At 41.1% G+C, this 144179-nt stretch overlaps 8 protein-coding genes and 2 pseudogenes across 8 annotated transcripts; 5 read left to right on the top strand and 5 right to left on the bottom strand.

Moving 5' to 3' along the window:
- Positions 1–18329: 18329 nt before the first annotated feature.
- On the bottom strand, positions 18330–20476 carry LOC148102100 (uncharacterized). Its single transcript, XM_087844437.1, has 6 exons — positions 20351–20476; positions 20159–20263; positions 19930–20046; positions 19678–19803; positions 18486–18627; positions 18330–18394 (listed from the first exon to the last, which is right to left on the bottom strand). Exons 1-6 carry the CDS (start codon positions 20474–20476, stop codon positions 18330–18332), a joined length of 681 nt encoding a protein of 226 aa, XP_087700563.1.
- A 30596-nt stretch (positions 20477–51072) lies between these two features.
- On the top strand, positions 51073–52238 carry LOC148102099 (uncharacterized). Its single transcript, XM_087842696.1, has 3 exons — positions 51073–51114; positions 51214–51396; positions 51663–52238. The coding sequence occupies exons 1-3, from the start codon at positions 51073–51075 to the stop codon at positions 52236–52238; spliced, it is 801 nt and encodes a 266-aa protein (XP_087698822.1).
- Positions 52239–53605: 1367 nt separating this feature from the next.
- LOC148102098 (general transcription factor II-I repeat domain-containing protein 2A-like) lies at positions 53606–54748 on the bottom strand. Its single transcript, XM_087842695.1, has one exon. It carries the CDS (start codon positions 54746–54748, stop codon positions 53606–53608), a length of 1143 nt encoding a protein of 380 aa, XP_087698821.1.
- Positions 54749–68537: 13789 nt separating this feature from the next.
- LOC148102097 (general transcription factor II-I repeat domain-containing protein 2-like) lies at positions 68538–69716 on the bottom strand. The gene has a single exon (XM_087842694.1). It carries the CDS (start codon positions 69714–69716, stop codon positions 68538–68540), a length of 1179 nt encoding a protein of 392 aa, XP_087698820.1.
- Positions 69717–83812: 14096 nt separating this feature from the next.
- LOC148102096 (uncharacterized) lies at positions 83813–84797 on the top strand (annotated as a pseudogene).
- A 3335-nt stretch (positions 84798–88132) lies between these two features.
- Positions 88133–92422, top strand: LOC102786346 (uncharacterized). The gene is made up of 4 exons (XM_087842692.1): positions 88133–88197; positions 89522–89590; positions 89703–91399; positions 92240–92422. Exons 3-4 carry the CDS (start codon positions 89711–89713, stop codon positions 92420–92422), a joined length of 1872 nt encoding a protein of 623 aa, XP_087698818.1. The 5' UTR covers positions 88133–88197; positions 89522–89590; positions 89703–89710.
- LOC118455990 (uncharacterized) lies at positions 91420–96063 on the top strand. The gene is made up of 5 exons (XM_087843541.1): positions 91420–92427; positions 92736–93767; positions 93923–94078; positions 94704–94796; positions 95065–96063. The coding sequence occupies exons 1-5, from the start codon at positions 92422–92424 to the stop codon at positions 95374–95376; spliced, it is 1599 nt and encodes a 532-aa protein (XP_087699667.1). The 5' UTR covers positions 91420–92421; the 3' UTR covers positions 95377–96063.
- An 883-nt stretch (positions 96064–96946) lies between these two features.
- On the bottom strand, positions 96947–117477 carry LOC118456083 (uncharacterized). Its single transcript, XM_087842691.1, has 7 exons — positions 117472–117477; positions 115948–116028; positions 113646–113726; positions 113266–113268; positions 97737–98284; positions 97295–97430; positions 96947–97033 (listed from the first exon to the last, which is right to left on the bottom strand). Exons 1-7 carry the CDS (start codon positions 117475–117477, stop codon positions 96947–96949), a joined length of 942 nt encoding a protein of 313 aa, XP_087698817.1.
- A 7432-nt stretch (positions 117478–124909) lies between these two features.
- LOC148102095 (uncharacterized) lies at positions 124910–125602 on the bottom strand. Its single transcript, XM_087842690.1, has one exon. The coding sequence runs from the start codon at positions 125600–125602 to the stop codon at positions 124910–124912; it is 693 nt and encodes a 230-aa protein (XP_087698816.1).
- Positions 125603–129321: 3719 nt separating this feature from the next.
- LOC148102094 (uncharacterized) lies at positions 129322–130190 on the top strand (annotated as a pseudogene).
- The last annotated feature ends 13989 nt before the right edge of the window (positions 130191–144179 follow it).

The raw sequence follows: 144179 nt of genomic DNA, 5'->3' as shown, positions 1-144179 counted from the left end.
GATGTATTACAGCAGTGAGACAAATATTGCTCTTTCAGTATGTTGGCATTACTAAATTTGGCTCAGTGCTTACATATATGTGTAAAAAGCAAATGTATGAGCTGTGACAACTGTTTCTGATAGAATGAGGAGTAGACTGATATATTAAATATTCCTTTATTGGGTGAGAAAATCAAACCATGTCATAACTGCTTTAAGTCATACAGAATAGATATCAAAGCCTTAAACAGGCTGACTTCTGCTAAATGGGTCAAACTGGGCAGAAAGTATACAAACACATAACATCCTTATAGAATATGATGTAACACTATAGATCAGGGGTGGCCAACCCGCGGCTCTCGAGCCGCATGCGGCTCTTTGCCTGGTTTCATGCGGCTCTTACGTTCATATCAAAGTTTGTGTTTGTGTTTCGGGTTTTTTTATGTTGTTGTTTTAAAATGTGCGCGTTCGCTTCGCTTGAGTTCAATACGGTATTTTCATCAAATGCCCATGTGTGTGAGATGAAAATACCGCAAAGTTTCCCAGTAGGAGCAAGTTTGCCCTTAAAATGGCAGGAACAAAATGCACAGCAAAAAGAAAATATGAAGATGAACACAGGACGTTTTTAACAGAGTGGGAGAGTTTATATTTTTTTGTTGAACGCAATGGCAAGCCATTCTGCCTTATATGTCAGACGTCATTAGCGCATTTCAAAGCTTCAAATCTTCAGCGCCACTTCAGCTCACTCCATGCTAACATCGACCAGGAATTTCCAAAAGGGACTGAACTTCGCAAGCGCGAGTTGGCCACTTTGAAAAGTCAGGCAGAAAAGCAGATACAGTTTTTCCAAAAATTTACGAAGCGGTCAGAGACCATAACGCTCGCATCCTATCAGCTGGCTTGGAACATTGCATGGGCTAAAAGGCCAAACAATGAAGGGGAGTTTGTTAAAAAATGCCTCAGTGACGTTGTTGAAATCTTGTCTCCTGAAAACGACAAATTAAAACGCATGGTATCAGACGTCCAACTGTCTCGCCACACTGTTGAACACAGAATATCGGACATTAACACGGCTATTGAATCACAGTTGCACTCTGACCTTCAAGCATGTGAGTATTTTAGTGTCGCATTGGATGAGAGTTGTGATATACAAGACAAGCCTCAGTTGGCAATATTTGCACGGTCTGTGTCAAACGATTGTGTGATCAAAGAAGAACTCCTGGATATTGTGCCATTAAAAGACAGAACCCGTGGCATAGATGTGAAAGAAACCATGATGGCTGCATTTGAAAAAGCAAATCTGCCCATAACGAAATTAACTGCAATAGCCACGGATGGAGCACCAGCCATGGTGGGATCTGTGAACGGGCTTGTGGGGCTGTGCAAAGCTGACCAAACTATTCCTGACTTTTGGAATTTCCACTGCATCATCCACATGGAGCAACTCGTGTCTAAATCATTGAATTTAGATAACGTCATGAAGCCTGTGATGGAAATCGTCAACTATATCCGCACACATGCGCTTAACCACAGGCAATTCAAGAATCCCATCGCTGAGCTGGACCGAGGGCTTCCAGGTGACCTGCCGCTGCACTGCACTGTGAGGTGGCTGTCAAAAGGCCAGGTACTCTCTCGCTTCTTTGAGCTTTTGGATGCCGTGAAACTGTTTATGGAAAAGAAGGACAAGGACTATCCCGAGCTCTCGGACCTCAAGTGGATTATGGATCTGGCCTTTTTGGTCGACATGCTGTGTCACTTGGACAGACTGAACCTGACCCTGCAGGGTAAGTTAAAAATGCTGCCTGACCTGGTGCAAAGTGTGTTTGCGTTTGTCAACAAACTGAAGCTGTTCAAGACACATATTCAAAAGGGAGATTTAACACATTTTCCCACTCTGCTAAAAGCCAGCGGGCAAGTCGCCAGCGCTGCCCTGAGTAAGCAAAGAGCCAGATATGCAACGCTGATTGAAAACTTGCACGAAAGCTTCGTGACCCGGTTCCATGATCTACAATTGAAAAGGCCACAGATTACGTTCCTCGTCGACCCATTTAATGCAGAGACCGGCTGTTTGAAAGTCCCGCTAGTCACAGATGAAGCTGCGGCTGAGTTGGAGATGATCGATCTTTGTGAAGAGGACCAATTGAAACCTGCTTTAAGGGAAGAGACCATTGAGTTCTGGAAAAGTGTGCCAATGGAAAAATACCCCAATGTCAAACGGGCTGCGCTTAAGATAATGTCAATGTTTGGGTCAACATACGTCTGCGAGTCTGTGTTTTCTACCCTAAAACATGTGAAATCAAAGCATCGATCTGTTCTGACTGACACTCATGTGAAAGAATTGCTCCGAGTAGCAACAACGGAATACAAGCCAGATTTGAAGAGGATTGTTCAAGGCAAGGAATGCCAGAAGTCCCACTAAACAACATGCATTGTAAAAGTAAATGCTATTGTAGATTATTATATTTTGTTTGTGGACTTGGTTGAACTGAGAGTTTGTGTGTGTGAGACAGTGCACACAATGTTCATTGTTGAAAATGACTGGCCTGTGGTTTTAGTACTGTAGGAGTCCATTTCTGTCATTATCGTGTTGGTGTGTGACATTTACAATAAATCTGGCTGAGCAGAGATGTGTGTATTTTGTGTGTGTGTGTGTGTGTGTGTGTGTGTGTGTGTGTGTGTGAGAGAGAGAGAGAGAGAGAGAGAGAGAGAGAGAGAGAGAGGAAAGGATGGGTGATGTCCATGTGTGCCTATGCGTATGATGTGGCTCTTTACGGTAAGACAGTAAAAAAAAGTGGCTCTTGGTCTCTGACTGGTTGGCCACCCCTGGTCTATAAGATCTGTATTGTGATGGTGAGTCACAGGGCTTGACTATATGGAGATGCTGGTTCACACCTAAATGTCAGTATTGAACGTGGTATCTCCATTTAACTCCCTTGTGTGTATGGACAAAACCTTTTATTCATTTTTATATAATAAGCCATGCAGCATATGGTCACCTGCTCATCCTGCTGAGCTAAACCAGTGTCTAAAAGGACAAAAGTCACCGGTAAGGAAACATGATCAGGTCCATAAATTGAAAGGGTTAATGTTGAGTTAGTTATTACGTATTCCCTCATCTGTCAAGCGTACAAATAAACCCAGTGGCTGATGGGCAAGGTTAATTTTTGACAAGTGAGAAGAATTATGAACTGTGGGAGACAAAATGTTGGGTACATCTTAGACTACAAGGTCTAAAAGCCACAATATTGGAGAGTGATGACGAAGATGAAGATGATAAAGACAAAGATACAGTTCCTGGGTGATAAGAGTTTATCGCTTGTGATGAGAGAAGCTGCCAACGATGGACGCGGGTTACTAAAAATATTAAGAGACTATTAGGTAAACAAAGGGACGACCTTTTGATTTTAACAAAATAAAAGTATTCCCGGAAATTCAGAGAAGAAGAGAAGAATTTTTACGGTGGAGGAACACCAAAGTAATTGCTTACGGAGCTTGCTTCTTTGACATCTTTAAGAGTTCTGAACAAATGTCTGTCTTCCTCCAGAACATCTAATGTACGCAAACGAGTGTTCCAACTTCTTATCTGGTACGCGTCTTTTATTTTGACAGCAAATGTGCACCTGCGGACCATTTATGTGCAGCCCTGTTTATAGTTTCCTGTGCATTTCAAACATTGTCCTTTCTGATTGTTTTTTTTTTAATATTTAAAGTAGCATGGCTGCTATGAGGCCAGCTGGGATCCCTGTAGACCTTGCCCTACAAATGATCCAGGACGGATGGGATGAAGAGCCCATTGGAGGCATTGACTCAGAATCTGACATGTAAGATACAGAGGACCCAGACTATTGCCCCCCCACTGAACAAGGCCAGTCAGATACAGAGTCCTCTGATGAGTAAATGGATATGGAAATGGATATTGAGTCTAACAGAATGAGCCACTCTTACTGCTCTAGCCACAATATTAGTCAGCCAGGCCTGTGTTGCACGTGGGTTTAGTACTTTCTCCCCAGTAAAAGTATGGAAGATGTTCATGTCTGATAATTTAATAGAAGAGGTGCTGACATGCACAAACATGGAGGCACGAAGAGTAGCCACAGACTGGGGGAAAGGGTGGAATAATTTAACCAAACATAAGCTTGTGGCCTTCATTTGATTGACCATTCTTGCAGGAAGTGAGAAGAACTGGGATGTACCAGTTGGTGTGTTTTTTTGGTAGTCTTCTGCATAACCCATTGTACAAGGCCACTATGTCAATTCAAAGATTTAAAGATATTCAATATTTCTTTCACTTTGATGACAGGACCAGAGCCTACCGTCTGAAAACAAACCACATGGCAGCTTTCCGCGCCATATGGGGCCTGTTCCTGGTCAACTGCAGGCAGAAATTCATCCTCAGTGATTGTGTTACAGTGGATGAACAACTTGTGCCTTTCAGAGGGAAGACCCAGCTTCTGCAGTATATGCAGAGCAAGCATGCAAAAGTGATACAAGTGATACAAAAACTGCAATTTCTTAAAATTAATGAAAAAATAAATAAAAATGCAAAGGACCTCATGTCACAAACATGTTTTATGAGGAATACCTCAAATATGAGAATATTACAACTCTTCATTTTAAAGATTTTGAAGAATAACATCCAAGTTTATAGCAAAATGCATTGTTTCTATTTGGGGTCATTTTTGACCCCACTCATGGAAGAGTCTAGGTATTGTTAGGTTGTGCATCCAAGGGTTAAATCCACTAAGTCTATCTTTGCAATGCATTATGGGTCCTCAAGTAGCACCCTTTTTTCTCTCTTAACTTATGTTCTCTGCCTCCTACACCCAACATTTCCCCAAAGGTCTCTTCCAGATCTTCGAGGGTACCGGTGGTTCATGGTACCTGTTATCCTAATATGAAGCCAAACATCTCTGTACAGAAGTGACTTATGAGTATAAGGGGTAATGTAGTTGAATGTTTGTTGAAGCAAACAACTTAGTACAACCAATAACTCAGAAAGATTTGAAGAAATAAAATATGTTAGGTCAAATGAGAGCACCCAACATTCCATTATTGTGCTTGGAATGACCAAGCATCTTAATACGAAGATTTATTTTTGACCCAATGCTCAAATAGAAGGCCATATTTCTTGAAGTACTAGTTACCTGCTCCAGATACCAATGATTATGAACAAAAATACATAAATTAAAGTTTTGTTAAATCTGTTTTTTATATTTTGCTATGTACTCTTCATAAACACAAGTCCATAGATCTTCTTTATTTTTTAAAATTCTTTACCTTTTTCTTATTTTACATTTAGAACATTTAGAAAAACTGCTTCAACCTATTCTTATTATTATTAGAGTATTTTGAATTCAAGTACTTATACACAGAAAAGTAAGTAAAGTAAGTAAGTAAAACTTTATTTATATAGCACCTTTCAAGATTAAAATCACAAAGTGCTTCACAGAAGCTAAAACCTAAAAATAAAAATCAACCAAAAGCAAGTTTAAAAAGATGGGTTTTTAGCTGTTTTTAAAAAGCGACCACTGAGTCCACAGATCTCAGGCTCAAAGGGAGAGAGTTCCACAATCTGGGGGCCACAGTCACAAAAGCTTTGTGGCCTTTTGTTTTCAGCCTCATGTATTGGACAGCAAGCAAGCCCTGGTCACATGACCTCAGGGACCTGCTGGGAATGTATGGATGTGAAAGTTCACTTATATATGTTGCTGCTTTATTAACAACTTCTAAATACATTCTTTTTTTTCACAGTATAATCTTCACGTGCTTCATCCGAAGCACACTTTCTGTGTACTCACTACCTAATTTATAGCCAAAGTATTCACTCACTGTCACTCACTGTCTCTGTACTGTTTCGCTAGCTTAGCTCGTAGCCGACCCGTTAGCACCATGGCTACTTCACCTGTCCCTTCTGCACTTTCTTGCTCATTGTGTCAGATGTTTAGTTACTCCTCGGCCTCCTTTAGCGGTAATGATATCTGTAACAAATGTAGCATATTTGCAGCTCTGGAGGCCAGGATTACTGATCTGGAGACTCGGCTTCGCACCTTGCACTCACCCTTAGCTAGCCAGGCCCCTGTAGCTGGTGCAGCCGAAGATAGCGTAGGCCCCGCTAGCTGTTCCCCGGCAGACCCCAAGCAGCTGGGGAAAGGCTGGGTAACGGTGAGGAGGAAGCGTAGTCCTAAACAGAAGCCCCAGGTACACCACCAACCCGTTCATGTGTCTAACCGTTTTTCCCCACTCGGTGACACACCCGCTGGGGGTCAAACTCTGGTAATTGGTGATTCTGTTCTCAGACATGTGAAGCTAGAGACACCGGCAACCATAGTCAATTGTCTTCCAGGGGCCAGAGCAGGCGACATTGAAGGAAATTTAAAACTGCTGGCTAAGGGTAAACGTAAATTCAATAAAATCATAATTCACGTCGGCAGTAATGACACCCGGTTACGCCAATCGGAGGTCACTAAAATCAATATTGAATCGGTGTGCAACTTTGCCAAAACAATGTCGGACTCTGTAGTTTTCTCTGGTCCCCTCCCCAATCAGACCAGGAGTGACATGTTTAGCCGCATGTTCTCCTTAAATTGCTGGCTGTCTGAGTGGTGTCCCAGAAACGATGTGGGCTTCATAGATAATTGGCAAACCTTCTGGAGGAAACCTGGTCTTGTTAGGAGAGATGGCATCCATCCCACTTTGGATGGAGCAGCTCTCATTTCTAGAAATATGGACAAATTTATTAAACCCCTCAAAACATGACTATCCAGAGTTGGGACCAGGAAGCAGAGTTGCAGTCTTACACGCCTCTCTGCAGCTTCTCTCCTCCTGCTACCCCCCCAAAAACCCATCTCCATAGAGACTGTGTCTGCTTCCAAAAAGACAAAAAACAAACTAAAAACCAGCAATAAACAACTTAAACATTTACAAAGAAAGAACAATACAGTATCCACATCTGAACCAAAGAGTAAAACAGTGAAATGTGGATTATTAAATATTAGGTCTCTCTCTTCCAAGTCTCTGTTAGTACATGACTTAATAAATGATCAACAAATTGATTTACTCTGCCTTACAGAAACCTGGTTGCAGCAGGATGATTATGTTAGCTTAAATGAATCAACACCCCCGAGTCATTCTAACTACCAGAAATCTCGAAGCACAGGTCGAGGGGGCGGTGTGGCAGCAATTTTTCACACCAGTCTATTAATTAATGAAAGACCAAGACAGACTTTTAATTCATTTGAAAGCCTGATGCTTAACATTATCCACCCCAGCTGTGAAACTCAGAAACCAGTCTTACTTGTTATCATCTATCGTCCACCTGGGCCTTACACAGAGTTTCTGTCTGATTTCTCAGACTTTATATCTGATTTAGTTCTGAGCTCAGATAAAATAATTATTGTGGGTGATTTTAACATCCATGTAGATGCTAAAAATGACAGCCTCAACATGGCATTTAATCTGTTGTTAGACTCAATTGGTTTCTCTCAAAATGTAAAAGAACCCACCCACCACTTTAATCACACTCTAGATCTGGTTTTAACATATGGCATAGAAACTGAACATTTAACAGTGTTTCCTGAAAACCCTCTCCTGTCTGATCATTTCTTGATAAAATTTACATTTACAATAATTGATTACGCAGCAGTGGAGAGTGGACTTTATCAAAGTAGATGTCTTTCTGAAAGCGCTGTAACTAAGTTTAAGAATATAATCCAGCCACTGTTATCATCGTCAATGCCCTGTACCAACACAGAGCAGAGCAGCTATCTGAACGCTACCCCAACAGAGGTCGATTATCTTGTTAATAATTTCACCTCCTCACTACGTACGACTCTGGATACTGTAGCTCCAGTGAAAACTAAGGTCTCTAATCAGAAGTACCTGACCCCGTGGTATAATTCTCAAACACGTACCCTCAAGCAGACGACTCGTAATCTGGAGAGGAAATGGCGTGTCACAAATTTAGAGGATCATCATTTAGCCTGGAGAAATAGTTTGTTGCTTTATAAGAAAGCCCTCCGCAAAGCCAGAACAGCTTACTATTCGTCACTGATTGAAGAAAATAAGAACAACCCCAGGTTTCTCTTCAGCACTGTAGCCAGGCTGACAAAAAGCCAGAGCTCTTTTGAGCCAACCATCCCTTTAACGTTAACTAGTGATGACTTCATGAACTTCTTCACAAATAAAATTTTTATCATTAGAGAAAAAATTACCAATAATCATCCCACAGATGTAATATTATCTACAGCTACTTGTAGTTCCATTGATGTTAAGTTAGACTCTTTTTTTCCAATCGATCTTTCTGAGTTAACGTCAATAATTACTTCCTCCAAACCATCAACGTGTCTTTTAGACCCCATTCCTACAAAACTGCTCAAAGAAGTTCTGCCATTGATTAATTCTTCGATCTTATATATGATCAACCTTTCTCTAATAATCGGCTATGTACCACAGGCCTTCAAGGTGGCTGCAGTTAAACCTTTACTCAAAAAGCCATCTCTAGACCCAGCAGTCTTAGCTAATTATAGGCAAATCTCCAACCTTCCTTTCATATCAAAAATCCTTGAAAGAGTAGTTGTCAAACAGCTAACAGATCATCTGCAGAGGAATGGTTTATTTGAAGAGTTTCAGTCGGGTTTCAGAGCTCATCACAGCACAGAAACAGCTTTAGTGAAGGTTACAAATGATCTTCTTATGGCCTCTGACAGTGGACTCATCTCTGTGCTTGTCCTTCTTGACCTTAGTGCAGCATTCGATACTGTTGACCATAATATTCTATTAGAGCGATTAGAACATGCTGTAGGTATTACAGGTATTGCACTGCAGTGGTTTGTATCATATCTATCTAATAGACTCCAATTTGTGCATGTAAATGGAGAGTCCTCTTCACACACTGAGGTTAATTATGGAGTTCCACAGGGTTCAGTGCTAGGACCAATTCTGTTTACATTATACATGCTTCCCCTAGGCAGCATCATTAGAAGACATAGCATACATTTTCACTGCTATGCAGATGACACCCAGCTCTATCTGTCCATGAAGCCAGATAACACACACCAATTAGTTAAACTGCAGGAATGTCTTAAAGACATAAAGACTTGGATGGCCACTAACTTTCTGCTTCTCAACTCAGATAAAACTGAGGTCATTGTACTCGGCGCTGAAAAGCTTAGAAATTTGGTATCTAACCAGATTCTTACTCTGGATGGCATTACCTTGGCCTCCAGTAACACTGTGAGGAACCTTGGAGTCATTTTTGACCAGGATATGTCCTTCAACGCACATATTAAACAAATATGTAAGACTGCGTTCTTCCATTTGCGCAACATCTCTAAAATTAGAAATATCCTGTCTCAGAGTGACGCTGAAAAACTAGTTCATGCATTTATTACTTCCAGGCTGGACTACTGCAATTCATTATTATCAGGATGTCCAAAAAACTCACTGAAAAGCCTTCAGTTAATCCAAAATGCTGCAGCAAGAGTACTGACAGGGACTAGAAAGAGAGAGCATATTTCTCCTGTTTTGGCTTCCCTTCATTGGCTTCCTGTTAAATCCAGAATTGAATTCAAAATCCTGCTCCTCACATACAAGGTCTTAAATAATCAGGCCCCATCTTATCTTAATGACCTTGTAGTACCATATCACCCTATTAGAGCACTTCGCTCTCGCTCTGCAGGCCTACTTGTTGTTCCTAGAGTATTTAAAAGTAGAATGGGAGGGAGAGCCTTCAGTTTTCAGGCCCCTCTTCTGTGGAACCAGCTTCCAGTTTGGATTCGGGAGACAGACACTATCTCTACTTTTAAGATTAGGCTTAAAACTTTCCTTTTTGCTAAAGCATATAGTTAGGGCTGGACCAGGTGACCCTGAATCCTCCCTTAGTTATGCTGCAATAGATGTAGGCTGCCGGGGGATTCCCATGATGCATTGAGTTTTTCCTTTCCAGTCACCTTTCTCACTCACTATGTATTAACAGACCTCTCTGTATTGAATCGTATCTGTTATTAATCTCTGTCTCTCTTCCACAGCATGTCTTTATCCTGTCTTCCTTCTCTCACCCCAACCGGTCGCAGCAGATGGCCGCCCCTCCCTGAGCCTGGTTCTGCCGGAGGTTTCTTCCTGTTAAAAGGGAGTTTTTCCTTCCCACTGTCGCCAAAGTGCTTGCTCATAGGGGGTCATATGATTGTTGGGCTTTTCTCTGTATCTATGAAGCGCCTTGAGGCGACATTTGTTGTGATTTGGCGCTATATAAATAAAATTGAATTGAATTGAATTGAATTGAATTGTCCATGCAGAGCCCTGAAAGTCAAGGTCAAAACCTTAAACTGGATTCTGAATTTAACGGGGAGCCAGTGCAGCTGAATCAGCAGGGGTGTGACATGGGAAAACTTGGAGGACTTGGTCAGAAGCTTTGCAGCAGCGTTCTGAACAACTTGCAGACGCTCCAAAGAGGCTTTACATAAACAAGTAAACAAAGAATTACAATAGTCCAGACGAGATGAAACAAATGCACGAATGACAATTTCTAATTCGGAGCGCGATACAATGGGACTCAGCTTAGCAATGTTTCTCAAGTGATAAAAACAGGAGGGAACCAAAGATTTTACATGGGCATCCAAAGTCAAAGCTGAGTCAATACTAACACCAAGGCTCCTGATAGACGGTTTTGTAAATGTAGCAAGTGGACCCAAGTTTTCCATGACACTAGGTACAACATTTTTAGGAGCACAAACAAGAACTTCAGTCTTCCCCTCATTTAGTTGAAGAAAGTTTCCAGCCATCCAACATCTAATGGAGTCTATGCACTTGTGCAAAATCTGTAGCTTGGAAACATCATGGGGCTTAAAGGAGATATATAACTGAATATCATCTGCATAGCAGTGTTGAAGAGGAAGTAAATACAGTAAGAACAATAAGGGCCCCAAAACTGAACCTTGTGGCACACCATAGGCAAGAAAAGTAGAAGAGGAACTGTACTTAGAGGTAGCCACAGAAAAGGATCGTTCATGCAAATAGGATTCAAACCAGTCCAAAGCAGCCCCTGATATACCCACCCAGTGTCTCAGCCTATCTAGCAGAATATGATGGTCCACAGTATCACAGGCAGAGGTCAGGTCCAACATCAACAGAACGGAGCATTCTCCTGCATCACATCTCATCAAAATGTCATTGAAGACTCTAAGAAGTGTAGTTTCAATAGAGTGAGCTCTACGAAAGCCAGATTGGAATTTATCCAGAATGTTGTATTCATCTAAAACAGCTATAAGCTGCTTAGCCACAACCTTTTCTAAAATCTTAGAAATGAACGGTAATTTTGAAATCGGTCTGTAGCTACTAAGAAGAGAAGCATCAAGCTTAGGTTTTTTTTAACAGTGGGTGAATGACAGCATTCTTACAATAAACAGGGACCTGACCAGAAACCAGTCAGGTATTGATAATTGTGAGCACACAGGGACCAATAGACTGAAAGACATTTTTAAACAAAGATCCAGGTAAAATATCAAGAGAGCAGGAGGATGCTTTCATTGAATTAACTAACTTGACCAGCTCAGGTAAGGACACAGGTAAAAATCTTTCTAAAATTACAGGCCTAGCTTGAGTTGGAGCAGACAAGAGAGACACAGAAGGAGAGATATTGTTCCTCACGTTACTGACTTTTTCAACGAAAAAAGAAAGAAGTTTTTCACAATCTTCATTTGAGTTCATTGAACTTTCAGAATTCATGCTTCTTTAAGTTGGTGCCTACGGACATGGTCAGAGAGCTACAAAGTTACTCCTAGTAGCGATAAGAAACTAATTTTGCTTATTTTTTGATTTGTGGGGTTTTTTTTGTTGTTGTTGTTTTTTCATTTTCTTCTTGTCGTGATGAGGCGCCCCACCTTGTGGCCAGTCCCCTTAATATCAAAGGACAGTCTTATATCCTTTGTATTGGAAGCCCTTGTTAATGTTTTGTGTGTTCGCTGTTCAGTGAGTTCTGGTTGCAATGTTTTGAGGTCTGGGTTGATTATGTTGTATTCCACATGTCCAATTGATGGTTTATAATTTTTATAAAATGCTGTCACTAAATGTAAATGGCCTGAATAGTCCCATTAAAACAAGCAAACTAATTGCCAAATTGAAAAAGGAGACAGTAGATATAGCATATTGGCAAGAAACCCATCTAGGCAATGCAGAACATGAGAAATTTTAAAAAATGGGTTTCAGACACACATTTTATTCATCGTATAGGGCCGGGAAAAAATGGGGAGTGGCTATCCTGATCTCAAACAAAATAAAATATGAATATATATCTAACATAAGTGATAAGGAAGGTAGGTTTGTCTTAGTAAAAAGTAAAATAGATCACAAGGCTGTCACACTATTAAATGTCTATGCACCCCCAGGAAGCAACACAAGTTTCTTCAAAAAGATATTTGATTTGATCTCTAAGGAAACTGTGGGAACTCTCATTTGTGCAGGAGATTTTAATTTACTGTTAAACCCCCAATTAGACTCAAATAATAGTGGCAGGAAAAGCATGTCTGGAGAGAAACAAGTTAAAGGAATGTTAACGGAATTAGGCCTTAATGATGTGTGGCGGTCTATTCATGGGTGAGCAACAGGGTTTACCTTTTACTCTGCTCGACACTTAGTGTACTCAAGGATAGATTACTGTTTTATGTTTAATAGGGATTTAAACAGGATAAAAGACTGCAGAATAGGTCCAAGAGATTTCTCTGACCACAGTGGAATTTATATAACATTACATTTGGATGGGAAACGGAGGACAACTTTGTGGAGACTAAATACTGTTAAATGTTAAATGATCCCGGTTTTGTGAAACAAATGATAGATGATCTTAACTTGTACCTGCAGGACAATGATAATGGAGAGACAAACCCCAGTATCGTGTGGGATGCAGCTAAAGCTGTCCTCAGAGGAAAAATAATTTCGTGGTCAACCATGCTTAAAAAGAAAAAGTCACAAGAACTGTTACAACTGCAGGATAGATTAAAGGTCTTGGAACAATCAGGTCTGAAGGATAAAAATACAACAGTAACCCACCAGATCAGACAGATCAAGCAGGAAATAGATAAGATGTTAGGTGAAGAAGTAGAGAAAAACATAAGATTTATGAAACAGAGATATTATGAGGCGGGACCTAAAGCTACGAAGCGCTTAGCATGGCGGATTAGAAAACAGCAAGCTGAAAATACTATTTATAAGATTAGAGACCCGGTTGGTAATAAAGTTGTAACTGACTTGGACAAAATTCAAAGAGCATTTGAAGCATATTACAAATCGTTATATAGCCAGTCTATCCAGGGTGATGTAAATAAGATAACTGACTTTCTGAATTATTTAGACCTGCCTACAATTGGTCAGGAAGCGAATAATAGGTTAACGTCTTTAATATCTCAGGAGGAAATAATTAAAGCTATTTCTAGCCTTAATTCCAATAAGTCACCAGGTATCGACGGGTTCCCTGTCGAATGGTACAAAACCATGAGGGAAAGCCTTTTACCCTTGTTAGAAACCAGTTTTAATTATATCTTGAAAGGAGGACTGGTACCTCCCTCCTGGAAGGAAGCCTTCATATCTGTTTTGCCAAAGGGGGGACAGGATAGAATAAATTGCAAATCTTATAGGCGAATAAGTGTTCTGAACTCAGATTCCAAACTATACACAACTATTCTGGTAAAAAGAATGGATGCTGTAATGCATTCATTAATTGATGAAGACCAAACGGGTTTTTTGAAAAATAGACAAACCCATGATAATATTAGGAGAGCTTTACATATCATCGAACACATTAATAATAGAAAAAATAGCTCAATTATTCTTAGCTTAGATGCTGAAAAAGCTTATGATTCATTGAATTGGGACTTTCTCTTTTTAGTGATGAAAAGATTTGGTTTCTGTAGTGAATTTATAAAAATGTTTCCAAGCTCTTTACTCTCTCCCTACTGCCAGAATAAAAATTAACGGTAGTCTCTCCAATACCATATTTTTAGAACGCGGATGCAGGCAGGGGTGCCCAGCAAGCCTCTATCTCTTCAATTTGTTTATCGAACCCCTAGCCCAGGCTATACGTCAGGAAACATCGTTGAAACACTGCGACAGCAAACTACATTTAGTTCTGTAAACGACACAGTATGATGTATACATGCGCTGCATCCCAGACAATACAGTATACATTATAGTACTGACTTTACTGTAAAAGTTTACTTACAGTTTTTCCCAATTGTTTACACACAATTACTTGTACGTCAGACACAATGACTACAACATGTAACTGATGCACCAATCCCCTGAACCAATTCTGCTAAACTACAAGCACAATTCCTGCTTTACACTCAAATTGCAGTTTTAAAACAAACTTTTTTCAAAACACTACACACAATTCTCTACATTTGGCTCAATTTTCATAAAGAAAATCTCTTGTTTTCACAAAAAACACAGTCATTCAAAATTTAGTCAGTTTCCCTACTTTGCATACTACAGTTTTTTCTGATGGCTTAAGCACATTTTTTGTAACTATTGGCTATTTTTGCAAAACTCTACACACAAATAAGAAAACCCTTCACCAAATCAACAAAACATTGTAGTTTTCTTTCAAAAGCTAATAAACCTTCTTAACTTTCCAAACCTTTGTAAAAATAGTATTTTCGTATCAAACATTTAACACAAGCCATCACATTAATAAGCACACAATGCACCAACTACAAACTCATGGGATGAATTAAAAAACACACCTGGCTTTTGTTTTCTCTGTGCACAATCAGGTTATATCAGTTTGAGGTCATACTTTTGTCATGGGTCCGTAAACATAGAGGGATCCAAACTTCAAGTACTGGTGTTTATTCACACACATCAAAATAAACACAAGTGTTTATTTCCAAGTCAACGCAAAATAGTAATTTCACTGAGGAAAAAAAAGATATTAGTCTACATCGTGTCGTCTCTCTGGGTCCGGCCACAAAATTTTGTCTACATCATATGCGACGTCCTGTAGTCCAAGGCACTGGGGGAAAATATCTTCTGGAATGGCGCATCCAGGCCTGACATGATGTTTGGTCAATATCCCCACATGCCTCCTCCATTGCCTGTAAAACTGTAAAACTACAGAAAAAAACTATAAGAAAACAGGTGAGCTCTTTTGTTTTGGAGCAATGGATGCCAATATAACCGATGGCAGGATGCAGCATAGTTGTTTTTTTTGTTTTGTTTTGACTGCAATTGTATTCAGTAAATTCTTCTGTTTGGACATGTAGACCATTGTATGTGGAACTTTGTGTTGGTTGGGATGAACACTGCGTACATTGTTTTTGTGGGAAAAATACAGTAGAATATATTTGGTACCGCATATTTGTATGATTTGTATACAAACATTCTGAAATCTTTTACAATGCACTTATGGGGGCCTGTGTACTGTCTTTAGTAAGTGTAACACTGGACAAAAAAGTTTACAGTAAATCATTATTATGACTGGAGAAGAACTCGTCATAGTGTTTTACATTACGCACATCAGTGTTCAACTGGTTCTTATAAATGTCTTGTGGTGGCAGATTTATTTTCTCATATATTAATCACATATTTAATTATATCAAATTAGTAATATCACTTTCTCATTTTACCATAGTAAGAGTACTCCTGCCACGACTTTACATGCATGTGAAAAGTTAACACAGTGAGGCCATTGTAATGGGAGACATTAAACAGATAGCGAGGCTCCTTCTGCTTATCAGGGATGTAAATCCTTAGGTGACGGCCAAGCAGAAAACAAGGTCATAATTCTCTCTGTGCAGAAGGAGGTATAAACTTGAAATTGAGAAGATGGTAACTATTTAAGGATTAGTCACTTCTAATGCTTAATCCACCCAAACAGTGAAAAAAGGGTGGATGTATGTGTTTTTTGTTTGCTTGTTTTTGCAGAAGCAGAAGGATGACAGAGACCAGAGGAGGAGAGACCGTAGGTTCACATGAGTGTGGGCAGACTTAACCCTTTAGCTGCTACTTTTCTGTTTTACTGATTTTGTGTGAAAGAAACTGTTTTTACTGGCTGCTTGTTGGTTATAGTAAAACACTGTATTGTTGGAAAATGTCAAATGTTAGAAGTTGGCAGAAAACATAACGGCCTTGAAGAGCGTGCAGAGAAGGCCAGTCCACATCAGCAGCAGTTAAGCTATGCTGTGATTAACGGCTTTCACCCACCCACTGCTGATTTCACTAGGAAACAAAATTTTAATCAAAACACAGACGAGTCCATTGAATGCATGAATTGGGCCCGCCATGTGCAGGAAGTTATTACAATTTTTTTTAAAAAGAAGAAGTCATAAAGCTCTGAACATAGATTTAATTGAGGTGGATAAATGCTAAAAGTAGTGAGGTTGCACCTCCACATGACGACAGGGTGGATGTATCTATGTGTGTTTCTCTGTTTTTAAAGCAGTGGAAAGATGAAAGCAACATCCTAGGTTGCATGCTCATTTAATCTTTTAAATGCCACTTTCTGTGTCTGTGAATATACCAGCGGAGTGTTATTTATGACCTAGTACTGCCAAATGCAGAGGTCACTTTGAGAAAGTATGTATACACCTGCGCAGCCCTAACATTTACATTCTCTTTTCTACAGCAGAGGGTTAATCATGTGATCTGATTCTGTGATTTATAGGACATACAACAGGTTAATTTTTTTCACAGGGTTACTGGGATTATGTGTGAAGGCAACTGTGATTACAGGTTATATTTTGGTTATGCAATTACACTATGTTGTTGAGAAAATGTTGGAGAAAATGTGAATACAATGTGAAACACACTGTGTATGAAACCAGTATTACCTCTTTTACAGCAGAGTGTTAGCTTTATGAACTTTTTGCAGCACCTGTGGAATCTGCTGATCCAGGAAAAACCTCCAGGATGCTTTATATGTTTTGCTAATGTTTGTTTCTCTCTAAGAGTGCTTGTGAAGGATTCAGCACAGACAGACAGGTGATGTTAGAGTAGAAGTGCAGTGATTGTGTGACATTTGTAGTGTTGGGCTCATTATCTGATTACTGTTGAGCTCACAGTGATGAAAAGTGTGAGTGACATTGCTTAAGGAAAGTCACTGGTTACAGTAATGTTGAATAAACAGATGGGATGACCCATGTCTGGGGCAAATTATGGCAATAATTGTGGTTTAATGGTTTAAGAAAACCTGCACATGATACTTGTCTTTGATGCTGAATACTTCATTACTCTTATGATCTACAATTGTTTGCAAGTGTGAAGTTTGATTTACCTTCCAGATCTTGTTTTCCAGGCAATGATGGTGTGTATGCAGGCTCCTGGCGGAGCCAGGTGTTAAGCAAACTTAATATGCAAAACACACTGGTATCTTTTATTGCAGGGCAAGAGCGAAGTTACTCTGGAGGAGAAGCCCTGCTGTTGTCTGAGAAATGTCTAACTAACCTTTTCCCTTTAGTTATTCTCCTAGTACTGATGAGTTGACTCATGGGAGAGACCATGCATTATCACCCCAGGCTGCGTTTCAAAATAGCGCTCCATAAGCAAAGTCAGGCAGGGGGGAGAACAAATCTGCAAACCGCTGCAAAATTGAGGTCACTTTTTTTTTTGTTAGATTAACAAGTTCAATGCGGCTCCCTATGTGGATGAGAGCAAGTGGTTCCAAAAATGTGGTAGATTGTGGTGCTTGGTCTTTCCCCCAGTGGTAGGACCTCTATGTACATTCTGATTAAGTTATGAAGTTTATGTGAACTTATTAGTCTTATGATTTTACAACTGAAACTTGTGTAGATATAGGACCAAATGGCACCAAATGGTTTTACTGTATAGTACAACATACCCCAAAACTTCAGCCATTACATACTGACAATATGTCTTAAGCTTTGACTTTTACTTCTTCAAGAAGCATGTCTCCTTTCTTAATTTGACTGATCTCACATATGGTGGAATTATATAATGTCAAGTCTGAGAGCACCAGTGATTCCAGAAAATAAACATGACAGTAACTCATTGGACACAGTATTAGATGATCACTTTTTATTAACAACTCTTTTATGTAAAAAAAAGGGGGATCTTCAAAAACAAATACAACGCAAAAGCCCTCAAATAAGGCATTTCTTGGGCTTCCTGGGAGCAATGGAATAAATTGCACCTTATTTTCAGAGTCCTTTTTTCCCCTTCACTCCTCATCTTCTCCAGAGGCTCCTGCTGTACTTTTTCTTTTCTCCTCTCTTCTTTGCCTTCACTCTTCATATTCTCCAGAGGCTCTTCTTGTATCTCTTTTTCTTCCAGTTGTTCTTTTATTTAAGAAAATAATCATTTACTTACTGATTAACTTAACATTGTTCATATTGTGCAATATAATGTTAATATTTACCTGAGGTTATTATTGCTGCAGATGACATTCCACTTTGGTCTTTCTTGTTGTTATCTAAGACAATATGAGAAATAAATAAATACCACTTCACCTTAAAGTTCTTTGAACTTGTGTATTTTTACTACAGCTGCTGGTTTCCAGTTACCAGATCTTGGTATGGTGTCTTCAAAGAGAGTTGACTGATGAAAAGTGATCCTCTTCAAGCATCTGGTTTGGTGAATCACCCTTTTTTCTGAACTCTTATTCACAGTCATTGCTGTGTCTTGGCTTACATAGACCTGCTGCATCTGAAAAATGATGATCGACAAAGAAAAACATGGGTACTTTAACTCATCTAGATGTAATATTCAGATTTGTTATGTAACAACTGGAATTTGGTGTTGTAATGGTAATGAGCTCATCGCCGTTTCCCTGTCCTGTACATATAACACACAGAAATGCAAGAAGAAGAAAACTTATAAACCAGTTTCATGTTGGTATTGATGGTTTAAATACAAATCAAACTGCAAGGAATGAACTTTAGCCCCCTATTTGTGAATAAAAGCATTTAGTAATAGTGCACCACTATAAGTGCCTGTGCTGATTTGTTAGCAAATAGTTTTTGGACCGTCCAAGTCCTTAGAACTCACTGCTGGTATTATAGATACACCAGCACGATCATTAGATTTACTGCAGCTTTCTACTCCTCCTCATGACCTCACTAAAAATGGACTGCAGCTAACTCACCTCTTCCTCAAACACATCTTTTCTGAATTGTCTTTGAATTTATCTGGTGGAGGTTTCCCATCATGTTCCATCCTCTTCGAATAAGCTGAGTTCTTCTTCTGGCTCCTCCCTTTAGGGGTCACTACAGTGGATCATCTGCCTCCATCTTATTCTATCCATAGCCGCCTCCTTGTTCATACCAACTCTATCTATATCCTCCATCACTATATCCTTGAACTCCCTCTAAGGGCTTGCTCTTTTCCTCCTGCCTGGCAGCTCCATATGGAACAATATATTCACTATGCCTCTTCTACATATGTCCAAATCATGTCAGCTTTGCCTCTCTAACTTTGTCTCCAAACCGCTCAACATGAGCTGTCTATCTGATGCACTCATTTCTAATCTTCTCCATTCTGGTCACTCCCAAACAAAATCTTAGCATCTTGAGCCCTGCCATCCCCTGCCTGGCCTTTTGCACTGCTTGTTGCTTTGGATGCTTGACTCCAGGTATTTAAACTCATGTAGCTTCAATACCTTTACTCCTTGCATATTTCATATGAGCTGACCATCTGACGTAAAAGAATACAAAGACATATTTTGTTGAATGGATTGAAAGTGAGGACAATTTTTACCTTTTCCATGGCCACTTTGTGAATCATTTGTCCCAAATGTTCTGCTTCATCCTTTGAATCATCTTTAGATTCATCCTGTGTGGGTCTGCTATCATGTGTCCCATCCTCTTCAGATGCTGCCGCCATCTGTTTTAAGAGAAGACAACAATATGTTTGGCTCATTTTCGATGGATAGATTGTGGAAGCACTGAAACTGAGGATGAATTTCACCTCTCTTTGTGGCACAGGACACCCAATTTTGTTTTTCTTGGCTAACTTAGGACTCCTTTTACGTTTTTGTTCTTCCTCCTCTTCTGAATAGCCTTCAAATTCATCCTGTGTGGGTTTCCAGTCATCTGTCCCATCATCTTCAGATGAGCTAACAGACTGCTTTTAAAGCAGAAAAATATATATTTTACTCATTTTCCATGGACGTGTGGAAACAAAACACTTACATCTTTAACTGCAGGAGAAGAAACTCTGCTGGATTTTTCTTGCCCACCTTAGGAACCCATTCTCTTGCTTCATCATCCTCCTCCTCTTCTGGATTGTCTTCTTGTGTGAGTTTCCCCACACCTGTCCTATCATTTTTGTAAAAGACCACCATCTGATTTTAGAAAAGTAAAAATAAAAAGTTAAAGATTAGTAATCAGTAAAAACACTAAAAACAAGTACAAGAACATACATTACATACTTTTCTCTTGCGCAACTGGCATGTCACTTTTTGTAGATGCTCCACCTCCTCTTTCAAATCCTGTTTAGTTTCGCTTATTGTTGCTCCGGCACTACCGGCACCCTCACCCTGACCTGGGCTCACCATCTGTTTATGGTACAAATTAAATATGTTTTGTTCATGATGGAGTAAATGATTATATATGAAGAAGTGCAACCAATCAAAACTCTTACCAAGGGAATCAGGGCACACATACCTTGTTACTGCTACACTGGAAGAGCCTTCTGTCTAAAAGCTCCTCTGTTCCTGATGACTGCTGCTCTTCCTTTTCAGATCCTTCACTGTCCTTGTCCTGCACAGATCCTCTGTCCTCTCTCCTTTTCCTTTTATTTGCTGCATATGTTGAAATTGCATTGGTGGTCAGTGCTCGGCTCTGGAGTGTGTCCTCTGCAGGGTCCTCAGCTGTGCAAAGCAATATTACGAAATATGAATAAATGTAAGTGTATAGATAAATGTATGACTTCACTTTAGCTTGTTTAAATAACCTTGGTAAAATCTTTTGGCTGTGATGGCATCATGGCACATAAATGTTGCCACTCTGTCGTAAGATTTACGTCCCAACTGTCGCTTGGCCTGAAAGAATAATGTTTTAAAAAGAAACCACATGAATAAAACCCATGACACTTTAACCTACTTCATTGTGTGTCAAAAAATAAAAATGAAAGGTTTTCTCACGTAAGTGCTACAGGAGGAACGTAGCATGTTGAAGGTGGGGGCAATCCCCAGATTCATCATCTCCCAGGCTGCCTTGAAAAATACCGGTAGTCTATGAAGAACACCTCCACTAGAACTGTGGAAAAAAGTCGGTGCCTCCGAACCGCCTTCAACATACTCTCTAATATGGTTGTAACGCTGCAACCAGGTATACTCATTCTTGTACAGGGGGACAGCTGCTTGCCCATGGTATCTTTGAGTTTTGTGCTGTTTAACCTAATACATGAAAAGACATGTTTATTCTCTCTGAGCAGCTGACTAAACAATGTATACTTGGATTTTTATAGTTTTCCTACTTACACGGATGATGCGGGCAGCGTGCTTAGTTTTTTCTGCCATTTCAACCTCCTCAGTAGTCATGTTGATGACCACTCCCTTTCGGTGGCCAGTTATGGCAATGATGTATCCACCCAACAGTCCAAAAAACAATTTTGCTATTGATTTGTTCTGGGGTTGCTTCTCGAGGTAATCTGTAAAAGCACAAAGAGAACACTGTATGTATCAATATGCTATGCTAACACATACACTGCATTTCCCTTTGTCCCTTTGTGCCGATTATAGAGGGACTGTACAAGAACCATGTCTCAAGGACCAAAGGTCAAAGGTCTTAAAATATAAAATGTATGTAATAAAAAATGATCAGAGTGGTAAAAAGAGCTTTTCTCACTTTTCCTAATTATAAAGTAGTTTTATTCTTAATCTAAGAGAAATCACAATGTAAATCTGATCAATACATAGATAACAAATGCAAAAGTGTTTGAGTAGTACAAATGGCTGTTATAATGACTGAGTTCTATGTGTTTATGTGTGTGCATGTGTGTGTATGTGTCTGTGCGCGAATGTGTGTGTGTGTGTGTGTGTGTGTGTGTGTGTACTTGTTTTCATGACATCTTAGGACAATTTTATGATAACACACTTACAAAATGAGGACGCTCAGAAAAATGAGGACATTTTTGAGGTCCTCATTTTTCTGAGCCTTCTAAAGTGTTCTAGAGGCTCCCAACATGCTCCCAAACCAAAAATCTCGAAAGTCCTGAAACATCACAATTTTATGAAAAAGTGTGTTTAAGTGTGTTTAGCGTTTTTCCTCACTTTCAGTTTTCGCACCTACCGGCCAGTTTTGGAACTTAACACACTTTAAACACACTTTCAGTGACGTCACTCTGCGAGTCCTCATATTGTAGGTGTGTCAGACACAATAACACATTTGACCCAGGTTATACCCTTCTGGGGCTTAGCGGACACATGCGTGGACAGCACCTTTTAGCTCTTATGTCCACAGTCGTATTCAATGTTGAAATGGAGGTGAACTTTATTTGAATCATTCGTGGAATAATAACAGATAAGATTTGAGGCTTCTAAAAATTGTTCGTTCAAACCTTGCCAATTAAACAATCATTCTAACACATATCAAAAACTTTTCCCATTTTTATACATTTTAGGGTGAGCTATAAGCAAGGGTAACAACAGTTAAATCAGGCAAATCTTGACAAAAATGAAGGTCTTTAGATTCAGTTATCAGTGCCTGCACATCTTGGTTTTTTTTGTTGTTGACAAAATGTCTCGAAATATAAAGTTTCAACATTTGTCTAATTATATTACTATTAATTAATCAGTCTTACTTCTCAAGATCAATGCACAAATTGTCTGACCTTCACTATGCAGAATGATGTGTGTGCAGATTTTGACCCTTGAAGAGTTTATATTAATCTGCATTAATATAATTGCATCTGCAATCTGCAGTTGAACTTGGAGATTCCTGCCGCTGTCATCTGATTCAGTATGATCATCAGGCTCAGTCTCGACTCTGTGTATCTACAAGAATTGATGAAAAAAGTCAACACTTCATTATATTTTAAATTCAACTTACCTTATACTTTTTACAATATAGTATAAAATGCATATTGTTTCTTTAAAAACTAATAACACACTATTAAAAACTGCAGAATGCACAATTCCAGCTTCATTTAGTAATTCAATTAGTAAATAAAAGTGAGTAATTAAGTCACTTAATTAACTAAGCAACTGTAAATGTCACAGTATGCAGCAGTACAATTCAATTTCAATTCAATTTTATTTATATAGCGCCAAATCACAAAAAAAAAGTCGCCTCAAGGCCCTTCATAGGTACAGAGAAAAACCCAACAATCATATGACCACCTATGAGCAAGCACTTTGGCGACAGTGGGAAGGAAAAACTCCCTTTTAACAGGAAGAAACCTCTGGCAGAACCAGGCTCAGGGAGGGGCGGCCATCTGTTGCGACCAGTTGGGGTGAGAGAAGGAAAACAGGATGAAAGACATGCTGTGGAAGAGAGACAGAGGTTAATAACAGATATGATTCAATGCAGAGAGGTCTATTAACACATACTGAGTTATAAAGGTGACTGGAAAGGAAAAACTCAATGCATCATGGGAATTCCCAGCAGGCCTACGTTTATTGCAGCATAACTAAGGGAGGATTCAGGGTCACCTGGTCCAGCCCTAACTATATGCTTTAGCAAAAAGGAAAGTTTTAAGCCTAATCTTGAAAGTAGAGATAGTGTCTGTCTCCTGAATCCAGGCTGCCGGGGGATTCCCATGATGCACTGAGTTTTTTCCTTTCCAGTCACCTTTCTCACTCACTATGTGTTAATAGACCTCTCTGCACTGAATCATACTTGTTATTAATCCACAGCATGTCTTTTTAATCCACAGCATGGCTTACAAAAGTGTACACATGAGAAGTGGAACGAAAATCATACATGATTCCAAACATTTTTTACAAATAAATAACTGAAAACTGGGGTGTGCGTAATTATTCAGCCCCCCGAGTCAATACTTTGTAGAACCACCTTTTGCTGCAATTGGATTCCATTAAAATTGATTCATGTTTGTGGCAGTAATGTGACAAAATGTGGAAAAGGGGGACAAATACATTTGCAAGCCACTGTAAGTACACAGAGAGATAATGAGGGGATGAGGAACAGCTGGGACAAATCAGACCTAACAAGACAAGGGGAAACAAAACTAGACACACTGGATATAGGAAAAGGACTTTCACAATAAAACAGACATAACAAGGGTAATCTAATAAACAAATGAACTTAGCTAACCTAAAGAACTTATAAATAAACATCGACATCCAAACAAACTAAAACTTAAAACGCTGGGTCAACAGACCCAGGAAAGTGACAGTAAAATCATTTATTATACACATTATACTTATTTTCTTAAATTGCTTATCTATTATCTGTATTTTCACCTGGGGGTCTAGGGGTGCTGCTCTTCTTTTCATAACAAATTAGGACATGTTTATGATAACACACTGACAATATCAAGACAAATTTGGCCTTACTCCATCAGTGAACAGCATGCCCATGCTAACTTAAACTAGACCAGCAAGCTAACCACATGTGTACCAAGTGTTACTTAACAATAGGTACCAAACAAATTAACGGAACGAAATTAACTGTAACAGCAGTTTGCAAAACATTGTGACAGTTCTCAAGTGTTCCTACCTCAAATACAGCGCGTGTTGCTGTGTTTTTGTTGTTAAATGGACGAGGAGAGCCCGTGGCTGGTGAGAGGATGCAGCATTTCATCAGTGGAGCATAGAACGACGTCTGTGATTGGTCAACAAGTGAGTAAAGATGCATCTGATTGTTCGAAAGCCTCAACCAAAGAGCTGCTGGTCACGGCAAGATACAAACTCGCTTGAGCTCTGCGTGAACGGCACATCCGGGACCTTCAGCACTCAGGAGAGATTTATCTTGACGTATGTATTTACCTTTGATATCCATGATTCCACGCACACTTCGCAAGGTAAAGTTGTATGTTTAACAAGCTAATTAACGTTAGTTAAACGGAATTAAAACAATGCACAATCGATTTGAACAAACTGAAAATGGTGAATGATGATAAATGTTAAAAAATTACTTAAGCTTTATCTTCAACAATAGATATTAGAAGTTAAATTTAACTGTTCTTAAATTCCCACTGGAGTTAAAGGGACCTGCGGCCTAGCATGTGCTCTGCATCTTCAACTGCAGAGACAGTCAGCCTAAGCTCTTTTTAAATGTAGCTAACTGCAACACACATTTTTTTCAACACAAGATATGTTTGGGGGGATTTAAAAGATAATATTAATGTTTTCGTATTTAGCACAAATCAATAGTATTATAGTTATTCGCTCACGGTCTGGGTTTCTGGCCCAGCGTTTCTGACTTTATTCTAAAGTTTTTGAGTTTCTTATGTTGACTTTAGTTAGTTGACTTTGGCATAACGTTATTAACATTGTTTTAAGAAATTTATGTTAGGGCTGTATATTACCACGTTTGTATTTTCATGCCATGTTTCCTGTTTTATTTTGAAAGAGTCTGTTGTGTTCAGTTCATTAATCTCACTTCCCTGTTGTGTCAATAGAATCATTTGTGCGAGCTACTACCCTGCTGTCCCTCCATCCTGTCTCAACCTCCAACAGGAAAATAGAAGTCCTCATATGGTAGGACCAGTGATTGTAGTGTGTGTGTTACACTGTCCTCATATTGTTGGGTAGCAGAACTGTACAGTGTTAAGTTTCTATAGAATCTGGTATAAGGAAGTCAGATCCTTCTGTAATAATATTCACTGATACCAATATGATCTGTAGTTAATTATCTAGTCGGGATTTAAATTACATAATGTTTCTGACATTATATTGTTGTCTTTTGTTGCAGACACCAAGTGCTGAGGTCCTGTCTCAACTTTGTACAGACCAATTGGTGAGTGACATACCCACTTCATTCTTCCAACAGGTTACACATTATTTTTTTGTATTTGGTATCAAGTATATGTGTCAGTTGGGCCTAGTGCATAAATGAAATGCACTTTGATTGTATTAAAACAATCAGTTTGAGTCAAAGTTAACCAAAATCAACATTAGCATTAGGAGAAAGTAATTGTCTATACCATTTGTTAGTCCAAACTTTCCCTTAAAGCATCAGCTTGATCTTTATTCTGACTACATTTGATATTTTTGTCCTTTTACACATGTTTTTGTCCATTTAACCTCCCACTGATCAGTTTACATGATTTAATTTCTGGGGAAATAGATGGTTTTACATCAGTGTTGGGTTTAGAGCTTTTATTGACAACAGCAGGAGAAGTAAGAAGTCAGGAACATGAACTCTACATGTGTTCAGTCGTCATGTCCTCATATTGTTTTAAGCTGTGAAGGACATGAGTGTGTTTCAGTTGCCTTCCTCGTGTGGTGGGACCAGTGATTGTAGTGTGTGTTACATTGTCCTCATATTGTTTTAAGCTGTGAAGGACATGAGTGTGTTTAAGTAGAAGTCCTCATATGGTAGGACCAGTGATTGTAGTGTGTGTGTTACATTGTCCTCATATTGTTGGGTAGCAGAACTGTACAGTGTTAAGTTTCTATAGAATCTGGTATAAGGAAGTCAGATCCTTCTGTAATAATGTTCACTGATACAAATATGATCTGTAGTTAATTATCTAGTCGGGATTTACAGTACAGAATGTTTCTGACATTATATTGTTGTCTTGTGTTGCAGACACCAAGTGCTGAGGTCCTGTCTCAACCTTGTACAGACCAATTGGTGAGTGACATACCCACTTCATTCTTCCAACAGGTTACACATTTTTTTTTTTGTATTTGGTATCAAGTATATGTGTCAGTTGGGCCTAGTGCATAAATGAAATGCACTTTGATTGTATTAAAACAATCAGTTTGAGTCAAAGTTAACCAAAATCAACATTAGCATTAGGAGAAAGTAATTGTCTATACCATTTGTTAGTCCAAACTTTCCCTTAAAGCATCAACTTGATCTTTATTCTGACTACATTTGATATTTTTGTCCTTTTACACATGTTTTTGTCCATTTAACCTCCCACTGATCAGTTTACATGATTTAATTTCTGGGGAAATAGATGGCTTTACATCAGTGTTGGGTTTAGAGCTTTTATTGACAACAGCAGGAGAAGTAAGAAGTCAGGAACATGAACTCTACATGTGTTCAGTCGTCATGTCCTCATATTGTTTTAAGCTTTGAAGGACATGAGTGTGTTTAAGTAGAAGTCCTCATATGGTAGGACCAGTGATTGTAGTGTGTGTGTTACATTGTCCTCATATTGTTGGGTAGCAGAACTGTACAGTGTTAAGTTTCTATAGAATCTGGTATAAGGAAGTCAGATCCTTCTGTAATAATGTTCACTGATACAAATATGATCTGTAGTTAATTATCTAGTCGGGATTTACAGTACAGAATGTTTCTGACATTATATTGTTGTCTTGTGTTGCAGACACCAAGTGCTGAGGTCCTGTCTCAACCTTGTACAGACCAATTGGTGAGTGACATACCCACTTCATTCTTCCAACAGGTTACACATTTTTTTTTTTGTATTTGGTATCAAGTATATGTGTCAGTTGGGCCTAGTGCATAAATGAAATGCACTTTGATTGTATTAAAACAATCAGTTTGAGTCAAAGTTAACCAAAATCAACATTAGCATTAGGAGAAAGTAATTGTCTATACCATTTGTTAGTCCAAACTTTCCCTTAAAGCATCAACTTGATCTTTATTCTGACTACATTTGATATTTTTGTCCTTTTACACATGTTTTTGTCCATTTAACCTCCCACTGATCAGTTTACATGATTTAATTTCTGGGGAAATAGATGGCTTTACATCAGTGTTGGGTTTAGAGCTTTTATTGACAACAGCAGGAGAAGTAAGAAGTCAGGAACATGAACTCTACATGTGTTCAGTCGTCATGTCCTCATATTGTTTTAAGCTTTGAAGGACATGAGTGTGTTTAAGTAGAAGTCCTCATATGGTAGGACCAGTGATTGTAGTGTGTGTGTTACATTGTCCTCATATTGTTGGGTAGCAGAACTGTACAGTGTTAAGTTTCTATAGAATCTGGTATAAGGAAGTCAGATCCTTCTGTAATAATGTTCACTGATACAAATATGATCTGTAGTTAATTATCTAGTCAGGATTTACAGTACAGAATGTTTCTGACGTTATATTGTTGTCTTTTGTTGCAGACACCAAGTGCTGAGGTCCTGTCTCAACCTCCTTCAGACCAATTGGTGAGTGACATACCCACTTCATTCTTCCAACAGGTTACACATTATTTTTTTGTATTTGGTATCAAGTATATGTGTCAGTTGGGCCTAGTGTATAAATGAAATGCACTTTGATTGTATTAAAACAATCAGTTTGAGTCAAAGTTAACCAAAATCAACATTAGCATTAGGAGAAAGTAATTGTCTATACCATTTGTTAGTCCAAACTTTCCCTTAAAGCATCAGCTTGATCTTTATTCTGACTACATTTGATATTTTTGTCCTTTTACACATGTTTTTGTCCATTTAACCTCCCGCTGATCAGTTTACATGATTTAATTTCTGGGGAAATAGATGGCTTTACATCAGTGTTGGGTTTAGAGCTTTTATTGACAACAGCAGGAGAAGTAAGAAGTCAGGAACATGAACTCTACATGTGTTCAGTCGTCATGTCCTCATATTGTTTTAAGCTGTGAAGGACATGAGTGTGTTTCAGTTGCCTTCCTCGTGTGGTGGGACCAGTGATTGTAGTGTGTGTTACATTGTCCTCATATTGTTTTAAGCTGTGAAGGACATGAGTGTGTTTAAGTAGAAGTCCTCATATGGTAGGACCAGTGATTGTAGTGTGTGTGTTACATTGTCCTCATATTGTTGGGTAGCAGAACTGTACAGTGTTAAGTTTCTATAGAATCTGGTATAAGGAAGTCAGATCCTTCTGTAATAATGTTCACTGATACAAATATGATCTGTAGTTAATTATCTAGTCGGGATTTACAGTACAGAATGTTTCTGACATTATATTGTTGTCTTTTGTTGCAGACACCAAGTGCTGAGGTTCTGTCTCAACCTTGTACAGACCAATTGGTGAGTGACATACCCACTTCATTCTTCCAACAGGTTACACATTATTTTTTTGTATTTGGTATCAAGTATATGTGTCAGTTGGGCCTAGTGCATAAATGAAATGCACTTTGATTGTATTAAAACAATCAGTTTGAGTCAAAGTTAACCAAAATCAACATTAGCATTAGGAGAAAGTAATTGTCTATACCATTTGTTAGTCCAAACTTTCCCCTAAAGCATCAACTTGATCTTTATTCTGACTACATTTGATATTTTTGTCCTTTTACACATGTTTTTGTCCATTTAACCTCCCACTGATCAGTTTACATGATTTAATTTCTGGGGAAATAGATGGCTTTACATCAGTGTTGGGTTTAGAGCTTTTATTGACAACAGCAGGAGAAGTAAGAAGTCAGGAACATGAACTCTACATGTGTTCAGTCGTCATGTCCTCATATTGTTTTAAGCTTTGAAGGACATGAGTGTGTTTAAGTAGAAGTCCTCATATGGTAGGACCAGTGATTGTAGTGTGTGTGTTACATTGTCCTCATATTGTTGGGTAGCAGAACTGTACAGTGTTAAGTTTCTATAGAATCTGGTATAAGGAAGTCAGATCCTTCTGTAATAATGTTCACTGATACAAATATGATCTGTAGTTAATTATCTAGTCAGGATTTACAGTACAGAATGTTTCTGACGTTATATTGTTGTCTTTTGTTGCAGACACCAAGTGCTGAGGTCCTGTCTCAACCTCCTTCAGACCAATTGGTGAGTGACATACCCACTTCATTCTTCCAACAGGTTACACATTATTTTTTTGTATTTGGTATCAAGTATATGTGTCAGTTGGGCCTAGTGTATAAATGAAATGCACTTTGATTGTATTAAAACAATCAGTTTGAGTCAAAGTTAACCAAAATCAACATTAGCATTAGGAGAAAGTAATTGTCTATACCATTTGTTAGTCCAAACTTTCCCTTAAAGCATCAGCTTGATCTTTATTCTGACTACATTTGATATTTTTGTCCTTTTACACATGTTTTTGTCCATTTAACCTCCCGCTGATCAGTTTACATGATTTAATTTCTGGGGAAATAGATGGCTTTACATCAGTGTTGGGTTTAGAGCTTTTATTGACAACAGCAGGAGAAGTAAGAAGTCAGGAACATGAACTCTACATGTGTTCAGTCGTCATGTCCTCATATTGTTTTAAGCTGTGAAGGACATGAGTGTGTTTCAGTTGCCTTCCTCGTGTGGTGGGACCAGTGATTGTAGTGTGTGTTACATTGTCCTCATATTGTTTTAAGCTGTGAAGGACATGAGTGTGTTTAAGTAGAAGTCCTCATATGGTAGGACCAGTGATTGTAGTGTGTGTGTTACATTGTCCTCATATTGTTGGGTAGCAGAACTGTACAGTGTTAAGTTTCTATAGAATCTGGTATAAGGAAGTCAGATCCTTCTGTAATAATGTTCACTGATACAAATAGGATCTGTAGTTAATTATCTAGTCGGGATTTACAGTACAGAATGTTTCTGACATTATATTGTTGTCTTGTGTTGCAGACACCAAGTGCTGAGGTCCTGTCTCAACCTTGTACAGACCAATTGGTGAGTGACATACCCACTTCATTCTTCCAACAGGTTACACATTTTTTTTTTGTATTTGGTATCAAGTATATGTGTCAGTTGGGCCTAGTGCATAAATGAAATGCACTTTGATTGTATTAAAACAATCAGTTTGAGTCAAAGTTAACCAAAATCAACATTAGCATTAGGAGAAAGTAATTGTCTATACCATTTGTTAGTCCAAACTTTCCCTTAAAGCATCAACTTGATCTTTATTCTGACTACATTTGATATTTTTGTCCTTTTACACATGTTTTTGTCCATTTAACCTCCCACTGATCAGTTTACATGATTTAATTTCTGGGGAAATAGATGGCTTTACATCAGTGTTGGGTTTAGAGCTTTTATTGACAACAGCAGGAGAAGTAAGAAGTCAGGAACATGAACTCTACATGTGTTCAGTCGTCATGTCCTCATATTGTTTTAAGCTTTGAAGGACATGAGTGTGTTTAAGTAGAAGTCCTCATATGGTAGGACCAGTGATTGTAGTGTGTGTGTTACATTGTCCTCATATTGTTGGGTAGCAGAACTGTACAGTGTTAAGTTTCTATAGAATCTGGTATAAGGAAGTCAGATCCTTCTGTAATAATGTTCACTGATACAAATATGATCTGTAGTTAATTATCTAGTCAGGATTTACAGTACAGAATGTTTCTGACGTTATATTGTTGTCTTTTGTTGCAGACACCAAGTGCTGAGGTCCTGTCTCAACCTCCTTCAGACCAATTGGTGAGTGACATACCCACTTCATTCTTCCAACAGGTTACACATTATTTTTTTGTATTTGGTATCAAGTATATGTGTCAGTTGGGCCTAGTGTATAAATGAAATGCACTTTGATTGTATTAAAACAATCAGTTTGAGTCAAAGTTAACCAAAATCAACATTAGCATTAGGAGAAAGTAATTGTCTATACCATTTGTTAGTCCAAACTTTCCCTTAAAGCATCAGCTTGATCTTTATTCTGACTACATTTGATATTTTTGTCCTTTTACACATGTTTTTGTCCATTTAACCTCCCGCTGATCAGTTTACATGATTTAATTTCTGGGGAAATAGATGGCTTTACATCAGTGTTGGGTTTAGAGCTTTTATTGACAACAGCAGGAGAAGTAAGAAGTCAGGAACATGAACTCTACATGTGTTCAGTCGTCATGTCCTCATATTGTTTTAAGCTGTGAAGGACATGAGTGTGTTTAAGTAGAAGTCCTCATATGGTAGGACCAGTGATTGTAGTGTGTGTGTTACATTGTCCTCATATTGTTGGGTAGCAGAACTGTACAGTGTTAAGTTTCTATAGAATCTGGTATAAGGAAGTCAGATCCTTCTGTAATAATGTTCACTGATACAAATATGATCTGTAGTTAATTATCTAGTCGGGATTTACAGTACAGAATGTTTCTGACATTATATTGTTGTCTTTTGTTGCAGACACCAAGTGCTGAGGTTCTGTCTCAACCTTGTACAGACCAATTGGTGAGTGACATACCCACTTCATTCTTCCAACAGGTTACACATTTTTTTTTTGTATTTGGTATCAAGTATATGTGTCAGTTGGGCCTAGTGCATAAATGAAATGCACTTTGATTGTATTAAAACAATCAGTTTGAGTCAAAGTTAACCAAAATCAACATTAGCATTAGGAGAAAGTAATTGTCTATACCATTTGTTAGTCCAAACTTTCCCTTAAAGCATCAACTTGATCTTTATTCTGACTACATTTGATATTTTTGTCCTTTTACACATGTTTTTGTCCATTTAACCTCCCACTGATCAGTTTACATGATTTAATTTCTGGGGAAATAGATGGCTTTACATCAGTGTTGGGTTTAGAGCTTTTATTGACAACAGCAGGAGAAGTAAGAAGTCAGGAACATGAACTCTACATGTGTTCAGTCGTCATGTCCTCATATTGTTTTAAGCTTTGAAGGACATGAGTGTGTTTAAGTAGAAGTCTTCATATGGTAGGACCAGTGATTGTAGTGTTTGTGTTACATTGTCCTCATATTGTTTTAAGCTGTGAAGGACATGAGGACATGGGCCCTCTGACCACCACCAGTAGGCAACGGGTGAAGTGTCTTGCCCAAGGACACAATGACCAAGACTGTCGGAGCCGGGGCTCGAACCGGCAACCTTCCGATTACAACTCTTGAGCCCCTTAGCCCCTTAATGTAGAATTACACACTGCCCAACGCTGACTTTTCCTACAATGCAGAGAAAAAAGCAAACAGACCTATTGCATGCATTGATTCTCATATTTCACTGTTACTTTTCAAAGGCTCAAGGACCAAGTATACTGGGGTTCCAAGCCACACGCTTTACTCAGCTGCCCTGGACAACATGAAGGGCACCTCTGCCTCAATCACCCTGGACAACAAAAACATTAGCAACACTTCACCAAGAAGGGGTAAACGCACCCAAATACAAAATGTTTTAGCTGAATATACTTGTTGTCAAAGGACAAGTTTATTGTTTTCAGACATGACACTATTGAGAGCTTTTATCATAAATCATTTCATCTCATTTGATTCCCAGCAGAACACAGCACTTCAAATGGTTCATTCCAAGCATCCTTAAAGGAGCAATAAGCAATATCTTTTCACTGCTAGGTGTGCTGTTGTGCACTGCCTGTAAACCAAACCAAAGTCTATGGCTGGAGATCCACACAGAGAGAGGGATTATGACTTCATGCTGTACTCCAGATGTAATTACACCTCTAGTTCTTCACATAGCCATTTTTAATTCCTTCAACCTAAGTATGATGAATTGTGCTTATTGCTCCTTTAAAGTGCTCCAGTAGAAAGCAAGGTTTAAGAACATTTTGCATTCACATTAAGATATTTTCTTTTGTTTCCATTTATGACAGCTGGGAAGGTGAGAATCAAGTGGACAAATGATGAAGTGAAGGTTGCTGAGCGGCACGTTTTACTTCATAACAAGCTGCAAAGTACCAGGTAAAAAGGAATGTGACTGCTGCCTCCAAGCAGAGCCGGCAGCTCTGAAAGGCAGAGACTGGGTTGTCATAAGGTACTACATCCACAACAGGATCATAGCATTAAAAGAAAGATGCAAGAAAAAAAGAAACAAGCAAGAGAGATACTTTGTTACTTCCACAGTTATGTCAGTATTGCAGTTTTCTGTATTGCATTGTTCTTACTCATAAATCTGTGGTTTATGCTGGGTGCTTTTTGCAATTAAATGATAAGAAAGGCAGATAATGTTCCACGTTTTTATTCACATGAACATTCACTACAAAATGAATTAATGCATTACAATATTAAGACTTAAAAAGTAGACTGACCACATTTGACCTATGTCTTTTTTTAAGTCTCTACACAGCTCAGATTTACTGTTTTATTAACACATAAATGTCTGATATTTCTGTCAGAAGTTACCCGACTGGTGAGCATTACTATTGTGCATCCATGCCTATTATATTGTAATCTCAAAAGGAGCCAAGCTAAAAATACAGAACCTACCCTTACCTGGTCCTTATAAGTCATGTATACTTGAAAATTATGTGTTTCCATGGGCTTCACAATTCACCTAAACATGAAATATCAGTGTGTGACCTTATGGTACTCATAAGTCACATAAACCTGACAGTGTCCTCACAAGTAGCAGTAAATTCAGGTTTGACCAAAATTTAGCCCTAGCCAAAATCTCAACAGATGGGCGTGTTCCTGGAAGCATGGGTCAAACTTTTTGTGATTCCCATGCCTCTAGGACCTTCGGAAAGGCACGTTCCCATTTGTCACATTTTTGTCATACGTACTGATATATCATGAAAACACGTATGTGTGTGTGTGTGTGTGTGTGTACATGATCCAACTTCAAGCTAGGCAGTTTTGTTTGTGTGTCTGAAGGACAACAGGAAAGTAAGAACTGTGTCACCAACTCATCACACACATAATCCGGAATAAATAAAACAAATTAAATGTGCAAGTTAACCAGTGTAATGAATCAGAGAATAGAATAACAGTGATTCTAATAACAGGCCTCACAGAGTGTCTGACCTTGGTGTGTGTGATGTATAATGTGACACAGTGGAGCTACTAATCTCAAAGAATATCTGACAAACAAAATGTATGTTTTCATAAAACAAGTTGGATAAAAACTAAAGAAATCAGGTAATTAACTGAATTCTAAAAAGCATTTGAATTGAAAATTGGATTATGTTACAATGAATGTTCATGTGAAAATGTCCTAAAGACAAGTCTAACTGAAGTAGAATCACATAAACTGAATGAAACAAAGGGCATTACATCCAGATGTGATTGAATGTGAATTCTTTATGTTAAGAATAACAATGAAAATATAATGAAGCGTTTTACAAGTTTAAACATTTTTAACTTTTTGTTAAATCTTGTCAGATAGATAGACATTGATAGATAAGGTGTGAGAAGATGTGACGTCCAGTAGGAGAGGGGGGGAGAAAGGATGAGAAGGTGAAAAGGTGAGGTGAAGAAGAGATTTTGGGTTCTTCCTTTTTGTCTTCTGCAAGATGAGCAGCCCAAAAGATTGGATCGAAGAGGTTCACAGTTGAAAACCTGTCCAACCTGTGAATTCATTCCTTTTCGTCTGCTCATTGTTGCTGTGTTAGTTGTTTAATTTAGAAGGATTTTGATTTACATCATACTTCCAGTGGATGCCCAGCTGCTTGCTCATCTTTCCTCCAACCTCTCCTCAAGAAAAGAACAAACTCAACACTACCTCAGAGCAGCTTGGATAAATAGAGTTTAAGTAATCTGATTATTTTTGGGAGATTTTTTTTTTATCTTATGCCTTTAATAAAATTTCCTGCCATTAATGTCTAAATTGTGGACACGTTTTATAAAACAAAGGTAAAAGTCTTAGTATTATTCTGTATAAGTGCAAATAGCTCTTACACTTTGCTCTAGCCATAATAATGAAAATAATCTTTCCAATCATTCCAGAAATAACAAGATCAAAATGTGCAGGGCTACATCTTAATCCAGAGCTGCACATATTTCACTGCGATGGTGATGTGTTTTAGCTCTGGCTTCATGTGCATTACATTGACCAAGCTTCACATTATTCTTCAATTGAAACTGGACATCAGAGAAATGTAGTCATCAGACAGAAAAGACATGAAATCCATTTCAATGTGTGGATCACATTGACTGTGTCAGCTCCCAAACAGACAAAAGACAAACTAAAAACCAGCAACAAACAACTAAAACATAAAAAAAAATCACAAAGAAAGAACAATACATTATCCACATCTGAACCAAAGAGTAAAACAGTGAAATGTGGATTATTAAATATTAGATCTCTCTCCTCCAAGTCTCTGTTAGTACATGACTTAATAATTGATCAACAAATCGATTTACTCTGCCTTACAGAAACCTGGTTGCAGCAGGATGATTATGTTAGTTTAAATGAATCAACACCCCCGAGTCATTCTAACTACCAGAAATCTCGAAGCACAGGCCGAGGGGGCAGTGTGGCAGCAATTTTTCACACCAGCTTATTAATTAATGAAAGACCAAGACAGACTTTTAATTCATTTGAAAGCCTGATGCTTAACATTGTCCACCCCAGCTGTAAAATTCAGAAACCAGTCTTACTTGTTATCATATATCGCCCACCTGGGCCTTACACTGAGTTTCTGTCTGATTTCTCAGACTTTTTATCTGATTTAGTGCTCAGCTCAGATAAAATAATTATTGTGGGTGATTTTAACATCCATGTTGATGCTAAAAATGACAGCCTCAACATGGCATTTAATCTGTTGTTAGACTCAATTGGTTTCTCTCAAAATGTAAAAGAACCCACCCACCACTTTAATCACACTCTAAATCTTGTTTTAACATATGGCATAGAAACTGAACATTTAACAGTGTTTCCTGAAAACCCTCTCCTGTCTGATCATTTCTTGATAACATTTACATTTACAATAATTGATTACACAGCAGAGGAGAGTAGACTTTATCACAGTAGATGTCTTTCTGAAAGCGCTGTAACTAAGTTTAAGAATATAATCTACCCACTGTTATCATCTTCAATGCCCTGTACCAACACAGAGCAGAGCAGCTATCTGAACGCTACTCCAACAGAGGTCGATTATCTTGTTAATAATTTCACCTCCTCACTACGTACAACTCTGGATACTGTAGTTCCAGTGAAAACTATGGCCTCAAATCAGAAGTACCTGACCCCGTGGTATAATTCTCAAACATGTAGCCTAAAGCAGATGACTCGTAATCTGGAGAGAAAATGGCGTGTCACAAATTTAGAGGATAATCATTTAGCCTGGAGAAATAGTTTGCTGCTTTATAAGAAAGCCCTCCGCAAAGCCAGAACAGCTTACTACTCATCACTGATTGAAGAAAATAAGAACAACCCCAGGTTTCTCTTCAGCACTGTAGCCAGGCTGACAAAAAGTCAGAGCTCTGTTGAGCCAAACATCCCTTTAACGTTAACTAGTAATGACTTCATGAACTTCTTCACAAATAAAATTTTTATCATTAGAGAAAAAATTACCAATAATCATACCATAGATGTAATATTGTCTACAGCTACTCTTAGTACCATTGATGTTAAGTTAGACTCTTTTTCTCCAATTGATCTTTCTGAGTTAACTTCAATAATTACTTCCTCCAAATCATCAACGTGTCTTTTAGACCCCATTCCTACAAAACTGCTCAGAGAAGTCATGCCATTAATTAATTCTTCAATCTTAAATATGGACAATCTCCAACCTTCCTTTCATATTAAAAATCCTTGAAAGAGTAGTTGTCAAACAGCTAACAGATCATCTGCAGAGGAATGGCTTATTTGAAGAGTTTCAGTCAGGTTTCAGAGCTCATCACAGCACAGAAACAGCTTTAGTGAAGGTTACAAATGATCTTCTTATGGCCTCTGACAGTGGACTCATCTCTGTGCTTGTCCTGCTAGACCTCAGTGCAGCGTTCGATACTGTTGACCATAATATCCTATTAGAGCGATTAGAACATGCTGTAGGCATTACAGGTACTGTACTGCAGTGATTTGTATCATATCTATCTAATAGACTCCAATTTGTACATGTAAATGGAAAGTCCTCTTCACATACTAAGGTCAGTTATGGTGTTCCACAGGGTTCGGTGCTAGGACCAATTCTGTTTGCATTATATATGCTTCCCTAGGCAGTATCATTAGAAGACATAGCATGCATTTTCACTGCTATGCAGATGACACCCAGCTCTATCTGTCCATGAAGCCAGATAACACACACCAATTAGTTAAACTGCAGGAATGTCTTAAAGACATAAAGACCTGGATGGCCGCTAACTTTCTGCTTCTTAATTCAGATGAAACTGACGTTATTGTACTCGACCCTGAAAATCTTAGAAATATGGTATCTAACCAGATTCTTACTCTGGATCGCATTACCTTGGCCACCAGTAACACTGTGAGGAACCTTGGAGTCATTTTTGACCAGGATATGTCCTTCAACACACATATTAAACAAATATGTAAGACTGCTTTCTTCCATTTGCGCAACATCTCTAAAATTAGAAATATGACGCTGAGTGACGCTGAAAATCTAGTTCACTTCTAGGCTGGACTGCTCCCTGAAAAGCCTTCAATTAATCCAAAATGCTGCAGCAAGAGTACTGACAGGGACTAGAAAGAGAGAGCAGATTTCTCCTGTTTTGGCTTCCCTTCATTGGCTTCCTGTTAAATCCAGAATTGAATTCAAAATCCTGCTCCTCACATACAAGGTCTTAAATAATCAGGCCCCATCTTATCTTAATGACCTTGTAGTACCATATCACCCTATTAGAGAATGTCACTCTCGCACTGCGGGTCCTAGAGTATTTAAAAGTAGAATAGGAGGCAGAGCCTTTAGTTTTCAGGCCCCTCTTCTGTGGAACCAGCTTCCAGTTTGAATTCGGGAGACAGACACTATCTCTACTTTCAAGATTAGGCTTAAAACTTTCTTTTTTGCTAAAGCATATAGTTAGGGCTGGACCAGGTGACCCTGAATCCTCCCTTAGTTATGCTGCAATAGACGTAGCCTGCCTGGGATTCCCACGATGCATTGAGTTTTTCCTTTCCAGTCACCTTTCTCACTCACTATGTGTTAATAGACCTCTCTGCATTGAATCATATCTGTTATTAACCTCTGTATCTCTTCCACAGCATGTCTTTATCCTGTTTTCCTTCTCTCACCCCAACCGGTCACAGCAGATGGCCGCCCCTCCCTCAGCCTGGTTTTGCCGGAGGTTTCTTCCTGTTAAAAGGGAGTGTTTCCTTCCCACTGTTGCCAAGGTGCTTGCTCATAGGGGGTCATATGATTGTTGGTTTTTTCAATCATATGACCACCTAATCAAGGCGACTTTTGTTGTGATTTGGTGCTATATAAATAAAATTGAATTGAATCACGGTGATGTAAAGATCTGTAGGGGCTATGTCTTAACCCAGACATGGAGTCTGTTAATTTTACTTAAGAGGGATTATACAATCTATTTACAGTTTTAAGCGTTGCAGTGATCCATACCCAGTGCGGCAACAATCTTCTGGGGAGCCTCTTCAATGAACAAAGCATGTTTTTCTGCTTGGACAAGTCTGTCTGAAAACAAATGTAAGCACAATCCCTTAGACAGTTTACCTACTTTAATGACATAATGTTAATAAAAGAGGTAGAGATATGTATCATAGACATACTAGACTTAGATCTCCGCACATTCAGCTGGTGCACGACTACTTCACGGGCAACATCTCTGTTACGTGCCCTCAGTTCGACCAAAAGGGCGTTGATCTTTTTAAATAAAGGTAAGCGACTAATGTTGTAACTGACGTCAGACGCCGGAGATTTTGGCGGAAAATTAAAGCAAATGGTAGTTTAGATTTGAACAAATTTCTTTAAGCTACAGTATTACCAAATACACTTATCAATTGTCTCATAACTAACAATATTTGTCTAAATTATCTCCAACACCCTGGAGAACAACGGGGAGAGTTTAGAGGCTCTCCAAGATTATATTGATCAGTGCTTCCAGGATCTCGTGATGAAGAAGGCCCAGAGTGCAGCTTCCCCGGCCAAATCTGAGACGTCGTCGTCGAAAAGACAACGCCCGGCAGATTCCCCCGGCACAACATCGCCAGCTGGCAAAGATATTGCCGACATACTGGAGTCAATCGACAAGCGATTGTCCAGTTTCGACGCAAGGCTGTCCCTGGTGGAGATTCTTCACCGGGAATTTAAATGCTTGCGAGAATCCCTGGAGTTCAGCCAGCAGCAAGTGGAAACGCTCGCTGCTGAAAATGCCACGCTAAGGGAGTCGGTGAAATCTCTCACAGAAAATGTTACCCAGCTCAATAGAGAAAATAAAAAAATAAAAGAAACGGTTATTGATCTACAAGCTCGTAGCATGCGTGATAATCTAGTATTTTCTGGTATTCCAGAAGCCGCTGGAGAGGACGCGGAGACCACGGTAAAAAGCTTCATCAAAACCCACCTGAAGCTGCCGGAGGACACGGTGAAGAACATCGTCTTCGATAGGGTGCATCGCCTCGGCCCCATTCGGGCTACGGCCGGGAAACCACGTCCTATTGTGGCCAAATTCGGCCACTTCAAACAAAAGCAACATGTGAAAAGCCGCGGCAGGGAATTAAAAGGAACGGACTTCAGCGTGAACGATCAGTTCCCCAAAGAGATCCTGGAACGACGCAGGGTCCTCTTCCCAATTCGACGCGGCTTCATCCAGAAAGGCTCCCGCGCTGTCATCGCTGTGGACCGGCTGTACGTGGACGGACAGCTCCACCGCGACCCCAACATCACTCCGTGGCTGTATTAACTTCAGACCAGATAAGAATCCGCTACACCCTTTCCCTATCCACTCACACTAACTTGTATTAACATTTGTTTAACTTACCGGTATCAAATCGCATCTTAAGTGTGATTTCATAGCAGTATTAACACCGTCACTCTCCGTCAGTGATTTAATTGGAATGTTTACGTTTTCTTTTCTCTCTTCTCGTGTTTTTTTTTTGTTTTTTTTTTTTTTTTCCTCTCTTTTCCCCCTCTTGTTTTTATGCTGCTCACCCTCGTCCTTGGTTTCTTTCTTTATTTCTTTCACTGCTTCGATCACCTGCTTCCACACTCATCCACAAACAACATCATTTATTTCGACACTTACTCACTGCACGATCACGCACAGTCATGCGCTCAACGGCAGCACATTTACATCAGTCAGACAGCGCACACAGACCTACAGGATACACACACTTAAGCCAAGCATACTCATATTAGTAAATATGCAAACACATAGTCAGACTTGGGGAGCATCTCGCCACACATTTTTTCTCTCTCTCCCTCTCCTTATTTATGAACAAGTGATATATTCTCTCCACCTGTCTAAGCGACACACACAGAGTACACCCCTAGTTATGCACAGACATCTATGGGTGCACTAAGATTCGTTACATGGAATGTAAATGGAGCTGGCTCCAGAGAAAAGAGGTTAAAAATATTTAACCAACTCAAAAAACTACAGGCAGATGTTGTCCTTTTACAAGAGACCCACAGACCTCTTAGAGGTTCGAATGAACTTAAAACACCTGAGTTTCCTAATGTGTTCTCAGCCTGTTATAATTCTAGACAAAGGGGAGTAGCAATTTTAATTCATAAAAAAATTAATTTCACAGTACTCGATACAGTTATAGATCCAGAGGGCAGATTCTTAATCATTAAACTATCTATACTTGATAAAAAGCTATGTATTGTAAGTGTATATGGTCCAAATGTTGATGATCCCTCATTCTTTCACGGTTTTTTCAGTGCACTCTCTGAACACTTAGATGGCACACTTGTGCTTGGAGGCGACCTCAACCTTGGACTGAATGAAGAAATGGATAGGCTCAATACAGCAGGAACTCAGCGTAATTGGCAGTCCACAAATATAATCAAACAGTATATGAGCGACTTTGGTCTTTGCGATGCATGGCGCTCCCTTCACCCCACCAGTAAGGAATATACTTTTTTTTCACATGTTTATCACTCCTACTCTCGTCTAGATTATTTTTTGGTCAGCAGCTCACTGCTGAGTGACGTTTCAGACACTGAGATTCACCCTATAGTTGTCAGCGATCATGCTCCTGTATCTTTAACACTAATGCACAAGAATAATACTATGCCAAGTAAAAACTGGAGATTTAATACATCACTGCTTAAAGATGAAGACTTTATTAAATATTTTAAAAAAGAGTGGACTTCATATTTAGACTTTAATGACACTCCCGGAACATCAGCTTCTGTTTTATGGGAAGCAGGGAAAGCTGTGATGAGAGGTAAAATAATTTCTTTCTCATCACATAAAAAGAAAAAAGAAAACAAAAATATTCAGGAATTAGAAAAAAACATCAAATCACTAGAAGAAGCCTACGCGTCCCACCAAGATCAGGAAACATTGAACAAAATACGCAAAACAAAACTAGAATTAAATGAGATAATTGATAGAAAAACAAAATTCTTAGTACAAAGACTACGCTTACAAAATTATGAACATAGTAATAAATCCGGTAAATTTCTAGCAAACCAGTTAAAAATAAATAAAGAAAAAACAACTATATGTGCTGTTCAAGATTCATCTGGGAACACAATATATGAACCGAAACAAATAAACAACATTTTCAGGGATTTCTATAAAACGTTGTATTCACCACAAATAAACCCATCTAAAAAGGAAATTGATCAATTTTTAGACAGCATAACTCTCCCAAAATTATTAGACTCTCAAGCAATGGCACTGGATTCGCCACTGACATCAGGTGAACTCCAGGAAGCCCTGATAAATATGTCCAATAATAAGGCTCCAGGTCCAGACGGCTTTCCTGCAGAATTCTACAAAGAATTCTGGACGATTCTAGCACCAGTTTTTTACAGAACGTTGTTAGAAATCAAAGAAAAGGGCAGACTTCCATCAAATATGAATTCTGCAAACATTAATCTCCTGCTAAAACCAGGCAAAGACCCTGTATATCCCTCAAGCTATCGTCCAATATCCCTTATTAATGTAGACCTCAAAATAATCTGCAAAGCTCTCTCGAAGAGACTAGAGAAAATAACCCCCCTCTTAATTCATCCTGACCAAACTGGTTTCATAAAAGGTAGGCACTCATCAACAAATACACGTAGATTACTTAATTTGATAGACTACTCATACAGTAAAAACCTTGAAACTACAATATTTTCCTTAGATGCAGAAAAAGCGTTTGACAGAGTTAACTGGAAATTTCTATTTGCAACTTTACACAAATTTGGTTTTGGATCTTCTTTCATCAACTGGTTAAAAATATTATATAATTCCCCAACAGCTTGTGTCAGAACAAATGACCAGACATCCTCCAGCTTATGTCTCCTGAGGGGCACCAGGCAGGGATGCCCACTCTCCCCTTCACTGTTTGCAATTTTTATCGAACCACTAGCAGCAGCAATTAGACAGAATTCAGCAATTAAGGGCATAAAATGCAAGAACGTAGAACATAAAATCAGCCTTTATGCTGATGATGTGTTACTCTTTCTCCAAAATTCACAAACCAATATTTCTGGGGTGATTGAATTGATAAACTCTTTTGCAAGAATATCAGATTACTCAATTAACTGGTCAAAATCTACAGTCCTTCCTATTAATTGCTGCTTCCATAATTCCTCTTCTACTCCACTGCAATCGGGAAATATAAAATATTTAGGTATTAATATTTCTCCCAAGCTTGCAGATCTAACTAAATTAAACCATACCCCACTTTTAAAGAAAGTAGAAGGTGATCTGGCTAGATGGAAATGTCTACCCATATCACTCATGGGAAGGGTTGCTGCTATAAAAATGATGGTATTACCAAAAATAAATTATTTATTCTCAATGATCCCAACTAAACTGCCACAAGATTGGTTCAGATCTCTAGATTCATATATGTCCAAATTCCTTTGGAAAAATAAGCCCCCACGTATAAGCTTAAAAACACTACAAAAGACCAAGGATAAAGGAGGATTAGAACTACCTAACTTTCAGCACTACTTCTTAGCCAACAGGCTTCAGTTTATCTCAGGATGGCTAAAACATACCCTCTTAGATGAACCTTGGCTAGATGTAGAACAAGCACTTTGCAATAATCTAGAGATTTCAGATCTACCATTTATCAGCTCAAACATCCAACGACATGAATGCTTCAAAAGCATCAACATCAGCTCTTCTCTGACAGCATGGTGGGAGTTTCTGAAGTTGACAGAGTCTTCATTAATCCCATGCAAACGTACACCTATCTGGAACAACCCTGACATATTACAAAACAATAATATGATAAACTTTTCAGATTGGAATGGTAAAGGAATCAAATATGTAGAACATATACTAGAAGGAACAGAATTTATTTCATTTGACAGACTAGTTACACAATATGGGATCAACAAGAAAAGATTTTTAGAATATCAACAAATTAAATCCATAATAAAAAAGAAATTTAAACTGGGTCAAGTTGAACTACAAACACCACCAAGTGTGGTTCAATTTTTTACTCTTAAAACCCCCAAATTACTATCCAAAATATACAGAATGCTTTCTAAAACAGATGAATCAATATCACTTCCTATTGCAAAATGGGAAGCGGATTTATCTTTTAACTTAGACCAAAACTTCTGGTCTCAGATTTGCTTAAAAACCTTTCATCTAATCAGAAATCCCAGTCTTCAATTAATTCAATACAAAATACTACATAGAGTGCACTATACAGGTCATCGGATGTTCAAGATGGGCTTTGCATCTACCAACAACTGCTCACACTGCCAAACCAATTCACCGGACAATTATATCCACGCTCTTTGGTTCTGTCCACCAGTTCAGAAGTTTTGGCGCGAGATATGTGAAGACTTATCAAAGTGTCTGAAATGTAACATTCCAACTTCCCCCTTAGTGTGTTTGTTGGGCAGCTTAGATAATGTCACTTCAGAAAAGAAGATAGCCCATATGGTTTTCACTGCCCTATGCATAGCCAAGAAAACAGTCCTCATGAACTGGAAAAATAAAAACAATCTTAATTCTAACCAATATAGAAATTATCTATTAGATTACATTAGTCTTGATACAGCCTCTGCCACCACATCAGATCAATCGCTCTGGGCTCCTCTGATCAGCTCCATCACCTAGTGGGGGTGGGGGGTCATATTTTGGTCTCGCCTTCACTGTTGTGATTGTTGTGGGGGTAGGGTCAGGCTTAGGGCGTCGGGGGGTTCCCCGGGAGCATCTTCCTCGGGGGGCTCAACCCGGGGTAGCGGTCATGGCCAATTAGGGGCTCTGTTGGCTCTTAGGTGACGGCTTCCTCGTGGCTACGTGCAGCGGGGCTAGGGGAGGGTCTGTGCTGACGGACGGGGGTTACTGACCTGGTGGCCTGGCTGCCCCTGGGTGGGTCCAAGACGGGCGTGAGGTTCTGGGGGCGCTCCGGCTCTGGCCTGGGGCCCTGGCCGGGCCTCGGGGGCCTGGGTCCTGGTTGGTGTGTTGCCGGGGTTGTGGGCCGGTGGGTATATGGGGGCCCGCCACTGGCGCAGGGTGCCGCCGGTGCGCCGAGCCACCTGGGGGGCTCTTCAACTGGTGGGGGGGGGTTGTCACATCTTGCAGGAGCTTTCCTCTCTCAGGAACTCTCTCTGCAAGAGGGGGAGATACAGGAGAGGTGGAGGAAGATCTCAGCCTGGGCGTCTATTGTCTTATGTAGTCTGTAAGATGAGTGGATGATGGGGTGGGTGCAGTTTTCTCTGTGGTGGGGTTGGGTGGACTGCCCCGGGCTCTGTGGGGCCGGGCGGCGCCGCTGCACTGGGCCCCGGTTCGGATGGGCCTGGGCCCCCCTTCCCTGGCGGGTCGCGGAGTATGGGGGTGCCTACTGGGGTCAGCGGGGGAGCTGGCCCCAGGGAGGGGTCACTTGCCCCTCCCTTCCTTCCCTCCCCATCTCCAGCTGCCTCCCTCTTCCCGCTCCACCACAACCACCCACACATGCAGGGCCTTGGAGTAGGGGTGTGTCACCAGGGTGCAGAGGAGGTAACCCCCCCCTCTGTCCCCTTCTGGCTGCCTCTGCCTCAATTTTATCCCGCAACTTAGACATTCACATTACTCACACTCTCATTACACATACATATAGGATCTTGGGGGTGGGCACGCTACACGGAATCCCAATTACCATCAGGGTGTACACCTCACCCCCGGCGTCGTTGCCCACCTCTCAATTTTAAATACACGTAGACATTGAGGGCTAGCAGGAGGGACTATGCGCTTACCTGCTGCTCTCTGGCAGGTAGCTCCATGCCCTCCTGGGTTTTAAATGCACCTTAGAACACACATACATCAACACTACAATGAGCGGGTGGAGGGAGGTTAGGAGTCTTCTCTCACCCTCGTTCTCTGCTTTCTGCTGGAGCAGGGGGGCTAGGAGGAGGAGTTGGCCGTCCGACTGGGATCCGGAATGTGGGGCCTCCCTGCTGCTGCGGAGTCGGGGCGGTCTGCTTCTCCCCACCGCAGGGAAAAGGGTAACACAACCTGGGTCTTGGTGCAGTTCCCCCCCTCCAGGGGCAAGGGTACCTAGACCCGGTTCGTAGAGTACGCTTGGGGAGTGTGATTGTGTGTACAGCGTCTCTTTATGTCTGTCTCCACGTTGGTTGAGTGTGGAGTAAGTGCATATGAGAGCATGAGGGTGGGAATGGATGTTTGTATCTGTGTGTGCCTGTATGTCTGTGTCTATATGTCAGGTTGGGTATCAGATGCCACCTCTCTGAGGACAGCTCAGGCCCTCCAAGGTTTGGAGGCCTATCTCCCCCCACCACTTCCCCTGCCGGGGGCGGACTCCCTCAGACATCGGTGCGTTGGTGGTTCTTTGTGTCCAGGGGTGGGCGTCCGGGTGCACACCGGCTCACTCCTTGGCGGCTGCTTATCGGGGCCTGGAGCCTGGGGCTCGCTTGGGCCACTTCGGAGGTGGGGTGCCCCCGGCCTCTCGGCCTGGGGCTCGGTCACTCAGGCACAGCTGGCTGCCGGCGGAGCTCACGGGCACGTCACTGCAACCCCCCCTGGCTTCTGCTCCGTGGCTGCTGGGTGACCCCTCATCTGGGACTCTCCTCAGCTCTTTCTGGGACAGTGGCACGGCTGCCCCTCTGTTGGTCTTCCTTGGTCTCTTGTGTTCTGGGGGCCTCTGGATGTCTGGAGTTTTGATCTCCTCCATACCTGCTTCATGCCCTGGAGGACGGGGCAGTGGCTCCCCACACCCTCTAGCAGATCATTACATGAGGGAACCTTTTAAGAAAACAAGCGCGTCCATGCTCACAGGTGTACACACGGGTGATCACACACACAAACTACACCCTTTTTGGCTCCTACCTCAATGCACACTGTGCTGTCGATCTTACGTGCTGCACAATAATGTTTAATATTTAGTATTTACTGTCATATTCCCTTATATCATTGTGATGTGGTTTATTGTATTACTCTCATTTTCTTCTGCTTGTTTTCTTTTTTCTTTCTCAACAGGTGATCCAGGTGATCGATATATGTATTTTTTTTTTTTTTCTTCTGCTTATTCTGTTGGTTTTTGTTTTTTGCCCTTCTCCCCCGTCCCTCTTCTCAACTGTTTTTCTTTCCCTCTTTCTTTCTCCCTTTTCTTTCCCCCAGTCAAGTCTGTCCCGTATTCAGCAAGTGAAAATAAAATAAAGAATAAAAGGTGAATCAAATGGACCATTACGGCAAAGCTGGGATGGTCAATTTGGTAAAGAAAATCCGTTGGGCATCTTTCTTCGCCTTTAGACAATAATTCTGATGGCAAAAGAGCCAAACGGGACAGGCAATAAAAAAAAAAAGGAAAAAAAGAAAAAAAAAAAAAGGACTTAAAAAAAAAAAAAAAAAAAAAAAGGACTTAAAAAAAAAAAAGGACTTAAAAAAAAAAAACATCTCTGTTACGTGCCCTCAGTTCGACCAAAAGGGCGTTGATCTTTTTAATTCCAAGTCTGACTTGTGGTGGTGACATGTTTAATATATATTTCGTGAAAGCAACAGCATCCATGAGATAAGCTCTCTGAGTTGTTGATTTAAACCCTTTTGCTTGTAGGTGTGCTAGAAAACTCCAAAGTCAAAAATACAAATTAATTCATGTATATTCACACATGTATATAGAAACTAATAATCATTCAAATTTAGCACTTACTCACTGACTTTTCCATGGTTCCTCAGAAACAGAAGGTCAACATTTGGAATTGCTGGGTCTGCCATGAATTCCAGGAAATGGATGACATGAGTGGCTCGCTGCCTTGCATTTTCACGTAGTTTTCTGCTAGGGTTCACACCTTCTGCATGGGCACTAAATTCCTCCACAAGTCTTACTGATGAGGAAGAACAGACATCATATCAAAGTATAGTTATTTAGCACTCATATTTAGGCCTCTTTAGGTATTTAGGTCTTTTACATCAGGGAGATTTTATTGACAAAACAAATCTTTTTTCAAGCTTCTCAATGCATAAAGAAAACCTCCATGAAAAACTCGTGTGAACTCACTCTTCACAAATGAACTGAGTAAGGATTGCTATCCGAGGATGATCAGTCATACTATGTAAGATTATCTCCAGTTAATACATTTTACAGTAGTAAGTTTGATAAGATATATTATTTACCATAGTGAGGGGCTTTGCTGGGTGAAAAACATTTACGTCTGCTATATTTAACCTGAAATAAAAAGGATCATTAAGCAGATTTGTTTATCAAAAGTAAAGGAAAGAATGTTTCACAATGAGGTGTACAATCATACGAGGTAAACAATACTCACATTTGCACGCTTGGTTGAAGAATGTATCTGCTTGAGCTCATGATTCCTTTCAATTTCACATTCTAGCAACTGCTTCACCACCTGTAGCTCAGTGAACAGTATCTCACAGTTTTTGCAACCAGGAGCAGGTGTCCTCAGGAGAGGACATCCCCTCCATTGCTGTACTGCATAGTAAGGTGCACTGCTTGGGATTAACAAATCAGGGGATACCACTGTTGAATCACAAGTAATCTTGCTGGTGGAGATAGAAGGAGGCTGGATAATTGGGATGGTGTGGTCACTGAGAGTATCACTGGCAGAGAGAGGAGGCTGTAGGTTTGGTCTGGTAGAGTCACCAGGAGCCTCACTGTCAGAGGGAGGAGCAGGCAGGTGGATCAGTGTAGCATGGTCACTGTGAGCCTCGCTGTCAGAGGGAGGACCAGGCAAGTGGATCAGTGTAGCATGGTCACTGTGAGCCTCGCTGTCAGAGGGAGGAGCAGGCAGGTGGATCAGTGTAGCATGGTCACTGTGAGCCTCGCTGTCAGAGGGAGGAGCAGGCAGGTGGATCAGTGTAGCATGGTCACTGTGAGCCTCGCTGTCAGAGGGAGGAGCAGGCAGGTGGATCAGTGTAGCATGGTCACTGTGAGCCTCGCTGTCAGAGGGAGGAGCAGGCAGGTGGTTCAGTGTAGCATGGTCACTGTGAGCCTCGCTGTCAGAGGGAGGAGCAGGCAGGTGGATCAGTGTAGCATGGTCACTGTGAGCCTCGCTGTCAGAGGGAGGACCAGGCAAGTGGATCAGTGTAGCATGGTCACTGTGAGCCTTGCTGGAAGAGGCTATAGGAGAAGCAACCTTTGACCCTTCCTCCAGTGCCCTAAAGATGCCCTCCTCAATTACAGCATCATCCACTTCATCCATGTGTGAGACCATTTGTGGTGTGGGATTTGATGCCCTCAGAAGTGCCAGTTCTTTAGCAACGTGTCTGTCCTTGGCCTTTTGCATGTAAAGTTTAATCATAGGTTTCTGAAAAATTTAGTATTAGATGTGATTAGGATTAAATTTAAACAGTTTTCTGTGTAACCGTATATCAAAACTGTCAGTATTTTACTTATTTTTATTTTACTAACATCCTTCATGTTTTTATCTATGCACACAACATGCTTTCTAGAGCTCGAGGAACATTATATAAATACAGCATACGGACAAAGAAAGAACCACCGTATTCTTCTATAGAAACTGGAAGACTTTCATTTCACCAGAGTAACAAATATGTAAAATGCAGGGTGCTAAAGTCCCTTTAACATAAACATCTGATTCCAGAGATCAAGGCTGCCTCACCAACACACAAAAACCACACAGAGACACCACAGAGTCAATAACATACCTGTAATTTGTGGACCTTTTCCAGGTGCTTATAAAGCCGATTAAGATGTTTTGACTGACATAAGTGGACTGGACAGTCCAGATTTGCAGAAAAGCTGTAAAAATAGTCAAAATAAAATGCTGAGTAGGATGAAATAGAAATTGGGTGTATATAAAAGTTAGCAATTAAATAAATGCAGTGATTCGAAAACATGTGTAAGGACAAATACATGTAAATTTAGTCTCTTTCAGAATTTATGAAGACACTTACTGCCGATGAGAAAATTGGCTCAAAAGAGTCAGCTCAGTTTCATTTACCACCTTCTCTGTGACTCTTAGGTGCTGAACAATATCAGCATATACATGTCCACATATGGGACACTTGTGTCCATTTCTGACATTGTGATGCCTTTGAGTCTTGGAGATGCCAGCAACCTGTTGCTGTTCCTCTGTACTCTTTGGCTCCTCGCTACTCACAAACACCACCTGTACACAAAAACAAGATTCATACAACTACTAAAAAACGTTTTACTTTTTGTCTTACTCTTACTTAATATTTACAAATGCCGTTAAAAATGAATTATCTGCAGTACTGTTAGTAATTCTGCCTGCTTTTGGTTTTACCTCCTTTTACCTTTTTCATTTTGACATACTGCATTAGCACAAGTGATCTAAATACAGACAAAACACATAACTTTTTTTCTACTCTATTTCTACTATTTACCTAAAAATGCAGCCAAGGCCTCAGGCGTTTTTTATATAACTATTTACAGAACAATCAGGTGTTCTGCATCAAGTAAGAAGGCACACAAATTATTTGTGCCCCTCCAAAAAAATTGTTTGTTCAATATAAGACAGAGGAAAACACGACAGGCCTAACCCTTGCAGATATGATAACATGAGGTGTATCCCTCCTGTTTCCAAACCTAATTTAGACTCAGAATACGCTAAATGTCACAAATCTCTCACAGATGAAAGCTCGCTCTCTATCCTCCTAAAGCTTCCCCCTCTTCCTAAACAACCATATGCCGCATGTTGCAATATAATATTTTATTGGTCGACATGGTATACTTTAATCTGTAATTTAAACTGTAATTACAAAGTTGTGTTTCCTTATAGTCTTATTCTTGAGATTGAGATACACCTTTTTTTCATATACTGCAGCATAAATGAAAAGAAACATTACAATGCTAATTTGCACAAAATCAAAAAAACCCAAACAGCATGTGCATTAAAATAAAAGACCCCCCCCCCCCCCCACACACACACACACACACACACACCAAAAAAAAACTATTTCCAACAGTGTAATATGAGTTTAAAGCATTCCAGAAGCTATACAGAAAAGCACAAGGTCAAACATGACTTAAAAATACCAGTATAGGTTTATAAAGGCACTGAGGGGGGAAACTAAGTTTCCCACGAGATATGACGTAACTTCCTGTTTTGGCAGGTGACGGCAGACGTGGGCTGTATCCCACTACTTGCACTAGGGCGTGTGACGTATGTCCGTTTCCAAATACTACCGCTTGGGCGTTTGATTGAGCCTTGCATCTATAAAATGATCCGGGTTTCAAGAGCCAAGTCAGCTGCCAATAGGAACGAAGAAGTGTTGACACCTGCACGCACATCAACGGTAGGTTATGGGTTTGTTGGTATTTAGAACTAGAGGTGTAATGTTATTGTATTTATGTACAATACCATTACATAATGTACAATAGCATACATAAAAGACTCAGCATCCTTTACATACATACACCTGTGTACTACAGCACCTCATTGTTTACCCCATGGTACAGTATGGTATGCATAACCATTACAAAACATTTAGCCAAGAAAAGCACAATTTTACTAGTTCATAGCTTAAGGAGTAACATTTTCCCTTTTGTTTTCACCTTCCAGAGGCAGCTGCTACAGCCAATTGACAAGTTCTTTCTTTTCCTGGTTTTCCTGTCACTTGGTTTGAAGGAGAGGGACCTGGTACATCGATTTAATATACACCAGTCCACAGTGAGCCGCATTATTGCAACATGGACAAATTTTCTTGCCACTGCACTGGGGTCTCAATGCATCTGGCTTACACGTGCAGAAGTGCAAGCTTACCTCCCTGAGGAATTCAAAGATTTCTCAGACACCCAGATGATCCTTGACTGTACAGAGCTGAGGTGTCAGACACCATCCTCACCACTTCTCCAAAGTAAAATGTACTCTTCGTACAAATCCCACTGTACGATGAAAGCCCTGGTTGGCATAGCTCCACATGGTCCAGTGACATTCATCTCTAATCTGTATGCTGGTTCAGTTAGTGACAAGGAACTATTCAAACAATCAGGCATTGCTGAGAAGTTGACTGAAGACATGGCAGTGATGGTAGATAAGGGCTTCCTAATCACCGATTGCTGTAAATGCAAAGTGTGCTGCCCACCTTTTCTATCTAAGCAGAAGCAGATGCCAGCATACCAGCTTAAGGAGATGTAGGCCATAGCCAGACTCAGGGTGCATGTGGAACAAGTCATTAGGAGGATTAAACAGAACAAACTTTTTGATAGCATCATTACCATGTCACATGTTTACAATATCAACCAACTGTTTGCAGTAGCATGTATGCTGTCAAATTACCAGAACACAGCATTAGTTAAAAAATGGGTTAAGTGAGACAAGATGGATTTTTCCCAATACACCAGTGCCAGTACAAGTAACTTATGGAAAATGACCTGCAGCTGAGGCCACTACAGTTGCATTTCTTCCTTCTCAGCTGACAATACTTGATTACAGAAATGGTACTTGAGTGCTGATAGTTGAGTTCCAGTTATTGATCATTCTAATTCATTGCAAATGTTGAATGTTAATAATACTGTTTAATTATAATACTATATTACTATTCAGATTCAACAAAATTGTTTATCAAAATTATAAAGTAAATCACTAAATCGTTTTAAAATCATAAGTGACATTGTGCTTTTGGAACATCCAAAATACCATTTGTCATTTTCTTCCCTCAGTTGTGTTATTGTCTAAATGTATATCGGTATGCTAGGCATGGAGTTTTAAATACTTACCATGTAAATAAGTTCTACACAAATTCAATGTTTTAATGTGTGTTTTTAAAAAATGAAATTGATGCCATTGCTTAAATAACAGTTTATTGATTTCACATAAAAGTAACATGTAACAACAAGTAACAACAAAATAATTCATGAAATACATTGCAAATAAAACATCAGTTATTTTGTTCCAGCCAGCCTGAAGGATCTGTTTTTATTTTTGCTATGTTTTCACTGTTCATTTTTCCAAACACAGGTATCTTGGCATATATATGTAAAAAAAAAAAAAAAGAAAAAAAAGAAAGAAATAGTCAGCCCTTTCTCTGATTGCATTGTGCACATCTGAATCCATGTATATTCTTTGCACTAGGTCAGGGGTGGCCAGCCAGTCAGAGACCAAGAGCCACTTTTTTTTACTGTGTTACCGTAAAGAGCCACATCATACGCATAGGCACACATGGACATCACCCATCCTTTCCCCTCTCTCTCTCTCTCTCTCTCTCTCTCTCTCTCTCACACACACACACACACACACACACACACACACACACACACACACACACACACACACACACACACACAAAATACACACATCTCTGCTCAGCCAGATTTATTGTAAATGTCACACACCAACATGATAATGACAGAAATGGACTCCTACAGTACTAAAACCACAGGCCAGTCATTTTCAACAATGAACATTGTGTGCACTGTCTCTCACACACAAACTCTCAGTTCAACCAAGTCCACAAACAAAATATAATAATCTACAATAGCATTTACTTTTACAATGCATGTTGTTTAGTGGGACTTCTGGCATTCCTTGCCTTGAACAATCCTCTTCAAATCTGGCTTGTATTCCGTTGTTGCTACTCGGAGCAATTCTTTCACATGAGTGTCAGTCAGAACAGATCGATGCTTTGATTTCACATGTTTTAGGGTAGAAAACACAGACTCACAGACGTATGTTGACCCAAACATTGACATTATCTTAAGCGCAGCCCGTTTGACATTGGGGTATTTTTCCATTGGCACACTTTTCCAGAACTCAATGGTCTCTTCCCTTAAAGCAGGTTTCAATTGGTCCTCTTCACAAAGATCGATCATCTCCAACTCAGCCGCAGCTTCATCTGTGACTAGCGGGACTTTCAAACAGCTGGTCTCTGCATTAAATGGGTCGACGAGGAACGTAATCTGTGGCCTTTTCAATTGTAGATCATGGAACCGGGTCACGAAGCTTTCGTGCAAGTTTTCAATCAGCGTTGCATATCTGGCTCTTTGCTTACTCAGGGCAGCGCTGGCGACTTGCCTGCTGGCTTTTAGCAGAGTGGGAAAATGTGTTAAATCTCCCTTTTGAATATGTGTCTTGAACAGCTTCAGTTTGTTGACAAACGCAAACACACTTTGCACCAGGTCAGGCAGCATTTTTAACTTACCCTGCAGGGTCAGGTTCAGTCTGTCCAAGTGACACAGCATGTCGACCAAAAAGGCCAGATCCATAATCCACTTGAGGTCCGAGAGCTCGGGATAGTCCTTGTCCTTCTTTTCCATAAACAGTTTCACGGCATCCAAAAGCTCAAAGAAGCGAGAGAGTACCTGGCCTTTTGACAGCCACCTCACAGTGCAGTGCAGCGGCAGGTCACCTGGAAGCCCTCGGTCCAGCTCAGCGATGGGATTCTTGAATTGCCTGTGGTTAAGCGCATGTGTGCGGATATAGTTGACGATTTCCATCACAGGCTTCATGACGTTATCTAAATTCAATGATTTAGACACGAGTTGCTCCATGTGGATGATGCAGTGGAAATTCCAAAAGTCAGGAATAGTTTGGTCAGCTTTGCACAGCCCCACAAGCCCGTTCACAGATCCCACCATGGCTGGTGCTCCATCCGTGGCTATTGCAGTTAATTTCGTTATGGGCAGATTTGCTTTTTCAAATGCAGCCATCATGGTTTCTTTCACATCTATGCCACGGGTTCTGTCTTTTAATGGCACAATATCCAGGAGTTCTTCTTTGATCACACAATCGTTTGACACAGACCGTGCAAATATTGCCAACTGAGGCTTGTCTTGTATATCACAACTCTCATCCAATGCGACACTAAAATACTCACATGCTTGAAGGTCAGAGTGCAACTGTGATTCAATAGCCGTGTTAATGTCCGATATTCTGTGTTCAACAGTGTGGCGAGACAGTTGGACGTCTGATACCATGCGTTTTAATTTGTCGTTTTCAGGAGACAAGATTTCAACAACGTCACTGAGGCATTTTTTAACAAACTCCCCTTCATTGTTTGGCCTTTTAGCCCATGCAATGTTCCAAGCCAGCTGATAGGATGCGAGCGTTATGGTCTCTGACCGCTTCGTAAATTTTTGGAAAAACTGTATCTGCTTTTCTGCCTGACTTTTCAAAGTGGCCAACTCGCGCTTGCGAAGTTCAGTCCCTTTTGGAAATTCCTGGTCGATGTTAGCATGGAGTGAGCTGAAGTGGCGCTGAAGATTTGAAGCTTTGAAATGCGCTAATGACGTCTGACATATAAGGCAGAATGGCTTGCCATTGCGTTCAACAAAAAAATATAAACTCTCCCACTCTGTTAAAAACGTCCTGTGTTCATCTTCATATTTTCTTTTTGCTGTGCATTTTGTTCCTGCCATTTTAAGGGCAAACTTGCTCCTACTGGGAAACTTTGCGGTATTTTCATCTCACACACATGGGCATTTGATGAAAATACCGTATTGAACTCAAGCGAAGCGAACGCGCACATTTTAAAACAACAACATAAAAAAAACCCCGAAACACAAACACAAACTTTGATATGAACGTAAGAGCTGCATGAAACCAGGCAAAGAGCCGCATGCGGCTCGAGAGCCGCGGGTTGGCCACCCCTGTTATAGACCATGAGAATAAGAGGTTTGTAAAGAAATGTTGGGTCTCATATTGAGATTTTGCGTTTAACCCAACATCTCATCATTGAACCCAATTTCTCAATACAAGACCCTGTTGTTGGGTCATATCCAACATGATATAGGTGTGTTGGGATCATAAAACCCAGCATGTTCTTACCGCACTTGGGATGTTGGGCCATTCTATCCATATCTTAAATAAAAATATGTTTTTCACCCAATACTTAAGTAGGAAACCATATTTCCTAAAATACTAGTTATCTGCTTCTTACAGTTGCTGGAAACGGTTTCCGAAAAGAACTCGCCATAACAATGTTTTAACATGTTTTTTGTATTTACTCTTAAATAAAACACAATAAAACAGTCCACTGATCTGAAATGTCTTCATTTTATTTTAACATATATTACACAGCTATAAGCAAGTACTTTGATTTCTTCATGAAAACAGAATGAACTTTGTTTGTCATCAAGGATTTGTCAATTAAAATAGTGGCCAAAACTAAAACTACATTTTTTATGTTATTTTTATTGTGATCCTTCGTTACTAGATTACAAAAGTATGTTAAAATTATTTCAATAAAAACTGAAATGGCAGACTGAATTACATTTAAAGAAACTTTGTGCAAACCCCCAAACTCAGCTATGCTGATCCTTTTTTGTTACTCAGTCTTTAATTTTTAAACATTGTAACAGACAAGTAAACCCCAATAAAAGAACAGTATTAACAGTAAAGCTCTAAAGGATGTAGCAGTTGGATTATTTGGTGACACAAAAAGTGGAAAGTAGAAAAAGAATCATATCTTCCCCAAAAATGGTATGAACAATTTGCTTGTCCTCAGGCTTGTGGAAGCTCGATAGATTGCTCATCCACTGTGACTGAGTCATCCATCTTGTTAGTCTGTAACACAAAAGTGAAAAAAATAATTGAATATCAAGGGCATAGGGCCATTCTTAAATATAACACAAAATGTTCACATGTAAATCAGTGGGTCCTAAATGTCTCTGAAAGTAAGCAGGATCTCCTCATTGAAGTTCAGTGGAATGTATAAAGACCTACAAATCTTCAAGATTTAAGCATTCAATATGTAATATGGTGTGACAACAGCACTGAAGAGTTTCCACAATTGAGATTTCTTCCTGGAATCTGTTTTGCTTTGAGCCAGTCAAACCCATATGTTGCCTTGAAGAAAACATATGGTAAAGCCACTGATTAATTTTCTTGTCAGCTGAAGACCTGGTGTCAGGATTAATTTAATACAGAATAATTGATTGCTCTAACCACAATTTTATAGATTACAGATATGCATTAACTCGCTGTTGGCAAGGCATGGATTTACAACAACTATAATACAAAGACTACATTGATTGTACTCAACCTCATTGTTTTAAAGGGCCTTCTCATCAGGGTTGCAGACATCAGTCATTGATACATCCTTCTTCATGGGTTTTTGCTTGAAAAAATAAAGAATTTGCATTCATGGTTGTTTTAAGATAATTATATAAAACGGATAAAACAGATTGTGATTTTGCATTATTGAGATTTACATGATGCACTGTAATTGTATGTTTTTAATATATAAATGTAATTAATGTACATTAAAGGAAGTTCACTAATATTTACCAGTCCTTTGCACCATGCTTTATTGCACCACATCTCATGATTGTAATGTTATAACTTTTTAATGGGGAGAGCAACATCTAAAGATAAAACAGTGATATTTTTTTTAAGGGACCCACAGGTAAAAATTACGCTTACACTCCTGCGTAAAGATGAAAGTGACTTCACTGTGCGCAGAGGTTCAGGAGCAGAAGTGCCATTGTAAACATATCACAGCAGACCCGACAATGTTTGCATGAACATGCTTTTCAGCATCTCTTTATTGACCACTTTTCACACACGGTTGCTGTACGCATACAGCCGGCTGTTGCTTTTCAGCTCACAGCCCGACACACACCAACACAACGGCATTGATAGCATAGACGTTAAGGTGGCGAGGCGTGATTGAAGGTGTGTCCGCCTCCCCTGCAGAGGCGCAGCAGACCACGCCCAGCCACACACATTAACCAGGTAAAATACATATTTAGGCAGAATTTTGCAAATATCTCTTTTTCTGTTTTTAGCAGCATAGTGCCTTTTTTCCAATTATTTTTAAAAAGCCAGGCCAAGGCTCCAAAAGCCCAAAGGCGATATAAGGGTGGCGGCTCACAACAGTTTTTGTTTGCTACATGGATCATTTTAGTTCAGCTGGGTGTCTTTCCTTTTGTTATATTTCTTTAAGAGTTCAAAATGTGTTCATTACATAAATAAAATGTAATTTTCTCTATAGCACTTCATGAATTTCATAAGCAACACACCTTAGTTGTTCACACAAAGCATAAAGGTAAAAAACAATATATACAGTGTTATCTTCATTTTAGATGTCAAAAAGTATTTGCGGCTCCCATTGTTTTCTTTTGCGTGGAAACCGGGTCCAAATGGCTCTTTGGGTGTTAAAGGTTGCAGACCCCTGGCCTATACAGGCATGTTGTAACAACCCTTATAATGGCATAGCACTTCTTAAGGAGTGTCATCCTATTATTGTGGTAATTAGAGAGTCTCTTAGTGTGAGTGCAGCAGCAGCCATTACAGCTGAGCATGCATCTCTTTACAGAAACTGTACCAATGTAACAGCCTGGCGCCGGAGACTACCTAACCCTGGCACATGTGTGTACAAATACGGTAGAGCTGTGGAGACCTGACTTGTATGGTCTTGTTCTTTTAAGTTCAAATAGCTCTTAGTTGTTCTAGTTAACTGACTCCCCTCTGAGTGTTCTGGCTAACCTCCACACTATATGCCCTCTGGACCTGCTAGTCACTCCTTTTTGACCAGACCGCCATTACAATGTGTGCACGTATCTTGTCGTTGTTTTATGTTTTGTTGTTTTTCAACCTGTCCTGTCTGGCAGTTTTTGCAAATCGGAATTGTGATCTGAATGCATTGTCATTGTGTTGTTAATAAATTATGATTAACACATTAACACTTAACAGTTATGTATGTAATATCCCCTTAATAACCTTGCATTTCCAGTTAATATCAAAGGTGATAGAATTACTTTTGCAGAATTACTAACAGTAGTGCAGATAATTCATTTTTAAGGACATTTGTAAATGTTAAAAGGCACAGTAAGACAGAAAAATATAAAAAACTTTTTTTAGTAGTTGTATGAGTCTTGTTTTTGTGTACAGGCAGTGTTTGTGAACAGTGAGGAACCAAAGAGTAGAGAGCAACAGTAACAGGTTGCTGCCGTCTCCAACACTCAAAAGAAACACAATGTCAGAAATGGATATAGGTGTCCCATTTGTGGACATGTATTTGCTGGTATTGTCCAGCACCTAAGAGTCACAGAGCAGGCCGTGAATGAAACTGAGCTGACACTTTTGTTACAATTTTCTCACTGGCAGTAAGTGTATTAATACATTCTGAAAGAGACTAAATTTATATATATATTTGCTGTCCCTAAACACCTTTTCTATTCACTGCATTTATTTTATATTTAGGGCAGAATGGTGGCACCGTGTTTAGCACTGTTGCTGCACAGCAAGAAGGTCCACCACCAGGTGGAATTTGCATGTTCTCCCTGTGTGTGCATATGTTTTCCCCGGGAAAGACATGCAGTTAGTGGGGATAGGTTAATTGATCAATATAAATTGTCCATAGGTGTGAATGCGGGAGTAAATGTGAGTGCGATTGGTTGTCTATGTGTTAGCCCTGTGACAGACTGGGGACGTATCCAGGGTGTACCATGCCTCTAGCCCTATAACAGCTTGGATAGGCTTCGGCACCCCCCATGAACCTGAAAAGAAGCTAATTCATTTTCGCTTTGGGGAGGGTACTGTAGTGTATTCCAGCAGAAAAGTGAAACTTCCAGTCAAAATTGGACAAACAGAATGTGACATTGAAAGTGAAGTAGTTCCTGGTGACATTCCACTACTACTGAGCAAAACGTCTCTCAAGAAAGCAGGGACTGTTCTAGACATTGAGAATGACAGTGTTGTCATGTTCAAGCAGCCTGTTTCCCTTGAGCTCACTAGTTTGGGACACTATTGTGTGGACATTAGAGATGAAAATACTACAGAAAGCTGCAATGAAAATGAAGTTCTCATGGTAACTGCTGAAATGTCTACAAAAGAGAAACAGAAAGTCCTCGTGAAGCTTCATAAGCAGTTTGGTCATGCATCTGCAGAGAGGTTATTGAGGCTCATCCAAAGCTCTGGCAATACAGATAAACAATGTGCAGTTATTCTGCTAGAGATAGTTCGTGACTGTGACATTTGTCAGAGATATCGCAAAACCAAGCCGAGACCTGCTGTTGGTCTACCCCTAACTTCTGAGTATAATGAGACAGTAGCGATGGATCTACATGAGCTGGAGCCCAATGTGTGGTACCTTCACATCATCGACCACTTCACACGCTTCAGCGCCGGGAGCATCGTAAAGACAAAGAAAGCTGCAGAGATCGTCAACTCCTTCATTCACACCTGGATAAGCATTCACGGTGCCCCCAGACGGCTCTACACAGACAACGGCAGAGAGTTCAACAACACAGAGATTCGGGACATGGCTGTAAACTTCAACATTGAGGTAAAGACAACGGCAGGGTATAGTCTTTGGAGCAACGGACTACTGGAGAGACATAACATGACACTTAGAGAAATCCTTCTGAAGCTAAAAAAGGAACGAGGATGTGACTGGCACACTGCGTTAGACTGGGCCCTTATGGCCAAAAACAACAACGTTGATATGGCAAGTCAATTATTGTCATGTCAGCATTCAGGACTGCTCCCCACTAGGGCTCCCCACTAGGCTCGGGTGTGAAGTGTATGGTTGTCAGGGTTTTTAATCGTTAGGTCGGGTTCCCTGGGTCTTTTCTCGTGTTGTAGTCGTGTGTCTTATTTTGAAAGAACTATTTATGCGTTACCATAGCGACCAGAGAGCATTAAGAAGCAGAGAGGAGGATGTTACTCTCAATGTTGTTGGTTTCAGGAGGACGCTGCTAATAAAGTTACACAGTGAATTCACGTTTATTATTATATTTACAAAATACCACATTTTTTTCTCTTTGCTTGTATCATTTTTTTTTGTTTTATTTATCCGCGACACCTTAAAGGCCGGTCCGTGGAAATATTTTCTGACATTAAACTGGTCCGTGGTGCAAAAAAGGTTGGGGACCGCTGCTGTACAGTACAGAATGAGTTTAGCTTGTCGAATTTATATAAATCTTCGAGCAGTGTAACTCTGAAGTGCTGCACTGTATGTTTGTAAGTTTTCTCCCCGACAAACAACAATTCAGACGAAACGTTTTGAACGGTTTCATTCTATAATACTGGACTTATGTTTCTATAAAGGTTTGAACTTTAAGAGTGTTTAAACAAAAGAGAAAAGTGTGAAAATGTTCATGCCTTTCTGAGAAAAGTGTATAAAGCATGTAGTAAGGGGTTTTGCAGTCTTAACATCTATAATAATTGTAAAAAATAAAGTTGGCTACTTCTCAGATTTCACCTATCGCAGATTATTTTTAGAACGTAACTCCCGCAATAAACGAGGGACTGCTGTATTATTAATAGAGTCTGGGACAGCTAATTGATTAACATCAACATTGATAATTATGCACTATTATTTTTGTTCAAGGACAGCAAAAAATTTAAAACTCTCTCTCAGCTTGTCCATTGCCAAAAATGGCCACTTTTGTGTATGTTCACAAAATGCTGTAAAATGTATATTTATTAAAACAGTTATCTACTTTTACCGAGTAGACTCTGTAAAATACCTCTACATTGGAGAGACCAAACAGCCACTTCACAAGCGCATGGCACAACACAGAAGAGCCATCTCCACAGGACAAGATTCAGCTGTCCATCTGCATCTAAAGGTCAAAGGTCACTCTTTCGAGGATGCCAATGTTCACATTTTGGACAGAGAGGACAGATGGTTTGAAAGAGGAGTGAAAGAAGCCATCTATGTCCACTGTGAGCGACCATCTTTGAACAGAGGCGGTGGTTTACGACACCAACTCTCTGCCATCTATAATCCAGTTTTGAGATCCCTTCCCAGACGCCTTAACGCCCACTCACACCCTGGGCCATCTGACCTCAGGAATTCGCATGATAAGGTGGGGCCAGGTTTCACAATGAACTCACCCGAAACTCTGGCTGATTGGGACCCACACCCAGTTCCACACCTTGTCCTTTTTGTCCCTCTGTGGGGGGAAACTCCCACCAGGTTTATATCTGGGACTCTCCACCATTTGACCTTAGAACTGAAGAAGCTTCTCGTATGAGAGGGGAAATGTCTTCAAGTAACTTAAAGAAGTCCAGACGCTTTTCTTTGCAAGCTCCTTTGACTCTGTAAAATAGCACCAATCCTTTTCATCAAAATCAAAATTGTATCTACATTCTTTTTTTTTACACTTCAGAGCGAGGGTCTGCAAGGAGATGAACATCGGCTTTAAGGAAGACTTCTCCAAGGAAGATCGGGAGGCTCGTGCTAAGCTGTGGCCGCTGGTCCAGGACGCCAGGAGTAAGGGAAAGAGTGTTTTTGAAGGACGGCTACGCTCTGATTGATAACCAAAGAGTGGACCCGAACTGATTTTCTTTTGTGTGACCTTTTTCACCTCTGAGGTATGCTGTTGTTGAATAAGCCTATTGCTTAGCATGTCATTTATCTTAAAATTTCCCGGTTGTTAAGGGTTATTGCACTGAATAGTTCTTTTATACAGGACACGGCTGCTTGTTCCTGCGTGTCTTCTTAAGTTTATTTTTTTCCCCCAATACTTTTGTAATAGTGTTATATGTTATCTGTTATTTCTTTGAACGTCAGGGGGCTAAAAAACATTGTGAACATAAGGCTATCTTTCTTTTTTGCAAGGAGCAACAGGCTAACTGTGTCTTTCTACAAGAGACCCATTCGGCAGAGGCAGACACAAAGTTCTGGAAAACACAGTGGGGTGAATCTGTTTTCTTTAGTCATGGTACGTCTCACTCAGCTGGAGTGATGATTTTATTTAATAGGTTTCCGGGAAATGTCATAGACTGTAAAAGTGATTCTGATGGTCATTGGCTGATGATAGTGTCGGAAATGAATGGTTCAAACTACATTCTGCTGTGTGTATATGGTTATACTAATAGAGCTCAGAATAAGAAACTTCTAACCTTCCTTTGTGAACAGCTAGAGCAATGGAAGTTGACCTATCTTGTTGACAAAGTTGTTGTGGGGGGAGACTTTAACGTAGCTCCTGATCCCTCTGTAGATCGTTTTCCATCCAGGACTTCATGCCACAGTTATGATGAAAGTATCCTTAATTTGGCCAACAAAGTTAGTCTCTGTGATGCTTGGAGGCTGAAAAATCCATCTGCGTCTCAATTTACTTGGTTAAATTAATCTAATAATGGTCAGTGTTCCAGGATTGATTACTGGTTAGTCTCTAACAATTTGATCAACAACATTTCTAAGTGTGAAATCTCAGCTTCCCCTCTAACTGATCACTGTTTGATTTCCTTACTCATCTCATTAACCAAGGTGAAACATCAATCCCTTATTTGGAAATTTAACAACAACCTTCTGCATAATGACAACTTCTGCCTTGAAGTGAGAAATTTAATTGTGGAAATTGATAAATTAGATATGTCACATGTGAGCAAATGGGAATGGTTTAAATTCCAAGTTAAACAGATCTCAATCCAAATTAGCAAATCCATTGCTAAACAGAAAAGACAGGAGTAACAAAGCATTATTGAGAGAATTAACAGGCTATGCTGCAAACAGGATTTATCTCTGGACGAACAAATACAACTAAACACTTTTCAATCTCAACTAGACAAACTGTTAGAGAAAGCCAATGGTGCCTATGTTCGTTCAAGAGCCCGATGGATTGAGGAGGGCGAGAAAAACTCTTCCTATTTTTTTAATTTAGGGAAACACAGACAAGCAAATAAGAAGATTCAATCACTGAATATCAAGGGGGTTTTGACTGAGGACCATGACAAAATAAACATGGAAATACTTCATTTTTACAGTAACCTTTACAAGTCAACCTATTCAACGGAGAATGGCACTGTGTTTCTGGAAAGTCCAGAGGCCTTAATGGGACATTGGATGTGGATGTAAAGGTTTGTATGGGGAGTAAACTTGCAATTGAAGAGCTGGACAAGGCAATCGAACAAATGCCCAGGGGCAAATCACCAGGAATTGATGGGCTAACAGTGGAATTTTACTCCTTTTTCTGGCATGACATTAGATTAATGCTTTACAGTGCATACTTAGAATGTATCTCATCAACTAATCTTTCACCTACAATGAAACAAGGTCTAATCACTTTAATTCCAAAACCCAACAAAGACAAACTACTTCTGGATAATTGGAGGCCCATAACCCTTCTGTGTAATGATTATAAATTACTGGCTCATGTCTATGTGAACCGCTTAAATGATTGTTTAACACATTTAGTGGATGAATGTCAGTCGGCGTTTATAAAAGGAAGACATATACACAATCACATTAGATTGATTTTTGATATGCTTGATTATCGCCAGTATACAAAGACAGAAAACTTAGTGTTGTTTTTGGACTTTTATAAGGCTTTTGACACGGTTGAACATCCCTTCCTGCTTAAAGCCTTGCATTTCCTGGGTTTTGGGGTAAACTTTTGTAATGTGATCAAAATGTTTTACAGTAACATTTTTAGCTCTGTTTCGCTTAACCCTGGAATGACACCTAGGTTTGAAGTGCAGCGAGGTATCCGTCAGGGATGGCCTATTTCCCCCAAATTGTTCATATTAACCACTCAACTGCTGGCACTTATCATCCAAAAAGACCCCGATTTACATGGTATTAACATTTTTGACAAGGAATTCAAAATAAGCCAATTTGCTGACGATACTGCACTGTTTTTAAGGAATAAATCCATGGTACATGGTAACACTATCTCATTATTCTCCCAGGCATCAGGACTGTGTCTGAATATTAACAAATGTGAATTGTTACCTATTCACACGTGTTCTGATTCTAATATAGCTTCTATAAGAGTTGAATTGGAAGTTAAATATTTAGGTATAGTGATTTCTAAAAATATGTCCCGAAGAGAAGACAACAACATCTGCAATCGTATCGTCGACATGAAGAAATCCCTTAGTCGTTGGTTGACCAGGGATGTCACTATATTTGGCAGAGTCATCCTTTCCAAAGCTGAAGGTATTTCTAAATTAATTTACCCATGTCATTCTCTTTATATTTCTCCCCAAAATATGAGAAAAGCCAACTCAATTATTTTTCAATTCCTGTGGAAAAACAAAACCCACTATATTAAGAGATCACAGTTGGTTAAAGACTATGAGAAGGGTGGTGTCAGAGCCTTTGAATCAGTGATCGGAACTTTTAAGATCAACTGGCTCAGAGCTTGTTTATCTCAGTCTGATTCCATGTGGTTTTATATACCCAGATCTTTATTTAAAGAACTAGGAGGAATTGATTTTCTATTAAGATGTGACTTTGAAACTAGTAAAATACCTGTTACACTCTCTAATTTTCACAAACAGATTCTTCATTTTTGGAAAATGATGTTTACACACAACTTCTCCTCACATGTCGACCCTATGGAACAATAGAGTGATAACTGCTAACAAAAAGACATTATTTATCAGGAACTGGTTTGAGAGTGGTATCTTGTTTGTAACTGACTTGCTGGATTCGAGTGGTGCTTTATTGGATTACGTGTCTTTCTCGAAGAGACACGACTTTAATTGTCCATTAAAAGAATACAGAAAAGTTTGCTGTGCTATCCCTTTGGCCCTAAGGCAGCTGATACGCAACACAATGCTACATTCTGAGGTCAATCCAGCACTGCCAAACTTAAAAATTGGTAACTGCAACCTAAATGATTGTAAATGTAACGACAAATTGATCAGTGTGAATTTCAAATCTATTCTTTTCCAGGGGTTTAACTCAGGTAGATATTTGCAGGCCCTTCATGGGGATCAGTCACTCATGGAAGAGGCGTTCTAAAAATTCATCAAGTGGCCTGTCTCCCCAAAAGTAAAAGAAACTCATTTCAAGATAATTAATAATATATATCCTGTGTCTGAATTTCTAAAGAGGAGGTTTAAATTTGAGGTAAATCAATGTGCATTTTGTGATTCAGCCTGTGAAACATTACACCATTTGTTTTTCTCATGTCCTGCATCAGCTGCCTTTTGGTTTGAACTACACAGCTGGTTATCCCTCAAGATCAACGATATCCCTCCGTTTAATATTTCTGATATTATTTTCTATATGGCTAAACAACATCCATCTGTCTCTACTGTGATTAACATTGTCATCCTGTTAGGCTTGTGAAATGGGATGGTCTAGCCTCCGTTGTGCTGCCCAGGTTGCCTAGCAACCATGATACCAACTGCTGAAATGTTTCATACAGCTTTGTTTGACAGAAATGAAAGAGAAATTTTGTTCATTTGTTTGTTTGTTCATTTGTTTCTACACAAGCTCTGTGTGATTTAATAAGTATCTGAGGCTGAGACCACAGGATTGTAAAACATGATTGTTGGGCTTCATTTCTGTACTGAACAGTCATTTTAAGATTAGCTAGTAAATAATAATTAGCTAATGTTGTTCATGAGACTAAAGTCATCTCACCTTGGTAATGTAACTATAATATGGCCAATATTATAGTTATTATATTAATCATTATTAGTTATTACAGCAGTGAGTTTGAACTCTGTGTCAAACACTGAGCTTCAGTAAAGATTCAAGTTGCAGTCATTTATATTTCCTATCACCTTAAATCTTCACTCAAATACAAATATCTTTGACAGTGTATATAGATGTATTACAGCAGTGAGATAAATATTGCTCTTTCAGTATGTTGGCATTACTAAATTTGGGAAGGTTACTTTTAAAATGTATTCCATTACAGAATACAGAATACATGCCCCAAAATGTATTCTGTAACGTATTCCGTTACGTTACTCAATGAGAGTAACGTATTCTGAATACTTTGGATTACTTAATATATTATCATGCTGTTTACAACTACATGAATGTACTATTGCTGTGATTTATTACTGTTACTGAAGCTCCGCGGCTCCGAACCGTAGTAAAGGGACCTCTGGCTAATACGGTGGGTTCTGTGTCGGGCTCGTAGCCGAAAACTAGCTTTACTTTGGTGTCTGGGTCAACTTTGCTAGCGAGAGACAGAGAGAGGCGTTGAAAGGCTGCTCCAACAGAACTTATTGTTTTTGGAGGAAAACACGAACACAGTGTACAGTCGAGTCTTAATAGCTTACTTACAACTGGGCTCGTCAGGCTCTCTTCTTGGCTGCAGTGGTTATTATTATATTTACATGCTTCCAGCTCCCGTTTTTGCTCGATGACAGCTCGTACTTTTCCTTTCTCTCCCTCCCTCGCTCACAGACACATAACGTGTATGGCAGTACATTCTCCTTGCAGCACGGACTACACTGCCTATGATGCTACATTCTTTAGAGCAGGGGTCCCCAAATTTTTCCAGTGAGGGCCACATAACTTTTTCCTTCTCTGATGGGGGGCCAGGGTCAGTTTGTAACAGAAAAAGTGTGACGATCGCAGGTTTGCCAAAATGTAAACATTTATTGTTTTCCAGAAAGCCACACATAACCAAATATTAATAACCCTTTCTGAGATCAAATAACCCTCTCTGGGTTCTTAAGAGAAAAAATTAACTTAGGAAATACTTAATAACACTATTTATGACATCAGTAAATAATCAAATAACCCTCTCTGGGTTCTTCACAGAAAAAAAGTCAGGAAATATATAATAACTATTTCTGAAATCAATAATAACCAAATAACCCTCTCTGGGTTCTTCACAGAAAAAAAAGTCAGGAAATATTAATAACCATTTCCGAGATCAAATAACCCTCTCTGGGTTCTTCACAGAAAAAAAGTCAGGAAATATATAATAACTACTTCTGAAATCAATAATAACCAAATAACCCTCTCTGGGTTCTTTACAGAAAGAAAGTTTCTGTTGTGCCGTGCACAATCTTACGCTTCAGTTGTCAGAGCAGAATCTCTTAAATGACTCATATGAGCAGTCTCTCAAAGTTCTTGTTTTCTTTCCTTATAATCCAGTTTTGTAGGTTCCAGTAGGGTAGCCTAGTAGACACCACTGTTTGCTCTCTCTCACCAACTTCCCTCTGAAAACCACAAAGCAAGCAGGCTGAGAAACCAAACTAAGTGATACAGCACCTACACAGCACAAAACATTTTCACAAGCTTTCTTCAATGGTTGTGGAGATGGATTTTATCCCAGTAGCTTTTATTATGATTATATTTGTTTATACTCAGAATAACTCATTCAAGTCACAAAAGTGAGCTTACCTATGTACTGTATGTTCATCAGTGTGAACTGTGGGCCTGCATCTGGCCGGTGAGAAGTTGAATGTCCGGTTCCATTCTAGTCACAGCCAGTCTCAAACACTGATGCAGATGTTCATCTGTCAATCTTGATCTCATCGGAGTTTTCATGAGTTTCATGCGTGAAAAGGTTTGCTCGCAGATATACATGCTGCCAAAAAGTGTGGACATCTTCATTGCGTGTTTTTTTATGTTAGTATACGTGTCATTTGGGAGGGCGGCATAGAAGTCAACGAGACTGTTGGGCTTGAATGCATCTTTCAGAACATCACAGTTCTGTAACTCGGCCAGCTCAATCTGATAAAAAAGCTGGGCTTCATCGATGTCGGCAACAAGGGGGTTTTGGAAAAGATGGATTTCTTTTGCATGAACATGTAGTTGACGGAATCGCACACTGAACTCCGCCTTCAGCATTTCCAGTGCTTCCACACACTTTTCAGCTGGGAACAAGACCGCTGGGTTCTCTGCAGAAAGGTTTTGGGTAACAGGAGATGGGTGAAGTTGTGCTTTTTCACTTGTTCCAAAAGCAGCGCTAGTTTCAACTCAAATGCTTTTATGTGGGAATACATGTCGCAAATGAGTTTCCCCTGGCCTTGTAGCTGCAGTTTAAGGCCGTACAGCATTTCCGTCACGTCTGTTAAAAATGCGAGGTGCCACTTCCATTCTGGGTCGATCAGCTCTGGGGCCGTTTTGCCTTTTGAATGAAGAAATGCGTTAATTTCGGGTAGCAGCTCGTAAAAACGCCTCAAAACTCTGCCGCGGCTCAACCATCGGACCTCTGTGTAGTACAGCACATCTCCGTACGCAGATTCCAGTTCAGACAGGAATTGTTGGAACTGCCTGTGTTTAAGTCCATTTGCTCTAATGAAGTTTATGCATGATACCACAGCCTTCATGACAGAATCCCACTTCAACACTTTGCAGCAAAGCGCTTGCTGGTGAATTATGCACTGCACTTTTAGAGGGGCGGTGAGACCCCGTTCTTCCATCTCACGGTTCATGCGTCCTATTAGGCCCCGAGATGCGCCCACCATACAAGGAGCCCTGTCAGTCGTGATGCTAGCAAGCTTTGCCCAGTCCAGATCAAACTCTTCCATTGTTTGACATACTTTGTCGAAAATATCCTTCCCCGTCGTAGTGCCTTTCAGACTTTGGAAGGCTGCCAGCTCCTCACACAACTCAAAGTTTGCGCCAACTCCACGAATAAAAATAAGAAGCTGCGCTGTGTCCTTCACGTCCGTGTTCTCATCCAGTGCTAATGAAAAAAAGTCAAATTCTTTCGTCTTTTGCTGCAGCTGGGCATATACATTACCCCCTATTTCTTCCACGCGTCTGGTGATTGTGCTCGCCGATAGACTCACAGCATTAAAGACATCTTTCTTATCAGGACACACCTCCTCCACGACAACATTCAAACATTTCTTGACAAACTCTCCCTCAGTGAAAGGTTTACCGTAGCTTGCTATGAGTTGAGCAACACGAAAGCTGGCCTGAACTGATGACTGGTTCAGCTGAGTTTGGCGTACAAATGCAGTCTGCTGAGCTAACAGTCCACTTTTTAGCTTTGAGATTTTGTCTTTTCGCATTTGGCCTTGCAAGCTATCATACTTGTCTTTGTGACGGCATTCATTTTTTTTTTTTTTTTTTTTAACACTTTCTCTTTATTGATTTTCATCTTATTTTACCTACAGAACTAAAGAGGGCAAGGGAAACCAACACATTCACATATGTTCACATATTCCAAAATACACAACGGCTTGTTTTACTTACACATATTACATATTACACAGATGCATGTTCCATTCAAACAAATTCGTAGCGGTCCCTCTGCATCACAGAGCTATCAGTCTCTAGTCTCTTGACGTATATCGATCCCATCGTTCCCAAAGTCTCTCTCCTTTCTCCTTCTGTAGCCGCAGTGAGAGGGTAATCAGTTCCATATGATGAATTGTGTTAATAATGTCTATGACCAGCTTCCGTGTGGGGGGGCTTGTCTGTAACCAACACTTAGTAATTGCCTTTTTGCATGCAACCATAATTATTTTCAGTAAATATGAGTCTCTGTTATTTATATCCTCAGGGATATTCCCAAGGTACATGGTACTAAAGGAGAAGTCCAGTGTTACCTCCAGCACATCCATCACCATTTGTTTAATCTCCCAGATCGCAGTGATTCCATGCCTGGACCACTCCCTGAATTTATGGTCTAACAATGCTGGAAGGAAGCGTGGGAGATACGCTGGCCATCCCAGCAACCCTATTTCCCTATTAAGACCAAAAATTTTTAATCACATCTGCCCATTTTTTCAGGGAAAAACTTACACATAAATTTTGCATCTGATATGCCTGTGGCAAACTCTCAAGAGACCCCAGAACAGACTGTATTGGGAAATCCATCAAAGAAAGCTCAATGTCCTTCCATTTTGCCTCGAACTTAGAGTTACACCAGCACACTAGAGGTCTGATCTGGGCTGCCAGATAGTAATCCTCAAAGCACGGTAGAGCCATGCCCCCCGCTCACCAGGCAGCTGCATTGTTGCATATTTCACTCTCGGCCTTTTATTTCCCCATATGAATCTTGAGCAATGCATATCCCACTCCCTAAATTGTTTTGCTGGGACCTCCACTGGAAGTGCTGCAAACAAATATAGCAGCTTTGGGAGGATATTTATCTTTATTGCTCTAACTTTGCTGCCCAGATCGAGGTGGAGCGGACCCCACCTCTCCAGATCTTCATATATCTTCTTGTTCACCCGGTTATAATTAACTTCATATAACAATGCAAGGTCTTTTGTCAGCAGGATCCCCAAATACTCCATTTGAGATTGATGCCATCCGAATCTATATCTTGCTACCAATTGTCTTGAGGGGTTAAAAAAGAATGTCAAGATTTGAGTTTTTTGAATGTTTAGTCTATAACCAGACAGTCTGCCATATTCTTCCAGTATTTCCATAAGCAGAGGAATTCCCTCTTCCGGGTTTCCTAGCGCTACCAGCACGTCGTCTGCATACAAGCAAATTTTATTTTCCACATTCCCCGTTGTAACCCCCTCCAATCGAGGCTCTTCTCTGATGCATTGAGCCAACGGCTCAATGAAAAGGTTAAAGAGCAGTGGGCTCAACGGGCAGCCCTGCCTACAGCCACGTTGTAGTGTTATCCGATTTGAGAGGCTTCCATTAACTTTGATCCTTGCTGTTGGAGACATATAAATCATTCTTATACATTGAATAAACCTGTCACATAGCCCAAATCTCTTCAACACATGAAACAGAAATTCCCACCCGACCGTATCGTATGCCTTTTCCGCATCAAGCCAAATGAGAACTGTTCCAGTTTTCCCTTTAAGTATCTGGTCAATAATATGAATGGCCCTTCTGATATTATCGTGTGTTTGTCTGTTACCAATGAAGCCTGTTTGATCCTCCTCTATCAGCGTGGGCATCAATGTACTCAACCTCCTAGCCAAAATTGCGGCAAATAGTTTATAGTCTATATTTAACACGCTAATAGGTCTATAACCTCTGGGGTCAGTTTTATCCTTCCCTGCCTTTGGTATGACAGAGATATACGCCTCCCGCCACAATGGTGGGAGCGCCCCCCCACTCAGAGTGTAATTAAAAGAGGCCTTTAGTAGCGGGATTAAGGGTTCCCTCATCTGCCTATCCACAGTATTTCTGATTTCGCGCCATTACCCCGATTCATAGCGGAAGCCGGTTTTTTACTTCCGCTTGCGCTGTTGACAGTTGCGGGGTTACACCTTGACTGTTGATAAAGATTTCTCTCACTGCAGTTTCTTTTACCTGGAGTAAATGGCAACACATCGAAGGTGGATACACAGTAGAGATGTTTTAAAAAGCAGCGAGGACAGTTCAGTTGCAGTGCCTCACCCGTCACTTCTCACGGAGTGGGTAGATGACATGAAACTATGGCCCGATGTTAGCTACATCGACATTATTAATTACCTTGTATTTTCCGAAGGCGTTGATGGCGAGGAATTACGTAATTACAAGAGCACCGAGGCGTATAATTACCTGCACAGCAACAAAATTGATAAAGTACTGCTCAACAAACAAGGCGACTTGATTTTTCTTAAAGCAGCTGTAGAGCCGAGCCAGAGTATTAATCAAGCGAAACACTTAGCATGGGTAATGCTAAGAGAAAGTGGAGTAGTGGAGACAGTCGGCTGTTCCTGTATCGCCGGATTAGGGAGATCATGTAGTCATGCGGCTGCTATTCTGTGGAAGGTATATCACTTATCTGGATATCACAATGTTTAAATCACTGAAACAGAAACACTGGACTGGTCAAAGGCTGTGATTAAGGAGTCACGCTACTGCCATCTAGCCAAGTATTACGTGGAGCACTGTTTACATGTGAAAGCCACTCGTTAACTTTGTGTGGGCTGTATGCTGTACAATCACATGAAGATAAAATATAAAAAAAATTAATAAAAGACTGCACATTAAGGGCAAATTTACAGGACAAGAAAAACTATAGTTATAAGAAGTGACACAGGGTAGTATGATACACGTTTGTTTATATATATGTATATTTGTACACACACTACTTTGAAAAAAATTAGACTGTGGATGTATATTTCTGCATCAAAAAGTAACTGACTATTAATATAAAATGGATAATATGGGTGACTTTGCCAGTGTTTATATCTGTTTTGGATAGGATTCAGGTGTATTGACCCAGTGTATTGTTAGTGTAAACTTCCTCGTTATGTTAAATCTAGAGTATTGACAGAAAAAACTATTAATGTTTGTTACAGGTGCAGAATGCTGCGATCAGTGGAAAGACAGGGCTTGCGTGTACAGACGAGCAGCGCAGGTGGAATGCAGGGACAGCAAAGAACCTTGAACCTAAACGTCTAAGCCAGATAAACTTCAGACATCATAGGGCAGAGCAGCAGTACGATGTGAACTCCCGGACTGCAGTGACACAATCTCTCCCTAACACACCATATCACCTTACACACCAAGACTTTATTGACAGTGTTAGCAAAGCACCAGTGAAGCCACTTTTCCTCCTCAAGAACACATTAATTGGAAAGTGTTACAATGCCTCGCCATCTGCAGGTCCTCACCGCAACAGTCAAGTTGATGAGCAATTTTTTCAGCCACACCAAGCACACAGTTACAAACTAAGCTGTAATCCATGCAGGGCATTCTACCAGGCATACATTCAAGTTTCTGAAGAGCAAGCAGAACAATTACAAGAAGAAACAAAAGAGCAAAGTGCATCTGATTTGTGGCACAACTGCAGGAAAATCAGACTTACAGCAAGCTCCGCTAAAAAAGTTCCAGTACGTGCCACCACAAAAAATGATAAATTTTTATCTGAGCACATGTACCCTTCCTTTCGTGGGAATTATGCAACAAACCATGGTAAAGAAAATGAAGTTAGAGCTTGTCATCAGCTGAAAGAACAGGGTATGAACATCCTTCACATGGGTAGTGTTATCAGCATCCAGGAGCCATGGCTCTCTGCGAGTCCTGACGGGGTCATTGACTCAGATGTGCTTCTAGAAATAAAATGTCCTGTGCCGACTTATCCTTCACTCACGGAGCAGCTTACCCAGAAATGCAGCGATATCAAATAGGTAGATGGCGAACTGCAGCTGCAGAAAACTGGCAGCAGAGGCTATTACATGCAAGTGCAACTTACAATGTTTTGCACAGGGCTCAAGACTGCCACACTTGTGATCTGGACACCTACTGAGCATGTTTCATTTACAGTGCAATATGATGAAGCATTTGTAAAGGAACAAGTAAAGCGCTTGAGAGGGTTTTACTTCTCATATTTCTTACCTCGACTTGTAGAGGAGTATGCAGCAGGACGGTTTCAGTTAAATGAGAGATACTTGAAGATAATGGGCAAGGTTTAATGCATGTTACAACTATAAATGGGACAGTCAGACACCAACATGTCTGCAGAGTTTGGTCTCTGTCTTGTGAATGAAAGGACACATTCAATATGAAATCTGTTAAATATTTCAATACAACTAAAATGTACATAGTTGTAACATATGGTGGGAAATGAATGACAAACTGACAACATTAAATGCTGTGAATAGTTCTGTATTTCTGTAATCTTCCAACACAAAAAAATGTCAAGAATGCACAACTAATTATTGTAGATTTGAGAAAAACATCTTTTTTTTCATTTAAGAAATTTATCACATTGTGGTTGAATAAAAAAGTAATAATTGTTCAATTGATTGCAATTGTATATATATATATATATATATATATATATATATATATATATATATATACATACATACATATACACACACACACATATATACTGTATCACATAACCTTTCTTCTAGAACAGAAGATAAAAAAGGGAGACCTGGAATTATTTACTCTCTACATATATGTACATCAAATTTTAACTTTAAAATAATTACATTACACTACACAACTTTATGTCCTGAGTAACCATCTTAATATCCCAGAGTCCACAATTGTTCATAACATACACATTTATTGTGTATCACGAATGAGATCCTCTCTTAAGTTCACTAGAGCAGCACATATTCTCAGTATCGTGTCTACTTTAGGAGCCATGCTTATAGGAACAATTTGTGAAAGTATTTTGTAGACTTTCAAGCGTCTGATTGCTCTTTCAACATGGATTCTTACATTTGCAATCCGACGTGTGTATGTTACCTGTTCCTCAGTTAGCTGTCTACGTTTTTTTGTGAAAGCGGGTATTACTAATCTAACTTTTCTCTCAAAGAGTAAGTCTTTAATTGTAAAACCTCTATCTGCCATGACTTCATCACCAGGTTTTAGGTATGTTAATATTCCAGAGTCCATTGTGATAAATTTGTCACTACATCGGCCGCCATATGCCGCAGACACAAACATGATTAGTCCACATGGTGCAACAGCAACTAAATATTTGACTGTGTTGTGTGAATAATAATGGCTGTATGATTCCCCTCTTGAGCCCAGATTTCTGGGTTTCTGTAAAAGGGTCTCACTGCAGTCTATAATGCATGTAGTATTTGGAAAGTTCTTCTTGAAGGCTTCAGGCATAGTTGCTTGAATAGTTTCTTTTGGCAGCCATGGAATTAATGGTCGGAGAACTTCCTCCAGCTTGTCTAACCAGTGTGAGATGATCTTGCTGGCCATGCTTTGTGATATATGAAACTGGCGGCTTAGGTCACCTATTACTCGGTTACTCTTTAATTTCATAAGTGTCATGAGGACTTGATCTCGGACAGGCATGGTAAATTCATTGTTGTCATATCCTTCCAGTGTCGACACAAGTGTGTTAAATGTTTCTAAGGCTATCCCAGTGTACAGCAAAGCGTCTGCATCATTTTGAAGAATGAAATATGCAACTTCATCACACTGAGTCATCTTATCCTGCACATCTTTTCTCCGAGACCTGTTGCAGTATTGATGGTCTTGTTGCGAAGGATCCTCCCACTGTGTGTGGACTGAGTGCAGATGTGGCTCAGGGGGTTGTGTGGAGATGCTGGCCTGGTCTAATTCCACTGAACATAACACTGTGGAGTCTGAATAAGACAAAAATATGATCAGATGTACAGTCAAACTGTTAGCATAAGAGAAACTGTAAAGTGTCACTTAGCTTATTATATTTTTTGAGTGAAATTTCTCATTCTACATTTTTTCACACAAATGCAAAATCATAAATGTCAACATAAAATGTTCCTAGGTCCCCTAAAAATCTGTCACAATTTTATTCCATTACTGTGATTAGATTTTATTTTTCATTCTAAAAAAAAAAGTCACCAATGTTGGTATCTTTGCAAAGGTTGCTTTTAACGTTTTAACTTGAGTTTTCTCGACTTGAAAAAACATGTTCTTTATAAACACAAACCTAAGACTTTTACAGCCCTTGGAGCTAATCTTTTGGCAGCATGCGGCTGGTGTTAATTACCACCACGGGTGTAAACTTTCGTTAAAATTGAGACTTTGCTGCTAATAACCAGCTAGTGCTGATACTAACGCCATTCACCATAGGCTATTATTTAGTAAAAGTAATTGCGTGATTAAAATGCGAAACGGTGGCAAACCACATTTACACTTTCACTTACCGGGTACAGATTCTGTGTTTTTGTTCATATTACTGGAAGCTGTCACACTCAAAGTGGTCCGAGTGAGCTTTCTTCTTTTCTTCGGTGGGGGTCGGTCATAGCCAAGATAAAGCTCCGGGTCGGGGTGTAGCTCTGTGGGCTTTTTATCGATAAAATGAAAGGAGCAAACATAAACTCTCTTTGGAGGGTGTTTGAGTCTTAAAGCTGCCAGCCACGCTAGTTTCCAATCCTCCTTCCGCGGCATAGAGTGCAGTGCGTAGGGCGGTGGGCACGGACAGGCCTTTCTAAGTTGCTCATGTTCAAGGCAAAATGTTTCTAATGCGTTTTTCAGTTTTCTTGAATTATTGTGGCAGCCGACGACAGCACACGTTGAACCCGAGCTCATCTTCGAACAGGTAAAGCCACTTATTACCGCACAAAGTAACTAATTTTGTTGTTAGCAACGACTGAACGCTGGGTCTTGCTTTGAGTAACCGGAAGTATAAAACCGGACAACGGAAGTAGTGGTCTGTCATGGCAGCCTACGTACGCTCTTACAGAAACCTGTGGATACCACTCTGGTGGAAATCCATCACATCCTGGGGCTTTAAAAGTCTTGAGTTTTGAGATCCCAATGTTAATCTCTTCTGCTGATATTTCTCTGACGAGTTTTTCATTCTGCTGCTTACCTATAAATGGTAGATCTAGGCTGGATAAGAAATTCTGAATCTTATGCTCATCTGCTTTATCCGGTTGTGTGTATAGCTCAGCGTAATATTCTTCAAATGCTCTCTGAATTTCTTCGAGTTTATTAGTTATCTTATTTGTTTTTAAATTTCGAACTTTATGAATAGTGTTCTCCTGTTGTTGCCTCCTGAGTCTCCATGATAATAGCCTAGCAGCTTTGGGTCCTGCCTCATACCACCGTTGTCTATTATATTTTAATTTTTTTTCAATTTCCTCACTTAAAATTTTGTGGATCTCCTGTTTAACCGGCCTCATCTGCTCCAATCACCTTGGGGCACCTTGTAACGGTGTGCAGTTGTTCCAATTTTTCCAAATTTTCCTGCAAATCTGACAGCTTTTTTGCTCTCACCTTCTTTAGGACTGCACATTTTGCAATAATTTTACCCCTAAGGTATGCCTTAGCTGCATCCCATAAAATTGTGGGATTAACTGTTCCATTGTCATTGAGTTCTAAATATGTTTTTAACTCCTGTCCCATTTCTCTTTTAAATGAGTCATTATTTAACAGACCTGTGTTAAGCCTCCATAAGGTGTTTTTGGGGCTAGCTTTAAACCCAATCTTCATAGTTAGTCCCGAATGATCAGATAAATCTCTCTGTCCTATTATGCAATCCTTCACTCTGTGGAGATCTTTACTAAAAGTAAAGAAATAATCAATCCTCGAGTACATATCATGTCTCGCTGAATAAAATGTAAATTTGCGTTCATTTTTGTGTAAATATCTCCATATATCTATAAGCCCCAACTCTGATAACATTGTTTTTACTTGTTTCTCTAATTTAGTTCCCCTCCGGTCTCGGCTAGTTGTATCCCATTTTGGATTGTTGAATTCTCCCAGTTCTTTGAATCTTTGGGCTGAAGGAAGGACACTTACTCGGTGTATAAATGCTCAATCAACAATCCTTTATTTCCATACACTTTTCACACACTGAGCATAACAACCATCATGATGGGGAGAGATGCAGAGAGGGTCACAGCAAGTCTCAAAATGGCGATGTATTACACAGCTTTTTATAGTTTTCTACTAGCCCCCACCTGGTCGTAAACCTAAACATTCACACTCTCTTATCTGTTGTGGAGCCTAAGTTATGACCTCGGGCTCCCTGTCTTTCTACCCCCTACAAAGGTGGGGGCACAGAGTGTTGTCTGCTTTTGCCATCACCGGACCAAGGTCCTTCGCACGCAACCTTCTCAGAGAATGATTTAAGCAGTCTGACATGACAAGAAAACAGCGTAAAACATTCACAGCAGATAAATGGTGGCGCCCACTTGTCTAACAGAACCCAAAGGATGGTCACATTCTTTTAATCCCCAGAGATATACTTGAACTTTTGTCTATCCTACTAACAAAATATACTGAGACATTTGGTCTAATCATACTATAAGAATATACTGCAAAGGGGGTCATATTCTTTAACCTAAAAGTATAAGGAAACTAAGTTACATATTTTGCACACATCGTAGACTAAGGAATACATTTATGTTCTACAGCTGTTTAACATAACTCATCTACCTTGACTATGGGTATAAGATAGCCTAATTCAAAATACTGATTTCACAGGATGGAGAAGTAAATTGAAATCTCCTGCACATATACATGTACCAACACTTTCTGCAGCAATAAGACTGAATATCTCCTTAAAGAACCCTGTACTACTACCAGGGGGTGAATATATTACACAGCGTGACGTCTTCCTGTTCCATTTTCCCTTTCACCAACACAAATCTTCCCTCTTTATCTTTATGTTCTCCAGTAAACTCAAAACCAACCTTGTTCGGTATCAGAATGGCCACTCCTCTTTTTTTGCCAGATCTATGTGAGGCATAATAAATATTTTTGAATCCCATTCTCTTCCACTTCTCATGTTCTTCCTTTGATAGATGTGTTTCTTATAGAAACGCAATATCAATTTTTTCCCTTTTTAGCTTTGAAACTATCTTACTCCTCTTAATGGGATTCTTTACACCATTTACATTCAAAGACAATACCTTATAATACCACATATGTTTTATGTATTTCCAACTTATTTTCCTGCACCAGCAAAACAATACTCCCAGCCCTCAGAACACATAATAAACACACATGAACAAAGACAGAACTTGTCTTAACCAAATAAACCAGGTCTTCCATAAGAGAGGTTTTTTTTCTCTCCTCTCAGTCTGGGGGGAAATGCCACAGTGTGGGGCCCCTCTCGTTTCCTACTTTAAAAGAAAAAGGGAAACTAAAAAACAAAAACAAAAAACATGTGAGTCACCTGCATCGGACCCTCACCACTCCATGATCAAAAGGGGGATCGTCTTAACAGCGAAACGGGGCCGGTGGGGCACAGGTGTTACTGCTCCGTACCGACGTCCTCCGTGTGCTGGAAAACCTTCAGCTTTTCCCGTGCGCTCCCGCGTAGATCAGCTGTATTCCCGGCGCGTCGCGGCCCAACCACGCCCGTCGGTAGCATACTGCTGATCATCTCCGCCGTAATGCCTTTGGGCTTTCTTGTGGCCACCGGTCCCACCGTGTATCCGCGTCTTCTTAGATCCGCCACAGCTTCCTCCGCGCTATTGTATAAGACCATTCCCGAGTCAAAATGAACCCGCATTTTAGCAAGCGGGGTCTGGAACTGGATGGCGTTTTCTTTAAGTACTTTTTTAACCGGGCCATACTCTTTTCTCCTCATTTGTATGTTTTCGGCATAGTCGTGATCAAAGAAAATCCGTTTCTCCTTTATATATACAGGCTTCTTCCATGCAGCGCGTAGGATTTGTTCTTTAATATTGAACTTTAGGAAGCGCACCACCGTTGATCGAGGGGGCGCCCCCAGCGGCGGCTGCACTCCCAGCATCCGGTGAGCTCTCTCTATCCCTAGGTTCTTCTCGCTGCCCAAGTCCACGCCGTCCCCCAACTCCGATATCATCATGCTTTCCACATACCTTAGCATGGAGGTGCCTTCTATGTTCTCAGGGATGCCATATATCCTTATGTTATTACGGCGTGAGCGCCCCTCCAAATCCGTAACCTTCTCTTGGAGCTGCCTCTGGTTATCCAACAGCTGAACAATGGCATCCCTCACTCCAATGTCCCATTTCTCCTTCCCCACCATGTTTCTTTCCATTTCTTCCAGACGTTTCCCCACCTCCTCGATCCTGCTTGTGGCGGCGGTAACCTGTTGATTTATCTCGTGTGTTAACTCGCTCATTTGGGCTTTCATGTCCTCTTTCAAACTTGTTCTCACAAGCGATAGCTCCTTCTTCATCTCTGCCTTAAGGTCTTGCATGCCCTCCGCCACTACTTCACTCACCACCTGTCTGAGGGGACCTAGCGCTGATGTTGTGGCCTCCGCCGCCATCTTCTCGCCCTCTTGCTCGGAGCGTGTTTCATTTGTCTTACTCTCAAGTCGCGTTTCTAAGCTTCGACCTGGGGCTCGTCCCTTCTTATTTTTATCTCCGCTCATTATTCTTGAGGGGAAAGTCGCTTTTAATGGATTATATTCTTGAATTGCGGATTATTTTAGCTATCGATGCAGGAGGTCCTGTTTATGCTGCTACTCTCGCCACCATGACACCGGAAGTCTGTGACGGCATTCATAATGTCGGAGAAGATTGTATTCTTTGAATACCGCCACAGTTTCTTGACAGATGAGACAAACAGCCTTTTCTGTGCATTGAACAAAAAAATTATTGTGTGTCCACTGCAGGTTAAATACCCTGCATTATGAATAAATTTTTCTCTTACCTAACCTTTTTGCCATTATTTCGTTCTGGGGGGGGGGTCACGTTCTCGTTCTGGGCAAAGTGACGTCGTAGTAGCAAAAAAATTTTTTTAGCGTGGTTCACAATTCAAATCAAATGAGTTTTATTAACATGAGGAAACATTTCCAGAGATTCAGTCGGGCAGGCCCACTACACCCCAGTGTTCTATGGGTGCATTAGTGTTGATCGCGTGGCCAGACTGAAAAAATAATAATGCATCTCTAATATTGTTCAGGGGGCCAGGTCAAATGTGGAGGCGGGCCGTAGTTTGGGGACCACTGCTTTAGAGCTATACCGGTAGCATTCTGCCTGTTAGCTTAGCACAACAACAACAAAAAGGCCTCTCTCACCCAGGAAACACGCAGAGAGAGAGAGCGTCACCCTGTAACCATGGCAACCGTAATGCTGCCACCTGGAACAACTGTCAAACAAAACCCAAACAGTCCTGACCCGCCACAATATGAAACAGGGAAGTACCGCCGTGTAATCCATTTATTTCAACAAAGTAACTGTATTCTAAATACCACCTTTTTAAACGGTAACTGTAATGGAATACAGTTACTCATATTTTGTATTTTAAATACATAACGGCGGTACATGTATTCCGTTACTCCCCAACACTGCATATATGTGTAAAAAGCAAATGTATGAGCTGTGACAACTGTTTCTGATAGAATGAGGAGTAGACTGATATATTAAATATTCCTTTATTGGGTGAGAAAATCAAACTATGTCATAACTGCTTTAAGTCATACAGACTAGATATCAGGGCCTTAAACAGGCTGTCTTCTGCTAAATGGGTCAAACTGGGCAGAAAGTCTACAAACACATAACATCCTTATAGAATATGATGTAACACTATAGATCAACTTACCTCAGAATATATAAAGCATATAAACAATTACAGCAAAATAATGCAACAAACACACCAGTACTACTAATCCAAAATACTCAAAGCTTCATAGAACTGAAACAAACATTTATTTTTAGGTCCATTCTGCTGCTGATACATACTTTAGGTTTGTGAACTTGCTTCTGCCTTTCATAGTGTTTAACTTGAAGGCCCTGAGTACTTTCTCCCACACTGAAAACACTGATATAATTATATTAACATTACCTAATAAGACTGATTCAGGACAGTCAATTAGTTATTTTAAACTTCCCTAGCAGTCCTTCACAAACAGGGAACAGTCTGTCTATTCTCTCCATCTGTCAGCTGCTGCTGGCTCTTCCTCCTCCTCTTCCTCAGACACAGCTGAGTTTGTCCTGGTGGATCATCAGGGGTGCAAAGCCTCACAGATGATGTGCAGCAGTGGGTCCCTCAGTCTGTCCTCACTCTGGACACTTGCAGTTGTCACACATGGAAATCAAATGTGTGATAAGCTGCAGGATTCAAACACAAGTGTAACTTATAAATACATGTTCATACTTTTATTACACAATCAGAGAGAAAGAAACAGAGAGAGAGTGCAGGACAGACAGACAGGTGACAGTCTCAGCTGTATACACTGCTACAAAACAGCACCAGAGAAGGAGGATTTAGTGTTTGTGTTATTACGAGTGCTAAACAAGAAGAGTTCCCAGATGGTACAGCGGACACATGTGTGACTCCTGTGATTAAAGCATCTCTCTTTCAGCTTAACGAGTGAACCGTCAGCTCGTTCATACAAACGTTAAAGTCTGTTTGGCTCGACACCACCGAACAGAGGCAGCAATATAACCAGGGCTGCACAGAAGTGGTCCACAGGTGCGCATTTGCTGTCAAAATAAAAGACGTGCACCAGATAAGCAGTTGCAACGTGCGTTTGCATACATAAGATTTTCTGGAGGAGGACATAGATGTGTTCAGAACTCTTGAAGATGTCGAAGAAGCAAGCCCCGTAAGCAATTACTTTGGCATTCCTGCACCGCAAAAGAAGCGCGCATTCTCGGAATTTATCGGAATTTCCAGGAATTCGCGCTTCTTTTGCACATTAACAGTGCAGTGAATCCTGCTTGTGCCGTGATATTCAGAACTGCAAACCAAGCAGCATTCACTGACTTTTAGCTTGTTGTGTTTGTGGATATCTGACTGACTTTAATTATCTATCAAATCATCACATTCTCTGTAAGATTAAGGTCAACTATTGAACGGCGTATATTTTGAAGGCTTTAAAACCAAGTTACTACTAACATCGCTAATGGCACACTACTTTGCCAACATGTGGCCAACAGTAATGTTTTAATGTTCTTCATTATAACACATTTGCACAGAAATATGTGATATAATATTCAGTCCTTACTTTTAAGAGTTTACTCTTCGGCTGCTCTGCAGCAGCCATACTTTTCGGCAAAATTATCCACATCCACCGCTGCGCTATGAAGTCTGGGATATGTTGGGCCATGAAGTCTACACCGCCACATCCTTAAAATCCTGGGAAATGAAGGACGCATTTGAGGGCCGCATTTCGAGCAGCCTTTGTATTGGGACAGCCTTCGTCGCTGTGACGTAATCGGCCTTAAAATGCGGCCTTTGAGGCTGCAGACTACTTGCACAATCACTTCCGCGTTCTATGTAGTCCTGCCCCAGTGCTTCCGGTGTGGTTAAATCATGGCGACGTTCTACACTCGCTGCCTACAAGAGCTCCCAAAATTGAACATCACTGATGGATTTTCAGAGTGACGACTACCCCCGCCACCAAATTAGATTTAAGGATTTAAGTTATATGCTGCATCATATATACACAACTACGAAGGTAAGAAAACATAAATTAACTGACAAAGAAACGTTAGCTAACGTCAATTGCAAACACTACGTTACTCCGCTATGTCCTTCATTTGATGTCAATTCTCTACAGTACATGTTTTCTTAAACTGTGTTTTATGTCGTCCGAAACTATAGTTGAGATTTTCTTAACTAATGTCACCTTTGTTGTTAGACACTGTTATAATAGCGTTAGGTAGTTGGCTAACTAAGCAGGTAGTTAACTACCTAATGCTACTCTTTCTAAGTGTAAAGTATATATGTTTAAGACATGCTGACATGAGTAATACAGAAATAATGCTAATTGTACTTGTATCTTTGTTCAGTGTCCAATAAAGACAGGTTGTCAGGGGAGGTCGGTGTGAGAGCCCTGTGCTACAGGTCAATGAGGAAGAGTGAGGCACTACACAGACAAAGTGTAGGCAGGAAGCTGTGTAAAGTTGTTAATCCCTGTTCAGTGGGGTTCAGTTCATTTAAGAATTAGTTAAGTTCATTCCTAAAAGCCCATCAACTTGAATGTTTTCCTTGTCTCCCTGCTTTATCACATCTAATTTGACTAGTCAGATAGTTAAATCAACGTGTGTTTGGGTGATCAAAAACATTTGACACCAAGTTAATACTGCAAATATACACAATCTAAGTTATTACAGTTATCAAGAATGGTTAAGTTGTTTTAATAGGGAGAGAAGGAAACACTAAGCATTCAGGTGGGTACGTAACCATAAAACTGAACTATGTTCCTGTTCAGCTCTTCCATGAAGATGATGTTATATTTTTAATTTTCGTTCTTTCTTCTTAGATTAAGCTTCTGGATTCATCGCCGGTGATACTGACACATAGCCAGTGCTCCTGTGTGGCAGGCGCTGTTATGTGCAATCACACAGTGGCACTGCTCTTCCATGGCATGGTGGGTCCGTTACCAGATCCCTGCTTGTTCAGATTAACGGAGGCATATGCAAAATTTAATATTGAGGACAGACCACTTGTGACCACAATGAACATGAGACCTGACAAGCCCCTTGTGGAAAGTGCCTTTGGGCTGGTGCAGGAGGGCAGTGTTCTGTCGTATTAGCAGCTGGTTTTGACAACCCGGTACATCACACTACACCGTGATGCACCACCAACACCGCACTTGCCTCTGGAGGGGTATGACATCTTGCCATCAGATTGTGTGTTTGTGTGTTCAGAAGAAGAGCTTCTGCATCTGACAAGCTTGTCTGTAACTCTGGAAATGGCTCACAAAATAGAGGAAGCTAAGTGTGAGCAAAGCTCTTCGTCTGAGTGGCATCAGCTCCGTAGGCCCAGAGTGACTGCCTCTAGGTTTCGGGAGGTGTGTCACGTCAGAGGCCAGAGCTCGGCAGAGTCACTAGCAGAGCGTATATTGAAGGGAACAAGGCAGCCAAGACATGAGGAGAGGAACTGAGATGCAGCCTGCAATAGCAGCAGAGTATAGTAGGCTAATGAATGTTAACCCTTTAAGACCTACCATAGAACCAAGTCCGCTAGAGCTTATATTATATTTTTACATGCTGTGGAGCCATTTTTGGGAGCATTTCAAGTTGCTATACATCAATACAACCATTAAAGCCTAAATGTTAATAATATGCATGCATTAAGTGCATAGTAATTATATAAATTGCAAAAAAGTTCAATAAACTACAAAAAAATTGAAAATCGTTTTTGTTTTTTAACATATATGTCTAGTTAGAGAAATTTAAGAGGCTTATCCCTCAAAACTGTAAATACAAAAAAGTTGCACAAAATAGTTTCCCACCACAGGAAATTTATTTTGAGTGTCTTCATAGTTTTATTTTTGAAATACACCAATTTTTATATACTGCAGGAAAAACAAAAACAAAAATTATAATGCAAATTTGCAATAAAGCAGCATATGCATCAAAATAAACTATTTCCAGCAGTGCAATATGAATCCTAAGGATCCCAGAAACCACACAGAAAGTCATAAAGTCAAACATAACTTTTAAAAACACCAGTATAGGCTCATGAGGCTATATGGTAAAAGGCAGGTCATGGCGGACATGCGATAGTTCGCGCTGATGGACATAGGAAGTGTTATGAACAGCTGATCGGATCGGCAAAGCGTGTTTCTGGAATATTATGTTGTTGTTGCTGCAAGTGCTTTTTATGCAGTTTTTGCAAAGCTATATGTGGAAGGAAACTGTGACCGAAGACAAGCTGATGGCATAAGATGTAAGTACAACTCCTCCGGTTTCATATGCAAAAAAAATTATTGCACTAGCTTACGTGGTTGCAGAGCTACCGAGATTTAAAAATAGTTATGCAAAACAGAGCGTGCCCGCTCCGACCGGTTTTAAAGGGTTAACTACTCACCCTGTGGTCTGGTCATTCACCCCATTGCCCCCTGGCTTGCTGCATCTCCTGATGGTGTTGTTTTTGACCCCAATGAATACCCCCAATTTGGCCACGTCGAATTCAAATGTCCCAATGTACAAAACTTTATTGACTGCAAATATGTGCAGATGGAATGTGGTACCCCTAAACTAAAAAAGAGCCACGCATATTACTGGCAAGTGCAAGGACAACTGCTCATCAGTGGGATGCAGTGGTGTGACTTTGTTGTGTGGGCACAAGAGGACTACCTAGTGCAAAGAATATACATGGATTCAGATGTGCACAATGCAATCAGAGAAAAGGCCGACTATTTCTTTTTTTTTTTTAACCTATATATGCCAAGATACCTGTGTTTGGAAAAATGAACAGTGAAAACATAGCAAAAATAAAAACAGATCCTTCAGGCTGGCTGGAACAAAATAACTGATGTTTTATTTGCAATGTATTTCATGAATTATTTTGTTGTTACTTGTTGTTACATGTTACTTTTATGTGAAATCAATAAACTGTTATTTAAGCAATGGCATCAATTTCATTTTTTAAAAACACACATTAAAACATTGAATTTGTGTAGAACTTATTTACATGGTAAGTATTTAAAACTCCATGCCTAGCATACCGATATACATTTAGACAATAACACAACTGAGGGAAGAAAATGACAAATGGTATTTTGGATGTCTGTGAAGGTTCTCAGTCATCCAGGTCATCGTAGTCAAAGGAGCTTGCAAAGAAAAGCGTTTGGCCTTCTTTAAGTTACTTGAAGACGTTTCACCTTCATCCGAGAGGCTTCTTCAGTTCTAAGGTCAAATGGTGGAGAGTCCCAGATATAAACCTGGTGGGAGTGTCCCCCTACAGAGGGACAAAAGGACTCCCTGATGATCCTCTAATCGCCTGAGCCAAGGTGTGAAACTGGGTGTGGGTCCCAATCAGCCAGAGTTTCGGGTGAGTTTATTGTGAAACCTGACCCCACCTTATCATGCGAATTCCTGAGGTCAGATGGCCCAGGATGTGAGTGGGCGTTAAGGCGTCTGGAAAGGGATCTCAAAACTGGATTATAGATGGCAGAGAGTTGGTGTCGTAAACCACCGCCTCTGTTCAAAGATGGTCGCTCACAGTGGACATAGATGCTTCTTTCACTCCTCTTTCAAACCATCTGTCCTCTCTGTCCAAAATGTGAACATTGGCATCCTCGAAAGAGTGTCCTTTATCCTTAAGATGTAGATGGACAGCTGAGTCTTGTCCTGTGGAGGTGGCTCTTCTGTGTTGTGCCATGCGCTTGTGGCTGTTTGGTCTCTCCAATGTAGAGGTCTGGGCATTCCTCGCTGCACTGTACGGCATACACCACATTGTTAAGTCTGTGTTTTGGCGTTTTGTCTTTCGGGTGAACCAGTTTTTGTCTGAGCGTGTTGCTAGGTCTGAAATGCACCGGGATGTCATGCTTGGAGAAAACCCTCCTGAGTTTTTCTGTTACACCGCTACATAGGGGATGACAATGTTGTTGCGTCTGTCCTTCTTATCCTCCCTCGCTGGTGTCTGATCTTCTTTTCTATTTTGGTATTTTGGATGTTCCAACAGCACAATGTCACTTATGATTTTAAAACGATTTAGTGATTTACTTTATAATTTTGATAAACAATTTTGTTGAATCTGAATAGTAATATAGTATTATAATTAAACAGTATTATTAACATTCAACATTTGCAATGAATTAGAATGATCAATAACTGGAACTCAACTATCAGCACTCAAGTACCATTTCTGTAATCAAGTATTGTCAGCTGAGAATGAAGAAATGCAACTGTAGTGGCCTCAGCTGCAGGTCATTTTCCATAAGTTACTTGTACTGGCACTGGTGTATTGGGAAAAATCCATCTTGTCTCACTTAACCCATTTTTTAACTAATCCTGTGTTCTGGTAATTTGACAGCATACATGCTACTGCAAACAGTTGGTTGATATTGTAAACATGTGACATGGTAATGATGCTATCAAAAAGTTTGTTCTGTTTAATCCTTCTAATGACTCGTTCCACATGCACCCTGAGTCTGGCTATGGCCTGTGTCTCCTTAAGCTGGTATGCTGGCATCTGCTTCTGCACTCAAAAAAATCAACTAGGGCATGTGTTTGATTAACAAAGTAGTAATATGTTTACATTACATGAAGAAATCATTTTTATGCTCATTAAATGATTCATTCTTTTTTGTTGAATATGAATCAAAGAAAACTTTGATGAGTTAAATTCGTTCATGGCAATCCAATGAGAATGAGGTCCATCAAACCAACGGCTCTGATAGCGTCATGTATTGCGCATGCGCCACGCCCACCGGATGCGGAAAGGTCCGTTGAGACGTTAACGAGCACGTGGAGTTACTTCTTTGGCATACCTGATAGTGAGGTAAGTAATTCACATATTTCTTGATATATTTATTTAGGTTATTGGCGTGAGAGATAAATACTAGTAGTTAAATTTTTTTTACCTGTGTAGTGTGGTGACTTAGAGGAGCTTTATATGTAGCAGGGAGTGTAGCAAACATTTTTCAAATGTAAGTCGGTGAATTTGATTTTTTTTTTTTTTTTTACTTAACCGGAGTCGCTAATTGTTGCAACAGAGCAATAACTGATGAGGCTATTTTGGTAAGTTCGGTTTTTTTGTTTCTGTCGACTTTGAATGAGGTGTGTTTCATGGTTATCTGCGTGGTTAGGACTGTTTTTTTTCTCTGGAGTTAGCTAACTTTGAAGAGCGGGAAAGCCGCGTAGAGCCGTAATGTCTTCGCGTATAGCTCCGTGAATGACGGGTTACTTTCCGCTTAACCGGATTTCGTGATTGTTGGTAGCAGTGGTAAGACTGACTGACATGGTTTTGGTGATTTTATGAGTGTTTTATGATGCTCTATCTAAAATTCCTGTTTTTGTCAGTGGAGTTTAGTGGCGGGCAGCCGCATTAACTGGATTGATGAAAGATTTAATTCAACTAAACCAGCGTTTAGGGGAGTTAATAACAAGGAGTAAAATAAAATCTGTCACAATAATTGCATGTGCATTTTCTTTTTTTGTAATATATTCACTTAGTTTTTGAATTCAGAATGATTTACGTGGATAATTGTTCGGGTTATAGTTTCTCTGGTGCTCTGCATTAAGGCTGACTGAACGGGATAGACACCCCTAGCTGATCGTGTGCACATTCGCACCTCGAAGCGCGTCCAGCGCGAACTGGTCGCGCTTTAAAATATGCAATTTTCACGCGCATGAAGCAGAGATCTGGGAGGAAGTAGTGCCAGATGGTATGTTATTAAAATGGCAGCTGTCGATCTAGCGTTTGAAGAAAGAGTCTCCCTTCTGTATTTGCTGTGGAGAGCAGAGCAGTGCGTAAAGGACGTCCTCACCGCACCTGGGTCCATCAGGTCCTCCACAGGACCGCAGATTTTACCAGCGTGAGCGGTAGACATGATAAGCGCGAATGCACAAAATGCACCACACAAACTGCAGCGCGTATTTTACTTTGCGCTTCAAAAGCTTCAGTCGTGTGAATCAGGCAGAAAAGTGTTTTCGGGACGCAAATCTGCTTCCGAAGTTTAGCTGGACCTCCATTGACTTTACATGTAAACCTGAAGCTCTGGTCGTGTCTATCGCGTTCGGTGTGTACACACCGTAACAGTCTGTAGATATTAACCCAAATTTGTCAGAGTAATAACTTTATTTTAATTAATTTCTCTCCCCAGAAATACATCACAAAATAGAGCCACATTCCCATGCTCTGAGATTCTTATGCACCTCCTCAACAATACATGGTAAGTTCATGTTTGCCATATTATTATTATTCTGTTTTTGTTTGGTTTTTTTGGATCATGCAGAAGTTTAATCTCCTTGACATTTTCTAATGCATATTTCATTTTTTATCAGTGACGTGTATGTGGCAGTGCAAACATTGTGTTACCAGAGAGAGCAGTAGGTACAAATTACTTCAACATTATAAACTACATCATCATTACGGAATAGGTCAACATTATCTGTGCATATATGTTAATTGTCCGTGCACATTTAAGACTTGGAGTGGACTGAACACTCATGTCTATAAAGCTCATTCATCTCAGTTTACACAGACAGCTTCAAGTTCAGTAACTTTTAAATGTGAGTTATGTGACTGCAGTGACATCTTCTCTGAGAGAGATTTTTTTGTCCATATTGGAACACATCTGCGAAGTAACGAGACAGTTAGTTGTGTGTTTCTTGGTTGCCCTTTCAAGACAAATATTTACAATACATTTTATATACACAAAAAGAGGAAGCATCATCCACACACACTTAAAGATTTTAAAGGCAGTGTAGTTACATGTGTGGACCCAGTTCAAGTGATAGAGTCCTCTGATAACGTAAGGGCTACCTGTTCTGCAGATGTATCCTATGGTGAATTTGAAAGTGAGTCAGTGACAGAATGTGATAATAGTGCTGTTGAAAATCAGCCAGAACTAATTGAACGGAAATTAGCAGTAATATTGTTGAAATTGGAACACATATTTCATGTTCCAGCAAAAGGATTAGATGAGTTCTTAGAGGAGTTAGTTTTTCTGTTGAGTTCAGCTAGTGTACCTCTGACAAAGCGTACAATTACAGAAATTTTCAAAAGCCATAACCTCCATATTAGTCAGGCTGTTATTGAAGAGCTTGCAAATTCTGTATGTGTTTCTAACCCTGTGGCTAAAATTTTGGGAAAGTGTGGCCCTCTTGCCACTCCTTATAAAAGAAAACTATACTACATACAAAATTTTAGGGTTGTAGAGCCTGTTGAGTATTTTTTATCGATAGACCAAAGGAAGTCATTTCAGTACATCCCTTTATTACAGTTATTGCAGGAAATATTGAGTCACAATAAATTGCTGGATAGAGTGATTGAAGAACAAATAGCTCAAGAAAATAGAGAGAATCTGAATGGTGATCAGAGGGTTTACAGATCTTTTCGAGATGGTGAGCATTATAAAAGAAATAGTTTTCTAGATGTTGAGAAGCTGAGAATTTCTATTAACCTTTATATTGATGATTTTGAGGTTTGTAATCCTCTTGGGACCTCACGGAAAAAGCACAAGCTTTGTGGTGTATATTGGGTCTTGGGCAATTTACCACCTGGTTCTCATTCAGCCCTTTCATCCATTTATTTGGCAGTACTTTGCAAGAGTGAAGATTTGAGGACATTTGGGTTTGAAAAAGTATTTGATCCACTTTTGAGAGATCTGGTAACTTTGGAGCAACATGGTGTGTTCATCAGTCAGTTGAACGAGTGTATTAAAGGAACTGTGAGCTGCGTCATAGCTGACAACCTAGGAGCCCATGGGCTGGCAGGTTTTGTGGAAAGTTTTTCTGCTGAATACATATGCAGATTCTGTACAGCTAAAAAATCTGAAATAAAGTCAGTGACTGCTGGTTATTTTGAGCGTAGAACACCGGAACTTCATGAATTCCATTTGAAGCGTGCACAAGAAACCGCAAGTGCTTGTTGTGGAGTTAAACGAGATTGTATTTTGAGTAAGAATCTGAGCCATTTTCATGTCACTGCAGGCTACCCTCCAGATGTAGCACATGATCTGCTAGAGGGCATAATACCAGTGGAACTTGCGCATTGTTTTTCTTTTTTAATCTCTAAAAAGTATTTCACCTTAGACAAACTTAACAACTTGATCCAAAATTTTGAGTATAAATGGGCAGATAAAACCAACCGGCCTCATGCAATTCCCCAGACTTTCTCATTAAAAAAAAATATTGGTGGAAATGCACATGAAAATTGGTCTCTACTTCGTTTGTTGCCTCTGATTATTGGTCCACTTGTTCCAGAGGATGAACCTGCATGGCATATTGTTTTGGATCTGAAGGACATTGTGGAGCTTGTTGTAGCCCCTGTCCAGTCTGATGAGTCGATTTCATACCTTGAGTGTAAAATCAGTGAACATCGCCAGAGATACCAAGAACTTTTTCCAAACAACAGTCTTCTCCCTAAACATCATTATTTGGAGCACTATCCTGCTCTGATTCGGCATTTTGGGCCTCTTGTCCACAAATGGACAATGAGATTTGAGGCGAAACATAGTTTTTTTAAACAAATTGCTCGCCATACAAACTGTTTTAAGAACATACCTGTTACACTTGCCAAAAAACATCAGCTCATGATTGCCTCTGACTTGCACTCTTCTGACCATAAGACACCTTTAATGGTAAATGTTGGCTCATCAGTACCAATTGATGTTCTGAAAAGTGATATCGCAGTAGCTATAAAGCAAAGATTACCAGATGAAACTGATGTCCATATTACAAAAAGCGTGTCATACAATGGCATGAACTACAGCACAGGAATGATAGTTGTTCATGGGCAATTATTTGGTTTGCCAGAGTTTGCAGAAATTCTGCAAATTTTTATTTTGCATGGCAGAATATACTTTTTTGTAAAAAAGTTCTCTGCTTGGTATCGAGAGCACTTCAGAGCTTTTGAACTTGACATGTCACATGTGAGAGAGGTGTCTCTGATTGAGCATGGGGAACTACTCGATGACTACCCGTTAGCTGCCTATTCAGTGGGAGGCCTGCGTCTGGTTACTCTGAAGAGACACACTAACTTGCAGGGTAAACAGGAGTGATGTTTGTAAGTATTTCCCCCTATATCACCTGGCACAGTAAATAATAATTCATACTTTGCAGGCCAATTTCTACTTAATTTATTGAGAGTAGATTTTTTTTTAAGCATCTTATGCAAGAATTGTCATTAATTATAAGAATGCAAGACAAATCTGGAAAATGCACTATTTACTTTTCCTTCTCCAGTAAAAAAAATCCTAGAGGCCAAGGTGACATCATCAAATTATTGTTGACTTTAGAATTTGTTACACACACTCGCACAATAGTCAAAGAGTACATCTTTATTTATTTTTTAAATATTTGATATTTGTCCAGGTCAATGTGATGGCCCAGCCCATAAGACTGAGGATCATTCTCGGAGAAGATGATGCCAGGAAACTAATTTTACCAGCTGGGATATCAGACTCCGTTGGGGAATTGTGTCAGGAAATAAAGACAAATTTTGGAGTGCAACAGGATTTTGGTCTTCAATATCAAGATCCTGATTTTGGAAATGAGTTCGTAAATCTGACTGCGATCTCTGAAATTAATGATAAAGCAACTTTAAGGGTTGTATACTTGGATAGTGTGCAGTTGCAAAGTTTTACAGAAGATGAAGGAGTGACATGTCAACCAGTGCGGAGTCCAACACATTCCTTTTCAAGCTCTTCAGCAGACACAGACAATACAAGGCCCGTTTCATCGTCAGGTTCATCACCGTCTACAAGACTGTCAGTGTGGCCAAGTGTCTTCACAGTCCCTCGTTTCAGCTATGAGGCTGAACTGCAACTTGAAAAGGCCAATGCTGAGTTCATTGCTGGTGGAACTCATTTGACCCCCTCACCAAAACTGAAATCCCACCTTTTAGAAAGGCTGGCTGAAGAAATAATAAAATTTAAAGTCTATCCAACTGACAATGACCTGAATGAAGTTGCAGAAGCCCTTGTCAAACAGCATCCTTGTCTGAGGGAGCAGGGATCCTTCAATGGCTGTTATGGTTGGAAAATTAGCCTCAAGTATAAAATGGCCAATGTCCGGACCAAACTGAGAGGCCTGGGCTGTGCTGAGGTGTTGGTAAATTCACTAAAGAACAAGGCCCAAGACAAAAGTCAGGCAGCATTGAATGTGAAAAAGCCTAGAAGAGCAGAAGTCAATTACTGTCCGCAGTATCCAAAAGGAGAAACCACTGACAGCCTGGAAAAAGAGAGAATTGCACTGCTTTCAGAGGTTCAGAAGAGAAACAATGACGATATAGTGACAATGAAAATGCAGAAGACTTTTTCGCACAGGAGGCAAGAAGTTATTCAAGGACAGCCCTTCATTGCAGATTTTAAAAGCAGATGGCCAGCTCTGTTCACCGAGAAAGAGGTGCATGTCCTATATGTATAGCTTTATGTCGCAAGAGTGTGTTTATGGTTGACCAGTTATTTCTTTCTTCACTAATATTGTGATAAAACGGCTAATAATTCCTGTTATGTCCTTCCTCTGGTGCATATTGTAAGTGCATTGTTCATGTTTTTCAGATTGACAAGGAATTCCTGCGCATATCGACAGTACCCCTGCTATCTAGATTCTTTTATGAGCTAGACTTGTACACTCCACGCATGATGGAGCTCTTTCAAGGCAAAGGTGGAGTGGCTGGCAGAAAAATCAGACACATCATGGTGGCCATCTCCAAGGTGGGTTAGATCTGTGCTTAAGAACTTTTTATGCCCATAACCTGGCAATTTTATGAGCGAAGATATCTATACATATGGTAGGCAAAAGTCCTAAGAGGTTTTCATATTGTTATACAAATTATATATTATATATATCTTATATTAATAAGTAATTGATAAAATCGTATGGTTAATTTTGATCAAAATGAAAAAAAAAAGTGTTTGGTTGCCTCATTTTGTGTCTGATTTGGTTTAGACAGATGTTTCGAGGTGGTTGTAGCTCAGGTGGTAGAGCAGGTCAGCTACTAACCAGAAGGTTGGCGGTTTGGTCCCAAGCTCCTCCAGTCTGCATGCCAAAAATCCTTGGGCAAGATACTAACCCCATATTGCTCCCCATCCATCGGAGTGTGAATGTGTATGAATGTTAGACAGTAAGCACTAAACAGTTTAGAAAAAGTGCTTGTGTGAATGGGTGAAGGAATTGTTGTATAACGCGCTTTGAGTGCTCCGAGTAGAAAAACGCTATATAAGAACCAGTCCATTTACCATATGTACTTGCCTTTTGGACTCTTCCAAGCTAAGTATTCCTTTTTCAAATGCTGCCTAAAAGCTAAATATTGTCATTATGGATTCCCTTTTTTCTTAGGATGACACAATACATACAAGACGAGCATGCATCCTGAAGTCCTTGTGTGTCTACCTGAACGAAGACCATGAGAAACTTGTGAAGGAATATACGGTCAGTTACATTCACAACATGTTCTGTGTTATGTAATTTGCTGCAGGAGTTATGGGTAATTTCGATATATGAAATGGTAAAATGTGACACCCCGTGTGAATAACAGATATTGCAATTGGTCCTTGTTTTGTTTCATGTCAAATTTCTGAGGTGTGAAACCAGAGACATAGAATTTAGTAAATATATCCGCATATTCCCGCTGATTGCTGAATTCCTTTTTTTTCATATCTAGACTCAAACAAATGTATTATTATATTTTACGTCACAGAACACTGAGGCCAACACTGAAGCCATGGAACAAACTGTGATGGGAGTGTATGTCATACAGCAGGAGGGTGCGGAGCCTGGAGATAACCCAGAGAACATCGGTGTCCTGATTGAAGGCGTGGAGGTTCTCACTGGTTTGAGGAGCATTGCAATTGCTTGTGCTCTGTTATTTGGACTGATATACTGTCTGAACCTAAGCTACCCACCGGAGCTCAAATGCACTTTTGAAGTCTTGCAAAAGATTATCATGAAGCTAGATGGGCAGAGGTTGTCATCCAAGGCACAGTTCCTAAAAAACAAGCTAATGGGGTGAATGAGCTTGAAACAGACTCAGGCAAGGCAGATATTTTTTTCAAGATTTCTCCAATGCAAATATGTGTTTACCTTTTTAAAGTTTAAAATTGTAAGTTATAAAATGTTCATATAAACTATGTGGTTTGCTCAGTGGCTATTAAACAAAGATTGTTGGTTCATAACTTAAAGTCTTAGACACTTGAAGTGTAAACACTGATTTTTGCCAGATGGGCAATTGTTACAAAGGCAAAAGCACACTGGTTTTCACAAATTGTTTGAGTGGAGCAGTTATACTCAAAATTGAATGTTTTCTCCACACGTTAAATAGCATAAAGTCACTATTAATGGATACAGCCTGATTAAATGGAGGACTAATGTATGCAAGCAACATAGTAATGTTATAGTAATGTTGAATGTTATGTCTGAGCTTTAAATTGTGTTAAAATTCATATTGTTGTTTGCAATGCATATTTTACTACATTTTACGAAATTTGCTTTGGGGATAATATTTTTTGTCTGCAAACTATTCAGCAGACTTTGATTTCATTTTTATTTTATTTTATTGTATTTTTCTTTCAGTCAGCATGTCTTGATCTGGAAGTTCTGTGGTCTTAGTATGAGATGGTTGAAGGGGAGAAAGCTAGGCTGAACTGGGATCCTGCCAACTGTTTTAAGAATGTTCAAGCAAAATAAAAGAGATGGTTTTGCAAGTTATCATTTATGTATGTTTCATTAATTTAATTAAAAGTAATGTTTACATAAGCAATACAAAAACTAACTGAAACACGATTGGTGTAAGTACTACAGACATAAATTACATTTGTTCATTCAACAAGATTAACATTGGTGTAACAAACAAATATTTTACTAGTTCATGTAACAAGACTGACTTTTGATGTGCCAAAGTGTTTGAACAATGTAACATGAATTTAAATTAATTTAATTAGACTAACTTGGTACAAACATGTTAACTGAATAAAAATCAAATTAACTGAATGTTAATGTTTAAATTATGTTACACTTACAAACATATATCGTCTTGAAACAACACAATCAAGATGGATTAATATAACATGATTTGTTTAGATGGAATATAAGTGGCAAGATAAAATTAAGTTCATCCAATGAATTATTTTTTTGAGTGTGCTTAGATAGAAAAGGTGGGCAGCACACTTTGCATTTACAACAATCGGTGATTAGGAAGCCCTTATCTGCCATCACTGCCATGTCTTCAGTCAACTTCTCAGCAATGCCTGATTGTTTGAATAGTTCCTTGTCACTAACTGAACCAGCATACAGATTAGAGATGAATGTCACTGGACCATGTGGAGCTATGCCAACCAGGGCTTTCATCGTACAGTGGGATTTGTACGAAGAGTACATTTTACTTTGGAGAAGTGGTGAGGATGGTGTCTGACACCTCAGCTCTGTACAGTCAAGGATCATCTGGGTGTCTGAGAAATCTTTGAATTCCTCAGGGAGGTAAGCTTGCACTTCTGCACGTGTAAGCCAGATGCATTGAGACCCCAGTACAGAAAATTTGTCCATGTTGCAATAATGCGGCTCACTGTGGACTGGTGTATGTTAAATCAATGTGCCAGGTCCCTCTCCTTCAAACCAACTGACAGGAAAACCAGGAAAAGAAAGAACTCGTCAATTGGCTGTAGCAGCTGCCTCTGGAAGGTGAAAACAAAAGGGAAAATGTTACTCCTTAAGCTATGAACTAGTAAAATTGTGCTTTTCTTGGCTAAATGTAATGGTTATGCATACCATACTGTACCATGGGGTAAACAATGAGGTGCTGTAGTACACAGGTGTATGTATGTAAAGGATGCTGAGTCCTTTATGTATGTTATTGTACATTATGTAATGGTATTGTACATAAATACAATAACATTACACCTCCAGTTCTAAATACCAACAAACCCATAACCTACCGTTGATGTGCGTGCAGGTGTCAACACTTCTTCGTTCCTATTGGCAGCTGACTTGGCTCTTGAAACCCAGATCATTTTATAGATGCAAGGCTCAATCAAAAACCAAAATGCCATCAAATGATCATAGCTTGGAAATCTATTCATGAGAGAGACATACATCGTGTCAATCATTAATTAACATTACACACTGACGTAAAAATAATGTAAACTGTGACAAATATGCTAATGGTATGCTACATAATATAGTCTGATTAAGAGTCTATTTGGTGTCGTATTTTACCTGTAGCATTAGGATATCCTTTAAATACTAAAGCATCTACATGAAACATACAATCAGCAGCGAAAAAGTAAATATCTACTTTGTTTTCATTAAGACTGGAAACACTTGAAATTTAACCTTGGTATATTTTACACAGTTAGCTTGAAAAGAGCTTAGGTATACCTGGTATAGAATCGGATGTCAGTGTCGGAGCCAGCAAAGCGCTGTAACCCAAAATCTCGCTGGACACGTAACTCCTGCATTTCCTTCCTCAGAGTCTCCACGTCTTTGGACAGGTCTTCTGCAGCTAATGCAGATATGTCCAATGCAGACGGCTCAGGGACTGAGCAGTAGTCATGATCTCTTGTAAGACTGTGCTCTTCTTGATCGTCAGGAGGAAATAGTTCAGGGCGTCGCTCCATTCTCTCCCAAACACTACGCCGCGGTGGTTCAACTTTATAGCCGTTCCACTCAAAAAGTGCTGGTACAGCACCTTTAATAAGCTGCCTTCGACCATCAAGGGTTGTTGGGTCTATGAGTTGATCACTGGCAAAGTGTCTGCTGCAGACCTTGGTGTGAGAGGTAATCGTGAAATGATCCCGGCGTATGTTTACCAGCCATTGTCTTCTCAAGTCGGAATGGGTCAGAAAGGCATGAAAACTTAGTATGCCGTTAAATTTGGCTGAAGCCGAACAAAGTGGGACACAGCAATGCTCGGAGTATTTCTTCTCCTGTTTTTGAAAATGTTCTGTTTTTTTTTTTTTTTTGCCTGTCCCATTTGGTTCTTTAGCCATCAGAATTGTTGTCTGAAGACCAACAAGGATACCCAATGGATTTATTTTGCCAAATGGATCATCATGGCATTGCCGTATTGGTCCATTTGATCGACCTTTGTTTTTATTATTTATTTTATTTTATTTTCAGTTGTTACAGACGGGACAGACATGAGTGAGGGATAGGAAAGGGAGAAAGAAAGAGGAAGGAAAAGAAAAACAGAAGGGGAGAGGGACAGTGAGAAAGGGGGGAAAAAAAAAAAAAATCTCCGGGATCACCTGTTGAGAGAAAAAGAATAGAAAGCAAGCAAAAAAAACCAACAAAACAAAGCAACATACTATACACAACACCATCGCATTAATCTACCTAAGTGTAAACAGCAGTAAATACTAAATATTGAATGTTGTTGTGCAGCACGCAGGACAGACAGCGCACAATGTGCTTTGAAGTAGCAGCCAAGAAAGGTGTGATTTAAGTCTACAACCAGTGAACACCTGTGTGCACACCTGTGTGGATCGGCGCGCTTGTATTCAAATGGTTTCCCCATGTAATGGTCTGCAAGAGGATGTAGAGAGCCATAGCCCTGTCCCCCAGGGCATGAAGCAGGCATGGAGGAGATCCAGGCCCCAGACATCCAGAGGTCCCAGAGTGCAAGAGCCCAAGGAGGACCACTGGAGGGGCATCCGTGCCACCTTCATGGGAAGGGCTGAGGATACCCAGGCGAGGGGTCACCCAGTAGCCACCGGGCAGAAACTAGAGGGGGCTGCACCGGTGTGCCCGCCGGCTCTGCCGGCAGCCAGCTGCGCCAGAGTGAACCGAGCCGCAGGCACAGAGGCCGGAGGCCCGAGGGCCCCCCGCGCCCCGGAAGAGGCCTGACTGAGCAGCAGGCGCCAGGCCCCGCCAAGTAGCCACCGGGAGTGAGCTGGCACATGACCTGAGCGCCCAGCCCCGGACACCAAGAACCAACAATGCACCGACCCCTGAGGGCATCAGTCACCGGCAGGGAGTGTGGTGAGGGGAGATAGGCCTCCACACTTGGAGGGCCTGGGAGTTCCCAGAGAGGTGGAGTCTAAGACCCGACCTGACATATAGACACAGACAAACAGGCACACACAGACACAGACATGCATTCCCACCCTCATGCACACATATACAAACACTCAGCACTCACCCAACGTAGGAATAAACGTAAATGGACATGTACACACAATCACACTCCCCAAACATACTCTATACCCCGGATCCAGGTATCCTCGCCCCCAGAGGGGGAAACGGCACCCAGACCCAAGAGATGTTACCCTTCCCTCCGGGGTGCAGGCCAGCAGACCGCCCCAGGCTCCGCAGCAGCAGGGAGGCCAATCGGACAGCCAGCATCTCTTCCCAGCCCCCCCGCCCCGATGGCTAGCAGAGAACAGGGGTGTGTTAAGACCCCATACCCTCCTCCTCCCGTTCAAGTGTAGTGTTGCTGCGTGTTGTTCTAAGGTGTGTTTAAAACAAAGGAGAGCATGGTGCTGCTGCCAGAGAGCAGCAGGTGTTAGCACGGCCCCTCCCGAGAACCCTCAATGTCTACATGGATTTAAAATTGAGAGGTGGGCACCGGCGCCAGAGGTAGGTTTGAATACACAGACCGTTAACGTGCCCACCCTCAAGGCCCTATATATATATATATATATATATATGTGTGTGTGTGTGTTATGAGAGTGTAAGTAATGTGGATGTCTAAGTTGTGAGATAAAATTGAGGCACAGGTGGCCAGAAGAGGACGGGGGGGGGGGGGGGGGGGGGGGGGGGGAATGTCTCCCCTGCACCCTGGTGACACACCCGCACCCCAAAGCCCTACCTGTGTGGGTGGGTGTGGTGGAGCGGGAAGAGGGAGGCAGCCGGGGATGGGGAGGAAAAGAAGGGAGGGGAGGGTGTCCCTCCCTAGGGCCAGCTCCCCCGCTGACCCCAATAGGCACCCCCGTCCTCTGGCATCCACCAAGGCAAGGGAGCCCAGGCCCATCCAGACCGGGGACTACGGCAGCAGCACCGCCAAGCCCCACAGGACCCGGGGCAGCCCACCCTACCCCACCGCAGAGGAAACTGTACCCACCCCAACATTCAATCATCTCCCAGACTACACAAGACACAGACACCCAGGTTAAGTTTATTCTCCACCTCTCCTATGTCTCTCCCCCACCTGCAGAGTGGACTCCTGCAAAGATGGAACAACCTCCCTGCCAGTTGAAGAGCCCCCCGGTTAGGCCGATGCACAAGAGGCCCCCTGCGCCAGGGCTGAGCCCCCGTGCACCCACCCGCCCACAACCTCGGCGACACACCGACGAGGACCGAAGCCCCCAAGGCCCAGCCAGAGCCCCAGCACGGAGGCGAAGCACCCCCGAACCCCAAACCCCCACGCCCGCCCCGGATCCACTCAGGGGCAGCCAGGCCACCAGGCCAGTAACCTACGTCCGCCAGCACAGACCATCCTCCAGCCCCGCTGCACGCGGCCACGAGGAGAACAACCTCTGAGAGCGACCAGAGCCACTAACCAGGTTATGAACACAACCCCCGGGTTAAGCCCTCCAGGGATAACGTCTCTAGGGGTCCTCCAGGTGCCCTAAGCCCATCCCAACCTCCACATCAACCACAATAGCCAAGGCGGGACCAAACCACGACCCCCCAACCCCGCTAGGTGATGGAGCCGATCAAAGGAGCCCAGAGGGATTGATCTAATGTGGTGGCAGAGGCTATATCGAGACTAATGTGATCTATTAGATAGTTTCTATATTGGCTAAAATTAAGATTATTTTTATTTTTCCAGTTCATGAGGACCGTTTTCTTGGCGATGCATAGGGCAGTAAAAACCATGTGGACTGTATTAGTTTCTGTAGTGACATCATCCAAATTTCCCAACAAGCATACTAAAGGGGAGGTTGGAATTTTACATTTCAGACACTTTGATAAGTCTTCACATATCTCGTGCCAAAACTTCTGCACTGGTGGACAGAACCAAAGAGCGTGGATGTAATTGTCTGGTGTATTGCCTTGACAGTGTGAGCAGTTGTTGGCGGATGTAAAGCCCATCTTGAACATTCGATGACCTGTATAGTGCACTCTATGCAGTATTTTGTATTGTATTAATTGCAGATTGGGATTTTTAATCAATTTAAAGGTTTTTAAGCACATCTGAGACCAGACGTTTTGGTCTAAGCTGACTGATAAATCTGCTTCCCACTTTGCAATAGGAAGGGATATTGATTCATCTATTTTAGAAAGTGTTCTGTATATTTTAGATAATAGTTTGGGGGATTTAAGAGTAAGAAATTGAACCACACTTGGTGGTGTTTGTAATTCAACTTGACTGAGGTTAAATTTCTTTTTTACTATGGATTTAATTTGTTGATATTCTAAAAATCTTTTCTTGTTGATCCCATATTGTGTAACTAGTCTGTCAAATGGAATAAATTCTGTTCCCTCTAATATATGTTCTAAGTATTTAATTCCTTTACAACTCCATTCTGGGAAATTAATCTTATTATTGTTTTGTAATATGTCAGGGTTATTCCAGATAGGTGTACGTTTGCATGGGATTAATGAAGACTCCGTTATTTTTAGAAACTCCCACCATGCTGTCAGAGAAAAGCTGATGTTGATGCTTTTAAAGCATTCATGTCTTTTGATGTTTGAGCTAATAAATGGTAGGTCTGAAATCTCTAGATCATTGCATAGTGCCTGTTCAACATCTAGCCAGGGCTCATCTAAGAGAGTACATTTTAACCATTCTGAGATGAACTGAAGCCTGTTGGCTAAGAAGTATTGGTGAAAATTAGGCAGATCTAATCCTCCTCTATCCTTGGTTCTTTGTAGTGTTTTTAAGCTGATACGCGGGGGTTTATCTTTCCAAAGGAATTTAGAAATATGTGAATCCAGAGATCTGAACCAATCTTGTGATGGTTTGTTGGGGATCATTAAAAATAAGTAATTTATTTTTGGCAAGATCATCATTTTTATAGTGGCGACCCTTCCCATGAGTGATATGGGTAGAGATTTCCATCTAGTCAGATCGCCTTCTACTTTCTTTAGAAGTGGGATGTGGTTTAATTTAATTAAGTCTGAAAGCTTAGGAGAGACATTAATACCTAAATATTTAATATTTCCAGATTGTAGTGGGGCAGAAGATGAATTATGGAAGGAGCAGTTAATGGGAAGAACTGTAGATTTTGGCCAATTAATTGAATAATCTGAAACTCTTGAAAACCAGTTTATTAGAGTAATTACCTCAGAGAGGTTGATTTGTGAGTTTTGCAGAAAAAGCAACACATCATCCGCATAGAGACTGATTTTATGTTCTACGTTCTTACATTTTATGCCCTTAATTGTTGTAGCCTGTCTAAATGCTACTGCTAGAGGTTCGATAAAAATTGCAAAAAGTGAAGGGGAGAGTGGGCATCCCTGTCTGGTGCCCCTCATGAGACAAAAGCTGGAGGATGTCTGGTCATTTGTTCTGATACGAGCTGTTGGGGAATTGTATAATATTCTTATCCAATTTATGAAAGAGTTTCCAAAACCAAATTTGTGTAAAGTTGCAAATAAAAATTTCCAGTTAACTCTGTCAAATGCTTTTTCTGCATCTAGAGATAATATTATGGTTTCAATGTTTTTATTGTATGAGTAGTCTATTAAATTAAGTAATCTACGAGTGTTTGTTGAGGAGTGCCGACCTTTTATGAAACCAGTTTGGTCAGGATGAATTAAGAGGGGGGTTATTTTCTCTAATCTCTTTGAGAGAGCTTTGCAGATTATTTTAAGGTCTACATTTATAAGGGATATTGGACGATAACTTGAGGGAAATAAAGGGTCTTTTCCTGGTTTTAGCAGGAGATTAATGTTGGCAGAATTCATATTTGGTGGTAGTCTGCCATTTTTCTTGATTTCCTGCAACAATCTATGGAATACTGGTGCCAAAATTGTCCAGAATTCTTTGTAGAATTCTGCAGGAAAGCCGTCTGGACCTGGAGCCTTGTTATTGGGCATACTTATCAGGGCTTCCTGGAGTTCACCTGGCGTCAGTGGCGAATCCAGTGCCATTGCTTGACTGTCTAGTAATTTTGGAAGAGTTACGTTGTCAAGAAACAAATCAATTTCATTTTTAGACGGGTTTATTTGTGGTGAATATAAAGTTTCATAGAAATCCCTAAAAATGTTGTTTATTCTTCCAGGGTCATATATTGTGTTCCCCGATAAATCTTTAGTAGCACATATAGTTGTTTTTTCTTTATTTATTTTAACTGGTTTGCTAGAAATCGACCTGATTTGTTACTGTGTTCAAAATTCTGCAAGCGAAGTCTTTGTACAAGGAATTGTGTTTTTCTATTAATAATTTCATTTAATTCTAGTTTTGTTTTGCATATTTTGTTCATTATTTCTTGATCTTGGTGGAACGCGTAGGCTTCTTCTAAGGATTTGATGGTTTTTTCTAATTCCTGAATATTTTTGTTTTCTTCTTTCTTTTTGTGTGATGAGAAAGAAATTATTTTACCTCTCATCACAGCTTTTCCTGCTTCCCATAGAACAGAAGCAGATGTTCCGGGAGTGTCATTAAAGTCTAAATATGAAATCCATTCCTTTTTAAAATATTTAATAAAGTCTTCATCTTTAAGTAGTGATGTGTTAAATCTCCAGTTTTTACTTGGCGTAGTATTATTCTTGTGCATTAGTGTTAAAGATACAGGAGCATGATCGCTGACAGCTATAGGGTGAATCTCAGTGTCTGAAATGTCACTCAGCAGTGAGCTGCTGACCAAAAAATAATCCAGACGAGAGTAGGAGTGATGAACATGTGAGAAGAAAGTATATTCCTTACTGTTGGGGTGAAGGGAGCGCCATGCATCGCAAAGGCCATAGTCGCTCATATACTGTTTGATTATATTTGTGGATTGCCAATTGCGCTGAGTTCCTGTTGTGTTGAGCCTATCCATTTCTTCATTTAGTCCAAGGTTGAGGTCGCCTCCAAGAATGAGTGTGCAATCAAGGTGTTCAGAGAGTGCACTAAAAAATCCGTGGAAGAATGAGGGTTCATCAACATTTGGACCATATATACTTACAATACATAGTTTTTTGTTCAATATTGATAGTTTAATAATTAGAAATCTACCCTCTGGATCTATAACTGTATCGAGTACTGTAAAATTAACATTTTTATGTATTAAAATTGCTACTCCTCTTTGTCTAGAATTATAACAAGCTGCAAACACATTAGGAAACTCAGGTGTTTTAAGTTCGTTTAAACCTGTAACAGGTCTGTGAGTTTCTTGTAATAAAACAACATCTGCCTGTAGTTTTTTAAGCTGGTTAAATATCTTTAACCTCTTTCCTCTGGTGCCAGCCCCATTTACATTCCATGTGACAAACCTCAGCATGCCCATAATTGTGTGTGTATGTCTAATGATGTAAGCTGGGTGTTTCGTTTAGACGGGTGGAGAGAATGTGGAAACATCACTTGTTTGTAAATAGAAAGAGAAAAAAGTGTGGTGATAGGCTCCATAAGTCTGACTATGTGTGTGACTATTCACTAATATGAACAAGCGTGGCTTGCGTATGTGTCCTGTCAGTCTGTGCTTGCTGTGAGGCTGTTGTAAATGTGCTGCCGTTGAGCGCATGTGTTTGCGTGATCGTGGTGTGAAAATATGGAGAAATAGAGGGTGTTGTTTGTAGGTGAGTGGGGAAGTAGGTGATCACAGCAGTGAAAGACAAGAGAAAGAAAGAAACCACATAAACTGTGAGCGACAACAAAAAAAAGAAAAGAAACGGAAACATTCCAATTAAAGTAAAGACGGAGGGTGACGGTGTTATATCTGCTATGACATCATACTGATATTACTAGGTTAAACCCATGTTAAAGGAGAAAGTGTGAATGAATAAGAAAAGAGTGTAGCGGGTTCTTATCTGGAGTGCAGTCAATATAACCACGGTGTGGTGCCGGGGTCGCGGTAGAGCTGTCCGTCCACGTAGAGCCAGTCCACGGCGATGACAGCACGGGAGCCTTTCAGGATGAAGCTACGTCGGACTGGAAACAGGACCTTGCGTCGTTCCAGGATCTCTTTGGGGAACTGGTTGTTCACGCTGAAGTCCGTTCCTTTCAGTTCCCTGCCGCGACTCTTCACCTGTTCCTTCTGTTTGAAATGACCAAATTTGGCCACAATAGGACGTGGTCTCCCGGTCCGCGACCTCACGCCCCCCAAGCGATGCACTCTATCGAAGGCGATGTTCTTTACGGTGTCCTCCGGCAGCTTCAGGTGGATTTTAATGAAGCTTTTCACCGTTGCCTCCGCGTCCTCTCCGGTAGATTCTGGAATACCAGAAAAAACAAGATTATCTCTCATGCTACGGGCTTGTAGATCGATAACGGACTCTTTTATTTTTTTATTTTCAGTGTTTAGCTGGGTCACGTTATCAGCGAGAGATTTGACCGACTCCCGTAGCGTGGCATTTTCAGCGGCAAGCGTTTCCACCTGCTGCTGGCTGAATTCCAGGGATTCTCTCAGAGATTTAAATTCCCGGTGTAAAATCTCCACCAGGGACAGCCTCGCATCGAAACTGGACAATCGCTTGTCGATTGACTCCAGGATATCTGCGATGTCTTTGCCGGCAGGCGATGTTGTGCCGGGGGAGTCTGCCGGGCGACATCTCTTCGATGACGGCGTCTCGGTTTTGGCCGGGGAAGATGCACTCTGGGCCTTCTTCATTACTAAATCTTGGAAGCAGTGGTCGATGTATTCTTGGAGAGCGTCTAAACTCTCCCCGTTGTCCTCCAGGGTGTTAGAGATGATAAGACAGATGTTGTTAGTTATATGACAGTTGGTTAATTTATTTGGCAGTACTGAAGCTTAAGGAAACTTTGTTAAACTCTACGATACCATTCGCTTTTTTTTTTCCGCCAAATCTCCGGCGTCTGACGTCACCTACAACATGGGTCGCTTACCTTACCCGTCACTCCAGCTCACCACATTTCTTGAACAAGACAATGTTTACAAAACACAGTTCCCTGTGTTTTGTAAACATTCTGTTTTAAGTACTTTCCTTTTTATACTCATTCTGAAGTGACATTAGCATAGCTACCGATAGATAAACAAACATATTGGAAACGCCCAAGCGGTAGTATTTGGAAACGGACATACGTCACACACCCTAGTGCAAGTAGTGGGATACAGCCCACGTCTGCCGTCACCTGCCGAAACAGGAAGTTACATCATATCTCGTGGGAAACATAGTTTTCCCCCTCAGTGCCTTTATAAACCTATACTGGTATTTTTAAGTGGTGTTTGACCTTGTGCTTTTCTGTATAGCTTCTGGAATGCTTTAAACTCATATTACACTGTTGAAAATAGGTTTTTTTGTGTGTGTGTGTGTGTGGGGGGGGGGGGGGTCTTTTATTTTAATGCACATGCTGTTTGGTTTTTTTTGGTTTTGTGCAAATTAGCATTGTAATATTTCTTTTCATTTATGCTGCAGTATATAAAAAAAATTGTGTATCTCAATCTCAAGAATGGGCACGGTGGTTAGCACTGTTGCCGCACAGAAAGAAGGTCCTGAGTTCAATTCCACCATCAGGCCGGGGTCTTTCTGTGTGGAGTTTACATGTTCTCCCCGTGTTTGCGTGGGTTCCCTCCGGGTACTCTGGCTTCCTCCCACCGTCCAAAGACATGCAGCTTGTGGGGACAGGTTAATTGGATAATCCAAATTGCCACGAGGTGTGAGTGTGTGAGAGCGAGCTTTCAACTGTGAGAGATTTGTGACATTTAGCGTATTCTGAGTCTAAATTAGGTTTGGAAACAGGAGGGATACAGCTCATTTTGTCATATCTGCAAGGGTTAGGCCTGTCGTGTTTTCCTCATTCTTATATTGAACAAACAATTTTTTTGGAGTGGCACAAATAATTTGTGTGCCTTCTTACTTGATGCAGAACACCCGATTGTTCTGTAAATAGTTATATAAAAAATGCCTGAGGCCTTGGCTGCATTTTTAGGTAAATAGTATGATATAACTTTGTTGTTTGCAAAACTTTATTTTTAGAAATGTATGTATTTCAAGTTATAAAAATGATTTGTTGAACACGTTTGTGGGTTTTACAGTAAGAAATAAAATCTGAGTAGAAAAAAAGTTATGTTTTTTGTCTGTATTTAGATCACTTGTGCTAATGCAGTATGTCAAAATGAAAAAATAACTCCAAATTCAGATATGTCAGGTTGTTTTATATGCATAAGGCAAAACACCTGTCACGGCTGCCGAGGCGAGCCGTGTGGTGTTGGAGGGAGAAAGGACCCAAAATAAACCTTTGACAAGAATGAAATGATATCATATATTCCCAGTGTTGGGAAGGTTACTTTTAAAATGTATTCCATTACAGAATACAAAATACATGCCCCAAAATGTATTCTGTAACGTATTCCGTTACGTTACTCAATGAGAGTAACGTATTCTGAATACTTTGGATTACTTAATATATTATCATGCTGTTTACAACTACATGAATGTACTATTGCTGTGATTTATTACTGTTACTGAAGGTCCGCGGCTCCGAACCGTAGTAAAGGGACCTCTGGCTAATACGGTGGGTTCAGTGTCGGCTCGTAGCTGAAAACTAGCTTTACTTTGTTGTCTGGGTCAACTTTGCTAGCAGAGACAGAGAGAGGCGTTGAAAGGCTGCTGCAACGGAACTTATTGTTTCAGAGGAAAACACGAACACGGTGTACAGTCGAGTCTTAATAGCTTACTTACAACTGGTCAGGCACTCTTGTTGGCTGCAGTGATTATTATTATATTTACATGCTTCCAGCTCCCGTTTTTGCTCGATGACAGCTCATACTTTTCCTTTTTCTCCCTCCCTCGCTCACAGACACATAACGTGTATGGCAGTCCATTCTCCCTGCAGCACGGACTACACTGCCCATGATGCTACATTCTTTAGAGCTATACCGGTAGCATTCTGCCTTTTAGCTTAGCACAACAACAACAAAAAGGCCTCTCTCACCCAGGAAACAAGCAGAGAGAGAGAGGTCACCCTGTAACCATGGCAACCGTAACGCTGCCGCCTGGAACAACAGAACGTAGCTGTCAAACAAAACCCAAACAGTCCTGACCCGCCACAATATGAAACAGGGAAGTACCGCCGTGTAATCCATTTATTTCAACAAAGTAACTGTATTCTAAATACCACCTTTTTAAACGGTAACTGTAACGGAATACAGTTACGCATATTTTGTATTTTAAATACGTAACGGCGGTACATGTATTCCGTTACTCCCCAACACTGTATATTCCTTATTGGCCTACATTTGTACAAAATTCCAAATTATATACACAAAGTCATAGAAATCACCACCCCTGTTCATCATGATTTTAATATTCTCTTTTTCCATAACAATGAAATACGCCTTGGACAAATATGACACATCAGTATTTCATTAGTGTTGTCACATCACATCCTGTAAGCATCGTCTGTCTTTGTTGTTTCTCTGGAAATGAATATTTCCAGCCAATATAGGCAATCCATCAACATGGCTGGAGAGTTGGTAGTTATATACAGTCTGTATAAGTGTGGTTAATCTAATGAACATTTGTAAGGAGATGGCAGTTACTGTGAATGTACAGCAGTTACACAGTGATTAGTAATAAACAGCCAGTGAGGGTGAGTGGATATAAGAAAGTCAGTGACTCAGGTGTGTCGCTTGGTTTGTCATCTGTTTGTGAGTCTGGAGGAGACGTAGAAATCTTTTGTTTTAAATCTTAGTTAGGAAGATTCCAGTTTTAAAACAAGCACTTTTTTTGACAATTCTGAGTGGATTTACACAGTACGGGTCAAAATGACCCACAACAAAATCAATGTCATTTTTTTTGTTTTTCAACATAATACACGGGTTAATTTCCAACACTTGCTTATGATCTTCAATTTGTAGCAGATCCACTATCACATAGCAGCTGGAGCAGTCTCCAATGGAGGTCAGTCCACTGCTGCCACCTGTGGCCAAATACCATAGCCTACTACTAGATTAACTTGTGACACATCTGCACCTGCTGCTATGATCACATTGAGTAGAGGCTGAGTGGCTGCACTTACCCCTGGTACATCCACATCTACCCACAAACATGTTGACAGATGCAATCCCAGCAATGTGGATTGTTAACACTAAAAACAATCAGTAAGCAAAGACAACAGGGATAATTTTTTTCTGTTTATTTAGCACCCACAACATTTGTAGTCGCCTTCTGCACAGGGGAAGTCCACACACACTGCGTGGTACCACTTCCCATAGAAGGTGCAATCTGCAAGATTGAATGAGATTGTCAGAGTCATTGTCTGACTGTTTATTACTAATCACCTGCTGTACATTCACAGTAACTGCCATCTCCTTACAAATGTTTATTAGATTAACCATACATATACAGATTGTATATAACAACCAACTCTAAAATGTTTGTTCGCAGAGAAAAGACACAGACAGACTACGCTAACGACATGCGATGTTACAACACTAATAAAATATTAGTGTCATTTCATTCTTGTCAAAGGTTTATTTGCATGACGCACAAACAGACACAATTAAAAGGTACAAATGTGTCGTGCATGAAACGAATTCAAACGTGCTACAGATGTGTGTCACAGGTTGATCTGGCTGTAGGCTGTGGCACTTGGCCAGAGGTGGCGCTGGTTGACTCGACTCCATGTTAGTGCACAAAGTAAACTGCTCGCTTTAGTTGTGAAGCAAAAATGCTGAAACCGGAGAAATAAAACGTGCGAGGGGAACAATAACGACGACAAGAGTCTCCCAATCGTTTACTCTTGCTGTCCTGTGAACAACATCGGCGTGGTGTTAATTGTTTGCTGTTTTCGCGATCGCGTCGCGCATGAGGATATCACCAGGTAAACTCGCGACATTTTTAAACATTTTGTTGTTCAATAGCATCAAGACTGACGGAGTGTGTTTGAGATAACCTCACAAGTGTCACAGATGACACATTTGGTGTGTTTTTGCTGATTTGTCGGTAGCAGCTCCTGAAACGCAAGACTGCCACACATCTGTTCCACCAACGCCAGTTGATCTAAACGCCATTAGATCTGGAACACCGGTCTCCACTTCTCCGAAAGCGCACTGGCAGGCAGCAGCTCCCCCCGCCCCCTCGCTCAGTCGCTTAGTGTCTGAGCTCGGATCATACCAATATTAGGGGGGATTTACGTACAGTTGTAAATTCTCACAGTCTGCACTATGTGCTTCGAATATTGTGTGTGGTTTTTGTTTTATACAGTTGTAAGCCAGGTATCTAACTATGAAAAAATTACACTCCAAAAGACTTCTGAAAAAACAACCCGGGCTTAAGTCCAGTAAGAAACCCCCCTCTCCGCCACTGATGTAGCCGAGTCCTGATGGGGAGGTAATGTCAGATTCTGATTGAATCTGAAACCACATGATCGGGCCTGATTTCCGATCACGTGATCGGATCTGGACATCCCTAATAAGGGGTAATGTAGTTGAATGTTGGTTGAATCAAGCAACTTAGTACAACCAATAGCTCAGAAAGATTTGAAGTAATAAAAGATGTTGAGTCAAATGAAAGCACCCACTATGCCACTATTGTATTTTGAATGACCCAGCATCTTGATATGTAGATTTATTTTTGACCCAATGCTTACATAGAAGGCCATATTTCTGATCCAGATCCAAATAATTATGAATAAAAATACTAAAATTAAAGTATTGTCAAAATCATTTTTTCTATGTGTTGCTATTTAGTCCTGATAAATACAAGTCCACAGAACTGAAATATCTTTATTTTGTTTGACATTTAGAACACAGATACTAACAAATCCTTCATTTTTTTTAAAGCAGACTTAAATTTAGCAAAAACATAAAGAACTTTGTTTTTCCTTCAAGGATGTCTTGAACTTTTTTTGTGACTCAGCCTTTAAGCTTTTTTTTTTTTTCGAACACAAAATTGAAATGATAAAAGCATAAACACTTTGAACATCTGTCCAGACGTGGCAACTGGATGTCCTGATCATCCATTGGAACTGTGACATCCATGTCTTCTGGCTATAACACAAAAGCAAAAAAGTAAAGACATATTTAGGGCATGTGACCATTTCATATAACAAAGATGCTCACATGTAAATCAGTGTCTTCTCAATATGTCTTGTAAAGAAGGGAGGATCTGTGTATGGTTACTCAGTTAAATCTAACTAAAGCCATGAATGCTCCCAAAGATTTTAACTTTTATGTTTTAATTTGGTGTTAGTTAAGCCACATGCACAGCAACAAGAATTCATAGTCTCCACTACTTAATAATCTGACAGTTGATTACTTGCATCAGATTTCTTTATCCTGGTAAGCCAAATCCTAGCTTAACCCTTTAAGACCTACCATAGAACCAAGTCAGCCAGAGCTTATATTATATTTTGACATGCTGTGGAGCCATTTTTGGGAGCATTTCAAGTTGCTATACATCAATACAACCATTACAGTCTAAATTTTAATAATATGCATGCATTAAGTGCATAGTAATTATATAAATTGCAAAAAAGTGCAATAAATTACAAAAAAATTGAAAATCGTTTTTGTTTTTCAACATATATTTCTAGTTAGAGAAATTTCAGGGGCTTATCCCTCAAAACTGTAAATACAAAAAAGTTGCACAAAATAGTTTCCCACCACAGGAAATTTATTTTGAGTGTCTTCATAGTTTTATTTTTGAAATACACCAATTTTTATATACTGCAGGAAAAACAAAAATAAATATTATAATGCAAATTTGCAAAAAAGCAGCATATGCATCAAAATAAACTATTTCCAGCAGTGCAATATGAGTCCTAAGCATCCCAGAAACCACACAGAAAGTCATGAAGTCAAAGATAACTTTTAAAAACACCAGTATAGGCTCATGAGGCTATATGGTAAAAAACTACATTTCCACAAAATGATGTCACTTTCGGTTTCAGGCAGGTCATGGCGGACATGCGATAGTTCGCGCTGATGGACATAGGAAGTGTTATGAACAGCTGAAGATCAGCAAAGTGTGTTTCTGGAATATTATGTTTTTGTTGCTGCAAGTGCTTTTTATGCAGTTTTGCAAAGCTATATGTGGAAGGAAACTGTGACCGAGGACAAGCTGATGGCATAAGATGTAAGTACAACTCCTCCGGTTTCATATGCAAAAAAAATTATTGCACTAGCTTACGTGGTTGCAGAGCTACCAGGATTTAAAAATAGTTATGCAAAACAGAGCGTGCCCGCTCCGACCGGTTTTAAAGGGTTAATGCGCTAAGACGTGATCTCTTTCATGGCATGCATTTTTAATTTCTCTTTGCTATTTGGGCTGATTGGGACCTGATGAGTGTAAAAACAAAGAATTTACCAGATTTTTGTTTTACCTGATTTTTGTTTCTGAGAAAAATGAGACCCACTTATGAGGACATTTGTTTTACATTTTGATAGAACAGAGGCAGTATAATGTCCTCGTAAGTGGAATTCAGACCCTCGTAGAGCAAAATTTTGTATTTTTCTCTAGACAACCTAAAATGTGACGTCCACATATGTGGAAGCCAGGTCCTACGAGGCTAAAGAAAACATCTGCAATAGCCCATGATGCACCCAGGAAACTTGGATTCAGAACAACTACAACACAATGACCAGACTGATAGCACTCTCACCATCTTTTTTGGGCCTCAGAGAGAAGTCACTGTGGGTTCCTGCTTAAAAAGATACATCATGGAATTAAATTAAACATTAACCCCAGTACACTTAGTACATCACTAGTACATCTTGCAAGTTAAAGTTATACAAGCCATTGACTTGTCTAACTCATATATGCACAATTAAAACCAGTTTACTCCAACTTACCTCTTCTTCATCTGTGTGCAACAATCCCCACTCAACTGATCCACTATCCTCTGACTGGAACTCACCTCCTAAAGATTAAAAGACCATTTTAAAATTCAAGGGGCATAGAGACAATAACTGGATTTTTCTTCTCACTAAAAAAAGCAAAATAGCACGTTTTCTCTATCACTATGTTCAAAATATTTGGACCACTAAATTATGAAATATAAAGTAAATCACTCGACTGTCTTTCTCCACACAAACAGAACTTAAGAGGTTAGAATTCTCAGTACTTTGTGAACTGATTGATTACGTCAGCTTTCTTTCATCAGTCAACACTGAGTCCTTAGTAGAGAAAATGGATCGTTTTCTTGATGATTTTACCTTTCATTGTGTAATTCTGTGTGAGTTATTGTGTAACCCCAATTAATCTATACCACTTTGAAAGCAGTTAGGTCCCACTCACCTCTTCTTCACGCTGGGTCTCCACACTGTTCTCACCCAGGCGACTGTCCTCTGACTTTCCTTTCTTTGAGAAACTTTCCTCCTGAAGATTAAAAAGACATTTTTTTAATTCAAGGGGCATATAGACAGTAACTGCATTTTGTTTTTTTCACATTAAAAATGGCAAAATAGCACGGGTTTTCTCTATCACTATGTTCAAAATATTTCAACCACTAAATTATGAAATATAAAGTAAATCACTTGACTGTCTTTCTCCACACAAACAGACCTTGAGAGGTTAGAATTCTCAGTACTTTGACAACTGATTGACTACATCAACTTTCTTTCATCAGTCAACACCAGTGTTGGGTAAGTTACTTTAAAATAGTAACTTAGTTACATTACTAGTTACTTCTATCAAAAGTAACTCAGTTACTTCAAGTTACTCGTTACTTTCAAAGTAACTAGTTACTAGGGAAAGTAACTTTGGTTTTACTCAGAATTCTCTTGTTAATGTGTTGCTTCCATAACTTTGCCAGTCTTCTAGCTTGTTTACTTGCCACAAGTGCACTGTGCCACCTACCAATAGAAAGGAAAAGATAATGTGCATTTTTCCACGAGAGAAATCCCACGCCTGGACCGTCATTGACCGCTGCCATGATTCTAGCCTACGTCACAGCGTCATGTGCGCCTTTTACATCCAACACAAAAACTGCAGTCGTGGTGCTTTGATTGTACTCAGAACTCGGAAATTCTGCCTTCTGAATAGGAAGATGTAGGTAACAGCAGACTGCAGATGAGCTGCATACAGGGCTGGACTGGGACAAAAAATTGGCCCGGGCATTTTGACTAGAGACCGGCCGCCATTATAGGAAAAATCATAAAGCCTTTGAATGAAAACAAACGCTGTTGTGACAGTGATGTTCACTGTCTTGATGGTATATATGCATCAATCTATCAATTGTTTGTTGTAAGATTCAGATAATTATTTTTTAAAAGCGAGACATTTTAAATGAGAATAAGAAAGAAAAGTGTTTCTTTGTGCCCACCTATCCCTGTTAATGCCCTACCTGGCCCCCCTGGCAAAACTTTGCTAGATCCGCCCCTGCACAGTTACCAGCTGTCAGCTACCTAAAAAAGGATCCTGGTGTTATCTGTCTCTCAGAAACAGTTCATAACTTCCCTTCAACTCATTCATGTCACCTAAAAGGTAAACCTGTTTTTCCATCACCTGTTCAGCTCTGATGATTCAGTAAGGACATCTCCTGGTTTCATCTTCATGTTTCCCTCTCACCAGATAACCAAACGACATCATGACCAGCAGCTTTTTTGCAGCTGTGGCTCCAGCAAACATCAGCTGATACTAGAAATTAATATTAAATAAATTCTAACAACAGCTGATCAAGCTTAAACGTGCGGCTGTTGTTTAGCGCGACATCCGCTGGTTTCCTGTTTCTGGCGCAAAGTGATAAACAAACAAGAGAGACGATCAGCTGATCATTGATCAGTTTCATGATTGAAGTAGAAACGGGAGAGGGAGGGGGGAGAATGAAAGAAGAAGAGGCAGCTGTGCAGCAAAGACACAGAATAACTCCAGCTTTGTGTCTTTTTCATTGTAGCTGAAGTCCTGGACAAACTGTTCCTTTTCACCTCAATAAGAAACGCGTAATATTTTCTCTGAATACCAGACGGGACGGTTGGCAACTCTAATAATTTATGAACAAAATAAAGTTCCACATCATTAACTTCATAGCACCCACCCAGCTGTATAGAAACTCCGTCATGCTAGCTAGTACGCAGTACGGAAAAGGTCAGCACAACGAAAATAAACTCCACCTAAACCTGGTTTATATCTGACCCAGATAGACTGCAGGTCATAACTTCTTACCTGAAGTTCAGTTCACACTTGGACCGGCGGCCGCCTCGGGTCTCTTTTCCTCCTGCCTCCCCTTTCTCTCCTCCACCTGCTGCCTCCACCACTTGCTAATGTTACTGAATCTTGGAAGCTCCGCGATAGCCACCACACGAAGTAACGAGTAACGACCCTATCTAAATCCCAGTAACGACTAACGCGTTCCTGATTTTGGCATAATAACTAGTTACCGTGCTCGTTACCACAATAATAACGTAGTTACTGTAACGCGTTACTTAATAACGCGTTAGTCCCAACACTGGTCAACACTGAGTCCTGAGTACTAAGTACTTATACAGAGAAAATGGATTGTTTTCTTCATGGTTTTACCTTTCATTGTGTAATTCTCTCTGATATATTGTGTAACTCCAATTAATCTATACCACACTGAGAGCAGTTTAGTCCCACTCACCTCTTCTTCCTGCTGGGTCTCCACACTCTTCTCAATCAATCCGCTATCCTCTGACTTTCCTTTTTCCAAGGAACTCACCTCCTAAAAATTAAAATTCAAGGGGCAAATAAACAGTAACTGAATTTTTCTTCTCACTAAAAATGGCAAAAGAGCACAAGATTTCTTTTTATCGTTATGTTCAAAGAAATATGAAATACAAAGTAAATCACTGGACTGTCTTTCTCCACACAAACAGACCTTGAGAGGTTAGAATTCTCAGTACTTTGACAACTGATTGACTACATCAACTTTCTTTCATCGGTCAACACTGAGTCCTGAGTACTAAGTACTTATACAGAGAAAATGGATTGTTTTCTTGATGGTTTTACCTTTCATCCGGGGCTGTGTGGGTTAACCCATCCACACAGCATTTTCGCAGGAAATGCAAATTTATCTAGTTAATATTAAAATCTGTAACATAATGTATTGTTTGGAGTTTAGTCTGTTACTGTTGCTATTTTTACTATTTCTTCTTGGAGCAACTGTAACCCACATTATTTCCTTAGGGATTAATAAAGGATTCTGATTCTGATTGTTTCAGGAGGACCTGCCATTATCCAATGACACATCTGCTTACCTGTATCTTTTGCTCGTTTCTCCTCCTCTTCTTTTCTCTTTTTTCTAAACTGAGGACCTGATGACTTTGAACTTTTCTTGTCCATCTTCCATTTGTTTTTAATTTTGCACTCCAGTATGAACACAAATCCCCCAACTCGAGGATCGCCACAACTTAACCTAATAGACCTACACCTAGTTCACAGATTCACTTTGTCTAGGGTGCATTTCTGAGATTTCACACAACCCAGGATTCAAATCTTGAATACATAATGGGCTTGGATTTACAACATTATAAATGAAATGTGCTCTATTTGGAAGCAGCCGGCCCCCCTCCCCTTTCGACGGCTTGTGTGAGACTTTAAATCATCAAAATGTAAATTTTAAATTGTTATTGATCCCTTTACCTCTAGTCCTAAAGTGTATATTTATTTTCTTACTCTTCTTATATATATTGTTTGTTTACTTGCACTAACTGGAGCCTCGTCGTCTCGTCCCTCTATATACTGGACTGTATGTAGCGGAGATGACAATAAAGTTTACTTTGACTTCAGCAGCGAGCAGGCGCACCGAGGGCTCTCACGCTCACTTTTCGTGTATAGAATTTCGAAAAAACATCGCTGCAATTTATAAGTCTGAATCATAATGTCTGGTGTTTTTGTGTTTGTTGTTTCGTTTTTATTTTGTTTTATTTTGCGAGTTGGTTATTAGATGCTGCTCCAGCCAGCCCGAGAATCCCCCGCCGCCCCGCCCTCTCCTCTCCGCGCCGCAAGCAGCAGCCGCACCCCGCAAACGAAGGGTGCCCTTACTACCAGCAAATGGGCGATAGAAAACCGATCGGTGCCTGTACCATTCCCAATATGGGCTGGCTGACATCGGGGCAGCATGAGTACGAGCATTTTTTTTGCCGATGCCCGTGATGCCGCCCACCTCCATGATGCCGCCCTGGGCAACCGCCCGTGTCGCCCGTATCTAAAACCGCTACTGGGAGGCAGGTAAAACTGAACACCCTGACACCAGACATGAACCTTCAAAGTCAAACAGGAAACGAGAAACAAGTTACAAGGACGCAGACTGACACTGATCTAAATCTAGAATAATAATCAAAACAGCACAACTAAAGAACCAGAACATAAATCATAATACAGAAATATACCAAAATATAAGAAACTGAAAAAGCTGGGTCAAAATGACAGCTGACATATGGCCAACAGTAACGTTTTGTTCTTCGTTATTAAAGATTTGCACATAAATAAGTGACAGTACTTACTTTTACAAGTTTACTCTTTGGCTGCCCCGCTTCCGCCGTTTTTCTTTATTCTGGGATATGTTGGGCCACGAAGTCTACACCACCACATCCTTAAAATTCAGGGAAATGAGGGACGCATTTGAAGGCCGCATTTCGAGCAGCCTTTCATTTCATTTCATTTATTTGTTCATTTCAGGCACAACAAAAATACATATTAAATATAAAGTGCACAAAACAAAAAACAAAAATTACCTGAAAAGGAGTGGGACGAAGAAAACTTATTAAATCCCACCCCTATACTCGCTCATCAACAAAAAACAATAAGCTTCCCACAGCTACGCCCATCGTTGCAACCAAACAAACCATCAACAGCCCCGGGCACATGCAAGCATCTCAATGGCAGCAACAACAAACAACAAATAGAACCTTCATAACTGAATACAGAATATATATTAATTATAAATTGCGTTACCACAGGTAACAGGCAATAATAATTACATAGTGGCAAACACACATACATATACATACAAACATGTACATACATACGCACACACTTTTTTTTCTTTTTTTTTTGAATCCATACCAGCAATGGTAAGAGAACGAACATTACAGAGCACACTATAACCATCATTGAGTATACTGTGACCAAACAAACTGTTTGTTTACAGACACACAAAAACCTTTACGGGTTGTTCGAGTTCTGGGTAATTTGAATTCTCCGAAGCCTCTCACATTATAAATCCTTTCTCGAATTTCAAATATAATTTATAAATTTGCAGGTAGAAGTTTATTAAAGGCTTTGTATAAGATTATGGATGTATTGTAATTAACCAGATCCTGGAATTTAAGTAACTTTGCCTGAAGAAAGAGTTTGTGAGTATGATCTAAATAACCAGCCTTGTGAATAATACGCAGTGCTCGTTTCTGTACTGTGACTAATGGATTAGTTGTATTTTTATATGTGTTTCCCCACACTTCCACACAATATGTAAAATATGGAAGAACCAGAGTACAGTACAGAGTACGAAGTGCATCTTTATCAAGGTATGGTTTCACTTTGTTCAAAACTGCGAGGCTTCTGGAAATTTTGGTTTTTGTGTGTCTGACGTGGGGTTTCCATGAAATTTTGTTATCAATTACGACTCCCAAAAATTTGTTTTCACTCACATTATCAATTGGTACACCTTCAATGATAATTGGTAATTCTATATTATATTTTAAATTACCGAAAAACATTGCTTTAGTTTTATTTATATTTAATGATAATTTATTTATATCCATCCATTTTTTTTATTAATTTTAGCTCCCTGTTTACAGTCATTACAAGATCAGTATAATCATTGCTACTGAAAAATATGTTGGTGTCATCTGCGAACAGTATGAGTTTAAGTACTTGAGAAACATCAAAAATATCATTTATGTATACATTGAAAACTTTTGGTCCCAACACTGACCCTTGGGGAACACCACATGTAATACCAAGTTTCTCTGAATGGTAATGCCCTATGCTAACATATTGTTTCCGACCCGTTAGGTAACTTTTTAACCAGTTACCAGCTTTCCCTCGAATAACATATCTTTCCAATTTATCCAATAAAATTGAGTGATTGATTGTGTCGAAGGCCTTTTTGAGATCAACAAAAATACCAACTGCATATTTATTTTTATCCAGTGCATTAGTAATTTCTTCTACTGCCTCAATTATCGCCATTGAAGTGGTTCTTTGCGTTCTGAAACCATACTGACCAACATTTATTATTTGATGTTTTTCAAGGAATTTTTCTAATCTTGAATTAAAAAGTTTTTCTAAAATTTTTGAGAATTGAGGCAGTAGAGAAATAGGCCTATAATTGGTAAAACTGTGTTTGTCATTACTTTTGTATAGTGGTATTACTTTTGCAATTTTCATTTTTTTTGGAAAACAACCGGACTGAAATGATAAATTACAGACATATGTTAAGGGACTAGCAATATTCAGAATAACCTGTTTAACTACAGACATATTTATGTCATGATAATCCATTGAAGACTTACTTTTACATTTTAATGTGATATTTATTACTTCTTGCTCATTTGTAGCTGAGAGGAACAGTGAAAAGGGATTTGATTTTATATTACTGATGTTTTCATTTTTTTGACACGGGATGTCCGCTGCTAGTTCAGGGCCAACATTTATAAAAAATTTATTGAACCCATCTACAATGTTACTCATGTTGAGATTTTCACCATTTGCATCAATGAAACATTCAGGATATGATGTTCCAGAAGATCCTTGTTTAATTAAGTTATTTAACACATCCCAAGTTCCTTTTATATTGTTTTTATTTTCATATAATCTTCTTCTATAATAAAGTTGTTTACTCGTTCTTATAATATCAGTCAATTTATTTCTATATGCTTTATATCTTTGTTCCACTTCTTTTTTTTTTACTTTGATGAACTGTTTATACAGATTGTTTTTCTTTTTGCAAGCATTGATAATTCCTTTTGTGAGCCAAGGACTTTTTATCTTTTTTTTCTTTGTCTTGTGTTTGTTTACAGGACAATGTTTATTGTACAACATAGTGAAAATATCTAGGAAATTGTCATAAGCCTTGTCCACATCTGACTCTTCATACACCGAACTCCAATCTTGTTGTGCTAAATCGAAATTAAAGGCATGAATTGCTTCTTCATTTATTGTTTGCTTTGCTATCGTAATCTTAGTATCTATTTTTTTTTAAATCACAGTCACACAAAGTAAAAACTGGTAAGTGGTCAGTTATATCACAGACAAGCAGGCCACTATTAATTTGGAAATCCATGACATTAGTAAAAATGTTGTCAATAATAGTGGCGCTATGTGATGTTATTCTGCTTGGCTTTGTTATTGTTGGATATAGTTGTTATGAAGGAAGGGAAGGCTCAGGGTTGAGTAATTAGCATCATGGGCTCATCCGATGAGAATAAGAATAAGCAGTCATCTAATCACGGGGTTCTCATTTTATTCTCAAATCAATAATTCTCGAATCAATAAAGCAAAAGAAGGAAGGAAGGAAAGACACACATGGACTGCCAATGCTCTGCTGCCGCCCCGTGTGGGAGTGAAGAAAGAGTGAGGGGTAGGTGAGTGCAGTCCTTATATAACGAGTGACAGGTGAGTGCAATTAAGGCCAAGCACCACACCCAATCAAAGGTGAGGAAAAGAAACAAGGTGCATTTGGTGAAGTGAATGTGCTGAAAGGTGAGCCTTTACAACAGCCGCCCCCATATTTCTACTGAGAAATATGTTCAAAGGATTAGGGATGTTCTTTTTCACGAAGCGGGGGCAGAGGAATCAGACATGCTACAGGTCTAATATAGGTTCAGGGGGTCGACCTAGAGGTCGACAACGCAGGCCAGACAGTTCAGGGGGCCGACCATGTAGCCAGCGGTGGCGGCAAAGCAGCCGCAAAGCATGCCAACCGCGTGGGATGCAGCTGCAGGCCCAGACCTGCAGACCGCGTGGGATGCAGACCGTCGGGCAGTTTTGCAGGTGCTGGGGGCACCTCATACTCTGCTGATGGTGGAGTATGAGGTGGCTGAATGAATTCAGAGCCATCAGCGGACACAAGGATGTGCTGGAGTGGTTCTCCTGAACCTGATCTGGAAGATGTGAACAAACATTGGGCATGCGTGGAACTGCTCTGGGGTTGGAAGTCTGTGATTGGACCTTGGAGTGTCCATCCTAAGCAGGTTTTGACTGCTGCAGGAGATCCAAATGGTCCATGTCTAACTGGTGCAATAGGCGTAATAAGGTGGGTATGATCCGAGCCTATGAGCAGTAGTGGAGCTGCTTTGTTAATAAAGGTTAATGGGATACCTTGAAGATGCTTGTATCTCCGTTGAAGAGAGGATACGGGGTAGGTGTGTTCTGAAAGTCCTAGGTGACTTGTAGCGAAGGCATTAGTAATTGTGTAAGTTTTCTCTGGATGTGCAATAGGTGAAATCTTGAAACTTACGGAAGAACCTTGAATAGTTTCAACTTCTTGACGGACAGTTCTAAGTGATAATCTCTCTGCTTCCCCAGTCAGGTTGAGATGCTGCGCAGCTGATGTTAGAAGAATGGTACGCTGGGAGCCATCGTCAAGTACTGCATATGTTTCAAGAGTTCTTTTGCCATTACGCAGGAGCACTTTCACAACTTTTAATAGTACACTAGTACAGTCACTAGGTTTATCAAAGTACAGTGTCCTCACTACAGGATTAACTTCAGTTCTATGTCTCTGATTCACCTCACATAGGATCTGTAGATGTCTTCCCATGCAGGTGGCACATGCTTTCCTCAGATCACACTTCGCAGCCTGATGAGTTCTAGCACAACGCCAGCACCGTTTGTTTCTCTTTATCCAGTGTATTTTCTCATCCTTTGTCTTGTTAATGAACTCAGGGCACTTGCTAATGTGGTGTTCAGGTGAGCAGCAATATGCACATCTTGCCTTGGTCATTATGATGGGTTGTGCTGCCTCTACAGGATCGGATGCATTTGTCCCATGTAATATTGTTGTGAGTGGAGAGGTGTACTTATGGGCAGGTCGTGGCTGGTTAGAGGATGAAACAGGACTGGCCTTTCTGGGTTGACACTTGCATTCCATTTGCAACCAGGATGAGAATAAAGGCAAGGTATATGTCATTTCTCCCTGTTCCCTGTAAACGTGCCGTTTGAAGCGACTGAAATGCTCTGCAGGCAACTTCGCTAACAAGCGATCAACATGGGAGCCACAGTCTAGTTCTGCACGTCCTTGTTCTCCCATAGTACTAAGCAACCCAACTAAAGCCTGTACACGAAGAGCAAAATTATCAAGACTCTGACCATCACCTGCTCTGATAGGAGGCAGTTCCAGTATATTCTTTAGCTCTTTCAATGCCAACTGTCTTGGTTGCCCATAACGCTCATCAAGGGCTTTGATGGCTTGAGTGTATAGGTCAGGAGCGTAGGAAAAGGCAAGAGCTAATCGTTTAGCTTGGTCTACTTTGAGGTGATCAAGAAGGACATGATATTTAAAGTGCTCTGTCTCATGAGGGTCAAGCAGGTTAGTAAGGGCCATTCGTAACAACCTATACTGGATTTCATCTTCTCTGGTAAGGTCTGGGAAAGAAGGACCCTCAAGCTTATACACATGTGTTCTAGTGCTAACAGGGTGACTAGAACTAGCAGTAATGGGTACCGAAGGTTTTTGTGCATGCAAACCATCAGATGTAGCTGGTTGCTGCTTTACAGGAGGGTGCTGCCTTGGTTCTTGAATGCAAACAAGAGGTTGAGCGGGGTCTTCATCTAGATGAACAGCAGGTGGAACACAGGAAATCTGGTATGGACCTTGCAGTGGCGTGGCCAGGAAATTAAAAGGAGTCCCATCTGGTGTAGGAAAAACTGGTCTAGGCAAACCACTTGAAGGAACTGCAGCATCTAATATTGTTGAAGTAGGGACAGGAGGGCTAGCAGACGGAACTGCACCAGAGTGACGGCTAACCTGTGGGGGCTGAGAGGGTGATCGACATGTTGCTGGATCAATTACTGGGAACTGCTCATGTTGCTGATGCATTTGGGGAATGGCTTGTAAACCGCATACAGAGGATTTGCTTTCATCAGATGAGACAGTGTGAATTGAAGATCTGGAGGAACTGCGAGAATGGGGAGGAGATAATTGAATCATAAGTTGCCTAATCTCCCTCATTGTCATCAGGAGTTCCCTCATCACCTCATCTTGATTTGTGGGTAAAGGAGCAGGGGATGTCTCTGGTTGACTTTCTGACTCTCTGACAGGATCCTGCAGCCCATGTGTGTCTTTGTCACTGTGCTGGCATTCGGTTTGACTCTCTGTATCACATGTAGCTCTTCTACTTCCAGGATACTGAACGTCATACTGCTGCAGGTGGGCGGGAGGTCGACTATCACGACTGGATCTTCTCAAACCTTCAGTCAATGGCTGCTTTGAATCCATGACGCTAACACTACTCCGGCTCGGAGGACCATGTTATGAAGGAAGGGAAGGCTCAGGGTTGAGTAATTAGCATCATGGGCTCATCCGATGAGAATAAGAATAAGCAGTCATCTAATCACGGGGTTCTCATTTTATTCTCAAATCAATAATTCTCGAATCAATAAAGCAAAAGAAGGAAGGAAGGAAAGACACACATGGACTGCCAATGCTCTGCTGCCGCCCCGTGTGGGAGTGAAGAAAGAGTGAGGGGTAGGTGAGTGCAGTCCTTATATAACGAGTGACAGGTGAGTGCAATTAAGGCCAAGCACCACACCCAATCAAAGGTGAGGAAAAGAAACAAGGTGCATTTGGTGAAGTGAATGTGCTGAAAGGTGAGCCTTTACAACAATAGTGATAAGCTGTACATCGTGTCAGTAAAGTCATCAATGGCTTTTAACCTTGTTGGGTTTAGCAAATCAATATTAAAATCACCACAGATGAATAGTAATTTTTGGTTCACCGAAGCAAACATTTTTTCTATCCATTCATAAAAAGTGTCAATACTTGAACTGGGTGTCCGATATATGCAACTTATTATAACATTTCTCTTTTTTTCATTCATGATCTCAATAGTCAGACATTCCAAAATTCCATCAATAGCCATAGACATAGTTGTTACAACATTATATTTTATAGAGTTATGAACATATATAGCAACCCCGCCGCCCGCCTTATTTAATCTATTCATGTATTTTAAATCATATCCATTCAAACAGAAATCTATTCCTTTATCGACATTGAACCAAGTTTCAGTGATGGCTATAACACTGAAGGGGCGAGAAAATTGTTGCAAGTAGTCCTTAATGAAATCAAAATTAGAGTACATACTTCTGCTGTTAAAGTGAATTAATGAGAGCTTCCCATCTAGGTTGATTTTTTTTTCATATTGTTCATGTGTGAAATAATTACAATTTTTAACAAAAGAAGAAAGAAAATTACTTTCAGAATCTATTTCTGGGTCTATTATATTATGCTCCTTATATTCACAATCTAGATCAATTACTTTCTGTTGGAGAATTGATTTCAACGTGTCCATGTCATTTCCTGGTGTAATTAGAGATGTTGGTGTATTTATCATTTGATTGTCATTAGAGTTATATATTACCTCAATACATTAGTGTCAGTTGTACTTGTCCAGATCCTCCATGTTCCTCACTATCAGTACTTTTGCCTCTTCTGGTGTCCCGTTTAGCTTAATGAAAATCTTACAGTTTGTTACCCATGTATGTTGTATTTTACTGTTCTTCTTCAGTTGCCTTGCCTTCCTCGCGATGTCTGCGTTTTTTCGTGTCAGATGTTCATTAATGAAAACGTCCGTGCCTTTCAGTTTGCGTCCTTGTTTCAGCAGTGCGACCTTGTTCTTCCGATTGACGAATCTCATAATGACGGCCGGCGGTCTGTCGCTCCTCCTGGGCAGTGGGTGACATGCTTCTACGTGCTCCAGGTCCATCTCTATCCCCTTGCTTTGGAGGAAGGAGGCCACCTGTTGCTCCACCGAGCGGGTCTCCTCGTCGCTGGGCTCCCCGATGCTCCTGGCCACCGCGCGCGCGTACGAGCGCGGCTTGATTTTTATACCACTAATGACCACGTCGTTCGTACGGGTGTACTGCTCCAGCTCATCCACCCGCCGCTCGAGATCCATAATTCGTCTGTCCTTCTCGGCATTTTGGAGGCGTAGCTGTTTTACCTCCTCCAAAAGCCCCAGAAGCAGCTCCTGCTGCGCCCTGACTGTGGCCACGTCTCCGCACAGTGCTCCGAGGGAGGTTTTAATGTCCTCGACCTCCTCTGGTGTTGGGCCTTTCTTGGGTGGCATACTGTCTTTAGTTTGTGTTACTCATGAAACTTCGATAAAATATTTGTCTTAACCAGCCATTCCAGTCCAGGGGTCCTTTCTTCTTTTATTTAACTGGCGAGCTAGCAGCTGCTGGTAGCTAATGTTGGCTAATGTTGCTGGTAGCTAATAAAGTTTCTTGACTTCGATGTCCAAAGTTCTTAATTTAAGATATGTTAAATCTCCACCAGCTGTTCTTCAATCCGCACTGAGGTGCAAATCTTGTCAAACTATTTCACTTTACTTACTGACAGTGTTGGGTAAGTTACTTTAAAATAGTAACTTAGTTACATTACTAGTTACTTCTATCAAAAGTAACTCAGTTACTTCAAGTTACTCGTTACTTTCAAAGTAACTAGTTACTAGGGAAAGTAACTTTGGTTTTACTCAGAATTCTCTTGTTAATGTGTTGCTTCCATAACTTTGCCAGTCTTCTAGCTTGTTTACTTGCCACAAGTGCACTGTGCCACCTACCAATAGAAAGGAAAAGATAATGTGCATATTTCCATGAGAGAAATCCCACGCCTGGACCGTCATTGACTGCTGCCATGATTCTAGCCTACATCACAGCGTCATGTGTGCCTTTTACATCCAACACAAAAACTGCAGTCGTGGTGCTTTGATTGTACTCAGAACTCGGAAATTCTGCCTTCTGAATAGGAAGATGTAGGTAACACCAGACTGCAGATGAGCTGCATACAGGGCTGGACTGGGACAAAGAATCGGCCCGGGCATTTTGACTAGAGACTGGCCCACCATTATAGGAAATATAGCCATATAGCCTTTGAATGAAAACAAACACTGTTGTGACAGTGATGTACACTGTTCTGATGGTATATATGCATCAATCGTTTGTTGTAAGATTCAGATAATTATTTTTTAAAAGCTAGACATTTTAAATGAGAATAAGAAAGAAAAGTATTTCTTTGTGCCCCCCTCTCCCTGTTAATGCCCTACCTGGCCCCCCTGGCAAAACTTTGCTAGACCCGCCCCTGCACAGTTACCAGCTGTCAGCTACCTAAAAAAGGATCCTGGGGTTATTTGTCTCTCAGAAACAGTTCATAACTTCCCTTCAACTCATTCATGTCACCTAAAAGGTAAACCTGTTTCTCCATCAGCTGTTCAGCTCTGATGATTCAGTAAGGACATCTCCTGGTTTCATCTTCATGTTTCCCTCTCACCACATATCCAAACCATCATGACCAGCAGCTTTACAGCTGTGGCTCCAGCAAACATCAGCTGATACTAGAAATTAATATTAAATAAATTCTAACAACAGCTGATCAAGCTTAAACGTGCTGCTGTTGTTTAGCGCGACATCCGCTGGTTTCCTGTTTCTGGCGCAAAGTGATAAACAAACAAGAGAGACGATCAGCTGATCATTGATCAGTTTCATGATTGAAGTAGAAACGGGAGAAGGAGGGGGGAGAATGAAAGAAGAAGAGGCAGCTGTGCAGCAAAGACACAGAATAACTCCAGCTTTGTGTCTTTTTCAATGTAGCTGAATTACGGGACAAACTGTTCCTTTTCACCTCAATAAGAAACGCGTAATATTTTCTCTGAATACCAGACGGGACGGTTGGCAACTCTAATAACTTATGAACAAAATAAAGTTTAACATCGTTAACTTCATAGCACCCACCCAGCTGTATAGAAACTCCGTCATGCTAGCTAGCACGCAGTACGGAAAAAGTCAGAATAACGAAAATAAACTCCACCTAAACTTGGTTTATATCTGACCCAGATAGACTGCAGGTCATAACTTCTTACCTGAAGTTCAGTTCACACTTGGACCGGCGGCCGCCTCGGGTCTCTTTTCCTTCTGCGTCCCCTTTCCTTCATCCACCTGCTGCCTCCACCACTTGCTAATGTTACAGAATCTGTGGAAGCTCTGATAGCCACCACACGAAGTAACGAGTAACGACCCTATCTAAATCCCAGTAACGACTAACGCGTTCCTGATTTTGGCATAATAACTAGTTACCGTGCTCGTTACCACAATAATAACGTAGTTACTGTAACGCGTTACTTAATAACGCGTTAGTCCCAACACTGCTTACTGAGAATTTTGCAGAAACAAGAAAAGTGCGAGGGAGCGCAGTACCGAGGTTGCTGTCCTTGGCGCCATCTTGAATGAAAAAATAAAGGACAATAAAAGCTGAAATCTAACCGGCCTTTAAATCACAATCAGACGTCTTTGAATTCGGACAGCCTTTGTCACGTCGCTGTGATGTAATTGGCCTTAAAATGCGGCCTTTAAGGCTGCAGACCCTTAATTGGGATACAGCCTATGTCTTTGTGTTTCCCTATTTCCCTCTATCTTTCTTAAAATGATTCCCAAATACCAAGTACTGAAAATAAATCCACTAATCTGGAACACTGTAAAAAAAATAAATAAATAAAAAAAAAAAATATGAAAAATGTTTTTTTTTATTGAAAAAAAACTACATTTATCTGAAACCTCAGGCTTAATGACAGACACAAAAGTATTAAGTGCAATAATACTTTGTAAAATTAATCACTATAAATCACCAGTGGTCTTAGTCAGTGGAGATCAAAACTAACTTTAAACGATCTCTACTAGGTGTACTATTTTTTTTACCTCTTAACCTTTTGTTTAGAGCCTTAAAGCAACTCTTATACAATACCTTCCCATTCACCAAATGCATAGCTGTTCATATATATGTATCATGCACCAAAAAGAGCCTCCCTCAGCCTTCAAAGTTCCAAACAATTTAAAGACTAATTCAGTGTGTTGTTATTGTTTACCTTGAAGGGCCTAAATCGTGGATATTGGATGTTTTATTATTTACATAGTGAGAAAGTAGTTTTAAGCAATCGCTTACTTTTTGGAGGTCCAAAAATGAAAGTATGCTGACACCTGCTTTAACGTAGCTATATATAGCTATGTAATATAATTTAGCTTGAGTTTTGAGTATATGGGACTTTGAAATTGAAAGAAATCACCATCCCGTCAATCAACGCCCCAACTTCACCCATCCCCCACCCTCCACTCCTATCATGTGACAAAGTCATGGACCAGCCTGTCTTCTGATTGGCTGTAGTTGATAGCTTATTAAGGTCTTGATGTTGCTGGCCATCCACTTCAAATTACCGCCTTCACCACCTGGCATTTCATCTCCTGGTAAGAGCTAAAAACAGTTTATTTTTGTTTTATTTGTGTTTATTTATTTGTTTTTGCTTAAGTATTGTTTGATAGCTTTATTTTAGCTCACCCATTTGTTCTGTGAACCCAAAATCCACATTTTCCTTTAAAGGAGCCTAAAAGTCAAATGGTGTTTTATCAAACAAAATGTATTACTGTAATGGCATCTCCGTATAATGGTGTTTTATCTTGATTATAACATTAAAGAAGAAATGATAAATGCAATTTGTCATGCCTCATGAAAGTAAATGCATCTAAGTATTTCTTTCTTATGGAAATATCTCATTTGAAAATGAGAAAAAAAAGATCTTGTTTCAACTGTGATATATTTGTGTATATATATATATATATATATATATAGTGGTGCGGTGAGCTCAACGGGCGGTGCTGGAGATCAGCTGAGACCGACAGCTGTCAGACTGTGGTCGGTCATAACAAACAACAATAAATAAACTTGGCATCTGAAGACAAAGACCTGGGCGTGTGTGTGCCTGTGTGTAGTGCATTTCACAAGTGGTGCCGAAACCCAGCTGGCATGGGGATGTCTGACCCACGGGCTGCGCCGCCCCCCCAGCCTTTGCAGTTCCTGGTGCAAATGCTGGCGGAGATGGCGAAGATGAGCCAGGACCAGGTGGCGGCCCAGCGTGCTCACCTGGCTAAGCTGCAGGAGCAGGCAGACCGGCAGACCCAGGTTCTGGAGCGGCTGGTTGGAGCCGCTGCTCCACCGAAGCCCCCCCGCTGTCGGTGGCGATGCCCCGGATGGGTGACGGGGACGACCCCCAGGTTTTCCTGGAGACTTTTCGTCTTCGTCTCCAAGGTGGTGCTGGAGCAGTTCGTGGAGGGGTTGCCTGCGGAGACGGCGAGATGGGTCCGGTGCCACCGTCCCGCGAGTCTGGAGGTCGCAGTAATGTTGGCGGAGGACCACCTTGCCGCTAGAGTGGGGGAGCTCGGGGACGGCGGCCGGAGACCGAGCAAACAAGCCCCAGTGCCGGCACCGAGGCGCCGGGTACCTGCGCCAGGGCAGGCAGAGCGGGCGCTGGCGCTGAGCCCCACTAATCCGTTTGCTTCATTTGTGCCTTCCCAGGGATCAGAAATGAGCAGTGCCCCTGAGCCACGGAGAGCAGCACAGACGCCGGGGCAGGAGTGCTGGAAGTGCGGGCAACCGGGACACCTGAAGAGGGACTGCCCTCTGATGGAAGTGGGGCAGGTGTTCCGCGTCGCCGGTGCCCCAGCACCCTTTCCCATTCCAGGAGGGACATACAGCATTCCGGTAAGGACTCGAGGGGGTATACGCCATGCTTTGGTGGACACGGGCTGTACGCAGACCCTCGTGCACCAAAGCTTGGTTCGCCCCGGGGCATTGCTGGAGGCAGAATGGGTGGAGGTGAAGTGTGTTCATGGTGATGTTCACAGGTATCCCATAGTGCCGCTGTTATTAAAGTTTAAGGGCAAAACGCATAGAGTAACGGCTGCGGTTAGCCCGCGCCTGTCGCATCCCCTAATTCTGGGCACGAATTGGCCGGGGTTTCATCATCTGTTAGGGCAGTATGCGGGGATGCGATCACGACCATTAGTAGCGTGTAGTGTCTGCGCGGCGCTCAGCGGTGACGCGGGGTCGTCCGACACTGACTCTGGGGAGGGGGAGACGGCGGGTCCTTCATGGGAGGCCCCGCCGGCTCCGGAAATTTCCCCCACGGGTGATTTCCCACTGGAGCAGTCTCGTGATGACACCCTATGCTCAACCTTTGACCAAGTGATTGAGATTGATGGTCACGTGGTGCGCCCTGAAGCCGTGCGGACCTACCCACTGTTGAAATCTCCCAATTCTTTGAATCTTTGGGCTGAAGGAAGGACAATACTCGGTGTATAAATGCTCAATCAACAATCCTTTATTTCCATACAATTTTCACACAATGAGCATAAAAACCATCCAGATGGGGAGAGATGCATGAGAGGGTCACAGCAAGTCTCAAAATGGTGGTGTGTTACACAGCTTTTTATACTTTCTACTGGCCCCCACCTGGTCGTAAACCTAAACATTCACAGTCCCTTATCTGTCATGACCTCGGGCTCCCTGTCTTTCTACTCCCTACAAGAGTAGGAGCACAGAATGTTGTCTGCTTTTGCTGTTACCGACCCCAAGGTCCTTCGCACGCAACATTCTCAGAAATGATTTAAGCAGTCTGACATGACAAGAAAACAGTGTAAAACATTCACAGCAGATAAATGGTGGCGCCCACCTGTCTAACAGAACCCAAAGATGGTCACATTCTTTTAATCCCCAAAGATATACTGGAACATTTGTCTAACCTACTACCAAAATATACTGGAACATTTGTCTAACATACTACAAAAATATACTGCGAAGGTGGTCATATTCTTTAACCTAAAAATATAAGGAAAACTAAGCTATATATTTTGCACACAACTTAGACTAAGGAATATATTTATGTTCTACAGCTGTTTAACATAATTCGTCTACCTTGACTATGGGTATAAGATAACATAGTTTGAATGAGGATCTCACAACTCCCCCTTTGATCTCTCCTTGGAGAGATCACTTACAACATACATTCTAGGGTTGCAATATCCACATCGACTTGGTCCCCAGGGCCCTCCTTCAACAGAGGCATCATGACCCCGGGGCCCTCCGGTCCCGAGGCTATGGCCTTGTCAATAAGACAAACTACCAGCGCCCTAGGCAAGGGATGAAACAGCATCCACATGTTGTAAGAACTGCAGTGAAAACAGACAGTGAAACCATAATTGACATGACAAAACCTTTCCATTGGCCAAAAACAGAAGTCATCCACTCCTCCAACGGGTTTTCAATACCTGAGTGTTCATGCATATGATGGGCCAGAGTTCGCAGCCCCTCCAGAGCTTTGGTTATCGAGCCGTCAGGAGCAATATTATTAGGAATGAAAGTGCAACACATTTGTCCAAACATAGCACACACGCCCTCCTTTTCCGCCAGGACCATGTCGAGCGCCATCCTGTTTTGTACTGCCATCAGAGAGGTTGGACCTAATTGCTCTGCTAACCCTTCAACTGCATCACGCGTCAAATTGGCCAGCCGGAGAACGTTATAATGCACATAATTTATCCTATCGACATTTTTGTTGGGGATGACAGGAAAGAAGGCCGAAACGAGGGGAATGTTTTCAAAGCCTGCTGCTATCTGATCTACTAATTTGTACTCCCTTGGGACACCTCTTGGCACACCTATAGAATCTATGTAAGTGGGCGAGTTAGCAGTCAAATCAAAAGTCCAGGACGACCTTTTAAACAACACGTGACGTCTACGCCTAATTGTGAGTTGTGCACTACCTTTTGTCGCCGTGGGTTTAATTCTCTCTCCAATTAACAGCAGAGGGGCTCCTAGTCTGACCATAGCACAGACACCAAAAGCTTCCTTTGGTATGCGTACGTACAGACTCACCCCTCCACAATAATAGTACAAACCGGCCCGAGCCCAAGTGCCAACATTCGTGATGTCCGTACGCGAGGTATTCCCTCTTCCTGGATACGTCACCGTACACCAGTCAGCCGGGATCTCTCCAGCGTCATACTCCTGCTCACCCGGGCCGCCTACTGTAAAATTGAAACAAGTGTAGTTAGCTTTCCGAGGTGTAAACGGTCCTGGCACGGTGTCATTATCTATGGGAGGAAACAAAACAAACAAAGGAGCACATTTCCCTGAAGATACTGCTCTACGAGTAAGTCTAATTATGCAATCAAAACCCCAGGGGTCCTCTGGGTACAGAGGAGCTGGTTCGGTAAATAAGTGGGGGCGTGCAGTAGCACACGCCACACAATCAGACACAATTTGTTCTTTTGCATTTGTGATTAGCCAATCCAGCCACAGGTTGCTATCTACATACCCTGTGGCACGAGACATCAGCTGTCTAGGTTTCAGTTGTGTGTAGTCTACCTGCATTATCTTAGACACAGATGGAAGGTCTCTCACGGGTGTGGATGCATTCGCTGGTGGATCTTTAAAGTTTACTTTTATCACACCCATTGGGTCTTTGCCGGGCACCTCTACTCCCAACAAAAAGTAAAACACGTTATCTGGTCTACCCTGCCCCTGAGGCGACCTCCACCACCCTCCAATGGACATTGTAATTGGATTGCGACGGTTGCTATAATCCCACTGAATCTCGAACCCCCTCCACCTCCGCGCATGCTTCCAACCTGTGCCTGTGTAGGCCGTCACCATCGTCCAATCAGGACACTCGCCACGCCTCAAAGCGGTAGGACGGCCTTGAAGACAAACCTCCGTTAGTTCAAAGTCATGACAAGTCCAAATCTCATAGTTGCGCCAACTAGCACTATCTCCTCCACACTTTATCACCGAACAAAGATCAAACGTGAAAGCTGTGGTGGATCCCTTAATGTAATCCACCTCTATACCTCCATAATGTGATAAACAAGGATCAGATGTCTCACTTACATTGCGCTTACGTCGGGTCACCTCAGGATCCGCTGGAGGGAGAGAAGTTGGATGAGTTCTGAAACTGGGCAATTCACACAATAAGAAAATAATCGTTACCAGGACAACAGTGAGCACAGTTAACATCCCCATCACTCTCCCGTTTTCCCAAAGCTTTATTTTCACATAGTAATTCCCCACAGCCATTTCAATGTCACCTTATGGATTTTCAATGTTATTCAGAATCAAACCTCTGTCTTAGGAATTTTTAACTTTTATTTTATTGCTGCAGCCACCGATGTCCTCCTGTTGTCGATTCTCCTTTCTTCAACCTCCAGGGTTAGACTACCCTTCGGTCGTTGCACAGGTCAAGGGATTATTCTGCCCCTTTTTCGCTCAAACCTGTGTTTTTAGGGTCACGGCCGTGTCCCCCTTTTTTCCCTAAGAGCCTCTCCGACCTCCTAGGCTCTTCCGCCACCGCACACCGGCTCCAGTGATACCAAGTGTCGCCTTTGCCTCTCAGCTGGACCGCATGAGAGGTTCGAGTGGTCACCTCGAATGGTCCCGTCCACCTCGGCTCGTCCCACTTCCGCTTATACACCTTCAGCCACACCCACTTCACCTCCGGCGTGGTCACCTCCTTCCCAGTCGGATCTCCCACCTGCGTAGTGAAACTAGAGACAAGAGCCTTTAGTGCTTTAAACTGTTTCACATGTTCAGACACATTTGTTTCCTCTCTTAACTCTCTTACACCGGCTGCAGGGCCTGGAAATTGTCTCCCTGTCAGCAGTTCATATGGAGTAAACCCGGTGCTCTGATTAACTGAGCACCTCACACTCATGAGTGCGATAGGGAGAGCATCAACCCAATTCATGTTTGTCTGTGCACAGATTTTAGCCAATTTGTTTTTGAGATTTTGATTCATTCTCTCCACTTTTCCCTGAGATTGTGGGTGATAGACGGTACCATATCTATGTTGCAACCCCAGCATACATTCAACCTCTCCACAATCCCTCTGATTGTGTGGCCCCTCTCTCTCGCCACATCGCCTTTTCCTCAGGCGCGGCCCCCTTTTGCGCCTTTTCGATGTCCTCTCGTTGTTGGGCTGGCAGGTTTCCCCATTCCATCCCCATACTTACCATTTGTTTTTCTTCCTGGTAACCTGCCGCCCGTTTGGCTTCCTCATCAGCTGCTCTGTTCCCTTTTGCCACCCAAGTGTCAGACGCATCATGCCCTCTACACTTTATGATGGCCACTTCCCTGGGTTCTTTCAGAGCCTCCTCCAGCTGTCGCATTTCCTCCTCGTGTTTAATCGATTTGTTTGTGGCTGTTCTAAACCCAGCCCTTCTCCACTGTCCTAATTCCACATGTGCTGCTCCGAACACATATGCTGAGTCTGTGTAAATGTTAACTCGTTTTCCTTTACCCTGCCTCAGCGCCTCTATCACTGCAACAAGCTCTGCTCTCTGCGCCGACTGGAGTCCTTCCAGTGTTCCGGATTTCTCCACATGCAGCTGGGCTCCAACTCCTCTCACCACTGCATAACCTGTTTTCAAACCTTCAGTCTGATCCCTAAAACAACATCCGTCTGTGAAATAATCTTCTGCTCCATCTACAGGTTCTACTCTCAAATCAGATCTTACTTTTTCCTCTACCTCTACTATCTGTGCACAGTCATGAGGCTCTCCCACTCCCATCTGATCTGCCATGTTAATCCCTTCATGTGTGAAGGTCAAGTTTGGAGACTCCAGAATCTTAGTCAGTCTCTGCTGTCTCAACGGGGTCATTGTGAATGCCTGTGAGTTCACATAGGCCACCACACTGTGTGTAGTTAGCACTTTCAGTGGGTGTCCCCTCACTATGTGAGCCACTTTCTGAATGATTTTTGCCACCCCTGCTGCATGCTGTGTGCACGTGGGGTGTCTCTTTTCCATGTTGTCCAAACCGATGCTGATATACATCAGCACCTGTCTCACTCCCCCTTTTTTCTGAAACAACACTCCATTCACAACTCCATTTGTTTCAGAAACATCAACAAAGAAGTCTGAGTGATAGTCAGGGATTGCTAAATCCGCTGCACGAGATAGAGCTTGTTTAAGCTCAATAAACTGCATCTCAGCTTCAGTGGTCCAGTTCAAATTAGCTGTCAGGTCTCTCATGCCGTGTTCTTTCACCAAATCTCTCAAAGGCTTGGTTTTGCCCACATAGTCAGGAATGTAGTGTCTACTGTAACCTGTGAGCCCAAGAAAAGACAACATTTCCTTCACTGTTCGTGGCTGGGGGTGTGACATAATTGTTTCCCTCTGGGATGCCAACATGCCCACCGTCTGCATCGCCACCACACGACCTAGAAATGTAACCTCAGTTCTGACCAGTTGAAGTTTGTCTCTGCTTACTTTAAAACCGGTTTTGGCCAGCTGGCGAAGCACCGTCAATTCAATTCAATTCAATTTTATTTATATAGCGCCAAATCACAACAAATGTCGCCTCAAGGCGCTTCATAGATACAGAGAAAAGCCCAACAATCATATGACCCCCTATGAGCAAGCACTTTGGCGACAGTGGGAAGGAAAAACTCCCTTTTAACAGGAAGAAACCTCCGGCAGAACCAGGCTCAGGGAGGGGCGGCCATCTGCTGCGACCGGTTGGGCTGAGAGAAGGAAGACAGGATAAAGACATGCTGTGGAAGAGAGACAGAGATTAATAACAGATACGATTCAATACAGAGAGGTCTGTTAATACATAGTGAGTGAGAAAGGTGACTGGAAAGGAAAAACTCAATGCATCATGGGAATCCCCCGGCAGCCTACATCTATTGCAGCATAACTAAGGGAGGATTCAGGGTCACCTGGTCCAGCCCTAACTATATGCTTTAGCAAAAAGGAAGGTTTTAAGCCTAATCTTAAAAGTAGAGATAGTGTCTGTCTCCTGAATCCAAACTGGAAGCTGGTTCCACAGAAGAGGGGCCTGAAAACTGAAGGCTCTCCCTCCCATTCTACTTTTAAATACTCTAGGAACAACAAGTAGGCCTGCAGAGCGAGAGCGAAGTGCTCTAATAGGGTGATATGGTACTACAAGGTCATTAAGATAAGATGGGGCCTGATTATTTAAGACCTTGTATGTGAGGAGCAGGATTTTGAATTCAATTCTGGATTTAACAGGAAGCCAATGAAGGGAAGCCAAAACAGGAGAAATATGCTCTCTCTTTCTAGTCCCTGTCAGTACTCTTGCTGCAGCATTTTGGATTAACTGAAGGCTTTTCAGTGAGTTTTTTGGACATCCTGATAATAATGAATTGCAGTAGTCTAGCCTGGAAGTAATAAATGCATGAACTAGTTTTTCAGCGTCACTCTGAGACAGGATATTTCTAATTTTAGAGATGTTGCGCAAATGGAAGAACGCAGTCTTACATATTTGTTTAATATGTGCGTTGAAGGACATATCCTGGTCAAAAATGACTCCAAGGTTCCTCACAGTGTTACTGGAGGCCAAGGTAATGCCATCCAGAGTAAGAATCTGGTTAGATACCATATTTCTAAGCTTTTCAGCGTCATTGTTGTTTGAAAGCAAGCATCAGCTGTTGGAGCAGCGATCAGCAAATCATCCACATACTGGATCAGTGTGCATCCTTCAGGCAATACACAGGGTGAGAGAGCTTGTTTCAGTACCTGATTAAAAATCCCCGGTGAAAAGGCAAAACCCTGCGGCAACCGAGTGTAGCGCAGCTGCTGGCCCCTATAGGTAAATGAAAAAACATCTCTCAAAGATGGATGCAGTGGGAGAGAAAAGAAAGCATTTGCCAAATCAATACATGTGAACCACCGGTGGTCTGGAGATAAATTAGTCAAAGCTGTGTAGGGATTTGGTACAGGTACTGTTGGTGTCTTAAGGACAGCATTTATTGCCCTAAGATCATGTGCAATGCGATACTTGCCCGTTCCAGATTTCTCTACTGGGAGGATTGGAGTATTCCATGCAGAGGAAGACGGCTCTAACACACCCACCTGCAAAAGCCCTGAGATTGTTTCTGCAATTCCGTTTTCTGCCTCCTGACTGTGTCTGTATTGAGAGCGCCAAATTGGTGTGTTATCTTTTAGCTCAAATGTGACAGGAGAACAACATGTTAAACCCACATCAGTGGGGCCTTTGGACCACAAAGTGTCAGGGAGTTCAGCCAGGCCTTTAACAGCTTCCTCACGATCTGATCTCTCCCTTCCATGCGTTCGTTTTAAATGTTTATGTTCTAGAACACACGTATCAGTGGCTGTCACAGAAATCCTGTAAGTTTTACAACTGAGCGAGTAGGCAACATCAGTGAGTTGTGTTTGTTGCTAATCTGTGGCCCTTATGGCCGCTCTGACCATTGGGCCTAAATCTTTTGCTTGATGACCCGCATGTATTGCCAGCGACACGTGTGGGACTGCTTCATATCCCATTCTATACCAGCTCATTTGGTGTTCAGGGAGTGCCACAAACGCTGCCACTCCAGCCGAGCCAACATAGATGTCCTGAGAGTTAAGCTCCCAGGTTTTCTCATCTAAACACTCATAAAACAACTCCTCATACCACTCGGTGTGCTTGCGGTCATAAAACAAGGTCACGTGGTAGGGGTCACGCGGGGTCGAGTAAACAGACATGGACATTACCCAGGTGCGCCAGAGTTGGTACTGTGCCAGAATTCCATCTGATGTGGTCAGCCTCGCCCAGTAGATCTGTGCGGTGCGTTCACAGTCCTCTGATAACAGCCACTGTCCTTTCATTCCTGATTGCAAACAAGACAACTCAGTTCCATCTTTCAAAGTCACTGTTAATCCATCAGCTCCACACATGATAGTAGCTCCGAGCTTAATGAGCAGGTCCCTGCCCATTAAATTGACTGGAACTTGTGGTGAGACCATGTATGAATGTGTCAAGGACTGCCGTCCTAATTCAGTCTTTAAAGGAACAGTTACTGGCATGATCATTGGTACCCCAGAGAAGCCAATCACACTGATGCTGGTGTCTGACAGTGGGATGTTGTCAGGAGCCGTACGAATGGTGGAGTACGTAGCTCCTGTGTCCACTAAAAAGGGCAGGTTACGTCCTTGAACCCACAGTGGCACCAGGGGGTCTGCCCCTCCCCCTATGCCCAGGCCTCTCTGTGGGGTGTGTCAGTAGTGTCCTTGTTGCCAGTCTTCCACTGGATACTGCCCCGGTGGGGCCATATGTGTGTTTGGAACTGAATGTTGTCTGCGCCCCCTCGGGGCGGGTGGTTGTGGCTGATAACATGGTTGAGATGGTTCAGGGCCCTCTCGAGCCCAATGTCCAGGCTGACCACAATTAAAGCACGCATTTCCTAGCACATAGCGACCTCCTCCGAGCGCACCCCTTTGTCTACCCATGCCGCCGCCTCCTCCCCGTTGGCCACCACGTGAACTCCAATTCCCTCTACTGACCCCACGGCCACCCCAATTTGGTCCCCGTGTAGTTCCCCATGTGTCTGTTGGAAAAACATTAGGATCTAAATTTGTCTCCATTTGTTGGTGACCCTGGGCCACCATGACTTTTGCTATTTTGTCCTCTTTCTTTTTGTCATTTGCCTTCACTCTCGCCTCACTCAGCTGTAATTTCAACAATTGCTCTTTCATTTTATCAGTGTCCTCATCTTTACTCATAGCCTCATCATAAGCTTTCTGCAGGCGGTGCACCAGATGTTTCTCCCACACGTGAGACTCCGCTCCCTCCATATCTGGGTTATCTAACATGGCCGATCTCACCTGTTCAGGCACACCTTTTAACACAGCTTCTCTGAACCACAATTGTTGCATCCCCTCTCTACCAGGATGCTGGCCAGTTCTAAGGGCCCACGAAGCTTTAGCCTGCTCTACATACTCTCTTGGAGCTTGATCAGACTTCCATGATAACTTCAAAACCTTAGAAGCATTTGGAGTGGGATAGTTCTCACGCAATGCAACAGATATTTCATTCACAACACGACAAAATGGGGTGCTGTCAACCATCAATGCAGTACCTGCCATCTTTTCTATATCATCCAGAGCTGTACCTTTAACACATCTGGCAACCACAGCTCTGAAATCTCCCAAAGCCAACTGGACCCCTGTCGTTGCTCTGTCAAACTCTCTCAGCCACCCCGCACCTCCATCAGTAATAGGAGGTAATAAATTTATCAAAGCATTAACATCTCCCACCCCGTATGGCCTATATTTCAGTTGACCTCCGGATGTCGCCACTAGGGGGAACTCACCAAGAGGGCCAAGAAGGTCTCTATCTTTCTGACTCCGGCGCACCATGGGGTGTGGTGCGTGTCCTAATTTAGATCTGACTACTCTGCCTTTTCCTAGCTTTTCTCTAGCTACCCTAGTGTGAAAAGCCCCCCCCCCCTAGCTCCGGCCCTGCTCCACCTTTTTTCTTCCTACACCCACTCGCTTGAATGTTGTCATCGAGGGTGCCAGATAACCACCCTTCATACGCGTCCTCCTCTGGGCCGCACACCACACCTTTCCCTGCCTGTGTTGTAACATCTCCTTCACTCCCTAACGTCTCATTAGAAAGGTTATATTTTTGCTCTAAAGTGATTAGAGCCTCTTCAACCAGCTGCACAACTCTCTCTTCAACACACTCTTCCTGCTGAGGTGACTTTTTCATGTGCGGGCTCTGTGCTCCACCGCAGGCCCCTACCTCACCCTCAAACGTAGAATTTTGCTTTAGGCTTTCACTGTTCTGTGTTGGGGTTGGCCGTTTGGGTTCTTTAGATATTTCACAATCTACACAACCGCCTGTAACCTCTAACACTTGGCCATCCCCTCCTGTGAGACAGCCCTGCTCTACTCTCAACACAGGATAGAGGGGGGCGGGAGCCTGATAGGGAGGTGGGAAGGCCGTCAGCGATGACCTCACCGGGGAAGCCGGCAGCATCAGCTTATCAGACTCCTCTTTTGGCTCCCTCATCCAATGCTCCACCCCCTGACACGTCACTGCCCACCCCGTTACGCGGGCTCTCTCCTCCTGCACTTTTTGCAACTGTTTTTTAAGCCTCCATTTCTCCCAAACGGAGGCCTCCTCAATTTGTTCACGAAGTTTATGCTCTTTCTCCTGGCGCTTCTGTGCTACTCCCAGAAGCACTTTAGCCAATGAACCTCGTAACTCACCAATCACTCCTTCTTTATCACACAACTCCTTGATCTCCTTTGCCACCGCTGCAACCTCTAATTTTTTCTCTGGCGCACTCCCAGGTCGCATGACCTGCAGCGCTCTCAGCAACTCCTCTCTCTACTTCTCAAAAGTTTTCCACTTACCCTGCACACCCCCTTTTTCTATGTTAGACTTAAAACCCAACATTTTCACACCACTACACACCTTTAAACCCCCCAAATGACTTCACCGTTCGCAACAATTCACGACACAGCCTCCTGCCGCAATTTCTGCACAACACAAACACACTTTTAGACACAAATTATTCTGTTACTTCAATTGACTCCCGTACTTCAGACGAGACGCCGACTCTAACGGCGCTTTCACACAAACTACACACCTCTAACTCTCTTTCTCCCTCTCCTCTTTTTTTTTTTTTTTACACCACAGAGTAATACACCCAATTCAGCCCGTCTATCTCTATGTGGCTCCAAATACCCTCTTTATTTAATTTAACACTCGTCAGGGGACAGGCAAACAACAATTTCAACCACTGAAACGAGGAATACAACCTTTTTCAACCTTTTTAACCTTATTTAACCTTTTTCTCTTACTACTCTTAGAACTCAACCTTTGTTCGCAAAATGTGTCTTGTTCTAGTCCAGAATAAATGTAAACCCGTGATTACACAAACGTTTTCAGTGTTATTCTGTAGCTATGCTGGAGTCCTCACTTCCCAAGTCACCACCTCGGCTAACCAGACGCCGCTGGACCTGACTGCGCGTCCACAGACGGGGGGTTGCCACACCATGAACAAAACCAATTTCCACAGGTCCACTAGGCATCAACCTTTGATCCTAAAATGTGTCTTTGCTCTAATGTCCTCCCATTCACACATCAACCGTCACTGTCACCATGTTCATATTTCACACACAGAAACACAGCAAGTGCGTCTCATCAGCAGTAACACACAGAAACACAACAAGCGCGTCTCACCAGCAGAAACACACACAGAAACCTCTGAGCTCACCTTTGAAAATGGCATGCAAGCGCACCACAAGCCAGATTCTATTTCACCTCTATTTCAGATACTACACTTTGGCCGCATTTTGGAAGTTTTCCCCATTTCTTGCAACAGAAGCCATAGACAAAATTAATTTGTGGGGTTAAGTGGGCTGCACCCTAGTCTCAATGTAGTATTTTATTAGTATCTTGCTAGAGCCAGTTCCTATAACACACTTGAATTCTAGTCTCAACGTAGAATATTTTTAGTATCTTGCTAGAAAATTCCTATAACACACTTGAATTCAGCCTCAACTTATGTTGTTAGTATCTTGCGCCGAAAACCAGACACGGACAATTTAATGTGAAAATACGTGTAACTCAGCGAACAGATTAATTTGGAAAGCCCAATATGCACATTTGGTATTCATAATACAACAGGCTGTGCTTAGCTTTTGATGTTTGGACCGGTCTTCCGTTCGCTTTGTCGCACGATCTCACCACAGGTCAAATCTGCCCCTCCTCAGCACACCAAAAGATCCGGGTCACCGGCACCAAGTTGGCCACGGAGAGCAGCACAGACGCCGGGGCAGGAGTGCTGGAAGTGCGGGCAACCGGGACACCTGAAGATGGACTGCCCTCTGATGGAAGTGGGGCAGGTGTTCCGCGTCGCCGGTGCCCCAGCACCTTTTCCCAGTCCAGGAGGGACATACAGCATTCTGGTAAGGACTCGAGGGGGTATACGCCATGCTTTGGTGGACACGGGCTGTACGCAGACCCTCGTGCACCAAAGCTTGGTTTGCCCCGGGGCATTGCTGGAGGCAGAATGGGTGGAGGTGAAGTGTGTTCATGGTGATGTTCACAGGTATCCCATAGTGCCGCTGTTATTAAAGTTTAAGGGCAAAACGCATAGAGTAACGGCTGCGGTTAGCCCGCGCCTGTCGCATCCCCTAATTCTGGGCACGAATTGGCCGGGGTTTCATCATCTGTTAGGGCAGTATGCGGGGATGCGATCACGACCATTAGTAGCGTGTAGTGTCTGCGCGGCGCTCAGCGGTGACGCGGGGTCGTCCGACACTGACTCTGGGGAGGGGGAGACGGCGGGTCCTTCATGGGAGGCCCCGCCGGCTCCGGAAATTTCCCCCACGGGTGATTTCCCACTGGAGCAGTCTCGTGATGACACCCTACGCTCAACCTTTGACCAAGTGATTGAGATTGATGGTCACGTGGTGCGCCCTGAAGCCGTGCGGACCTACCCGCGCTTCATTTTATTAAAAGATAGGTTATATCGAGTGAGTCGTGACACTCGCACGGAAGAGACACACACCCAGTTGTTGGTGCCGCAGGGCCGCCGGGAAATGATTTTCCAGGCGGCTCATTACAGTTTTTTCTGATTGCTTAAGCACATTTTTTGTAACTATTGGCTATTTTTGCAAAACTCTACACACAAATAAGAAAACCTGTCACCCAATTATCAAAACATTGTAGTTCTCTTGCAAAAGGGAACACAGCTAGATCAACTCTTCGCACCTTCGTAAAAATGGTGTTTTCGTATCAAACAGTACACACAAGCCATCATCTACTAAGCACACAATGCACCAACTGCACACTGATGGTATGAATACAAAACACATCTGGCTTTTGCTTTCTCTGTGTACAGATGTCAATTTGAGGTTACACTTTTGTCATAGTGTCATGTAAACATACAAGGATCCAAACTTCAAGTATTGGTGTTTATTCACACTCATCAAAACCAAGACAAAGTCAGAACACAAAATAGGAATTTCACAAAAAAAAAGGGGGGGAAAAAGACAATCAGCCTACATCATGTCGTCTTTCTGGGTCCGGCCACAAAATTTCGTTCACATCGCATGCGATATCCTCCAGTCCAAGGCACCGGGGAAAATATCTCCTTGAATGCCGTATCCAGGCCTGACATGATGCCTGGTCAATATCTCCACATGCCTCCTCCATTGCCTGTAAAAGGGCTACCTGTTGATAAGGATGACGGTCGTACACTTTCCAGCGCCAGGCAGAGAAGAACTCCTCGATGGGATTTAAGAATGGAGAGTATGGAGGGAGGTTGAGTGCCATGAAGGATGGGTGGTCTGTAAACCAGTTACGGACCAAAGCAGCCCTATGGAAACTAACATTGTCCCATATGATGACATATCGGGTCTGCTCTGGTCTCTGAACAGTGAGCATGTCATGCAAGGTGTCCAGGAATGCAATAATGTGTGCAGTGTTGTATGGGCCTATGGTTGCATGATGGTGAACAACACCATTTTGGCTTATAGCTGCACACATGGTTATGTTACCACCAAGTTGTCCTGGGACATTGATGATGGCACGGAGTCCAATAATGTTCCTGCCACGTCTCCTGGTTTTACTGAGGTTAAAACCGGCCTCATCTACAAAAAGTAGCTCATGTCCCGTTGCATCTGCTTCTAGTTCCATCACTCTCTGGACAAGACCAAACAAATGCAACACATCAGGCCCATGCACAGCACTACAGTATGCACTTCCAAATTCAGAACCAATGACACTAGCTTACCTGCACAGAGTCATATCGCAGTTGCTTTACACGTTCTGTGTTTCTCTCAAAAGGAACTCTGTAAATTTGCTTCATTCTTATTCTGTGGCGCACAAGTACACGACTTAGTGCAGAAATGCTTGCACTGTGTATATTTTGAAAGATGGTGTCATTATCAATTATGCGCTGCTGTATTTCGCGCAGTCTTATTGCATTATTGGCAATCACCATGTTCACTATATGGGTCTCTTGCTCTGGAGTGAACATTCTGCCTCTGCCCCCAACATCTGGA

Source organism: Neolamprologus brichardi, chromosome 7 (genome assembly GCF_056152115.1).
Source record: "Neolamprologus brichardi isolate AB-2024 chromosome 7, ASM5615211v1, whole genome shotgun sequence".
NCBI classification, from domain to species: Eukaryota; Metazoa; Chordata; class Actinopteri; order Cichliformes; family Cichlidae; genus Neolamprologus; species Neolamprologus brichardi.
This window is presented reverse-complemented; position numbering and strand designations above follow the sequence as displayed.

Coding starts and splice junctions, on each gene's coding strand:
- LOC148102099 (XM_087842696.1), top strand. CDS start 51,073: ATGAGTTTAAAGCATTCCAGAAGCTATACAGAAAAGCACAAG. Junction 51,115..51,213: donor GCTATACAGAAAAGCACAAG/GTCAAACATGAC, acceptor CTGTTTTGGCAG/GTGACGGCAGACGTGGGCTG. Junction 51,397..51,662: donor CACCTGCACGCACATCAACG/GTAGGTTATGGG, acceptor TTCACCTTCCAG/AGGCAGCTGCTACAGCCAAT.
- LOC148102095 (XM_087842690.1), bottom strand. CDS start 125,602: ATGCCACCCAAGAAAGGCCCAACACCAGAGGAGGTCGAGGACATTAAA.
- LOC118456083 (XM_087842691.1), bottom strand. Junction 97,431..97,736: donor GACATCCGATTCTATACCAG/GTATACCTAAGC, acceptor TCTCATGAATAG/ATTTCCAAGCTATGATCATT. Junction 97,034..97,294: donor CACCTGCACGCACATCAACG/GTAGGTTATGGG, acceptor TTCACCTTCCAG/AGGCAGCTGCTACAGCCAAT.
- LOC148102100 (XM_087844437.1), bottom strand. CDS start 20,476: ATGGTGAGCCCAGGTCAGGGTGAGGGTGCCGGTAGTGCCGGAGCAACA. Junction 20,264..20,350: donor GCCAGTTGCGCAAGAGAAAA/GTATGTAATGTA, acceptor TTCTAAAATCAG/ATGGTGGTCTTTTACAAAAA. Junction 19,804..19,929: donor GTAAAAGGAGTCCTAAGTTA/GCCAAGAAAAAC, acceptor CTCTTAAAACAG/ATGGCGGCAGCATCTGAAGA.
- LOC102786346 (XM_087842692.1), top strand. CDS start 89,711: ATGTGGCAGTGCAAACATTGTGTTACCAGAGAGAGCAGTAGGTACAAA. Junction 91,400..92,239: donor TGCTAGAGGGCATAATACCA/GTGGAACTTGCG, acceptor TTTGTAAAAAAG/TTCTCTGCTTGGTATCGAGA.
- LOC148102097 (XM_087842694.1), bottom strand. CDS start 69,716: ATGCGAAAAGACAAAATCTCAAAGCTAAAAAGTGGACTGTTAGCTCAG.
- LOC118455990 (XM_087843541.1), top strand. Junction 93,768..93,922: donor CTCTGTTCACCGAGAAAGAG/GTGCATGTCCTA, acceptor CATGTTTTTCAG/ATTGACAAGGAATTCCTGCG. Junction 94,079..94,703: donor TCATGGTGGCCATCTCCAAG/GTGGGTTAGATC, acceptor CTTTTTTCTTAG/GATGACACAATACATACAAG.
- LOC148102098 (XM_087842695.1), bottom strand. CDS start 54,748: ATGGCTGCATTTGAAAAAGCAAATCTGCCCATAACGAAATTAACTGCA.